The following is a 144,179-nucleotide window of genomic DNA, read 5'->3' as shown; positions in this document are numbered from 1 at the left end:
CCTGATCTACGCAGATGTACTGCCCTTATGAGAGAATTCCACAAGATCTCCATGAATTCTAACCTACCCGTGCATAGCGACCTGCCACTTTTAAATCGCAAGAGACTGAAATCACGCCATCCAACTCTGTGCGACGCTGCTGACATGGTTGCTAAGGATTTCAAACATCTTGAAGAATGGAAAGGTCGGTGGGAAGCAGTGACAGATGTGCACCTGCATAACATCTTCTCAGGTGCTAAACTTCCAAGTGGATTCGACTTACCACGCAAGACGTGGTCTACTCTCAACAGAATCCGTACCAGCCATGGGCGATGCAGGGATGCTCTCTTTAAGTGGAACAAGCTGCCTGATCCAGCTTGTGACTGCGGGGCTCCATACCAGACTGTTCACCACATTGTCAGTGAATGCAGGATTCGAGCCTATCACGGCGCCAAAGAGGACTTCCTGCTAGCAACTCCAGATGCAGTGCGCTGGATTGAAGGACTGGATATTCAGTTGTAAAGAGAAACTTAAGTTTCTTGTGTGTCAATATGTACATATGTATATGTAATTTCATGATATGTCTGTATTAGCCATACGCTAAATAAAATATGACTAAATAATGGAAGGTCGAAGGAAAAGCATGGAAAAATACAGTTTCTCTGCCTTTTGTTAAAAAATTAATAGATCAGATCGAAAAGATTTTACAGAAACAGGACATCAGACTGGTTTTTACACCAACAAAGAAAATAGGTCAAGCACTCTGATCTGTGGATAAATACCCTCCTCTATTGGCATGTGGCACGTATAAAATTTTGTGTACATGTGGTAAAATTTATATTGGAGCAACCAAGAGAAGTGTGAATACATGGGTAAAGGAACCCAAATGTCTTTGCCAATTAGAGAAAATAGTCAAATTGGCTTTAGCAGGACATGCTCTTCAGCCAGGAAGTCACAAAGTGAAGTTTTCTGAAACAAACATTTTATCTACAACAATGAACTATTATCCACAGCTATGTAGAGAAGCCATTGAAATACATAAACATAGGCAAAATTGTAATAAGAAAGCAGAGACCATGAAACTTGGCAACATTTGGACAGTAACTCTGCACAATCGCCAAACAGTTTTTGTCTTTGACAAGATGACAATTCCAGAATGAGATTTTTCACTCTGCAGCAGAGCGTGACCTGATATGAAACTGCCTGGCAGATTAAAACTGTGTGCCAGATCGAGACTCGAACTTGGGACCTTTGCCTTTCACGGGCAAGTGCCCTGCCCAACTGAGCGACCCAAGCATGACTCACGCCCGCCCTCACAGCTTTACTTCTGCCAATACCTCATCTCCTACCTTCCAAACTTTGCAGAAGCTCTCCTGCGAACCTTGCAGAACTAGCACTCCTGAAAGAAAGGATATTGCGGAGACATGGCTTAGCCACAGCCTGGAGGATGTTTCCAGAAAGAGATTTTCACTCTGCAGTGGATTGTGCACTGATATGAAACTGCCTGGCAGATTAAAACTGTGTGCCAGACCGAGACTCGAACTCGGGACCTTTGCCTTTCACGGGCAAGTGCCCTGCCCAACTGAGCGACCCAAGCATGACTCACACCCGCCCTCACAGCTTTACTTCTGCCAGTACCTCGTCTCCTACCTTCCAAACTTTGCAGAAGCTCTCCTGCGAACCTTGCAGAACTAGCACTCCTGAAAGAAAGGATATTGCGGAGACATGGCTTAGCCACAGTCTGGGGGATGTTTCCAGAAAGAGATTTTCACTCTGCAGTGGATTGTGCACTGATATGAAACTGCCTGGCAGATTAAAACTGTGTGCCAGACCGAGACTCGAACTTGGAACTTTTGCCTTTTGCGGGCAAGTGCTCTACCAACTGTCTCCGGAATATCCTTTCTTTCAGGAGTGCTGGTTCTGCAAGGTTTGCAGGAGAGCTTCTGCAAAGTTTGGAAGGTAGGAGATGAGGTACTGGCAGAAGTAAAGCTGTGAGGACGGGCGTGAGTTGTGCTGGGGTAGCTCAGTTGTTAGAGCACTTGCCCGCGAAAGGCAAAGATCTGGAATTCGAGTCTCGGTCCGGCACATAGTTTTAAGATGACAATTAATAAATAAGTTTTATCTTTGACAAGGGCCATCAGTGATTATTACATGTAACTCCGGCCTCATCCCTTATTCTGCAGTATATATCGAGACAATACAGCAGACTGATGGTGCCTTAATTTTTTTGGTAATTTACCTAATTTTTCACTTGGGTTGTTACAAGTGTAGAAAATTGTCAGTCAACACTTTAGGCCAAATTCAGCACCTATTGTGGTCGCTAGATGAGTTACAGGAACAAGGTGAAAACTGTGGACTGACAGGACAACACTTTTATAAGTTACTATATCCAAAGCATGCAGGGCAGTTAATGTGTTCTGATAATACAGCTAGAATAGCACAGTGCAGCCTTAGTGAATTTTGGGGCCATTTGTGTATGAAACTGATACCTTCTCTGTAGATGCTGTAGGAATTAGTGCAAAGGGACTATTGGTGGGTATAAGAAAACAGGGAGCTGTTAGCACGGTACATGCAGGATATTAGGCGCGTAGTAAAGGCATTATATTTACCACAGAGTGAAGCAGAGATTGAAGGGGTAAGTCCAGAGGATAGGAGTTGGTTGTTGTTTGTGGAAAGGCAAACTCATTCGTGGATTTACAAGGCAGACACCTGTGTACACGATCCATTACACAGATATGAATCTGAAAGATATCATGCGAGACAAAAAGGAAACTCCATCTGATACGTAGGGACACCTTTGATACTAGCATTACAGCTCATTACAAAAATTACTGCAAAATACTGAAGAAGGTTATCCAGAAATCTAAACACCTGCATTATGAGAAGAAGTTAAATACATCCAGCAATAAAATAAAAACAATATGGGATATAGTTAAGTCAGAGACAGGTAGGACCAGAAATGAGGAGGAACAAATAGCTCTAAAAATAAATGAAACCCTGGTAACAAGCGCATGTTGTGTTGCAAATCATTTAAACAAGTATTTTGTCTCTGTTACTGACAGCATGGGGTTGTCGGGTTCAGTAAATAATGCAATGGAATATCTGAGACAAGTGCACACAAGCAATCTCAGTAAAATGGAATTGACACTTACTTCACCCAAAGAAATAGAATCCATCATAAAGTCCTTGAAATCAAATCATTCTAGTGGTTATGATAACATATCAACAAAGTTAATAAAGGAGTGTTCATGTGAGCTTAGTCATATCTTAAGTTATTTGTGTAATCAATCACTTGTCACAGGAACATTCCCGGACTGGCTTAAATATGCTGAAGTTATACCTCTCCACAAGAAAGGGGACAAAGAAATGACGTCAAATTACCAACCGATCTCACTTTTGCCAACTTTTTCAAAAATCTTTGAAAAGGTTATTTTCAAGCATCTACTTAAGCACCTTAGTGAAAATAACATACTGTCAAAGTCACAATTTGGGTTTCTTAAGGGTTCTGATATTGAGAAAGCTATTTACACTTAAAGTGAAAATGTCCTTAATTTATTGGACGAAAAATTAGAGGCAACTGGCATATTCAGTGACCTGTCAAAGGCATTTGACTGTGTGAATCACAGCATTCTTTTAAGTAAATTAAAATATTATGGCATCACTGGTAGTACTGCAAAGTGGTTTCAGCCATATCTTACTAATAGAAAACAAAAGGTGTCATTACGTAACACTTCAGCAGTAGAAAATCAGACATCAACTGACTGGGAAGAAATTACATGTGGTGTTCCCCAAGGTCCCGTACTAGGTCCACTACTGTTTCTTGTGTATATTAATGACCTGTCATCTACTACATTACCAGATGCCAAGTTTGCCTTATTTGCAGATGATACAAACATTGCAATAAATAGTAAATCAAATATAAATTTATAAAGGGCAGCTAATCAAATTTTTACTTACATTAATAAGTGGTTCATAGCCAATTCATGTCATTAAACTTTGAAAAGACCCACTATACGCAGTTCAGAACTTCAACAGATTTCCTTCTGGTGTAGGTATAAAATATGATGACATGGAAATAGGAGAAGTTGAGAGTGTAAAATTCTTGAGATTACAACTTGATAATAAATTCAGTTCGGAGCAACATACTAACGAACTGCTAAAGTGCCTAAACAAGTCTGTGTTTGCAATGTGAATGATGTCAGACATAGGAGATGTAAATATTAAAAAAAACTGGCATTTTTGCTTATTTTCGCTCCATTATGTCATATGGTATCATATTTTGGTGTAACTCCACAAACAGAGAAAAAATTTTTAGAGTACAGAAGCGTATAGTAAGAGTAATGAGTAGTGTAAATCCAAGAACATCATGTCGAAACCTATTCAAAGAATTGGGCATATTAACCACAGCCTCTCAGTATATTTATTCCTTAATGAAGTTTTTTGTAAATAATACATCTCTTTTTCCAACTAACTGCTTAGTACACAGTAACAATACTAGGAATAAAAACAATATACATAAAGATTTAAAATCACTTACTCTTGCCCAGAAAGGAGTCCAGTATTCAGCAAGGCATATTTTTAATTAGTTACCAGCAACCATTAAGAGTTTAGTTTCAGACAAGGCACAATTTAAACATAATTCAAAAGAATTTTTGGTGGCCAACTCCTTCTATTCCATCCATGAGTTTCTCAACAAGTGCAGTAGACCATTTTAATGAAAATTTATTATACTTTAATTTTTGACAATACTTGGTTGTAATAGCCAAGAAACTAGAAAAAGTCGGAATTATGGATTTAATGAAAGCAGATGTAAGTATTAAACCTGTAAATATTAGAAGTTTAAATTTAATTCATGTACATAATTTTACTGTTTATTGACTAAGGATCATTAAAATTAATGAAACTCAAGATTTTCTAATTCCATTTTTGTAATGTGTTTATCTGACATGTTCCACACTCAGGAGGATTCCCTCTTTTATGGGTATATGGAATGAATAATTAATTTAATCTCATTTAATCTAAAGGCCGAGAGAGGGATACAGGATTCAAAGGTGTCTATAGGAGGCAAAAAGGGCTGCCTTACACATAACAGGATGCCATGTACACATTTTGTAGTCCTGACCATTTCAAATGAGTCTGTCCAGGCATCCAGCGAAAGAAAAGCGAGAATTCTGACTGATTAGAGGCCAGTAATAGGAGCGAGGTTAAGGAGTAGACCCTCAGTGTGTAATAAGACAGTGGCTCACAGTCAAACCTTATAAGGTAAAGTTTGCACAATCACAGATGTCATTTTTGGTACATACAGTTTCTCCCCAGGGTATTATTGTTGACCAAAGCTGCTTTAAGACTATGCACAACTGTTTGCCACCTAAGAGTCCCAAGGCTATGGCAAGGTTCATCGGCATGATTAATTTTTTCCAAAAATTCACACTTAACTTTGCCCAGATCGCTAGTCCACTGAGTTAAATGAGAAAGAAAGAAAGGAAATTTGAATGGAGTCCACAGAGGAGTGGAGTAGGGGGAGGGGGAAGGGTGGAGATTTCTCAGAAGAGTGGATTATCTGCAGGAGGTGTCATAAATCAATTAGCAGGGCAAAAGGTCAAGAGAAGAGGAGGGGGAAGGGTCAGGTTTTTCTCAGGGTGGATTATCCCCTGGATGCTTCTATATCAGGTGTAGCACCTCATCTTTTATTAGAACACTAGTCAAGGAGAAGACCGATAGGGTACACCTCTCTCAGTTTTCCAAGATTAGAAATTTTATATTCAGTTTACAGACTGGAAAGATTGGCTGTATTGTTTGCTTTGCAGAAAATCCGTACATCCAGGGAGCACCGTCCATTCATTGTTGAAAGTGATAACCGTGCCCTTATTCGGTACAGGGACTACAGAGGTGGATGGGGTATATTGCAAGAGAAGCAATTCGGATATCTGCCTCCAGTTTAGAGTGTGTCATATAGGTGGAGGGTATAAAGATGTTGCTGACAAACATAATTTTATGTTCGGGAAAGGGGATATTGAATCATACAGTGAGTGGACCTTTCAAGGAGGCAGTAAGCACAAAGCAGACTTCTTTGTGGCTATCCTCACCTGTCTCCTGCGGTTGTTTATAGACAGTGCAGAACATCAGGATTAAAATGTTAGGTTACAAGAAATAAAAGAGATGATAAAGGGAGGAGAAAAGGTTTAAGCCCTACTGGTTAACTGTAAATGTTTTGAGCTGTCCAGTCAGGGGAAGTAAACAGGACAAAATAGCTTCATCTGTCACTCCTGGAGTAGTATCTTTACTATGTAAATATTACCGGGAGTTGTTACTCAGTAGCCATTTAGGAATATTTAACACACAACTGAAAATTCAGGAAAATTTTATATGGCAGATCACAGACAAGGGAATTAAGGGGCGGGAACAGTTTTGCAAAGTCTGTGCAATGAGTAACCAAATGTTGAGTGCACGGCACAGAGTGACTGCTAGCTTCTGAAATAGTGACGTCACTCACGCAGATATTATACGTAAATTATGAAGACAATCTTCTGCAGTAGCAAGTCGGGAATAGGTTCACATTAATTTGTGTGGATATCTTTACCTGCTTTTGCTGGTTATTTCTGAGCTGTGATATGACTGCACATGGCACTATAAATTGCTTAAGTCCTTGTTTGGTACCCTTGGGCAATTTAAATATGTACTCTCTGATAATGCTGCATCATTCAAGTCAAGACTGTTTCAGGGTTCCTGTTTCGAAAGGTGGACTGCACGTACTGCTACAACGCCTTACTGTCCTAACCCATCATTTGAAGAATGAGTCAACCGCAATTTGTGTTCTGCCCACATAGCACACCAATATAAAGACCTTTTCTGGTGGGTCTATTCACTTCAATGGTTAGCTTTTGCCTTCAGCATGATGGTACATGAGTCTCAGAAACAGATCCCGCTAGCCTTATGTTCAGATGTAAGCCCAACATGCCACTAGAAAATTTGTGATAAATCAACCCACTGTTAACTGAGAAAAGTGATACAATGCAGATCTGAGGATACTGGAAGAGGACAAGAGCTAATTTGAAGAGCAAGAAGCCCAGAATTATAACAAGGGGAGATGTCCTACTCACCTCAAACAGGGTGACAGAGTCTGAGTGCAGAGCTTTCAGGCAGTCAGTAAAGTGAAAGATAAAATAATGATGAAGTTGTTGCCCAGATTGAAGGTGATGGTACAACTCTTCCTGTTTGCAACTCCAGTCACCCTTCGCATAAAAAACCCACATTGTAATTGAATTTTTTTGGGTATATTTATCCCAAGTTAAACTGAATACTAATGATGTAAGAAAGTGTAATAAGTGATGTGTATGAATTTAAGCCTGTATAAAGAAGAGGAGCAACTGTTTTGATAACCAATGTTCAGTAATAGTGTTCAATGAACTGGTGCAACTGTGAGCAAATCATCATCTCCTATGTATATTATGTATGTACATTACAAACTGTACTTTTAAGCAAGGCGTGGGTACATCTTCACTACCTCCACTCTTGCTATCTTCCAATTTATCCTTAATTGGAGATGTAACAACACTAAAGAAAATGACCTTTAGCAATTTAATTTAACTGTAGTATCCCGTGCAGTGGTGGCACTAATATTGTCTTCTCGAGTTCCCTCACTAGGAAGCTCCTGCCTCATCTAGACATTCTGGGGACGGGAGTATGTGCTGTGATGGACACAAGCACTATTCTGTAGCTGCCGGCTGCGCAAGTTTTTAATTTTGCAGTGGCCACATGGAGTGACATCCGGCCATGAGAGTACTTGACTGGCAGACAGAATGATTGCTGTGGCTGAACTGATGGGACACTGACACTGGACAAGCTACCAGGCTGCTGATATAGAGCAAAAGCTTTACCCTGGATGATTTTGGAAGTCTTGCCGAATGTGATGGGACCAACCTATGTGGCCATGTCAACAGTCATCCTAATGTAACTCAAGAGGATATCTGAAGAGTTTCTGTAGAATAAGGTGGTGAAGGCAATCTCTCAATTTGCACATCTGTAAAATGACTGATCAAATCTGAATGTTAAATTGTTTCTCTGTTTTATATTGTTGCCAATGGCAGTTTTAATGTAAGTTTTTAATTTCAGGATTGTTGTGCCAAATTCTTAAAGATTCTTGTTGTAATTTTGGTAGTTGGGGACAACTGCTATTTTTCCTTTTTTCTTAAGCAGCCATAGGTCCCAAACTATCTTCAATGTGTTTTTTAATTGAACCCATGGAGATTATTAAGTTTAGTTCTAATTTATTTGTTTTAATAAAGGTTGTTAAGTATAAACCAGTTAATCAACTAGCACCTTCCACTCTCCTGTCACACTCTTACTCACATTCTTTATTATATCAACTGCATTGTCCACTGAATTATAATGTCAAACATGTGATACTACACTAGGGTGCAGATGTACACCAAATCAGTCAGCACTGAGCCACAGTGGTTGGTAAACTGAAAGGGCCACAGCTCCTGTACATTCTCCAAAGACCGGAAAATACATTCCACCTCAACATAATAGATGAGATAATTTTATAAATGAAACATTTGCAGTCGTGAAAACTTATTGATTAATCCCTGTTGGGTCCTACATAAAATCCACAAGTGAATTACTAATAACCATTATTTGTTGAACATAGTTCACACCAATTGTAATAAATGAATAAATAAATAAAAAGCAGAAATCCACAGAATTACTCCAAATGTCCTATTTGATACAAAGTGACCTTCTCTACAGCAATGAGTTTGGGTTCCCTAAACAGTGAGTGATGTGAAACCTATCCTATACTCTTAAAACGTGATACTCCTACAATGGAACCACAGTAGCTTGGATAACTAACACTGAATAAAAATTAGTTTAAAATAAGGATATATGTATGGTCTACCACCCATCAAGGTTATTTATCCATAAACCTTAATATTTTAACACTACCAATGTTCAAAGGTTAACGAATCAGGGACTACAGAAGCATAAGTTTCATAAATTAGATATCATATAGAAAAAGCTAAATATTTGCTTGAAAAAACATGCAGTACTTGAATACTCGTATTCCCCAAAATAGATGCTGCTGGGTTTCTGTACAATCTTCCCCTATTAGTAACTGAAATGTGACTGTGGAGATTCAAGGTGGTGATTCAAATACCCCAAAATGGAAGCTCTATTTTGAGAAATATAATACTAAATATTGCATGTGTTAATTTTTTTGCCAAATCACTTATGATTCTTTTGAACCTTCTGTGACTGTTGCTTCTGCAGTATTCAAATTTGTTAACCTTTGATCATTGATTGCGCACAAATGCACAGTTTCACAGATAAATGACACTGATGAGTGGCAGAGAAGACATTTCTCCAAACTTAAAAACTATTTTTATTTGGGTTAAGCCATGTCAGCTGGATTACTTTCCTTGTGAGAGTTATGGATATGACTTGGATTTGGTATTACAACACTTTTCAGAAGTTTTTGACTCAGCATGTTTTTTTGGAGCCTAGTCATGAATGTGACAGTCATAATATGTCATGAATGGATAAAGAAGCATCTACAGTTACTGAATTTCACACCTGGTATCCTCATGGATGTGTAATAGGATCATTACTGTTCATGTTATACATTAATTGCTTAGCAGATAGTATTAGTTGCAGGCTCAGCTTTTAGCAAATGATGTATCTATGACAAACAGTCATTCAATAAAGAGTTGTAGGAATGTCCAGCTGGTTTTCAATAAAATATCAGTTTCATACAAACAAGTGCAGTAATGTTGCACTATGGGGTTAATGAGTCACAGCAAAAGTCAGACCTGTCCTACCAGTGTCTGTGCGTAAACAAATTGTAGAGATATGAAGTTGAACTGCTAGATAATCTTAGTCTTAGGTAAAACAAATGGCATGATTTAATCCATCGATTGGCCCCCAGGAATTTTCAGTTCGGCTGTGAAGGAGACTGCTTATGCCATACATTAGAGTACTGCTTAATTGTGTGGGATCCAAAACTGGTTGGACTAACAGGGACCATTAAACTTGTGCAAAAGAAAGGGATAGTAGAAATGATTGCACACCTGTCTGTTCTGTGGAAGATAATAATGGAAATTACGGGGAAAGTATACTGATAAGATAACAAAATCCCATGAAATATATAAGTCTCAGTTATCAGGAAAAAATCTTCACATACCTTTTGAACACCATATATATCTGCTGAAGAGATTGCAGAAACAAAAACTTACAGCAGGGCATGGAGAAAGGCATGCAAGTAATCATTCTTGTCAAGCTTAATCTATGAGTGGAACTGTTAAAGAACCGCCTACAAAATACCTTGCCATCTTAGTATACAGATATACAAGGGACATTCCAAAAGCAACTTTTGTCATTGTTTTTGAAAGAGAACGTGGTACACCAGGTGACACAACAAGTGCCATACGAGTCGACATCCATTGCTAGTTTAGAAAGAGAAGGGGTGCCAGTGGAGGAAGAATGATGTATGCACAGAGCGCCAGAAAAGATATAATAGCAGTAAACTGTCGTAACTGAGGTTATTAGAGCACCTATCACGATGGCAGACAGATGTGCACTGACAATGTGGTCACCAATGGGAACGTGTGCTGTTATCTGGTGCGAATGGGTATTGGAACTAGTGTGTGAATGCCTACAGACTATCCCCATCTAGTCTCGGGATGTCACTTCCAAACCAATGCTGGAGTGCAGCAGGCTGTGCAAAATTTTCTTGCATCCTGGGGCGCCAAGTTTTACCAGAGTGGCTTCTTCAAACTGATTGCACGCTATGACAAATGTCTTAATATTGGTGGTGACTATGTCGAAAAATAGTGCAAGATGTATAGTTTTTGATGCCATGGTGTATTTGATTTTGGCAATCAAGTTTCATCATTGTTTTTCAAACAGAAACGTGTTTTCAGAACATCTTTTGTAGTTTACTTTACTTTTTGCATGTTCACAACAACTCAACTGTGATCTGGAACACATCAATAGTTTCCCAATAAGATACATTTTCTCTGTTGAAACACTGCTACATTATGACCATTTATGTAACCAGATTTTTTATCTTAATATACAACAAAATTTGACAAATGTAACCCAAGCACATTCAGAAATTCATAATTGTTAAATAGAAAGGCTTTCAATTGGTTTTTAAAACTTACATTATTTACCGGCAACTTTAATTCATAAAGGTGATCATATATTTTTGTTGTAGTATACTTTGCAACTTTCTGTGCAAGAGTTAAGGTAATATTGGAGATAGTGGAGTACATTTTTGTGCCTATTTAAGGGTGCTGCTATTTTCAAATAATGTGACTAACTCTTCACAACAAAAGGTCATAAAATACCAAACATACGTGAAGCTGTTGTTACAATGCGTAATTTTTTAAACATCTGTGTACATGAAGTTTGAGGATGGGCACCAGATTTACTCTCACAGTTCTTTTCAGTATGATGGAACTTTATGTGTACATCCAGAAATGACCCAGAATGTTAGTCCATTTGACATCAATGGGTGGAAGCATGTAAAGTAAGCTAATTTTGCAATGCTTTCCAGTACCAAATTTCATGTACAGTGGACAACACTGAACCCAAGGGTTTGAGAAAAAAATTCTGATGCACATTGCTACCCAGGAACACTGAGCAGTCAGTTTTCATCTTTCCTTTCTCCTGTGATGTACTTATATTGATAGTGACCTATTTGCCTTGCACTGTACAGGATGGACTGTGATTCATAAAGAGTACATCAAGCAATACACCATTTACTGACAAATAATCAATAATACTTCTGAATATTTGATTTATAGTTCCTTTTACCTCAGTATGCCAGACTGAAGGAGATCAAGGGAAGGAAGCGAGACAGATCAGGACTCAACATCTTGCAGGTGTCAAGATCTTTACAGGGAAAGGATGGGAAAGAAAATCAGATGCAACCTTTTCAAACGAACTGTCCTGCATTTGGCCTATCCAAATCAGGGAAACTCCAAAAAATTTAAATCAGGGTGGTCATACAGGATTCTCAACTCCTGTCCTCCAGTGTTCTACCTCACTCAATCCAGTTCAGAAACCAGCAGTCCAGATAGACTGAAACCCAATTCCTGTATCCCTATCACACAAGACACACCAGAAACTTACAAATAAGGTACAAGGCTAGGATGCGTGTGGGGGCCGGTAACATTCCTTGCGGATCACCTATGAGTGAAATAACAAGACGAGGAGTTAATATCCACACAAGTCACCTTCCGTCATGCTGTGCACATTGGCTTGCAGACAATGTAAAGACATGAATTTTGATACTTACCAGTTTCTTCCTTAATGAATATGTCTTCAATCTCTTGATTTGGAGATGTGGATGGGTCAGTTTCAACCTGAATGAAAATAAATGAGAGGTACAGGTGCAACACAGGCCGCAAAAATACAGAAAAAACGGGTCTAAACAACATAAATGAATATGTCATGACAGCTGAAAGTCTGTGACAGACTGGGGCGTGAACCTAGACAAAATTGCCACAATAGTCAGATTGTCTGACAAACCGTCCTAGCCTGATTCAAACTTTCATTTGTCACTGATGTTCCCTCGTACAATTTCACAATCCTGTATCCCGAGGTTCTGCAACCATGACATGTGTGGTACAGAACACAACAGCAGCTCTAGGGGAACAGAGTCAGTGAACCACTGTGGCTTAGCCTTACACAAAGGATGTACATGAAGTTAGTTAAATACTGCGATATTAAATAACTGGGTCATTACAGATGAAATCAATGCATCATATTTCAAACATTCCTACTTTGAGGGAATCAATGAGATTGTATATATGCTGAATTTAGCTGTACATGCAGTTTACTCAACAAAAAATTTACAACAAATTTAAAATTACTCAAGAGCAGAAAAAAGCATATCCTTTACTTTACTCATCTTTACGGATCAATGTTCTCATCTATTGTTGATTGTAGTCATTCCATTATTTACTTAAAGAACTGGATTTTGCTATTTTGTATGCATCAAATGTGGAATTGGTGATTTCTGAGTTAAAGCCAATATGCAATTTTACTCATTCTTGGGTTTGTTTATATTTTATTGAAGACATACCATTCAGAATGTGTTTCCACTCTACTCAAGTTACCACTTCACATACTGCTGGCCATACTATTACCATCATGCCTGCTACCCAATGAACAACAACCATAATGTAGCAACATGTCATTACAAAACACAGAGTAAAAACCATATGTAACAGTATAAATTCTTATGTAAGTTAACAAGTAGTCATTGTGCTAATTTGACAATAATTTAAGGTTCTGAAAGCTAATTCTATGAAGTGAAACTATTATTTTGGAATTTTTTTTATTCTATACTGTAATTAGAAAAGGCAAATATAATTTTGCTATAACTGCTGTTTGGATGTGATACGACCACCCACATAGCTGTTATTTCCATAATGCATACAATAAAAGTAAATCTGTAACGGGTTTGTCTGAATTTTTTAGTACAAAAATGACAAATTAAACTTATCAATACTGTACAGTGACATAAACTGAAGAGACTGTTACCCATCAAAACAAACTCACATACCTTCAACATATTTCACATTGTAGGTTCAGCATATCCTGAAAGTTTTCACAGGCATAATTCATGTTACTCTATCTACACCAATTTCATCCGTACCGATCTCTCCACTCATTTCTGCTCTTTTAAATCATTTCAGTTACATAATATACACACAGGTCCCGCAACACAAGCATGAGAAGTGTTCAGTACCCGCTGTATTAGGCACCTCACTGTGCAGCTGCAGGTTGAATGTCTGGAATCAGGTTGTGCGCAGGTTGCAGGGAGTTGGCTTACAGAGATACTGTATGGCTCTACAACAAAAGAAGAGTAGACCATTCACACCGGGGCACCACTGGGGTCTGCCTCCCATTTACTCAAACCATACTGAGGCGACCTTTGTGACTAGGAGAATACTTGTGCTCAACCTGGAGCCAATCCCAGACTTTGCGTGTCTGAACACAACACCCAACTTCAACTTGGCAGTTGCTTCCAGTTTCCAAGACTGTGTACAGGTTCTCCTCTAACCCTCTATTGAGTTAGCACTCCTAGGAGAAACAATATTATGGGGATTAGCTCATCCAAAGACTGCAAGTTGATTCCTGGAAGAATCTTTCATTTTGGAGTGGCACTTATACTGAAATTCCATCTAGTGCCTTATAAGTGTACCTCAAGTTTCACCACAAAGTACCACAGTTTCTTAGCATTAATGGAGTGAACTACTCTCAACTGAAACATATGAAACCATATGTAACAGTACTTTACAGTACAACTATATTATTTTTAAAGTCCAGTAATACCCACAGATGTCTCGTAACATTGAAAATATTTAAACAAATAATTCCATCCTTTTATTATCACCATGGCCAATCACAAGTTAGGCAATTATTTTCCGGGGACTACACTCACTACAAATGTAATGGAGTTGGTTTCCTCAGAACTCAAGTTGAAGGTGGTATTCACTTCATTATCATTTCTGAAATGGCCTAAAACTGTTAATTTACTCATTTACCTGATAAAATTGGTTTTATTGTAAATTACTTATGTAATTAATGATGGCAATTTGTATACCACAGCATTCCTCTGTGGAGGGCCAAGCCCACAATGACGCGCAACCGTCCACAGTACAGAGCTGATAACACTACTGTCACTAATTCATAATTTTGCTTTTAGAAGTTTCACGTTCAAATTTTGAGCCTTCACCTTCAGTAAAACTTGCATTTTCGAAACTATCTGAGCCAGAAATGCAACTTCAAATGCTCCATTACTTCCTGGATCAGGAATTAATGTGTGAATACCAGAAAGGTTTTATGTGCATGACTATTTTTCCACCTTATCACATTCTGGACACCGAGGTACCTGTCTTAACAGTGTACATGCTTTGGGGATGTCCATTAACTATCTGAACTCAAAACCTCACCAAATCTCATTGAATGGTGGAGGGGAGGGCAATGAAAACCTCACATCAGTTTGTTAATGGAAAGAATATACATTATTATAGTGGATAACATTTTCATTTACAAAATTACTCTCCTGTATAACAATATTAAAGTGTCCATCAACGGTTATGGCCCCTCTGAACTCAATGCTATTATGCCAGCAAGACGTTAAGCATTCATGGGCGGATGCTAAGATGAAGTTCACCAACGTGACCTCTCTAATGGTCATACAAATGAAGTGAGAGAAAAGCTAAGTAATCGCACAGTTCAAAGGAAACTACAAACAATGTCGTCTTTCATTCGCAAAGTAAGTAAAGGTTCAACGAGATTTAATTTATTGTATAAAATACATCAATAAAAGACTAGTTTTTTACCTATCCATCAAAACTATGAATACTATATTCGCAGAGCCTTTTCATCTGTCTGACTCTTGTCTGTCCTCACAGCTGTAATGTGTAAAATAAGTGTTTTAAAATGTTTTTAAACAGGAGTTATAGATACTATTTAATACACTTTCTAAATGTATGTACTACATTTTTTCTGCAAAATTAGCTGTCAAATGACAGCTACATTTACAATGGAAAACAACAATTTTAATTGATTTAACTTTCTTGAAAGCTGCCAAATGGTGGAGAATATTCAGAGAATATCTGTTATCATAATACATGACATTAAGTTTTATAAAAATAATTCTGAGCATTGCATTAGGTATTTTTAGTGGTATAAAGCAAAAACATGAACATATCAAATAAATTTAATTATTTAAAAATTATAGGGTAAACTTCAAGTGAGGGGAAGGGAGGGGGTTTCACCACATCTCATCTAGGGAGGAAGGTGGGTTCAAATTTTCTTAAAAAACCCTCATACAATTAATGGACATACCCTTTCCTACATCAGACAGGCCTCTTTATCAAGATGCCACTCTCTACATCCACATTCCTGTTCCTTGTTTCCTTATTTTACATACTTCTTAAGACATTTATTTCAATCAAAGGACATAAATAAAGAATGAAGTTGGAGATACCACACCTTGTCAAGTTTATAACTAATATTTCTGGTACGATTGCTGTACCTTTTGGCATTTGTATCCTGTGTATTAATATTTACAGTTAATTGCAAACAAAGTGCCAAATAGATTAAGAAGTGGTGTTAGTCATCAAAACAAGTAAAACAAGTCCAATTAACATGTGCCAAGAGAGGCATACTTTCTGAAATCTGCATGAGGGGCTGAAAGACTATTGGTTGCTGATGTGAGCACAGTGACCACTTGGTGCTTCATGAAGTGTGTCAACAGTACACATCACTCTGATGTGGTCAGTAGTCAGTTATGTGGCTAGAGTTGTGTTGTAGCATAGCTTGTTTTGTTAGTCTGTGTAACTGTACAGTAAATTACGCACAACCCTTGGTGTTTATTGTGGTGTCTTAGCTACTTATACAGAGTACTTTCATACTATTTTTAAGTACAAATGGTCCAGTCCATTTTCTTTTCTCTCCAACAATGGAAACCTACTACTCCACAAATGATATGGCAAATACGATTTTATGTTGCAGTTTAGCTAATGTAAATAACTTTCAAGTATGTGAACTTCATGCTGAAAAATATCTGCACCTCAGAGTAGCACCTAATAAACTGTTTGCCAAATATATATATATATATATAAAACACCTGTTTATTTTGTGTACTGTCTTGTTCCAGATGTAACCAGAACATCTGAGTAACATCAACAGCTCTGACACTTCTACATGTCAAAGATTTCTGGGGGTGTGAAATAATAAAAAAAAGAAATGTGTTGACAGGTAGAACCAGTCTGCTGATTTGTTGTTGCAATCATACAAAATAAGATTGCAGGGATGCTGCAAAAAATAAAGTAAATACATTCTCTAAATAAGAAAGCATCACAAGGCAAAAAATATTACAAGCAGACAGCCCATAAATGTACAATGTGCCAAATAGTTGAATCTGAGTCATAAGTAATGTGATATCACTTCAAAGATTGATGCACTTATTATGGTTTTAGACATAAAAATAAGAATACAGAAAGCCTGCCAAACTCGTACTAAATTTCCAGAAAAGCAAGACCCACTGAAGGTGGCTCACAGCTGTGAAAACAATTGTGTAACAAAAGATCCGAACTTGGTCAATGATTGCAGAAACCAGTAATTTCCCTTTGAAATTTTGTGTGATTGTGCTGGACAATAACCCATTTTAAAAAGGCTTATTTGTTTCCCTATATTTGGTTTTATTTTTGAGATACTGCTACAATCTTAAAAAACAAAAAACAAAAACACAATTGCTCATATTAACATTACTTACTGACTCTTGTTTGATGGTAGTCACACCACAAACAAAGCTTTGATGTTGTTCTGTTTCCATCTTCTGGGAGAAAAAAATTTAAAAAGAAATTAACACAAAACAAACAACAGCAGGTAAACCATGCACTACAAAAAAGTGAGTGATTAGTTCCAAATCTTTTATTTTGTTTGACTGGAGCGTCAAAACATGCACAGCTATTGGATGGGAGTTGACAATTAAACCAATTGTTGAAACCTTGTTTCACATATACACACAGATTCAATCTGTACTTGACGAAGTTTAAGTTTATTCAAATCATTTTTCTGTCTACATATTATTTTATAATATGTAGATTTTTTATAAGTTGCCCTTATATATAAAGCTAGATAATCAGAGCTCAAAGTGGTGTTAAGATTGGCAACTTGTTTTCAGCGTTCGGAACTGTAAAATTGTGCATTTCACTAAACAAACCAAAAAAGTGATATTCTATGACTACAAAACATCAGTGAGTCAGAGCTGGAAGCAGTGATCTTATGCAAACACCAGGGTGTAACAATTTCTAAGGGTATGAAATTGAATGATCACATGGGTTCTGTCATAGGTAAAGCGTTTGGCAGACATCTGTTCACTGGTAGAATATTGGTGAAAGATGCAATATGTGTATAAATGAGATTTCTCACAAAACTCTCACGTGACCCATCCCGGAATATTGCTCAAGTACAAAATAAGGCTAAAAGGGTATCCTGAATGTATACAGATAAGGGCAGCATATATTGCCACAGGTTTTTGACTCAAAGCAGCATGCCACAAAAATGTTAAAAAATCTGAATTGGCAGACTCTTGAAGATAGATGCCAAATACTCTGAGAAACTGAGCTGTGATGTTTCCGGAAACAGTATTATGTGAAGAATCTATAGAGACAATGTTTAGCTCTCTGTGTATCACTCCCACAGAAACCGTGAAGACAAGATTAAACTAAGTACAGAATGCTCAGAGATATTTAAATAGTAATTTTTCTCATGCCCCAGGTGTAATCGGAATTTTAGAAAACCCTAACATGTGTTACGGCATAAGGTTTACTCTTCCATGCACTTCACAGTGGTTTGCATTTGTTCACCACTAATTCGGTAAATTATCTGAACACTTGGAACACAGATCCACAAACTGTTTTCAGTGCTGCAGAAAAGCAAATTCGTTGTGAATAACCTTACATGACACAGCTTCAAGTATTTTCGTTCCTTCATCAGTTGTTAGCATACTCATGAAACTTCCAGGCATCTAGTTGTTCTCAAACAGCAACTGATTAGCTCATTAAGAAAATATTTCACATTAAAGATTACTTGAACAACTAAGGATAATGCTAAAAACTTTAAAAGGTTGTGTTAATATTGAAGACTAATAATCTCACAACCCCCCCCCCCCCCCACCCCCTTGAACCATGGACCTGACAATTGGTGAGGAGTCTTGTGTGCCTCAGCGAAACAGATAGCCGTACCGTAGGTGCAACCACAATGGAGGGGTATCTGTTGAGAGGTCAGACAAATGTGTGGTTCCTGGAGAGGGGCAGCAGCTTTTCAGTAGTTACAGGGGCAACAGTCTGGATGATTGACTAATCTGACCTTGTAACATTAACCAAAACGTCCTTGCTATGCTAGTACTGCGAATGGCTGGAAGCAAGGGGAAGCTACAGCTGTAATTATTCCCGAGAGCATGCAGCTTTACTGTATGATTAAATGATGATTGTGCCCTCTTGGGTAAAATATTCCGGAGGTAAAATAGTCCCCCACTCGTCTCTCTGGACGGGGGCTACCCAGGAGGATGTCGTTATCATGAGAAACAAAACTGGCATTCTACGGATCAGAGCATGGAATGTCAGATCCCTTAATAGGGCAGGTAGGATAGAAAATTTAAAAAGGGAAATGGATAGATTAAAGTTAGATATAGTGGGAATTAGTGAAGTTCGGTGGCAGATGGAACAAGACTTCTGGTCACGTGAATACAGGGTTATACAGGTATCAATATAATAGAGGGAAACATTCCACGCGGGAAAAATATATTTAAAAACAAAGATGATGTGACTTACCATACGAAAGCGCTGGCAGGTCGATAGAAACACAAACAGACACATAAATACACACAAAATTCAAGCTCTCGCAACAAACTGTTGCCTCATCAGGAAAGAGGGAAGGAGAGGGAAAGACGAAAGTAAGTGGGTTTTAAGGGAGAGGGTAAGGAGTCATTCCAATCCCGGGAGCGGAAAGACTTACCTTATGGGAAAAACAGGACGGGTATACACTCGCACACACACACATATCCATCCACACATATACAGACACAAGCAGACATATTTAAAGACAAAGAGTTTGGGCAGAGATGTCAGTCGAGGCGGAAGTGCAGAGGCAAAGATGATGTTGAATGACAGGTGAGGTATGAGTGGCGGCAACTTGAAATTAGAGGAGATTGAGGCCTGGTGGGTAACGGGAAGAGAGGATATATTGAAGAGCAAGTTCCCATCTCCGGAGTTCGGATAGGTTGGTGTTGGTGGGAAGTATCCAGATAACCCGGACGGTGTAACACTGTGCCAAGATGTGCTGGCTGTGCACCAAGGCATGTTTAGCCACAGGGTGATCCTCATTACCAACAAACACTGTCTGCCTGTGTCCATTCATGCGAATGGACAGTTTGTTGCTGGTCATTCCCACATAGAATGCATCACAGTGTAGGCAGGTCAGTTGGTAAATCACGTGGGTGCTTTCACATTTGGCTCTGCCTTTGATCGTGTACACCTTCCGGGTTACAGGACTGGAGTAGGTGGTGGTAGTAGGGTGCATGGGACAGGTTTTACACTGGGGGTGGTTACAAGGATAGGAGCCAGAGGGTAGGGAAGGTGGTTTGGGGATTTCATAGGGATGAACTAACAGGTTACAAAGGTTAGGTGGACGGCGGAAAGACACTCTTGGTGGAGTGGGGAGGATTTCATGAAGGATGGATCTCATTTCAGGGCAGGATTTGAGGAAGTCGTATCCCTGCTGGAGAGCCACATTCAGAGTCTGGTCCAGTCCCGGAAAGTATCCTGTCACAAGTGGGGCACTTTTGTGGTTCTTCTGTGGGGGATTCTGGGTTTGAGGGGATGAGGAAGTGGCTCTGGTTATTTGCTTCTGTACCAAGTCGGGAGGGTAGTTGCGGGATGCGAAAGCTGTTGTCAGGTTGTTGGTGTAATGGTTCAGGGATTCCGGACTGGAGCAGATTCGTTTGCCACGAAGACCTAGGCTGTAGGGAAGGGACCATTTGATGTGGAATGGGTGGCAGCTGTCATAATGGAGGTACTGTTGCTTGTTGGTGGGTTTGATATGGATGGACGTGTGAAGCTGGCCATTGGACAGGTGGAGGTCAACGTCAAGGAAAGTGGCATGGGATTTGGAGTAGGACCAGGTGAATCTGATGGAACCAAAGGAGTTGAGGTTGGAGAGGAAATTCTGGAGTTCTTCTTCACTGTGAGTCCAGATCATGAAGATGTCATCAATAAATCTGTACCAAACTTTGGGTTGGCAGGCCTGGGTAACCAAGAAGGCTTCCTCTAAGCGACCCATGAATAGGCTGGCGTATGAGTGGGCAATCCTGGTACCCATGGCTGTTCCCTTTAATTGTTGGTATATCTGGCCTTCAAAAGTGAAGAAGTTGTGGGTCAGGATGATGCTGGCTAAGGTGATGAGGAAAGAGGTTTTAGGTAGGGTGGCAGGTGATCGGCGTGAAAGGAAATGCTCCATCGCAGCGAGGCCCTGGACGTGTGGAATATTTGTGTATAAGGAAGTGGCATCAATGGTTACAAGGATGGTTTCCGGGGGTAACACATTGGGTAAGGATTCCAGGCATTCGAGAAAGTGGTTGGTGTCTTTGATGAAGGATGGGAGACTGCATGTAATGGGTTGAAGGTGTTGATCTACGTAGGCAGAGATACGTTCTGTGGGGGCTTGGTAGCCAGCTACAATGGGGCGGCCGAGATGATTGGGTTTGTGGGTTTTAGGAAGAAGGTAGAAGGTAGGGGTGCGGGGTGTCGGTGGGGTCAGGAGGTTGATGGAGTCAGGTGAAAAGTTTTGCAGGGGGCCTAAGGTTCTGAGGATTCCTTGAAGCTCCGCCTGGACATCGGGAATGGGGTTACCTTGGCAAACTTTGTATGTGGTGTTGTCTGAAAGCTGACGCAGTCCTTCAGCCACATACTCCCGACGATCAAGTACCACGGTCGTGGAACCCTTGTCCGCCAGAAGAATGACGATGGATCAGTCAGCCTTCAGATCACGGATAGCCTGGGCTTCAGCAGTGGTGATGTTGGGAGTAGGATTAAGGTTTTTTTAAGAAGGATTGAGATGCAAGGCTGGAAGTCAGAAATTCCTGGAAGGTTTGGAGAGGGTGATTTTGAGGAAGAGGAGGTGGGTCCCGCTGTGACGGAGGACGGAACTGTTCCAGGCAGGGTTCAATTTGGATGGTGTCTTGGGGAGTTGGATCATTAGGAGTAGGATTAGGATCATTTTTCTTCGTGGCAAAGTGATATTTCCAGCAGAGAGTACGAGTGTAGGACAGTAAATCTTTGACGAGGGCTGTTTGGTTGAATATGGGAGTGGGGCTGAAGGTGAGGCCTTTGGATAGGACAGAGGTTTCGGATTGGGAGAGAGGTTTGGAGGAAAGGTTAGCTACTGAATTAGGGCGTTGTGGTTCCAGATTGTGTTGATTGGAATTTTGAGGTTTTGGAGGGAGTGGAGCTGGAAGTGGGAGATTGAGTAGATGGGAGAGACTGGGTTTGTGTGCAATGAGAGGAGGTTGAGGTTTGCTGGAAAGGTTGTGAAGGGTGAGGGAGTTGCCTTTCCAGAGGTGGGAAACCAGGAGATTGGATAGTTTTTTGAGGTGGAGGGTGGCATGCTGTTCTAATTTACGGTGGGCGTGTAGGAGGATGCTCTGAACAGCAGGGTTATAAATACAAAGTTGTAGGGGTAATGCAGGAGTAGGTTTAATAATGAGTAAAAAGATAGGAGCACAGTTAAGCTACTACGAACAGCATAGTGAATACATTATTGTAGCCAAAAAAGGCACAAAACCCATGCCTGCCACATTAGTACAAGTTTATATCTCAACTAGCTCCACAAGATGACGAAGAGATTGATGAAATGTATGATAAGAGAAATTATTCAGATAGTGAAGGGAGACGAAAATTTAATAGTCATGGGTGCCTGGAATTCAATAGTAGGAAAAGGAAGAGAAGGAAACGTAGTAGGTGAATATGGAATGGGGGTAAGAAATGAAAGAGGAAGCCGCCTAGTAGAATTTTGCACAGAGCAAACTTAATCATAGCTAACACTTGGTTCAAGAATCATGAAAGAAAGTTGTATACGTGGAAGAAGCCTGGAGATACTGGAAGGTCTCAGATCGATTATATAATGGTAACACAGAGATTTAGGAGCCAGGTTTTAAACTGTAAGACGTTTCCAGGGGCAGATGTGGACTCTGACGACTATCTATTGGTTATGAACTGTAGATTAAAACTGAAGAAACTGTAAAATGGTGGGAATTTAAGGAGATTGGACCTGGATAAACTGACAGAACCAGATGTTGTAGAGAGTTTCAGGGAGAGCATTAGGGAACAACTGACAATAATTGGGGAAAGAAATACAGTAGAAGAAGAATGGGTAGTTTTGTGAGATGAAATAGTGAAGGCAGCAGAGGATCAAGTAGGTAAAAAAGACGAGGGTTAATAGCAATCCTTGAGTAACAGAAGAGATATTGAATTTCATTGATGAAAGGAGAAAATACAAAATGCAGTCAGTAAATGAAGCAGGCAAAAAGGAATACAAACATCTCAAAAATGAGACTGACAGGAAGTGCAAAATGGCTAAGCAGGGATGGCCAGAGGACAAATGTAAGGATGTAGAGGCTTATATCACTAGTGGTAAAATAGATACTGCCTACAGGAAAATTAAAGAGACCTTTGGAGAAAAGAGAACCACTTGTATGAATATCAAGAGGTCAGATGAAAATCGAGTTTTAAGCAAAGAAGGGAAAGCAGAAAGATGGAAGGAGTATATACAGGGTCTATACAATGGATATGTTCCTGAGGACAATATTATGTAAATGGAAGAGGATGTAGATGAAGATGGAATGGGAGATATGGTACTGCGTGAAGAGTTTGACAGAGCACTGAAAGACCTGAGTCGAAACAAGGCCCCGGGAGTGGACAACATTCCATTAGAACTACTGATAGCCTTGGGAGACCCAGCCCTTAAACAGCTCTACCATCTGGTGAGCAAGATTTATGAGACAGGCGAAATACCCTCAGACTTAAAGAATAATGTAATAATTCCAATCCCAAAGAAAGCAGGTGTTGACAGATATAAAAATTACCGAACTATCAGTTTAATAACCCACAGCTGAAAAATACTAACACGAATTCTTTATAGACGAATGGAAAAACTGGTAGAAGCCCACCTTGGGGAAGATCGGTTTGGATTCCATAGAAATGTTGGAACACGTGAGGCAATACTGACCCTACGACTTATCTTAGAAAATAGATTAAGGAAAGGCAAACCTACGTTTCTAGCATTTGTAGACTTAGAAAAAGCTTTTGACAATGTTGACTGTAATACTCTCTTTCAAATTCTGAAGGTGGCAGGGGTAAAATACAGGGAGCGAAACGCTATGTACAAGTCGTACAGAAACCAGATGGCAGTTATAAGAGTCGAGGGGCATGAAAGGGAAGCAGTGGTTGGGAAGGGAGTGAGACAAGTAAAAGTAAAATAAGAGCCCTCTTCCTTTAAATGGCTGTCGGTTCATCAAATAAAATAAATTTTTTAAATATAAGTGAGTTTACTGGCGATAGTATTTCTGTTTACCATGAGTTCCGCTTATGTCATTTCCCAGTATAAACCAGCTCTGCCCAATTGGTAATGAAGGAGCGTGATGTTTAATGCGGATTCTGAATTATAACGTCTTTTTCTTGAGGTTACCAGAGGTAAAGTAAATCTGTTTGTGCCTTTTAAAAGTAAATGCCTGAACCCACACATTTCACCTGTGATAGTGCGATCAACCAGACCATTGTGGCCACATTTCCCAGCCCCAGGAGTGTGCTGTAACAGATCATATGCTTAGCGTACAACATTAGTCACGGTGGAAAATATGCGAGTCTATTAAATGATTAAGTAGAAGCAAGCTTCTGACAAGGAGATTATGCTATTCTCATGTCAGCAGGATGTAAAGACTCTTCTAGGTTGGTTGGTTGGTTGGTTTAGGGAAGGAGACCAGACAGCGTGATCATCGGTCTCATCGGATTAGGGAAGGATGGGGAAGGAAGTCGGCCGTGCCCTTTCAGAGGAACCATCCCGGCATTTGCCTGGAGTGATTTAGGGAAATCACAGAAAACCTAAATCAGGATGGCCGGACGCGGGATTGAACCGTCGTCCTCCCGAATGCGAGTCCAGTGCCTGACCACTGCGCCACCTCGCTCGGTACTCTTCTAGGCATCATAGCCTCGATGTGAAGCATTTTGAAATTTTCACTAATTCTGCAAATTTTTTTGGTTGAGAAAATCCACTTTGAAGTGTGAAGTTACCGGATAATTCGATTATTACCATCATTATTATTATCATTTTCTTCATACCGCACACATGTGCTTGAACATCATTTAGGCCTAATGCCTTTTGGTCATTATAGAGGTAGTTGCCCAAAAACAGTTTCTTTCCCTGTCTACGGAATTCTTTTCATGTTAATATCAAACATCAGCAATAACACGTAGATTACATTAAAACTGAAGTAACTGACGAAGACGTCACTTGATAACAAAAACGCGCTGTCTTTCTTCATTTACTTGCGCCTAGAAATGGCTGTTGAATACTGCCAAACCAAAAATCAGTGGATCTTACTGCCTTCCGATATATGTCGCTGTCAGTTCTTCCATATGATTTGGTCGACTTGACCTGTTTCAAGTTGTGCATGACAGAGAATGTTTTAGAAAATAAATTGTTTTCCTTTGCAATAAACAGAAAGATTTTCATTCTAAGCTATCCAAGTTCAAAATTTTCGCAACATTAGTTGAAATTTAATATTCGCTTCTGTAATGTGGGAAAGTATTTCACAGTTGCAAAACCCGCATCCGACCCATTGACCTTACACTTAATCGCTGACCATAAATTTAAGTAACATAATGTAGCGAAGACTATTTGCCAGTGCTCTTTCTCACCGGAAAATACGCAATTAACCCACTGGGCTTCATAAGTAAACTGTAACAGTAATTTCTGTGTATATGCAACGCATACGGATTGTAGAATTTAGTAATGAACTCTCTTCCAATTCTGTCTACAATACAATACGCCTGATCAAACGGGCCTTTGTGTGTGTGTGTGTGTTGGGGTTTATGGGCGCTCAACATCGAGGTCATCAGCGCCCTGACACACAGTAAAAGGAACGAATGTGGAGAGACCTAATAAAACTGAAAAACACACTCAAAACGGGCCTTTTATCATTACAGGCAACATCATAGTGACAACAGTAATGTGCTTTTACTGACAACCTCACTGTTCGTTTTACCTGATTTTGTAATCATTTAAATAAACAACATGAGCTTCCAGTGTACGTTTTTTCTCATAAGACGCATAATGGCAATGAAGCTTGTGGCATCAAAGAGAGACCATTTATGTTGTTTAATTTTTCTCCTTTTCTGTTTATGCCAACTTGAAGGCACTACATTCAATTCAGTTCTCTTTATTTTGGTGCAGGGACGCGCAAGTGCCAACGCAGGCACAAACGAGAGATCCTTAATTTTAATGCCAAGCAGAAGCTACAGAGGTGGTTACATGGCGGAAAACTGATAAATAGCATGACTACGAGTATGAAGGTCTCGGCTTCGATCCCTGGTCAGTCCCACGAATTTTATCTCCCGTTTTACACTTATTTCCCTTTGGGCAGTGTTTGTTGACGTGAAAAATGCCGAGTTGCACTGTGGTCCGAAAGCCACGTTAAACTGTAAGTTCCCCTATTAACTGTCTAGGCACGTCAACTCAATGGTCAGAGGAAAGCAACGACATAGCACCTCCAAGAGGACCGTGCCTATTAAAGCACTGTGGTGTTCAAATCAATCTTCTGACTGATGACTGCTTTACTTTACTATGGGTTCCAAAGTTAATGATCTTCAGGTTATTAACATTTTTGTGTTTTCATGGTGTAGCTTTGATATCAGTAAACGTAAGTAACCGGCCGAGCACTGTCACCGTTCGAGCTGTCAAGGTGGTAGACGACGATGCTATCGACCCCAGCTACAATCTTGTTCATGGCTATGTTTCAGTCGACTACCATTTTGTGCCTTTCTGTGTATTTCAGGATATACTTTTATACACTTGGTATGCATCCACATTAATATCTGATAGAGCTGTATTTAGCAATACGAATCAGATATGTTTTCCGAGCAATATATCAGAAAATATGTCGGTGCAGCGAGGTTTCGTTTGCGTGTTGCGCATGGTGCAAGAAATATTTGTGTTTTGCTTGCTTCTGTGATAGGTTTCACCCCACTGAACGTGCGCAAGCTCACGAATAGACTATCAACAATTGGAATTACGCAATAATACACTTGAAAGGTGTATGTTTGCATTATATAACCCGATGAAAAGAACTGTAAATAGATAATATACCTACTTGCTTATTACTCGCGCTTCTTGATGCTTTTCTCAAAAAATTAAAATAAAAAGAAAAGAAAAAGAGAGAAAGAGAGAGAAAACAGAAATGTATTTCAAATATCAGCTCGGTGATGCCATGTTCGTCTCGTGATGTAAAGCAAGGATAGTTGATAGGTAATATCTCGTTGTACTAGCGATACGTATGGCTACAGGATTCTTTCTTTTCTTTCTGCAAACAACCAGAACAGAATTCAGTAACAAAGTGGTAAGACCACCTATGCAGTGGGCCGATTAAACACTCAGCCTTTCTTGGTTATTTTGTTAATCGTCTGTACTGCAGTAAACGTCCTTGATTACTGATTTGTTATTAGTACCATTTTCACTGTTATTCGTCTCACAATAGCTTTCCTATCACTCATTGCTGCCGATGCACGTGAAGAGTGGATCAGGATGAATGGAATGTGGGATGTTTCGTCACGGAGAATATACGCATTTAACTCGGCGCCTTGTGTTCAGGGCAATATGAAAATCTCAGTAAGAGAAGACAACAATGGGATGCCGGTGATGCAGGCAATAATACCGAAGTATTTCTGTCGACTGAACACCATGACGACAGACAAATTGGCGTCTCAATGTATCTTGATAATACACTCCTGGAAATGGAAAAAAGAACACATTGACACCGGTGTGTCAGACCCACCATACTTGCTCCGGACACTGCGAGAGGGCTGTACAAGCAATGATCACACGCACGGCACAGCGGACACACCAGGAACCGCGGTGTTGGCCGTCGAATGGCGCTAGCTGCGCAGCATTTGTGCACCGCCGCCGTCAGTGTCAGCCAGTTTGCCGTGGCATACGGAGCTCCATCGCAGTCTTTAACACTGGTAGCATGCCGCGACAGCGTGGACGTGAACCGTATGTGCAGTTGACGGACTTTGAGCGAGGGCGTATAGTGGGCATGCGGGAGGCCGGGTGGACGTACCGCCGAATTGCTCAACACGTGGGGCGTGAGGTCTCCACAGTACATCGATGTTGTCGCCAGTGGTCGGCGGAAGGTGCACGTGCCCGTCGACCTGGGACCGGACCGCAGCGACGCACGGATGCGCGCCAAGACCGTAGGATCCTACGCAGTACCGTAGGGGACCGCACCGCCACTTCCCAGCAAATTAGGGACACTGTTGCTCCTGGGGTATCGGCGAGGACCATTCGCAACCGTCTCCATGAAGCTGGGCTACGGTCCCGCACACCGTTAGGCCGTCTTCCGCTCACGCCCCAACATCGTGCAGCCCGCCTCCAGTGGTGTCGCGACAGGCGTGAATGGAGGGACGAATGGAGACGTGTCGTCTTCAGCGATGAGAGTCGCTTCTGCCTTGGTGCCAATGATGGTCGTATGCGTGTTTGGCGCCGTGCAGGTGAGCGCCACAATCAGGACTGCATACGACCGAGGCACACAGGGCCAACACCCGGCATCATGGTGTGGGGAGCGATCTCCTACACTGGCCGTACACCACTGGTGATCGTCGAGGGGACACTGAATAGTGCACGGTACATCCAAACCGTCATCGAACCCATCGTTCTACCATTCCTAGACCGGCAAGGGAACTTGCTGTTCCAACAGGACAATGCACGTCCGCAAGTATCCCGTGCCACCCAACGTGCTCTAGAAGGTGTAAGTCAACTACCCTGGCCAGCAAGATCTCCGGATCTGTCCCCCATTGAGCATGTTTGGGACTGGATGAAGCGTCGTCTCACGCGGTCTGCACGTCCAGCACGAACGCTGGTCCAACTGAGGCGCCAGGTGGAAATGGCATGGCAAGCCGTTCCACAGGACTACATCCAGCATCTCTACGATCGTCTCCATGGGAGAATAGCAGCCTGCATTGCTGCGAAAGGTGGATATACACTGTACTAGTGCCGACATTGTGCATGCTCTGTTGCCTGTGTCTATGTGCCTGTGGTTCTGTCAGTGTGATCATGTGATGTATCTGACCCCAGGAATGTGTCAATAAAGTTTCCCCTTCCTGGGACAATGAATTCACGGTGTTCTTATTTCAATTTCCAGGAGTGTACTTTGTTAGCCTTGTTGCGGCCTCGTTCTAATACCTCGTGGAAGCAGGCATAACATTTTGGTTTTTGAACACCGAGCAATAACACACAAAGATAGTAGATGGAAGGATACAAAGAAACAATCAGACTCATGGGAGTGGATGCAGTTCATCATTAGAAAACTAAAAAAGATCGATGTATAGGTGTATAGATCTGAAGATGCAAAAGCGCAGATCTGCACAGTGCCCGCATCTGCACTTTAGTTACTGTCTTAATGGGCATAATATTTAGTTCCTTCTCTTCTGAATTTTCAAATGTATTGATTATTACGTGGCACAGAATAATTAGTTAACTGTGTTTCTTATAGCTCCCATTCCTACCAACATTTTTCTACATTCTCGTGCAATTCATGAAACGCTACTAGTATGATCACAAGACTGCACATAGATGCAACCGATTTCAAGGTGCAAACTGTTTGTTATCGTACTTTTCGTGATAGGTGGAAAAAGTTGATTTCCAAAGACTTTTTATTGTACCAAAATAATCTTTTATCACAAAGTAACAGGGTAAGTATTTTATTCGTATATATTTTGTGGGAAACTGTAATCGTGATGGAAGTTTATACACCTGAATGTTTGACACAACTGGTGGGAGAAAACGCGCGTCTTCTCCATATCCTCCAGTGACACGAGCACGGGATTCTCCTCGCATTCCGCTACAGGGCTGTTCCTAGCACAACTGAGAATTAACAACATAGTCAGAAAAATTTGGCGACGCTGTGACAGTGCAATCACTTCCACGTGTGGTACTGAATTGACTCGCTAAATTCACTTGATATTCCCTTTCCATCCGAATGCCTCTTGCTACATAACCCCTAGACACTGACACAGCAAATTCAATTTTTTGGCTAAAGAAATACTATTCTTCACGTAAGTGACAACTTCTATAATCGTTCACGATTCGTTATGAGGCTGAGCGACTAATACCATGAAGAGAGTGGCGTGCTGGCAGCAGTGTATCCGTAGTCCCGCGCCCCCGCACGTATCTCGTGTCGCAACGGCTAAATGAGTCGTCAGTTCTAACCATGGCAGGGATGAGCGTGTGCAAGCTTTTTTTCTGATTTATTTTATGGAGCTGCGAATTTCCAGAAAAAAAATCTCTAACGAAATTGGAAGAAAACTTTTACACATCAAGTCCTCTTGGTAGCTCGACACAGAAAGCTGTGTTAATATTCATAGATCTCGATTTCTGACCGCCAAACGGCTTCATAATACATCTCCATTAATTAATGTATGGTCCTCAAAACAAGCAAATGTTGTGCTCGACTATCAGCCAGGCACGAAAACGTCCATGAATGAGTTTCTTAGTTTTGAGTACACTTACGAAAGAAATATAAAAACAACCATGAGAGTTACTGATTTATGATGCTTAGTTCACAATCATTTCTGAGTATTATTAGTAACTACGCTCCAGTCCCTAAACCTAGTTACAGAAATGTGAATCAGACACATTACGTATTCCAGGCCGTGCCAGCCGCGTCTTTGAGATGCCGGCTACGGTCACTTCCCAGCCCTCTGTAGGAGCACATCGGTGCGTCTTCTTCCTGCTGGTACTGTAACTGAGATTTGGCAACAAGGCAACGTATGTTTGACAACTCTGTGATCGACGAGTTACTTCCTGGTGTGCATGGAATTAAGCCTCGAAGTTCACTTGATTTTTCCTGTCAGTTCCATTGAATAATCTGAGTTGTTATCGCTTGAGGTGTAACAAAAGATTGTAAATTTACCGTTTTCAGCCCAGGAAAGTCGTTGCACGTGGAAATCGCAACTAATCTTGTCCGTTAAATATCGATTCACGAGTTCTAATCACTATTGGCCTCGTAATAGGAATCGTGGCTACATAACTATTCGCTAGCTCTGTGGTAATATGCAGGCATGTAAAAAGCGCCTGTTCTGGTTCGCGGTTCCAGTCTCGCTAGATCTGACGTTTTTATCCCTTCTGTGAAAGAGCTACAAGCAGTCAGATCAAACATCGATAAGGAAAACGGAAGAATGTACTTTCGGTTCATAGTGCAATGGTGAAAAACTAACAATGATGCACAACACGTAATGCCTCTTTCCGTTGCTGAGAAGCAGATTTTGGGTTTCTAGGAATACATAACTTTATTTATGAAATGCTACATTTGCATACCTCTTGAGTATGACACAGCATACCAATTAAACACAGACCCAATCTAAATCTAAGTGAGTAGTATTTTACTAATTCGGTTCGATAGAGGCACGCTTGTGTACAGATACTCAGCTTTATTAAAACAGACTTTCGTTGTAACGTTATAGTGCGTAGTTTTATTTCATTTCTTATAATACAGTGCACAATTTTCGTAGGGTTTCTTTTAGTGATGTTTGAAAAATAGTAAACATGAGAGAGAAATTAATCATCAACGATATGTGCGAACTCTCTGAAGTTATCTACTACAGTCTGACACTGCACATGCAGTATATTGATTACATGCATGTTGAAAACTTGTTCTGAGTTAATGCTGTCAAACAAGGTTTGAAGAAGAATAATATGCCACTACCACACGACAGCTAATGTAGAAAATACTTTTCTGACGTATTTTGGCACGGTGTGTTCTCCCCATATATAATACAAAAATTTCGAGATGCATCAGCTGCCTGACCGTCTATTAAACCTGAAAAGAAAAAAAAAATGTCGCAGTAGCTGGCTCTTTTTCCACATGCGACTATTTTGGGTTGAGAAGTGAAGGGAATAATGTCCAAAGTTCCATTAGATTGATAACTTCAGTAGACAGCAGAATTGCGTTTTTAAAAATGTATTTGAACTCGCGACGTTTCGTCGACAGTGCATTACACTTACCGTTACACTACCAGCTGAACTGTAGCTACAGCACCTCAAGAACTTCCACATTCCACAGTGTTGTGAGACAATGCATATGGCCGGATGTAGACTTCTGAGAGACAGACAGTTACAGCTTTTATTTTGCACTGCACGGCGTTTTCAACAGATAGCGCAATAGAGTAGCTCAAGTGGAAAGGAACACTTCCTATTTAAATTTCTGCATTCTACACTGTTGGCAGTTCTGTGTAGGTGGCAGTTACGTTATTTTATTTCGGCGATTACAAAATTGAGTCGAATGTATGCAGTGGGTAGCCAAGGCAGCTAGTTCATGGCGATTCGGTCAACCAAGTAAATGAATGTACTGAACATCCTGCAAACCACTACAGGGAGCCTGTGTGTCAGAATTCTCATCTTGTGTGCCGCAACGGTGTTATGATAGAGAAATGAGTCGTAGAGAAGAGGGTTTAGTGGTCTGTTGGACTGATGATAGTTTCATATGATGTTGGTCTCGGTTCGGTTCCAACTTCTGCCAATGTTTTTTGACAGGGAGAGGCAGATTCTATTCTCTTCTGGCTACGCCAGGTGAAGAAGGTATAATGGCATTGTGGTCTGAAATTCACATTAAAAACGATATTCCTTCTCTACCAAGTAGACATTAGGTTGAACCACGATAGTCAGGAGTGGCGACATGTAGAAACTCTATCACTGGTAACCTTCCTTATAGTAGTTATTTATTTCTAGTGACGAAACAAACGCTATGTAGGGTCACAGGACACTTATTCCATTTTTAATTTGAGCTTCAGTATGTCGATAAAATTGGTTCTGAACTGGGAATGCAACTCAGACCGCCCTTAACGCGGAATTTGATCCCTTCGTGACAATACAGCTCGACTACAATTTGTTGTTTGTTCAAAACTGCAGATTCCTCAACATCTCCACACATTGGGAGTGAATGGGTTCCAATCCCGGCCCGGCACTAAAGTTTTCATTATGTGTTATCAACCCCTAGCGTGAGAACACCTATCTGATGGTGGATAATAATTTTGATTTTTAATGTATTTTCATTCGTTGTCAATACTAACGATACCTGACGTTTTTGACTCCCAGTGAGACGCAGAACTATTTGCGAGATCACTGTAAATTCAAGGATGTTATTCCGAGCTGCTGGTGGAGAAAAATTCGGTAGCTGACGTCTCTTTGTGTGTAGTCAACAACGATACGTGTGGGGTTCGATTACCAGTCAGCACTTAACTCTTCGTCATATTATTTCTAGTTCAAACATGCTGACATGTCGCTGCTGGTGTAACAAACCCATATTTAACGTTAGTTTTCTCTAGAATATAACAGCGATAGGTGCCGGGTTGGAGTCCTGGGAAGGAGAAAATTAATGTTTCGTCTCGTCATTTCAGTTAAAACATCTAGCTACTGCCGAGAAAATCCGATATGTCACAGTTGATTGTGCTTCGGTAACAATCCGATTAGGTTCTGGGTTCGAATCCCTGTCCAACACAAAGCTTTACCTCACGGCATTTCAAGTAAGTTACTTGTGAGAAAGCAATATTTAGCATCTCTCGTAGTTCGTTAACATGGACAATAGATGCTGGGTAGGAATTCGCGTCCGTTAAAAATGTTTACGTTATGTAATTTAAAGTTGATATTTCCTAACTGATACTGTCTAAAATCGATGTATATCACTATCTGTATGCCCAATCAGGAATGACTGTTAGTTTGCGTCAGTCACGAAATCTTTGCTTAGTCTGCATGACCTGGGTTTGAATCCATATGCATAACGAGACGGTTTGTCTTGTCATTTGAAGTCCATACATATTCTCAACTAGCAGCTCAAGAAAAACGTAAATTTTTAATGTCATTTTGTGTTAAATAATAAGTACGGTATGTTTCTTTTAAGAGGAAATCATGAATACGACGAACTTACTACGTGCATTACCTATCTGACGTAATAATGAGAGTGGTAACATTTCAGGTATGTCATTTATTGTAATAAATGTGAACTTACAAGCCTTAAGAACAGTCTTACCTGTGATAAGGTGTTCCCTGATATTTGTAATATCGTGATATTACTTTACATCTTGAGTTACTGCGATACAGAGCAGTGTTTTCTAGTGGTGATTTGTTGGAACCATTTTCAATAGTCAAACGACTGTACCGAGGAGCGATCAGAGGACCTGATAGACAGCTGCGTTATGAGGGTTTTATGCGAATCGGGCGAAATGCAATTCAGGTCGTTCGGATACTTTTGAGCACGACTGTACATCGTGTCTACCGATTTCCGTCCCATTCAGGTAATTCCTTTGTGGTGCGTCGTTTGTCTTTTGCCGTAGAACGTATTCTCTACAGACTTCTCCTTCCACTCTACTAGTCTGCGAAATTGCATCATGCCAATGGAAAAGACTCTGCTAAATGCAACCAATGTATTTTTTTTTAAGAACACAACTATCTCCCCGCATAGCAAAAGGTTTTACAATGTTAACCAATCGTTTCAGTGCCAATTGCTCAGTTCTTACACAATTCCAACTCTTCACCTAATTTTTCCACTTCAGCCAATATGCTACTGTCCACGTTCACATTTCGCGGAAACTGGCGTCCTGATTTCCCCTTCTCTACTGTTTCGTTAAGATCAACCAGAGAGGAGCTCTCCTAAAACTTTATAGACAGGAGTGTGCTCACCTGTTAACCGGCGACGAAAATTTGGCCCAACACTCCCCAAAGGAAAAAGAATTCCTGAACACAATACAGCTAAGTCGCTTCTCAAGGAACACAGGAATCTCCGTCTGTTACTGACTTCCCCCTGCACAGCATTATCAGAAGGTGAACCGTCGGAAGAAAACACAGTTCTTTTGAAATGTGTTTTGCCCGGATGGCACTGCTTGTAAAATCAAGACTGCACGAGCAAAGGAGCTCATCGCGCTGCTATATACGACTCTTGTGGATCTAGGCCCGGCCCCCATAGTGTGCGGCGTATGTTATGTGTACCACTGCCAGAAAGCAATGCGCAGGCACCTGGACCGAACAAGGCTCGAGCTGTGGTGTTTACCTGTGATGAGCACATACTCTGCCCATCACACTTGTTTTCTCCTCTGAAAACTAAATTTTGAAGTGTTTACATGACCAGCCTGAAACGGAATTGTGAAATCGGTCTTCGAAATCCGGATTCGAGAGCCTCATGTAAACATAGTGAGTGAGCTGCTTATAAATGTTGACTCCGACTTTGTTGGTCTATCAGGGCACTACAATTGGCTCTGAGCTCTATGGGACTTGACATCTGAAGTCATCAGTCCCCTAGACTTAGAACTACTTAAACCTGACCAACCTTAGGACAGCACACTCATCCATGCCCGAGGCAGGATTCGAACCTGCTACCGTAGCAGCAGCGCGGTTCCGGACAGAAGCGTCTAGAACCGCTCTGCCACAATGGCCGGCTATGTGAAATTTCAGAGGCTACCTTTACCACCATACAGGTTACCCGTCTGTTTTTCAAGGAGCTCTTTTCGGAGTGGGGGAGTGGCTATGTACATGAAAAACGATATTCCATTTGAATCTATTGACGTAGCAAAGCACTTCACTGTATAGGTCTTCGACTGTTGTGCAGGAGTAGCTGAATTTATTGAAACTTAACGTTAAACTTTAATTATTTATAGGTCCCCTAATTCGGATTTCAGGAAATTTCCGTTCAAGCTAGAGAGGGTTCTCGGCTCACTTTATAGAAAGTACCAATAATTAGTTTATGTGGTGACTTTAACATTAATTTTACAAGTGACTGTACAATAAAAACAATGTTGAAAGATCTGCTAAATTCATGTCATCTGACATTGATTATGTTCTTTCTGACCAGAGTGCAGGGTACGGTAGCACAAACACAGATAATATTTGTGCATACACAAATGTTAAATATAATCGCAAAGCATTTAGAAAAGTTAATCCAGCGGCAACAGAGACTTTTTCTAACTTCATTAAAGAACAAAAGTGGCAGGACGTTTATAGAGCTGATAACATCGCCGACAAGTAAATATAATACTTTCCTCAACATATTTCTCATGGTGTTTGAAAGTTGCTTTCCATTAGAGCACTCTATACTGGATACTAGCACCAACAGGCATTCGAGGTAGCTGATTAGTGAGATAAGGATATCTTGTAGAACACAGTGGGAATTATATAACGTTAGAAATAGTCACAATAGAATTGCAGTAGCCCGATACAAACAGTACTGTAAAGTACTTAAAAATGTTATCGGGAAGGCAAAAAGCATGTGATATGCTAATAGAATAGTTAATTCCCGGGATAAAATTAAAACCATACGGTCAGTACTGAAGGAAGTGTCTGGTCGGCACCACAAGGCCAAGGACATAAAATCAGTATTTAATACAGATTCCGTTACTGTTAAGTCAGATTTAGCAACAATATTTCACAATCACTTTCCCAATATAGGAGGTGAGCTAAATAATACCTTAGTTTCCAAGGAGAGTCACATAACTCTCTTAGAAAATGACTTTCCAAGACTAGTCTCTGAAATATACTTCCGTGATACTGACAAGGGGGAGGCTGAGTCAGTAATTAAATCGTTGGGGACTTAGGGCTCTCATGGATATGATGGGTTACGTGGAGAATACTAAAGCACTGTGCTGCATATACGAGGGCGGTTCAGAAAGTAACCTCCGATTGGTCACAGTGCGGGTTGTGGGGGGAGTAGCGACGCCATCTGTGCGTTCACGCACTCAACAGGTCAGTCGGCATCAAGCCGTGGTCGAGTGAACGTCGTACCTGCGCTAGTTTAGTTTTTGTGGCAGTTTGAAATGTGTGCTGCAATAGAAAACCCCGCCAAATGTGAAGTGCGTGCTGTCATAAGGTTTTTTACAGCCAAAGGATATTCTGCAGCAGCTATTCATCGTGAGCTTTGTGCCATGTACGGACCAAGAGTTATGAGTGAAGGAGTTGTCCGTGAATGGGTACGTTTATTTAAAAGTGGACGAGAAAACGTTCATGATGAAGAGAGGAGTGGTAGACCATCATTGGTGACTGACGAACTCGTTCAGACAGTTGATGCAAAAGTTCGTGAAAATCGACGTTTCCCAATGTCGGAGTTGTCTACTGGTTTTCCACAGATTTCTAAGACTCTCTTGTACGAGATAGTGACAGCAAGATTGGGTTACCGTAAGTTCTGTGCACGATGGGTGCCCAAAATTCTTACCGACCACCACAAAACTCAAAGAATGGCCTCTGCATTAGACTTTCTGTCACGTTATGAGGACGAAGGAGAACCATTGTTAAACAGAATCGTGACCGGTGACGAAACCTGGATTAAGTACGTGAACCCTGAGACAAAAGAACAATCAAAGATGTGGGCACATTCAAATTCGCCTACCAAACCAAGAAAAGCCTCGCAAGATTTTTCTGCCAGAAAACTGATGGCAACGGTGTTTTGGGATGCCAAAGGGGTGTTGTTGGTTGAATTCATGGAACGTGGTACGACCATTAATCAAGACGTGTACTGTGAAACAATAAAAAAGTTACGACGGGCTATACAGAACAAACGCCGTGGTATGCTGAGTTCCGGTATCGTTTTTTTGCACGATAACGCCCGTCCTCACTCTGCTCGCAGAACAACGGCCCTTCTTGAGTCCTTCAAGTGGGACGTTATCAACCATCCACCTTACATCCCAGACCTGGCGCCAAGTGATTATCACCTCTTCATGCATTTGAAGAAATGGCTCGGGTCACAGCGGTTTGATGACGACGAAGAGCTCAAAGATGCGGTCACAGGCTGGCTCCAGGCACAAGCGGGTGATTTTTATGCAGAAGGAATTTCAAAGCTTGTGAAGAGATACGATAAGTGCCTCAATCGCTATGGAGACTATGTAGAAAAATAGTGCAAAGATGTAGTTGTAAGATGTATATATTAAAATATTTTTATTTAACTTGGAGTATTTTTTTAAATCAACCGGAGGTTACTTTCTGAACGGCCCTCGTATTAACTCAGTACTTAGCCACATTTAGAAGTTTTCCTTTAGGAATGGTCAGTTTCTTGAACGATTAAAGTACTCAGTAGTGAGACCGGTACATAAAAAAGGAGAAAGGGATAACGTAGACAGTTTCAGACGTAATACTATACCATTGGTGTTAGCTAAAGTTATGGAAAAAGCTGTATACATAACGATAATTAATCATTTCAGTTCACATAATTTGCTGTCAAAAGATCAGCTTGGGTTTAGAAGTGGTTTAATAACTGAAAATAATGTATTCTTTTTTTCTCTGTGAGTCACTTGGATTAAACAAAAACTCGTGGACACTAGGTGTTTTCTTTGATTTAACTAAGGTGTTCGATTGTGTTGGTCACAAAATATTACTGGAGAAGTTGGAATAAGACCAGTAACACGCAATTGGTTCCACTCATACTTTCAGAATATACAGCGGAAGGTCATACATCCACAGTAATGAGAACGGCTAAGACGTGGAGCCTGACTGAGAGACGGTTGTGGAAGGGGGCTCGGGTGTCAGTGATGGGACCGTTCCCGCTTCTTATATGTATAAATGTTACACTTTTTAATATGACAGGTGATTCTGAAACATTTCTGTTAACTCGGTAGTGAAGGATATCGAGTGCAGCATAGGCAAAGTACTAAACAGTACAGTTCGTGGCTTGTAGAAAGAAAATTGTTGCTAAATCACAATAAGACCCAGACTTCACCGTTTCCAACACAGAATTCAACTAAAATTGCTATTTTGATTATACAGGACGAGCATATGATTTATGAATTTGAACAGTCAAAACTCCTAGATAATCGGATAGTTGGTAAACTGTCATGGAATTGAAACTTCCTGTCAGATTAAAACTGTGTGCCCGACCGAGACTCGAACTCGGGACCTTTGCCTTTCGCGGGCAAGTGCTCTACCAACTGAGCTACCGAAGCACGACTCACGCCCGGTACTCACAGCTTTACTTCTGCCAGTACCTCGTATCCTACCTTCCAAACTTTACAGAAGCTCTCCTGCGAAACCTGCAGAACTAGCACTCCTGAAAGAAAGGATATTGCGGAGACATGGCTTAGCCACAGCCTAGGGGATGTTTCCAGAATGAGATTTTCACTCTGCAGCGGAGTGTGTGCTGATATGAAACTTCCTTATTGAATCGAGAATCTCTTATCGGCCCCCGTTCAAGAGTCTTAGAATTCTGACACACGCCTCTCAGTATACGTTTTCTCTAATTTCGTTCGCTGTTAACAACATGAGCTTATTCTCTAGAAGTAGCAGCTTTCCCTCAGTTAATACCAGGCAGAAATCCAGCCTGCATTTTACTCACACCTCCTTTCCTCTTTGTGAAGAAAGGCGTGCAGTATTTGGTGCATCCATTTTCAATAAGCTACCATGAATAATTTTGTCATAGCTCACTCCTTCTAGTGTGACGGGAATTCATGTGTTATATTGTTGATTATGCCAGTTTTTACTCATCAATTTGTCAGTTGCATACGCTTCGTGTAAACGTTAACTGTTATTTACGTTTCTGATGTTAATTTCATGTACTGACACGTTCCATAACCACGGAGTTTTGTTCCCCAGTTTGGTCCTGATGAGCCACAAGTATAAAATAACATAAAAATAAATAAATCACTTTCCAGAACGAAATTTTCACTTTGCGGCAGAGCGTGCGTAGGTATAAAACTTCCTGGCAGATTAAAACTGCGTGGCAGACCGAGAATCGAATTCGGGACCTTTACCTTCCGCGGGCATTTTTTCTTTTTTTCACCAACGATATTACAGAGGTTGACCATTAAGGGGAGTTAGAACGGAAATTTTTTTTTTATATAAACTCACATGGGATGTCTTTTATTTTATTTTTTGAAATATAATCTACACTGGTTGAAAATGTTAAAATTTTTACATGCATTACTTCAAGATTTAATAAAATCGCTAATTTTTTATATAGAAGGCTGCGATGTGTTGGCCATGTCCAGAACAGGATGGGCACCAGGTTGAGGAAGTTGAAACAAAGTTTGAGAGACAAGAACCATTCTGATCGTAAAACCATAAGAAACAGGCTAACAGACAAAATGATTGACGAACTACGGCAATATTATGGGATGACCATCAGAAATAATACTGAGGATTTGTTGAAAATGAAGCAGGCAGTATGGGCTACCGTCTTCCGCAGACTGTCAACTGATGAAAAACCCTCCGGGACCTAATTCATGGTGCAATTACCGCAATGCCCAGTACTTAAAAAGTCCATAGAGCAGTAAACATTCCATCCCAACAGCAGTCGTGGACACCATAACACCTATTTACAGAGACCTAGCAAAACCTGAATTGCTGAAGAAGTGTCTGCATGGTCAGACTCAAAATCCGAATGAGTCGTTCAATAATCTTACATGGCCGGCCGCGGTGGTCTCGCGGTTCTAGGCGCGCAGTCCGGAACCGTGCGACTGCTACGGTCGCAGGTTCGAATCCTGCCTCGGGCATGGATGTGAGTGATGTCCTTAGGTTAGTTAGGTTTAAGTAGTTCTAAGTTCTAGGGGACTGATGACCACAGCAGTTGAGTCCCATAGTGCTCAGAGCCATTTGAACCAATCTTACATGGACTCGCTTACCAAAAAATGTTTTTGTTGGAATAAAGACACTAACGTGGGGGTCAGTGATGCTGGTATTGCTTTAGCGATGTGCAACATTGGTAGGGTGAAAGTGCCACAGCATATGGGAATTAATCCTGGAGCAAAATGCATCAGAGAACTTGGACGGATGGACAAGGCTCGCATTGATAAAGCAGAGTATGCAGCACAGTTGGCCACTGAGGAGTCCAGAAAGAAGAAAAAACTTGGAAAAAGATCAAGAGGATGATATACAGTATGGTGTAGGGTGCTTCCGAGTGACTAAAAATAAAAAATCAAGCATATATTAAGTGAGTTACAGTGTTTTGAAACTTTAGAAGCCGTTCCTGAAAATTTACATTTTCTGTTGCATTTCCCTAAATCTCAGATACCACTTCAAGTAGAGTATTCAAATTTTCGTGAAGTAATAAGATACATATCCTGAGTCCACTGAACTAAAAGAACAACATAATGTTATGTATAATTAAAATTATTTAGGATAACGCACAAAAAAGTACACAAAATTCTAACCGTGTAATTAAAAAATTGTATTTCCGAAAGCAGTTGCTGAAATGCAATTATTGTAGATCAGTAGACACAGAACATACAGTTTAATGCCCTGTAAAAGCTTCATGTCAATGGCTACAGTAGTTCCTTAAATACAGGGAAACCAAGTCAATAAATTTAACATTATCGGGACAGGGCGTTCCAACTCCCCTGAAAGTGAAAGTACTTCAAGAGTGGACAGCAGCAGACTGACTACACTTTTAAAGACGTACATGACATTCAGTATTCATTTCATTATTTCATTGTAATATCGCAATCGCTGCAGGAGACGTACAGCTTCAGGTTTCTTCTTACCAAGGACAGCCGTCGATCAGGTGGGTGTTAAATATATGTCGTGTGGCTAGGGCCTCCCGTCGGGTAGACCGTTCGCCTGGTACAGGTCTTTCGAGTTGACGCCACTTCGGCGACTTGCGCGTCGATGGGGATGAAATTATTATAATTGGGACAACACAACACCCAGTCCCTGAACGGAGAAAATCACCGACCCAGCCGGGAATCGAACCCGGGCCCTTAGGATTGACACTGTGTCACGCTGACCCCTGTTTTTTCCTTTGTTGATCCCATTTTGTTCTGTTTTGTTCGTTGTATACGTTCGGGGCGGACTTCTCATGACACCCGTTCAGGTTGTTCGTTGATCCGTTCACTCAGTTTTTTTTTTTTTTTTATTACAGAGGGTAGCTACCCCTCTGACCGAACACGCTGAGCCACCGTACGTTGTACCACTCAGCTACCGGTGGCGGACAGGTGAACGTTGTAGCCGCGTGAAGTGTAGCCGCAGCCGTCTACGCCCGCCTCCGCTGCACGAGAAATCCCAGCTCAGTGAGAGCTCCAAGTTGGTCTTCTCGGAGGGTAGTTTCTTGGTTTTCCATTTCGCGGCAAGTATGTATCCACACTCTGGTTTCCCGAGTTTGGATTTCTCTGTTTATCCTCTCTGAACTCTCAACGTCACGCTCTGAAAGATCCTTTCTCCCAGCTTGGGCACATCAGAATATGAGGGGGGTATCGCGTTCATGTAATGGGTTTCTTCTCTTAATATCCAAATGAATGTTGTGGATGAATGCTATTCACAACAAATAAACGTAAACAAACGGAAGGAAAGTTGCTTCTCCTGTGGTGGTAGCTTCTCACCATTTGGAAATGAAATTTACTTTGCAGCAATATGTAAGCGTCAGTTTAAAATAAAGAAAAAAAAAGCAAAAAAAAATTTCTCCAACAAATTACATAACATTTCTCGTTTGACTATTTACAGTTTTCTCGACTGGCGTGTGTACATGTGACTTTGTTGTGCTTGCGCTCGTCAGCTATGTGGAAGATACTTTTCCGAACATGAAGTAATACAGGGTGTCCGAAAAGTCTTTCCCTGATTGCATAAATTGATAACTCAGGCTAGAAGTAAGATACAAATATGAAACGTGTGTCGAATTGTTTACAACTATCAAAGTTTTTTTTCTGTTTTAGGTTCACAGTACGTAAGTAGTGGATGAGGTGCAGTGCCCAAGAAGCCATGTTAACCAATCAGGAGAAGGCACAGTGTGTCCTGTGGTACCATGAGACACGATCACCAACCACAGTGCAGAGACACTTCCAGACAACATTTGGAAGGAATCCACCTGATGTCAAGAGCATCAAAGCCTGGTATGAAAAGTTCAAGAACACAGGATCGGTTGCTGACCTTCCGAGGTGTGGTCGACCAAGAACCTCAGCAGACAGGGTGGAAGCTGTAAGGCAGTCTTTTCTGCGAAGTCCGAACAAATCGGTGCGCTGGGCCTCACGTGAATTACAGATGCCAAAAAGCTCTCTCCATGACATTTTACACAAAGGTTTTTGTTTCGTGCATACAAAGTGCAAATATTTCAGGCCTTGTTGCCCAATGACAGTACACGTCGATATGACTTTGCGGTCGAAATGCTATTATATATTGAGGACGATGATGGTTATCTCAGACCAATTGCCTTTTCTGACGAAGCAACGTTTTTTGTCAGTGGAGTAGTGAATCGCCATAATGTGCGCATTTGGGGTTCACAACCCCCTGGCGAGGTCATGGAGTGCACCAGAGGCAGTCCAAAGGTGAATGTTTGGTGCGCGCTATTGCACGATCGAATTATCGGGCGATTCTTCTTCACTGAGGCAACCATCACATCTGCAGTGTATCTGGACATGATGCAACTGTATGCTGTTCCTCAGCTGCTTCAGTATCACCCCGATGTCTTGTTTCAGCAAGACGGTGCATCGCCTCATCGGGGTTTGGACGTCCGTGCCAACCTCGATATGACCTTTCCTGGGCGATGGATTGGTCGTGATGGGCCAACGGTTTGGCCTCCACGCTCTCCTGACATAGCCCCATTAGACTTCTGTTTATGGGGTTATGTCAAGGACGAGGTCTACCGAACACGTGTACCAGATCTTGAAACCCTGCGGCAACGGATAACCACAGTCGTCGAATCGATCCCTTCAGTGATGTTGCCTAATGTGTGGACGGAAATTAAATATCGCCTAGATGCGCTACGTGCTACCAAGGGTGCTCATGTGGAAGTTTACTGATGTGTGAAAAAAATTTTGATAGTTTGTAAACAATTAGACAGAAGTTTCATATGTGTATCTTACTTCTAGCCTGAGTTATCAATTTTTGTAATCAGGGAAAGACTTTTCGGACACCCTGTACGATGTGGAATGACTCTCAGTTTTGAGGTAAAACGCAAATAAAAAAGTTTTGGAACAACTGTTTATACTTAGGATGTTTTTTCAAATTACGATGTTGCTCCTGAACATACAAAATGAATGCTTTGAGGAGTGCATGCTGTTGGGTGACAATGTAGTACGCACGTTGTCCGAGGGCCAGGTGTAACTATTGTTCTTCGCGGCAGGGAACAAGTGCCAGTCCAGGTGTAACACATCGTCCACAGTGATCGCATTCTCTGTCGTCCTGCTAATAATCGATAACTTTTTCCTCGTCCAGTTCCATATCACGATGTTCTCTCCACAAACGAAGGTGTGAGCCATTGTGTCTATAAAATGACATTGGTTACAGTATGGTGTAGGGCGTAGTTTAATTTTATGCATCTTTTAGCCTGTAGAGATCTTTTTATTTACAATGTCATACCATACAGCAGCTATGACCGACATATGAACGGGGTTGGTGATGTTCGCCTATATACGTTTCCGTGTTCTATCCAGGTTTTTCTTTTCGATTGGATTTCGTTGTTGTCTCTTTGTCAGTTCAAAGTAAGGTGTAGAGGTACTAAAACGATGTGGTGACAGGTGCCGGCAGTTGGTTTCCGTGAAGTAGACGCTGACGTATCCCAGCCTTTGGTTGGTGTGCCCAACGTTGATTGGCGGCGTCACATCCTGAGGTATTAAGGAGGTGAATAGTCTCTCGTACATCCCAGTCTGGTTGCTGCCGATTATTTTGGATGTTCTATGTATGAAGACCGCAAGACGCTGAGTGCGTACATCCTTGTACACTACTGGCCATTAAAATTGCTACACCACGAAGACGACGTGCTACAGACGCGAAATTTAAACGACAGGAAGAAGATGCCGTGATATGCAAATGATTAGCTTTTCAGAGCATTAACACAAGGTTGGCGCCGGTGGAGACGCCTACAACGTGCTGACATGAGGAACGTTTCCAACAGATTTCTCATACACAAACAGCAGTCGACCGTCGTTGCCTGGTGAAACGTTGTTGTGATGCCTCGTGTAAGGAGTAGAAATGCGTACCATCACGTTTCCGACTTTGATAAAGGACGGATTGTAGCCTATCGCGATTGCGGTTTATCGTATCGCGACATTGCTGCTCGCGTTGATCGAGATCCAATGACTGTTAGCAGAATATAGAATCGGTGGGTTCGGGAGGGTAATACGGAACGCCGTGCTGGATCCCAAAGGCTTCGTATCACTGGCTGTCGAGATGACAGGCATCTTATCCGTATGGCTGTAACGGATCGTGCAGCCACGTCTCGATCCCTGAGTCAACAGATGGGGACGTTTGCAAGACAACAACCATCTGTACGAACAGTTCGACGACGTTTGCAGCAGCATGGACTATCAGTTCGGAGACAATGGCTGCGGTTACCCCTGACGCTGCATCATGGGCAAGAGCACCTGCGATGGTGTACTCAACGACGAACCTGAGTGCACGAGTGGCAAAACGTCATTTTTTCGAATGAATCCAGGTTCTGTTTACAGCATCATGATAGTCGCATCCGCGCTTGGCGACATCGCGGTGAACGCGCATTGTAAGCGTGTTTTCGTCATCGCCATACTGGTGTATCACCCAGCGTGATGGTATGGGGTGCCATTGGTTACACGTCTCGGTCACCTCTTGTTCGCATTGACGGCACTTTGAACAGTGGACGTTACATTTCAGATGTGTTACGACCCGTGGCTCTACCCTTCATTCGATCCCTGCGAAACCCTACATTTCAGCAGGATAAAGCATGACCGCATGTTGCAGATCCTGTACGGGCCTTTCTGGATACAGAAAATGCTCGACTGCTGTCCTGGCCAGCACATTCTCCAGATCTCTCACCAATTGAAAACGTCTGGTCAATGGTGGCCGAGCAACTGGCTCGTCACAATACGCCAGTCAGTACTCTTGATGAACTGTGGTATCGTGTTGAAACTGCATGGGCAGCTGCACCTGTACGCGCCATCCAAGCTCTGTTTGACTCAATGCCCAGGCGTATCGAGGCCGTTATTACGGCCAGAGGTGGTTGTTCTGGGTACTGATTTCTCAGGATCTATGCACTCAAATTGCGTAAAAATGGAATCACATGTCAGTTCTAGTATAATATATTTGTCCAATGAATATCCGTTTATCATCTTCATTTCTTCTTGGTGTAGCAATTTAATGGCCAGTAGTGTACCTAAGCTGACTGCATGGCGAGCCAGTGTTATCTGAACTGGAGTTTTGAAGACCAATATATGGCAACAAGAAGCTTGTGAGCAGTGTCAGTGGGTTTCGGTAACACTTTCTACTAAGAACATACATACTTATAAACTGCACGCTTTGGAAGCAGTTGAAGGATCTAGTCTTGTTTGCCGGCCGAAGTGGCCGTGCGGTTAAAGGCGCTGCAGTCTGGAACCGCAAGACCGCTACGGTCGCAGGTTCGAATCCTGCCTCGGGCATGGATGTTTGTGATGTCCTTAGGTTAGTTAGGTTTAACTAGTTCTAAGTTCTAGGGGACTAATGACCTCAGCAGTTGAGTCCCATACTGCTCAGAGCTTTCAGACAGTCGTTCTTCCCGCGAACCATACGCGACTGGAACAGGAAAGGGAGGTAATGACAGTGGCACGTAAGGTGCCCTCCGCCACACACCGTTGGGTGGCTTGCGGAGTATCAATGTAGATGTAGATGTAGTTTTGTTTTCTTGGAGTTGAGCCACCCAGGCATGACTCACGACCCTTTCTCACAGCTTTGCTTGCGGAGATACCTCATTTCCAAAGTTATAGAAGCTCTTCTACGAAACATGCATGACTAGCATCGTGGAAAAAAGAATACTGCGGAGTTATGGCTTAACCACAGCCTGTAGGATGTTTCCAAGATGAAATTTTCATACAGCATCGGAGTGTACCCTGATATGAAACTCATTGGCAGGTTAAAACTGTATGCCGGACTGATAATCGAATCGGAACCGTTGCCTTTTGCAGGCATGTGCTCTACCGACTTTTGTTTCCTTTGGATTCAGAGTGCTAACCATTATACCATACTTTATACACACACACACACACACACACACACACACACACACACACACACACACACCTGGCTTCAATGCACTTGTTTACAAGTACAATTAATTGACATGCGTGAAGGACTATTCTTTCTTTGTTTACTAATTCCACTTCTCCTAACTTGGAGCGCGCCACTCGCCATGAGGTGCACATTTCCATCTTCGTTGGCGCTGATAATGATGAAGATCTCTGCTAGAACTTTTTTTCTTTTTTTTCATATGTGGTCTTCGACAGAGAAGTAAACTCAGATGATACTACAACAATCAAACAGAAATGGTGGTTTCAGGTATCTCTGTTGCCTGAGAGCTGAAATGCATTCTTACATTCCTCGAAAAATAAAACATGTTCCAAGTACACTTACAGTGAGTTGTGCACCCATAAATGAACAGACTTCCTGAAAATTTAAACATATTCCTTACGTGTATATAAAAGAATGCTGAGGATGCCCGCCCGGTTAGCCGTGCGTCGGTAGACCCCACGGCTTTCCAGACTCGGAAGGAGCGCCTGGTCCCCGGCACAAATCCGCCTGGCAGACTTGTGTCGAGGTCCGGTGAGCTGGCCAGTCTGTGGACGGTTTTTAGGCGGATTCCCATCTGCCTCGGCGAATGCAGGCTGGTTCCCCTTATTCCATCTCAGTTACACTATGTCTGCAATCGCTGTGCAAACAAGTTCTCCGCATACGCATACACCACCATTACTCTCTACCACGCAAACATAGGGGTTACACACTCGTCTGATGTGGGGGGGGGGGGGGTCCACCGGGGGCCGAACCGCACAATAACCCTGAAAGAGTGGTTCGGTGTGGGGCGGCGGAGGGGTGAAGAGGACTGCGGTGGTCGTCGTGGGGTTGTGGACCACTGCGGCTGTGGCGGGGACGGAGCCCCTCCGTCGTTTCTAGACCCCCGGTTAACATAAAATACAATATTAAGGATACATATCTTTCTTTTAAGATAAGAACGCTCGTATTAAATCAAATTTCTTCTGTAGTGCTAGAGCAGGCTCGTCCAAACTGTGCCCCTGGGGCGCCAGCGCCCCGGGCGAATTCGTGTGTTGTCGCAGTGGCCGAACCGTGCCGCTTAGCTGGCTGTGCGTTCCGCCCGCCGAGCCTCGCCATGCCGCTGTAGGCGCGCTTCGTGCAGACGACGAACCGCTGCACCAGCAGCCGTCAAAAGCGACACAAAGCCGTTAGTCAACAGACGCAAGGCTACAGTGGATCGAGATGAATGGTCAACACCAGCAGACAAAAAGAAAAAGGAGCGGCGCATCCACACTTAACCTGAGAGGGAAATTAATTTCCTGTGTACTGCTGTCGAAAATCGTGCCAAATGTTTAGTATGTCATCGGAACCTGATGTGTTTAAAAAAGTTTAGTGCAGACGAGTCAAGTATTTCAGAAAAAAAACTTATTTCGTGGGAAAAACAATTGCGCGAGAATTGTGGACACTTTCGTGCACTAGACAGCGTTAAGGAAGATGTGAATTTTTCAGATTATGTTCAAATCATTTGCGAATTACAAGAGCAGTTTGAAAACAGATTTTTGGAGATAGGTGAGCTTCAACCGGCCTTAGATATATTTGTTCGCCCGTTTTCCCTTCGGGCTGACGACGTCTCACAAGTGCTTCAACTAGAGCTGATTCACCTGCAGTGCGATATCCGCCTGAAGGACCGCTTTCTTATGTGTCAAACTTTGGATGACTTTTAAAATTGTCTTCCAGGAGAGAAAAATCCTCTTTTGCAGAAGCACGCGGCCCAAGTTCTCCCAATGTTTGATTCCACATATATCTGTGAGCGCTTTTTCTCTCTTTTAAAACTTGCTAAAACTAAGAACCGTTCATTACTTGGCGATAAAAAATTGACTTGACGTTATCAGTCTCACGGAATATTGTACCAAACATAGACAAAATCGTTTCCTCGAAAAAGAAAAAAAGTGTAAGATGTTAATTGTCTTCTTTAACAATGTTGACTGTAAGAATTAAAGAGCTTTATAACCTTAATCCTATTTTTTAATAAGTTTTCAAACTAGGTCGGCTAAAATTATTACGTAGAAAACAGCAAACTAAGGATCCGATTTCTAAACTCTAAAAAGGGATACAAAAAGATGTAGCTCGAAGTATAATAAAAAATATTTACTTGTAACTGCTAACAGTAAGAATGAGATTATATCCCTTACATAAAATTATTTCTAAAATAGAATATTTATGACTCTAGTTCATTTGAGAAACTGATAAACTTTTCACAAGTCGCCTATTGTACATATGACGAGTGTACATGTGCAGTACTAATAGAACGAACCTGTGGGTCAGAAAACAACTAAGATGTTCATAGATTCTTGTTTTGCACATTGTTTTCTAAAGCTTTGCGTAGTAATTCTGCCACACGATCACTAGTTGTTACCTAAACGCTAAATGGTTTGCTTGTTTTACCGCTCATCGGCCTCTTTTACAGAGGTGCGCTTCCTCTGTTATTTTGTTTTCTTTGGATCTGACCGCGGGACAGTCCACCGCAGAGCAGTGATGTCCGGTCTCACTCGCTCAGCAGCTCTCTCTCCCGCTCCTATGCCGACACTAGCGACACACGGTCGCGGCCGGGGCGCTGAACTACACTGCCTTGCGCCCGCGGAGCGCGGGCGCGCCCGCCGGACGCAATTCTTGGATCAGCCTGTGCTAGAGGGAGATACAATTGGGAATAGTTTTTGTATTAACCTGAACAATGGGGACCCCTCAATCAGAAGAAAGTATTGTAGGTAGCTATACAGCACCTTCTACACTATGAAATTGATAATGTGCTTGGAAGGTGTATCAGGTATTCGAGCCGTTCCTCTTCCGTGTCGTTAAATTGCCGGAACGCTGGTCAGCGGCACTTGTTGCGCTAGTCAATCGGTCGGTTGCTGTTGTGTCGCCGACGTGGCTTGTGCAGCCACAAGTTGTTGTGCTGTCGTCATCAAAGCAGCAATTTGTTGGTTCTGAAACTGAAAAGCTTGTGTTAGATCCGTCAGCCGGCCGCGGTGGTCTCGTGGTTCTAGGCGCGCAGTCCGGAACCGCGGGACTGCTACGGTCGCAGGTTCGAATCCTGCCTCGGGCATGGATGTGTGTGATGTCCTTAGGTTAGTTAGGTTTAAGTAGTTCTAAGGTCTAGGGGACTGATGACCACAGAAGTTAAGTCCCATAGTGCTCAGAGCCATTTTTTAGATCCGTCACATTGGCCATCTGCGGCTGAGGCGCTGGGGCTGGGGTAGAGGGGGGCGGGGTAGCCATGGCTTACACAAATATGTTATACCAAAAAAGCAATCAAAGCCTCAGAAAAGAGAAATTTGATTAGTTCTGCGGCTCCCCTCCTGGAATACATGTAAGAATACAATAAGAGATTAGCAACACTTGAATACGAGCACCCCTACAAGTAAAAACACAAGAAAAGCAAGTACATCTGCACTGAATTATACTCGTCGCCAGTTTTTGTGTCGACTCGTTGTCACTGTAGGCTTGTACCCTGGGAAGCAAGGAGACAATGTTGTTTGGTGGCCGGTATCTTCTTCTATAACACAAACTGCAGATTCCAGTTTCAATGAATCATATCCCTCGACCTAACTGCAAAATGCTGGATTTACTTACATTGACTTTAGCTCCATAATAGTAACTACATGTTTGAATCACGTCTTGTATCTTCATAACATCTGTTGGATCAGACATGTACATGGCCAGGTCATCTCTGTAACATCTACAAACATATTTGTTGCCTCCAGTTTCATTTCCATTAAGCTTCTCAGATAGTGGTCGTAGAACTTGATCGTTTGATATTCAGAACAGTAGCATCGAGAGGGGGCAACCTTGTCGTATCGACGCTACAATGGGAATTCTTTATGTTAATTGTCCATTTACAAGAATTCTTGAAGTTACATGAATGTATAATCTCCTGATGATATTTGCAAAAACTGGCTTCAATCTCATTTTCAACATGACACGTAACAGGTAGTTGTGATGGACCCTGTCAAACGCTTTGTCTATGTCTAACAACATGATGGTCACTCTGCAGTTGGATGCCGAAGCGACAGCCGTTAGATCACAGTATGCCTACAGCGCTTGCTGTATTCTCCTCCTAGGGACGGTACGCGTCTGATACTGACCTATGTGGAGACCAACAATGGTGTTCAGTCGGTGAAGCAATACGGTAACAGCTAGCTTCGTAGTCAGCGTTTAGAAGCGATTTAGGATGAGTGTTTTGCAAATCATTAGCGCAGTTCTCTTTAGGGATCAACATTATGAGCTCTTCTAAAAACTCACAAGGAAGTGTGGCAGACGTACAAAATGGCTCTGAGCACTATGGGACTTAACTTCTGAGGTCATCAGTCCCCTAGAAGTTAGAACTAATGAAACCCAACTAACATAAGGACATCACACACATCCATGCCCGAGGCAGGATTCGAACCTGCGACCGTAGCGGTCGCGCGGTTCGAGACTGTAGGGCCTAGAACCGCTCGACCATCCCGGCCGGCGGCAGACGTACATTTTTCGTTGTGCACTGCGGTCAACATACTGCCGATCAAATTCCAGTACTGTAAGTAAAACCCTACCCGTAATCCATCAGGTTCAGCGTGTTTGTTTTCCGGGGTTCCTTTCAACGCTTCATACAGTTCTCTTCAGTAATCTGAGAGTCCAGATCTTCATTTTCTGCTTCCGTCATAGTCGGTTCAGTGCAGTTTAAAAAACCCTCAAAATTATCGTTGTCGTCAGTGTCTTCTGCAGAATATAGTCTCGTTGGACAAAATTTTTGGTGTACTGTGGGTGGATAAGTTGTCATCAATCACCATTTCATGCTCGACATCGCTTTTGTCTCTCGATCTTATTTAACTCCCTATATTTGTTGACGTTTCGCAGCGTTATTGCTTTGACCCGTTTTATTTCCATGATGTGACGTGGCATATTTGCAGCATCTCCATGTAATTCTCTTAGACACCGGAAGTAGAATTCCATTGTGTGTGTTTCCCACCATTTCTTTTGAAAAGCATAACTTTTTAGTAAATTTCGTATATTTGGTTTTGTGTGTGTTACCCACCATTCCAGCTTAGTTCTGCAGCGCCGTATGTTCCTTAAGCACATTTACCAACCTCAATTTAACTCGTGCTCAAGCTGTGCCCATCAGGTGTGAGATATTGAATTTCCACACACTCCTACCCCTAAATGTCCTTTGCCTTGGCATGTTAATAATTAGACACAACTGCCAAATGAGCAGACAAACTGAAAGGACAAGTTTCTGCGCTGAATACACTCTTTTTCAGGGTACTAGAGGCGTAGATTTGGTCTATTCTGCTCATAGAGTGGCTAGTAATATAGGTGAACCCTGGGTTCCCTCTCGGCTAGCTGTGGCAGCTGTCAACGAGGTGCGATCCCTTCACCAAGTCTCCCACATCTAATCCTACGTTGGGATCGGGTGATTTGTCGGAGGCGGAAAGAACACAGTTGAAATCTCCAGCAGGGTTGGAGTTCTGTTTCGCAGGATTGATTAACTCAACTATGCTTTCCTGAAAGAAGATAGTTTTAGCCAGTGTGGCTTGCGAACCGAGCTGTGTCTGTTTCGACAGAAATTCCTCATCCACTTCCTAACTTTTTAACACGTCTAGGTATAGTTCCATCCTTCAATAACGCGGGGGTACCGCTTTTAGGTCCTCTATTGAGGATGGCATTGTATATCGCGATATGTCCCACCCTGTTTACTCACACTTCGTGCAACATGACTGTCTTACCGAAAGTATATATAAAATCTCGTATGCACTCTATTTTAGTCAGATTAGAGATTCTGTTAATGTTAACGGTAGCTGTTCTATATTTCAAATAACTTCCGGGAATTCAGCCAGGTAAAACTTTCAGCGACCGCCGATATTTCGGCGGGAGAACACCCCCCCATTTTCAAGGCAAACTGCAACGGACAGGCGACCTACATGCAAATTTAAAACCTCGGTTCTCGGACTGACGCAGGAAAGATAACACACACACTGAACACTAGTGCCACCAAAGATGATCAAAGTCAGAGCTGTCGATAGTGAGACTACGAACTCGCAGGTGAGGTAGCATTGACTCTGTCCCTCTGTTTTTTTGACAAGATAGAGAGCCGGATTCGAAATAGAGTTTAAACAAAAACCTCCATCCCTGTTACCGAGGTTGCTCGCTAATTTAATCTCAACTGCCTTCTTAATAACACTGTCCCATTAGCTTGACGTGCATGTCAATATCTCTGTGTGTTATTATATAACATAATTTGCATGTACGTTGCAGTTTGCCTTGAAAATGACGGGGTGTTCTCCCGCCGAAATATCGGCGGTCGCTGAAAGTGTTACCTGGCTGAAATCCCCGAAGTTATATGAAAGTTGTATACGCCAGGAGAACTCAGGTCTCACAAGCTGTTCTATATGACTGTAAATCAGTACCAGTTCTCATTTCGGTCAGTCCTCGATTCACAGCTGTGCTTTAATAGAAGTCGTCTTCCATGTCTGCACCCATGCCACCGAGCGTCCATGTATCGCGTCCGCCACCGTGTGTTGCTGGCAGATTCCACTCTTCCATTTCTTCATGCCTAGGTGTGTTGTCATGTAATGTTGCAGACACGTCCTTGCTGTACGGAGTGAGATTTTCAATACGTCCCTGTGTTCTACGCCAGCCATTTGGCATTCTTTGCTTTGGGGTTTCTCCTGAAATTTTTTCCGATTCTTCGAGCCTCGTCTTCTAGAGTCGCCGCCATTGCTTGGTTATGAACACCTTCTTCCTTATCGTCTTCCGATGCCTGTGGATGGTTGGCTTTCCGTGTTCCCTTTTTCTCATTTCGTGCCTCCGTAGGTTGGTTGTTCGTATTTGCTGAATTTTTTTTTTAAATTTTTGTGGTGTTTTTGTATTCCTCTAATTTTCCTATTTCACGGTCTGACAGTTCTGCCACCCATGATTTCTTCGCCATTTATTGGTGATCTTATTGTCTTTCCGATGGTGTGTCATGTAGTTTCTGTAGTGCTTGTTTCGCTTTTCCTCTCAGGTGGGCGCACTTTTTTTCAATTCTGTGATGGGCAATCCTCCGTTTTTTGTTTTCTGTGGTGGAGCTTTCTGTCGTTTCGTCGTTTGTCATCTGTGATACAGTCTCATGTGCGGACTTCTGTTGAGTATTTGGAGCTGCGGTCATGTCGTTGTCGTTTGCGGTGTTGTGCGCAATATCTGCCCCACTGCCTCGTTCATTGTCGTGGGGTCGCATGTCTGCGTTTTCTGCTTTCGTCTTTTCCATTCGTGCTTCCTCTTCGACGTGGCCCGCAGGGTCATCAGTAACTTCCTCTGATGTCTCAGCTAGGGTTCCAAGAACTGCTGGGACGTACGTTATCAGTAGTTGGCAGTTGTGGCATAATGGGTGGGACAGCTGCCTCCCTCGTCCGAAGTTGGGTCACTCGGCGCTCCGGACACTGAAAGGGTACATGCCCCGAGGAACCACATCCAGTGCATGCTGTAGGCTGCCCCTCATAAATATCAATAGCCCTATATCCACAGACGATTATACGTGAGGGAACATTCCAAGTCCTGTTTTCATAACAGTAACATCACCGACATTGCCGACAGAATGTTCAGTATAATCCACAAGTAGGTCACATTTTTCGGGATTCTTTAACTTAAGAAAGACGGATTACTATTGGTCAACGGATGAATTTCAGCAACTCTATGTGATCAAAAGTATCCTGACACCACCAAAAACATACGTTTTTCATATTAGGTCATTGTGCTGCCACCTACTACCAAGTACTTCATATCAGTGACCTCAGTAGTCATTAGACATCGTGAGAGGCGAGAGTGGGCCGCTCCGCTGAACTCACGGACTTCGAACGATGTCGGGTGATTGGGTGACACTTATGTCATACGCCTGTACGCGAAATTTCCACACCAGGTCACTGTTTCCAATGTGATAGTAATACGGAAACGTGAAGGGGCACGCACAGCACAAAAGCGTACAGGCCGACGTCGTCTGTTGACTGACAGAGGCCGCCGACAGCTGAAGAGGGTCGTAATGTGTAATAGGCAGACATCTATTCACAGGAGTTCCAAACTGCATTAGGATCCACTGCAAGCACTATGACAGTTAGGCGGGAGGTGAGAAAACATGAATTTCATGGTCGAGCGGCTGCTCACAAGACACACATCACGCCAGTAAATGCCAAACGACAGCCTCCCTTGGTGCAAGGAGCGTAAACATTGGACGTTTGAACAGTGGAAAAACGTTGTGTGGAGTGATAAATCAGAGTAAACAATATGGCGATCCGATGGCAGGCTGTGGTTATAGCGAATGTTATGGCGAATGCCCGGTGACCGTCATCTGCCAACGTTTGTAGTGAAATTAGTAAAATTCGGAGGCGGTAGTGTTATCGTATGGTCGTATTTTTCATGGAGAGGGCTAGTACCTCTTGTTGTTTTGCGTGGCCCTATCACAGCACAGGCCTACATTGTTGTTCTAAGCAACTTCTGGCTTCTCACTATTGAAGAGCAATTCGGGAATGGCGATTGCATCTTTCAACACGATCGAGCACCTGTTCATAATGCACGGCCTGTGGCGGAGTGGTTACACGACAATAATACCCCTGTAATGGACTGGCCTGCACAGAGTCCTCACCTTTGGGATGTTTTGGAACACCGACTTCGTGCCAAGCCTCACCGACCGACATCGATACCTCTCCTCAGTGCAGCACTCTGTGAAGAATGGGCTGCCATTCCTCAAGAAACTTTTCAGCACCTGACTGAACGTATACCTGCGAGAGTGGAAGCTGTCATCAAGGCTAAGGGTGGGCCAACACCATACTAAATTCCAGCACTACCGATGAAGTTCGCCAAGAACGTGAAGGTCATTTTCAGCCAGGTGTTCGGATACTTTTGATCACTTGGTGTATAATTCCACAATTAGATCACAATTTTCGGGATTCTTTAGCTTAAGACAGACAGTCTACTACTGGTCGAAGGAAGGATTCCAGTTATATCCTCAGTTAACTGATTCTTCCATAAAGTCCTCTACCACAAACGGCTTAGGTCGTGCATAGTTATTGTCAAACATAAACTTCAAAGTGTCCTTCCTTACAGGTTCTGCCATCAAAAATGCTGTCTGATCTGTGGCAATAAGTTACGACAGTTCAACGGCGTTAAACTCACTGACAACACCACACGGCAGGCCTATGTGACCGAGCGGTTCTAGGCAGTTCAGTCTGGAACCGCGCGACCGCTACGGTCGCAGGTTCGAATCCCGCCTCGGGCATGGATGTGTGTGATGTCCTTAGGTTAGTTAAGTTCTAAGTTCTATGGGACTGATGACCTCAGATGTTAAGTCCCATAGAGCTCATAGCCATTTGAACCATTTTTGAACACCACACGGCTACCAGCAGCGGAGACGTAAGCACAACCCGCTTCTCTCGCCACAGCCGCCGGGGCCAAACGCGTAGTCAGCTATCCCAAGCACGTCCTCACAGCTTTACTCCCTTCAGTGCCTCATTAGGCAAGATTAGCACTCCTGGGATAAAGGATATTGCGGTGCCACGGATTAGCCATAGCCTGGGGCTAAGCCGTGTCTCCGCAATATTCTTTCTTCCAAGCGTGTTAGTGTTGTATGTTTCGCAGGAGAGCTTCTGTGAAGTTTGGGAAGTATTAGATGAGATACTGGCGGAAGTATAGCTGTGAGAAGTGGCTGTAAGTCGCGCTTGGGTAGCTCTCGTGGTAGTGCACTTTTCAGTGAAATGCAAAGGCTCCGATTTCGGTTTTCTATCCCGAAAACAATTTTTAATTTGTCGAGAAGTTTCAATAAATTATTTTGATTACGTTAACGTAGCGAAAAATTTGTTTTGGCTGATTCATTTTACCATTTTTATCCATCTTTCCCTCCTGTTTTAATGTTTTTTTTTTAATATGTTTTCTTTCTATCCTTCGTTCGGGCACCAGGCAGACCTAATTCTCGGCGGAATTTCCCCAGACGCCACAACCATTCGTGCCCCTGTGATTATCGCTTGTAGTTTCTTTAATTGTACGGTGATAATTGTACGCATACCCTCTTAGAGTAAACAACACAAATCGCGATGTGACGCAGTTTTCAACAATACTGCGGGCTCTTTAACGCCCCGTGCCGTATCTTAGCAACAGACTGAGACGATTCGAATGGCGAGCAACACGAGTGTTCCTGACCGCATTCAGCAAAACCTTCAAAATTTGCGAAATGCAGTAGGGGCACGGGCAACAATGGCGGTGTATGGTAAGTCATGAACCAGCATCTTACTTCTGCGAATCCTTAGCAGCCAAAACAAGAGACGTCGAATCAATTGTACCTTTCTGCGGACGCATAACACAAATTCTCACGTCAGATATGTTTAATGAATATGGAGACCTTCGACACAGCAATTATATTCAGGGTGATTTAATTCTGCAAACCAATCGTCCAGACTGTTTATCGCGGTTAGTCTAAAGCAGTTTGTATTGGAGACAAATTAATTTTATAAATCTTGTAATTAGAGTGAGATCGGAATACTACAAATTATAAATGCTCACATGGAGCTGCCCGTGCCAAGTGCTTGTCGTATTCGCTCGTTTAAATAACGTTCGACAAGTTTGGTACATCGCCAAGCTGTCTTGAAACACGTTTTCTAGGGCCCTATCGTAAGAAATAATATACCTTTAAAAGAATTTATAACGAGTTGTAGATGAATTTCAGGCATTAAGTGCTATTTGTGATTCCAACTGTCAGCTTTTACCAGTCACATCCTGTGTGACGTCATGAGTTCACGATGTGAAGAATGTACTACATGATGTACTGGCGTTGTTATTAAATTTTATCTGTGGTTCACTTAGTAACTGACGTAAAATATGCTGTTTTTTGCAATTATGCTGCTATTTTCGAGGGTGTGGCTAGGCAGGAACCTAAGTGAACAGCCCGAATTGCTGTGAGTGAATCAAGTGGCAATCGTATTTATAATCTTGTTTCTCCTAAATATACAGGGCTATTACAAATGATTGAAGCGATTTCATAAATTCACTGTAGCTCAATTAATTGAAATGTGGTCACGACACACTACAGATACGTAGAAAAACTCATAAAGTTTTGTTCGACTGAAGCCGCACTTCAGGTTTCTGTCGCTAGAGCACTCGAGAGCGCAGTGAGACAAAATGGCGACAGGAGCCGAGAAAGCGTATGCCGTGCTTGAAATGCACTGACATCAGTCAGTCATAACAGTGCAACGACACTTCAGGACTAAGTTCAACAAAGATCCACCAACTGCTAACTCCATTCGGCGATGGTATGCACAGTTTAAAGCTTCTGGATGCCTCTGTAAGGGGAAATCAACGGGTCGGCCTGCAGTGAGCGAAGAAACGGTTGAACGCGTGCGGGCAAGTTTCACGCGTGGCCCGCGGAAGTCGACGAATAAAGCAAGCAGGGAGCTAAACGTACCACAGCCGACGGTTTGGAAAATCTTACGGAAAAGGCTAAAGCAGAAGCCTTACCGTTTACAATTGCTACAAGCCCTGACACCCGATGACAAAGTCAAACGCTTTGAATTTTCGGCGCGGTTGCAACAGCTCATGGAAGAGGATGCGTTCAGTGCGAAACTTGTTTTCAGTGATGAAGCAACATTTTTTCTTAATGGTGAAGTGAACAGACACAATGTACGAATCTGGGCGGTAGAGAATCCTCACGCATTCGTGCAGCAAATTCGCAATTCACCAAAAGTTAACGTGTTTTGTGCAATCTCACGGTTTAAAGTTTACGACCCCTTTTTCTTCTGCGAAAAAAACGTTACAGGACACGTGTATCTGGACATGCTGGAAAATAGGCTCGTGCTACAACTGGAGACCGACAGCGCCGACTTCATCTTTCAACAGGATGGTGCTCCACCGCACTTCCATCATGATGTTCGGCATTTCTTAAACAGGAGATTGGAAAACCGATGGATCGGTCGTGGTGGAGATCATGATCAGCAATTCATGTCATGGCCTCCACGCTCTCCCGACTTAACCCCATGCGATTTCTTTCTGTGGGGTTGTGTGAAAGATTCAGTGTTTAAACCTCCTCTACCAAGAAACGTGCCAGAACTGCGAGCTCGCATCAACGATGCTTTCGAACTCATTGATGGGGACATGCTGCGCCGAGTGTGGGAGGAACTTGATTATCGGCTTGATGTCTGCCGAATCACTAAAGGCGCACATATCGAACATTTGTGAATGCCTAAAAAAACTTTTTGAGTTTTTGTATGTGTGTGCAAAGCATTGTGAAAATATCTCAAATAATAAAGTTATTGTAGAGCTGTGAGATCGCTTCAATCATTTGTAATCCCTGTATATGGCTACTTTTTTCCGAATATGGTATGATTTCCGAAGGTGACTTTAAGTAAGGCCCAAGAGCAAAGCTTAAATTGCTACATGTGAAACGATTTGCAGCTATATTTATAATCTTGGTTCTCACAAAAATTTTGCTGTTTTTCTTTTTTTAGAATGTCGCACGATCGCCGAGCGTGTGGTTAGGCAGCAACCTAAGGGGATAGCTATATAGCTTTCAGTTCTCCATTTCACGGTTCATTATTTTTGTGACTTTTCATAGTGTTTATTTCTGCTACGACTTTTTTTGTGTGTCTATACGAGTCAAGTCGTGATTTTTCATAGAGTGTGTATATTTCTGCTGCGACTTTTTTTGTGTGTCTATACGAGTGTAGTTGTCGATTCCAACATGGGTTATTTTTAGCGTTTTACAAGTAGCTTAGTGAACGATACGAACAAGTCAAATCCTTAACGAAATAATTAACAGCCAGTAAAAATGAGGAATAACGGAATGTGGAATCAACAATTAGAGTGATAGCATGGATGGCATTTCTCAAAGAATGCACAATACACACCTGCTGTAACAACAGCAGTAAAGAAAGCAACACCAAGACAGCATAATCTACAGTGCATTCTTTTAGAATTTTCGTATGTGGTACCGCTCTAATTGCTGATTCTACGTTCCTTTATTAATGTCATTTTCTTTTAGTGAGGGTTGCTAATTCCTTTAGGATTCAACTTATGATATTGCTTCCTGTACTACTGCAAAAACGCTATAAATAACAAACCATGGAATCGACGACTGGAATTAACCTATGTAGCTCAAATCTAATTACCGGTTCCTAGATATTTTATTTATCACGGTAGTACAGAAAGCGACACCAAAAACAGAAATCCTGTAGCAAAGAACTACACACACCTACTACGAAAACAACGCTGAAAATAATTAATGTTGGAATCGATAAGTAGAACTGTCCTATACATTCTATTTATCGATTCCAAGATTTGTTTGTGTATTTTCGTTACCTGTGTAGTGCCCTTACTCTATGGAATTCAGTATTTTTTTCTCCTTATTTCCTGCTTATGTCCTTGTTACGTTTTCTGTATATTTTCTGTTTTGCAGGTGTTGTGTTAGATGTTAGTTGCCCCCGCCCAAAACCCCCACCTTCCCACGTTAATCCCGTTGGATTCAATATCTGTTACTAAGAAGCACCACTATTCCATAACTTACGTGTTTACTATGCGCAATATTGTAGTGAACTGTAAATATCGTATATGGTTCTTTCACGACTACTCACGTAAACTCTGACTATAATTGAGGCATTGAGAACCACAAGGGCCCGAATAACATACACAAAGTTTTGAGAAAAGTAGATGTTTGTGAAAATAAAATTTATAGGGAAACCACCAGTTTCATAGTTTTGACTTTCCGGTTGGAAACCGTAACACATCAACTAAGATGGTGTTCAGATTTAAATTATCTGCCCTTCTTCTTCTTTTTCCCAGCCTGTATGCCGTATCTTCACGGGGTCAGTATGTTAATTTGTCAGTGGTACAGGGAGCACGATGCCCCTTCCTGTTGCCAACCCTTCCCAACCTCCTCCAACTTCTTTGGGCACAGTTTTGGCAGACTGTGAAGGGCGCAGGATTACCTCGGTCCTGCTTATATCAACTTTTATGCTGTACTATATTTTTGACAGTTGATTTTTCTCAAAATTGCACTGGGAACGAAGTACTCAAGACAAATCAAACCTATTAGTGCAAAATACGTGTTTTGGCAAACTCATACGCATTTTTAAGGCGTGATATCTAGAAACACGCAAGGAATAAAAGAATTGTGCACACAACTTTGTCGCAAGTTTTATCATCTACAAAAGTTATTCAGGCTATTTTAACCGAAATTCCATTGGACGGGAGATATGTGGGGGAAAAGGATTTTACCATGATTTCGGCTGGTTTGCTCAAACATGGCCGAGTGCACACATGCGCTCAACTGGCGAGATTTGGATTTTACAACAGGAGGCCAGTGCATGCAAGACACTAAAAAACTGGAAGTACAAGGATGATTACGATCGCGGATCATTAATTTCACTGGACTGCACACCTGCGTATGTCAGATATATTCTAGTGTAAAGATCTAACGTAAACAACAGCTCTCCCCTCGCTGCTACTGGTATACTTTCAGGTCTGAGTTACTGTAATAGCCCCTCTCACTCTTATCAATTCGATTGACTACTTAATTAAATTGATCAATTAATTAACCTCTCCCCCTCTGGTAAACCCCCTCCCCTCCCACCCTCAGATTCAGTTGGTCTGTCATTTGGAGGGAATTCGATTGTAGTGGATGGAATATTGTTTAAACAATTTAAACTCTGTATAGAATATTGTTTAGTTATTTATGGCAGTATATGGAATATAGTTTATTTATTCAGTTAAAGAATTTGTCTGGAAACAGATTGCTGTTTATGAAAAATTGTTTAAGCGAATTAGACAATGTGTGGAATATTTTTATTTAAACAATTTAGGGGATTCAAGGCAGTGTATTGAATATAGTTTATTTATTTATTTAATGAATTTTTCAGGAAAATGATCACCACCACTGCCGCCCCACCCTCACCTCCCTCACCCCCCTCCCCTCTTCCCCTTCCCCTCCTCTACCAGGAAATTGGCGGCTCTGCAGTGGAGAGGAAGGATGTCACGAAGGGAAATTCAAGGGTAAATTGTTCTTTTTATAAAAAAAATCAGTTTGCCGGGCTTGTAAACAATTTAGGGGATTCAAGGCAGTGTATGGAATATAGTTTATTTATTTATTTAATGAATTTTTCAGGAAAATGATCACCACCACTGCCGCCCCACCCTCACCTCCCTCACCCCCTCCCCTCTTCCCCTTCCCCTCCTCTACCTGGAAACTGGCGGCTCTGCAGTGGAGAGGAAGGATGTCACGAAGGGAAATTCAAGGGTACATTGTTCTTTTTATAAAAAAAATCAGTTTGCCGGGCTTGGATTTCACTTTCTCATCATTCTCTGCTGCTTGTGAGAAGTAATTACATCGATCACATTTCTTTTTTTATTCCGATTGCGCGAGGAATACCGTCATGAAACACACGTCACACGTAATTACACATAGTTAAAAATCTTTCGATCGCGAAGCATGCAGCGCCCACCGTGCCCTGTCCACTGGACTGCACAGGACATGCTCCCGGGAGTCGGGATGCACCGGTGGCCCCCACAAAGTGACAACGTGGCCGTCAGCAGCCAAACCGAGCGCAGGTGTCAGTTCAGGTCCTGCAACGATGAGGTGGTAGCATGCCTGTGATACATGACACCTGAGAAATAAAGTGTCAAAGTACATGTTCATCTAGGCACCGTTGCTGGCGCGATGATGCAGAGCTGCAGGTCTAGTGCTTTAGAAATCTGTTCCAGTGCTTACCAGAACTGCTCAGGGTGCAGTGTTCCTAGTGATCCTAATGGGAAATGCAAGCTGTGTCCAGCTGAGCACGCGTGTTCACCTGCCCAACGCGGCTGATGCATCACTGCAAAATGTTAGCGTAGTGACTCACCATCTAAAAGTTCTCAATATTGTACTGACGTCACATGGCTATGTAAATAACCTCTCGGAAATTGTAAAGTGTCGCAGAAATAGTTAACGGTCGCTTTTTTAGGAGCTTTCATGATGTCTCAGCTCGTCTGCACGGAAGTTCCTGACCTGACAGAACCTGTTTACGAAAATAGCCTAGAATAACGCTGAATATACGAGGTGCGGCTAGAAAAAAACCGGACTGATGCTGGAAAAAACATTTATTTACAGTTATTTACAATTTCATGTTATCTCCTTCAATGTACTCTCAAAATGGTTCAAATGGCTCTGAGCACTATGGGACTTAACATCCGTGGTCATCAGTCCCCTAGAACTTAGAACTACTTAAACCTAACTAACCTAAGGACATCGCACACATCCATGCCCGAGACAGGATTCGAACCTGCGACCGTAGCAGTCGCGCGATTCCGGACTGAGCGCCTAGAACCGCGAGACCACCGCGGCCGGCAATGTACTCTCCTCCTCGGTCTCTACACCGCTCCATACGAATTTTTTCCACTGTTCATAGCAATGCTGCAGATCATTTTCGGTAAGTTCATACATTACTTCCGTCGCTTTTTCTTTTACTGCTTCAACAGTCTCAAATCTAGTTCCTTTCAAAGCTGACTTGACTTTAGGGAAAAGAAAAAAGTCACAGGGGGCCAAATCAGGTGAGTAGGGTGGATGATCTAAGATGGGAATGTTGTGTTTTGCCAAAAACGTCTTCACTGACAACGCACTGTGAGCTGGGGCATTGTCTTGGTGAAGCATCCATGAATTTTTTCTCCACAAATCGTTCCGTTTTCTCCGTACTCGCTCACGTAGGGTAGCCAGGACGCTAATGTAGTAATGCTGATTCACTGTTTGTCCCTCTGGTACCCAATCAATGTGCACAATCCCTTTGATGTCAAAAAAAAAAAAAAAAAAAAAACAATCATCATTGCCTTGAATTTCGATTTTGACATTCGTGCTTTTTTTGTCGTGGAGAACCAGGAGTTTTCCAATGCATCGATTGGCGTTTAGTTTCGGGATCGTAAGTAAAAAAACCACGATTCATCGCAAGTAATAACATTTTGTAAGAAGGTGGGATCACTTTCAATGTTTTCCAGGATGTCAGAACAAATCATTCTTCGGCGTTCCTTCTGTTCAATTGTGAAACACTTTGGAACCATTTTTGAACACACTTTGTTCATGTTGAAACTTTCATGAAGAATCTGCCAAACACTTTCCTTGTCAACTCCTGTTAACTCAGACACTGCTCTGATTGTTAAACGGCGATCTTGTCGAACAAGTTTACCGATTTTTTCAATGTTTGCATCAGTTTTTGCTGACAATGGTCTGCCAGTGCGAGTGTCATCACTGGTGTCTTCGCGGCCATCTTTAAATCGTTTAAACCACTCAAACACTTGTGTTCGCGATAAACAATCATCGCCGTACACTTGTTGTAACATTACAAACGTTTCACTTGCAGATTTTCCTAGTTTGAAACAAAATTTGATGTTAACACGCTGTTCTTTCTGTACACTCAACATTTTCCGACGCACAGACAAAACGTCAACTACTTAAAACAGAAGCCACGGGCAGACTGAGTGCAGGAGGCAGGTGAAACTCGAGCAGTAGGCGGAGCGAGAGTCACGTGACAGGCCACGCGACTTTCAGCCTTATTGCATTCGTTTTATTGTTTCACCAGTACTAGTCCGGTTTTTTTCTAGCCACACCTCGTATTCCACCTGATGCTCCTAACGTGGCACCCTTCCTGGAAATCGTTAAGTCCTGCTTTCAACAAACATCTCTGAAACACAAATGTTCTCACTGCTATACAGGGTGGTCCATTGATAGTGACCGGGCCAAATATCTCACAAAATAAACGTCAAACGAAAAAACTACAAAGAACGAAACTCGTCTAGCTTGAAGGGGGAAACCAGATGGCGCTATGGTTGACCCGCTAGATGGCACTGCCATAGGTCAAATGGATATTATTGCGTTTTTAAATAGGAACCCCCACATTTTATTGCATATTCGTGTAATACGTAAAGAAATATGAATGTTTTAGTTGGACCACTTTTTTCGCTTTGGGATAGATGGCACTGTAATAGTCCCAAACATATGGCTCACAATTTTAGATGAACAGTTGGTAACAGATAGGTTTTTTAAATTAAAACACAGAATGTGGGTACATTTGAACATTTTATTTCGGTTGTTCCAATGTGATACATGTACCTTTGTGAACTTATCATTTCTGAGAACGCATGCTGTTACAGTGTGATTACCTGTAAATACCACATTAATGCAGTAAATGCTCAAAATGATGTACGTCAACCTCAGTGCATTCGGCAATACGTGTAACTACATTCCTCTCAACAGCGAGTAGTTCACCTTCCGTAATGTTCGCATATGCATTGACAATGCGCTGATCATGTGGTCAGGCGTTGTCAGTGGATCACTATAGCAAATATCCTTCAACTTTCCTCACAGACAGAAATCCGGGGACGTCAGATCTGGTGAATGTGCGGGCCACAGTATGGTGCTTCGACGACCAATCCACCTGTCATGAAATACGCTGTTCAATACCACTTCAACTGCATGCGAGCTATGTGCCGGACATCCATCATGTTTGAAGTACATCGCCATTCTGTCATGCAGTGAAACATCTTGTAGTAACATCGGTAGATCATTATGTAGGAAACCAGCATACATGGCACCATTTAGATTGCCACAGATAAAATGGGGGCCAATTATCCTTCCTCCCATAATGCCACACCATACGTTACCCCTCCAAGGTCGCTAATGTTCCACTTGTCGCAGCCATCGTGGATTTTCCGTTGCCCAATAGTGCATATGATGCCGGTTTACGTTACCACTGCTGGTGAATGACACTTCGTCACTAAATAGAATACATGCAAAAAATCTGTCATCGTCCCGTAATTTCTCTTGTGCCCAGTGGAAGAACTGTACATGATGTTCAAAGTCGTCGCCATGCAATTCCTGGTGCATAGAAATATGGTACGGGTGCAATCGATGTTGATGTAGCATTCTCAACAAACGTTTTTGAGATTCCCGATTCTCGCGCAATTTGTCTGCTACTGATGTACGGATTAGCCATAACAGCAGGTAAAACACGTCATCATCAATTTTTGTGGTTGACGTTTCACATGTGGCTGAACACTTCCTGTTTCCTTAAATAACGTAACTATCCGGCAAATGGTCCGGACACTTGGATGATGTCATTCAGGATACCGAGCAGCATACATAGCACACGCCTGTTGGACATTTTGATCACAATGGCCATACATCAACACGATATCAACCTTTTCCGCAATTGGTAAACGGTCCATTTCAACACGGGTAATGCATCACGAAGCAAATACTGTCTGCACTGGTGGAGTGTTATGTGATACCACGTACCTATATGTTTGTGACTATTACAGTGCCATCTATCACAAAGCGAAAAATGTGGTCCAACTAAAACGTTCATATTTCATTATGTACTACACGAATATGTAATAAAAATGGGGGTTCCTATTCAAAAAAAATATCCGTTTGACCTGTGGCAGCGCCATCTAGCAGGCCAACCATAGCGCCATCTGGTTTCCCCCTTCAAGCTAGACGAGTTTCGTTCTTTGTAGTTTTTTTCGTTTGATGCTTATTTCGTGGAATATTTGGCCCGGTCACTATCAATGGACCACCCTGTATAGAGGCTCCTATGTACTGTCACACAGGATGTCTTGGAATGAATGGAGCTTTATGATCAGTACTTACTGAATTTACCTGCCAAATTACTGATGCTGTCTGTATAGAAACACTGTCCGCCTATTTCTTTCTGCAGACAAGACTTTCAGTCCCGAAACTAGTTTGTAGAGATCGCTATATTGCACTGACAGTTAAACCCTGCTAAAGTGACCTACAGATCGTCAAATATGGAAAGACTCTTACTCAATTACACTGCTCTACCAATGAGGATGGAAGCTTGAACATAAGAGCATAAAACCGATCTCCAACCCAAAATTATGTCACCGCGTACTGTGTCGATGTAGTAAATATACAATTCGTATCTTGCGCCATATAAAATCGCCCCTTTCGCATCATTCAGACAGCTATCGACCACCAGACACTCGTACATATACCGTGAAGACCGTTGTACAAAGGCTGGGTCGGTTCCCCCTGGCACAAAGGCATCACTGTTCATGGTCCTGACCTGCTTGCTTTGCTAGTTTTCTGCACCGGTCTCCAGACTCTGGGATTACAAGATCATACGTAATTTCACACGGCTTGCCAGAATATCATACCATTTTCGCGATACTTCTCGATATCTAGTACAAAGCAATAATGAGTGCTCAGCAATATCGCTTGTGCAGTATAATTTCGAAGATATAGACCAGAAATTATTTCTCTAGAAACTCGAAACCTTAATCAGGTGGAGCTTGCTGTAAGCCAACGAGTAACTAGAAAATGATCTCGCAGGTAGATCATTGGAACAGATTTCTAAAGCGCTAGACCCACAGCTCTGTGTCATTGCGCCAGCAACGGTGCCGCGGTGAGCACATATTGCGACAAGTATTTCTCAGCTATCATGTATCAAAGGGATGCCACCATCTCATCATCCTTGCAGGACCCGAACTGACACCTGCTTGTGGTTCAGCAGCTGATAGCCACGTCGACACTTCACGGTGCATCCCGACTCCTAGGAGCATGTGCAGTAGCGTCCTGTGTGGTCCAATGGACAGGGTACGGTGGGCGGTGCGTGCTTCGCGATCGAAGGATTTTTAACTGTGTGATGGGTGTTTCATGACGCTATTCCTCATGCAACCGGAATAAAAAAAAGAAATGAGAACGATATAATTACTTCTCACAAGACCTGCATCTTTCCAAACAGCAGAGAATGATGAGCAGGTGAAATCCAAGCCCCACAAACTCTTTTATTTTATAAAAACCAATATACCCTTGAATTTCCCTTCATGAGATCCTTCCTCTCCACTGCAAAGCTGCTAATTTCCAGGTAGCAGATGGAGGGGAGAGAGTGAAGGGGGCGAGAGGGACGGTGATGGGGTGGCGGGGGTGGTGATCGATTTCCTGAAAAACTCTTTAAATAAATAAATAAACTTTTTAATAATAATAAAAAAATAAATAAACTCGAGGACACTATTGGCAAGATCCCAGGAAGGAATACAGCCATATTATTGCATGATTTTAACGCCCAGTTAGGGAAAGAGCTGAAGTATAAGTATATAGTGCGGGAATACCCAGCTCACATGCACACTAACAGAAATGGAGAATGGCTTGCGGGACTCTGTAAACCATTTAACCTAGTAACGAAATCAACAGCCCTTAAGCATCTACCAAGAAAGCAGAAGACAATGACTTCACCCAATAAACTTCTAGGAGATTTTCAAATCGTTCATGTGGCCACATCAAGAAAGTCCTGTAGAGAAGTCCAGAATGTGAGATTGCTAAGAAAACTTAACTTGGAGTCACACCACTACCTCTCCGATTTCTGTCTAGGAATACAAGAAAGTCTCAAACTCCCAAACTCACCAAGTTTGACTTGGAAAAACTGAAAACCTGCAATATGCTTACATAGAGAATGCAAACACTAGATCATGAATGCAACAACTGGGACCAATGAAGGGACCAATTACCTGCGACCAAGCGATCACAAAGAGACAAGCAGCTTGGCTAAGATGGAGTTCACAGAAGCCCGAAACAAATATGGAGAAGTTCATAGAACAGCCCTGGCTAACTGCCAAAACCACCAGGCAGGTTAAACATCAGTACACTCAGGACCAATTGACTCCATTACATGAAGATATCAAGGAGAATAACTCTAGAAACTTTTACCAAACTTTCAAGCAAAACATTAGAAGCTATGCCCCACCCAGCTTACACTTCAGAGGACCAGATGGAAACATAGTCTATAATGACAAAGACAACTGCCACATATTGGCCACATATTTTGAGAATCTCCTCAACTGTGAGTCCCCTAAAACCTCCTTTATCTGTTGAGACAGTCCCAGACAACCAAACTCTCGCCCTCCAACAGAAGAAGAAGTGAAAAACATCATTCAGTCCCTGAAGAATAACAAAGCACCAGGAGAAGACGCTATAGTTGCAGAGCTGTGGAAGCAGGCTGGAGACAAAGCAATTAGCAAGTTGACCAAGATCCTATGGAACATAGAGTGGCGAAAAGAAATGGAAGAACAAAATATACCGAGCGGTATTTACCTGGTCACAAACGGAAGGGACTGGTAGTAGAATGTTTAGCTTTCGCAGATGATCTGGCGCTTATAGCAAGCTCAGTGGAAGTAGCAGTAAAGCAGCTCAATATGCTAAAACTCCAGGCTGCCAGGGTAGGACTTCAATTGTCACTAGAAAAGACAAAATTCCTCACCAACATCAGTGATACTCCCAGTGTTCTCCCCACCAACATCAGTCATGGTAGTGTGATGTTGTCTATAAAGTGGTTAAGCGAGGGAAACTGTTCCGAGTTGGAGTGGGACTGGATCCATATTTCACTAAGTGTACCCTATAACACATCCTGGAACACCGTTCCGTGTACGTCAATCAAAAGAAAATGTGGGTGTGGGTTCGCAAAAGAATGGCCCATATTACCTGCACAGCACCTTTATCAATACCAATAAAAATTTACTACGACCAGACTGGCACTGCTAAACGACTGCAAAGCTATTAAAAAAGAAGTCACAACAGAAACATAAAGAATTTATCTGCAATTTTTTGCAACTCTCTCAAGTAGATTGAGGGTTTATACAAGGGATTTTCTCTTACTCTTTGAGGAAAGCCTTATTGTTTTCTCTTAAGAAAAATTTCCACCATCTCCCCTAGAGAGTCTTTGCGCTGTGTTTCTTCCCAACATGTTTCAGTTGTTTCTTTAAGGGGAGTGGCCACTGGTTCTTTTAGAGGCGTTTTCATTTCAGTGTCTTCCAGACTAATTTGACATAACGTCTCTTCTTCCCATAATGAAATTACTTAATTTTGCTAGAGCAGATTTGTTTATTTTTCTTTCAGTGAAGAGGTTATTTTATTGTGATCTGAGGCTTTCCCGGCGAATGTGCTGTATCCAAGGTTCTCGGGTGACCAGCCGGATCCGACCGTCGAAGTTCCACGATATTTCAGCGAATAACCGTTCCGCCATCATCAGGTTATTTTATTCATGTACATGAAGAAGTTATTTCGAAGTTCTTCGTGAAGAAGCTCATCTTCTACTACGATGAGTAACTTAAAAGAGTCTGGAAGACACCCCAGGACAATTTCTCCGCTCGGAACTGAGCGCGTGTGTTGTCCTCATCACCGTTTCGTCGTCATCAACGCGCAAGTCATCCAAGTGGTGTCAACTAAAAAGATCTGCACCGGGCAGCGGAAAATCCCCATTCCCCGCCAGTACTGCCATACGCACTATAATTTTTTTTTTATTTACTGAAGAATGTCGCTTTCCTTTAAGAACAAAAAGTGACTGGTAAACAGCAAGAGACCTGACCTTTTGCAGAAGGATCTCGTGTAACTACCCAACAACGTTAAGTTTCATTCGTTACACTTCCAGCCATATAAGTGAACACAGAACATAGGAAACTTATATGGAATGCAATATCTGCTCTATTTAATCTACCAAATAACAACTTTGGCTGAAGAGGACACTACACAGACGTGATAATAAAACGTCAGAAGCTATAAAACAGTTTCCCGACACAGAAGAAACGAATGCTGCAGTTTTTGCTGAAAAAGCAATAATCTTCAGCACTGTCGTCTTTTGAAGAAAAATTAATTACATTTACGTAATATCTGTGTATTAGTAAGTCGAGTGACGTGTACGAAAGTGCTAATCATTAGACGCGTCAAAAAAAGTGGCAGTCATAATGAGAACAGGCAGCAGCATAAGTACCTACATGCTTCTTATATATGAAACACTGTGTTTACGTTATACTGCTTTCAGTGGAGTAAGCTACAGTTATTCAGTATACGAAAGTATTTCTTAACTGAATAAGCTGTTCACTGAATCAGCGAGATTTGGTTCTTTTTACATTTATTTCGCGATCATTCATGTCTTAGTTAAGCAGAAATACAATCAAAATCAAACATTAATTTCTCAAAGTTAGGGTTTTTTATCTTGGTCAGACTGTTTAGCTACTGTGTTGCAACAAAACAATCAGAGAATAGTAAATAACCCGTGGCTGAAAAAATAATCTTGTAGCAAAGGCCATTAAATGTTTGCTGTCAGTCGTCTACATCGATTATATTTTTTAAAAAATTCGTATGATTATATCATAATCAGAAATAAGACAGACAATAAATAAGTGGACTACCGATTTGAAAACAACTACGTCTTTATCCAGTATATTTAGAGAAATGGTCCTCCAGTTTTATCCAGTTACTGTCGTTTCGCCACTTATGAAGAAAAAACGTTCGATAATCGAAACTGAATTTTGAACATGGCTTCATTCTCACTAACACAAAGTTACGTACACGTATGTTATCATGTTTTGTTAGTTTGCTGTGGGTGACGTTAATCAGATTTATATGAAGTTTCTCACCTTCATCAGTCTTTCACCCTGCATTCAACACGAAACATTTTCTCGGAGACAGTTACTGTCGTTCCGCCACTTATGACGAAAAAACGTTCGATAATCGAAACTATTTTGAACATGGCTTCATTCTCACTAACACATAGTTACGTACACGTATGTTACCACGTTTTGTTAGGTTGCTATGGGTGACATTAACCAGATTTATCTGAAATTTTCTCACCCTCGTCAATGTTTCACCCTGCATTCAACACGAAACATTTTCTTGGAGACGTACATGATATTGCGTTGTACTTATTGTTCCACGCCCTGCACGTCTCTTCATATTCGGAATAGCCACAACAGAGACAAAGTATCTCATGTTTCGGAATAACGTATTCTTTATGCATAAACAGAGATGCCGATGAGGTGGATTACGAATGGAACTCTATACCAAATAAGCAATAGTGAATCAACAATTTAGACGGTGTTTGCTTATACGACGTAGGTCCCACAACTCTCTTGCCTGACTGCATTCAATGGTACTATGTTTCAACCTAACCACTCTTTATGTCAATATACTTTTCACACCTCTATGTCTTTCAAAAAATAATCTTATACTGTGTCGGCAAAATGTCCCATTTCAGTAGCTTTCACTTTATCATCATCAAATTTCTTCTTCGAAGAAATGGCTCAAATGGCTCTGAGCACTATGGGACTTGACATCCGAGGCCATCAGTCCGCTAGAACTTAGAACTACTTAAACCTAACTAACGTAAAGACATCACACACATCCATGCCCGAGGCAGGATTTTAACCTACGACTGTAGCGGTCGCGCGATTCCAGACTGAAGAGCCTACAACCGCTCGGCCACAACAGATGGCCTTCTTCGAAGAACTTTCTTTAGTTTGGAGAAGAGGAGTAGTCATTGTTGGCTAGATCTGGACTACAGGTGGGTGGTCAGTCTCGTAGAAGCCACATTCCTTTATTGCAGCCTTCGCAACTGCCCCTGTGCGCACTGGCGCAGTGCCGTGGAGAAGACGAATACCTTGTCACAGCCTTCATCACCTCTGTAGTATGTTGGACTCGTGTTATTTGTGCAGAAGTGAAGCATAGTACTGTGTGTTCACAGTGGTATACCTTTCTTTGAAATGAACTGTAAGAATTCCTTTGGAATCACAGAAGATTGTTGCATGACCTTCTTTGTGGACTGAGTAGCCTTCGCCTTTCTTTGAGGAGCATCATCTTGTTTATGCCATTCAAGAGATTCTCTTTTGGACAGAAGATCATAATAAAGAACCATAGATTCATCCCCTGTAACATACATTCCAGAACTTCTTTCTGGTTGCCACGGCACAGCTCCAAAACCTCGGTGCACAAGTCACGCACTGTTCCTTCTGCACTGCAAAGAGAAGTCTGGGCACCCAACTTGCATTAACCTTTTTCATGTGAAAATGACTATGCACGACCCGGAAAACGCTTGTTTTAGATAACTCTAACCTTGCTGCAATGTCCTTAACTTTCAACCGCCTGTCGCTCAGAACTTCACTTACAGAAATAGCTATAGCTTTCTCAGTCACCATCTGAGCTGGCCGACCAACAGGTGGTCATCAGCAACCTTTTTTTAAAATTATATGTCGACTCCCCCCCTCCCCCCCCCCTCCCAGATGGAGGGGGGCGGGCTGGCAGCAGTGTAATACACCGCTCTGCAGCCTACAGATAAAGTTAAAAACATAATGAGGAGACATAACAATAAAAAGAGGTGATAAAACGGTGACTGTTTAAAACTGGTACATGGCGAAAAAGTTCTGAAGAAAACATAAAAAACAAAGAGGTCAGTGATGCTGATTAAAAACACTTAGGAAATAGCCAGGCACAATTAAAAAACACGGCGACAGTCTGGTTCTGTATGCAGCACTTTCAAAAGGGGACGCACAACACTGAACACTCACGGTAAACACTGCACTATAGAGTACAAAGGCATATGGGCATGGAGGGGCGAGGGGGGGGGGTGCAGACAGATGGGTGAGGGGGCGGAGGCGATCACCAACTCTCTCTCTCTGCCTAGACGAAACTGTTTAGACCATTCCTTCACTGTGAAGTATGAAGGGGAAGCATCACCATAATACCATCCAAGTGGGCTGTGATTTCAGCCAGTGGAAACCCGAGGAACTTTATCCCTGCACGGTACTCGATTTTATCCACTGCAGCACCGCAGCAAGCAACGCCTTACTGAAACGAGTGTCACCATACGCCTGAGGCTAGCAGCGGGCTGCAGTTTGTGCGAGCATCTACTGGCAAATGTCGCTAGCTCCCCTTCGCGCTCGTATTCACGGCCAGGCCGGAAACTTATAGAGCCTAATTCTAGGTGGGCTTCAATACTTGTATTACCCATAACTGCCAGTAGATTACACTATACCCTGAAAATTAATGTTATATGTGCATGGCAAATACAAGCTCTGCAACTTTGCTTCCGCCGTTTTTTCCCCAACATTTGGTGGTTACTCATGTCTCATTCAAAGTATTTTTCATCGCTGGCCACTACTTTCTCTCCCCTTTCGGACAGTGTACGAATCTGGCTTCGAAAAAATTGTTCATCTTTTGAAGCGATCCACAGATCGATCCAATTTGTGATTTCTTCATGAGATCGGAAGTGTTGGTCAGCGAGGCCAGGCACCATTGATCTAAACAGGTGATAGTCAGAGAGAGCAATGTCTGGCGAATATGGCGGGTGGGGTAGGACTTCCCATTTTAACGTTTCCAAGTACGTTTTGACCTCTTTTGCAATGTGGGGTCGATCGTTGTCGTGCTGGAAAATCACTTTATCGAGTCTCTCGCTGAATTGCGGCCGTTTGTCTTTTAATGCTCTGCTCAAACGCATTAACTGCGTTTGATAACGAGCACCTGTGATTGTTTCACTTGGTTCTAACACTTCATAGTACACGATGCCGAGCTGGCCCCACCAAATGCAGAGCATGATCTTCGAGCCGTGAATATTCGGTTTGGCCGTCGACGTGGAAGCATTGCCGGGATATCCCACTGATTTGCGTTTAGGGTTATCATAATTAACCCATTTTTCGTCTCCGGTCACAATCCGATGCAGAAATTCCTTCCGTTTTTGCCTCTGAAGCAACTGTTCACAGACACACAAACGCCATTCAACGTCTCTCGCTTTCAGCCCACACGGGACCCACGATCCTTCTTTCTGAATCATGCCCACAGCCTTGAGACGTTTTGAAATGGCTTACTGTGTCACTCCCACTAATCGTGCCAATTCTTCTTGAGTTTGACGCGAGTCTTCACTCAGCAATGTCTTCAATTCTGCATCCTCGAAAACATTCTCTCTTCCACCGCTATGCCGGTCTACGACATTAAAACCCACCGTTCTTGAAGCGTTGAAACCACTCACAACACGTTCTGTCGCTAATAGCGTCCTTACCATAAGCACTTGAGAGCATTCGATGATACTCAACCGCTGTTTTCTTCATACTGAAACAAAACAGTAACACCTCCGCAAATGACGAGAATTACGCTCGTAAACTGACATTTTCAATCAAGAACGCCTTTATGATGCAGACACAAATCGACTTATGTTTGAATGAGGTTATGTTGACCGTGGTCCAAGCCAACTGCCTGGCGTCTGCGATCGCTAAGCTTAGCAGACGTTACTCAGTCCAACTCCGCATAAAACCGTAGGAGTGACAGGTCTGACTCAGACGCCGTCTTTTAGTTTCCCAGTTCCGAACGCATCGAGACTGGGATGACAGAGGCGCTGTTGCATGGACCCGGATGGTGAAGGAAATGGTGGAGCAAGAGTGGTTGATCTCGACCATCCAGAGTAGACGGTGATGACATTAAAAAGAAAGGAAACAGAAATAAATACTAAAACACTATCTAATTCAACACGCATAAATGATTTTGATGATTGGCCGAGTGTTGGGCATTTAAAAGGTATTAAATGATCCTTGCCCGACCTGGTCCTGCCGATAGCCCACAGATATTCACACGTGTAAGGCAGGCATGACCCTAGGGAGAAACAAGCACTTTCCTTTTCGTGGTGTATACGTTTATCACAAATAGTGCTGCCCTGTTTGGGGTAAAATTGTACACTTTGATTTGAAACTTTGGGTCGGATAATGTAATAATTACTTAAACGGAATATTGGATGTCCATTATTTTCTGCCAACTACTGTGAAAACTTTCCGAGACAAATTATCTCATTCAAAGTGCTTTATCAGTATTACTGGATATTACAAAATCGATATCTCATCTGCACGGTTTGTCATATGAGCGATTCGATATATTGTATTATCAGTGAACGACGCCAGTATTCGGTGTCATTTTCCGGATTGCTTCTGAATTTTTGCTTGCATCCAGAATGTAGAACATTAATTTCTGTTTTCAATTCCTCTACAGTATTCACTTAAAACTTCCGGGCTGATAGGCCGTGGTCGAAGTATAAAACTCTCCCCTGACGTTTCGTCTTCGACTGCGGGAGACATCCTCGCAGGTACAGCGGCGAACTGTTAAGAGAACTCGAGGAAGCGCTGATTGTGTAGGCAGTACAGAGGGCGCCACTGTCGATCACGTGACGTCGGCTGTGAGATTGTCTCTGGTAATGCCAACATTCTCGATTGGAGGTAATCGATCGTCACGCTTGCGGTGCAACGCTGACATCCAAGCTGTACCTCCGAGGATGTCTCCCGCAGTCGGAGACGAAACGTCAGGGGAGAGTTTTATACTTCCATCACGACCTATCAGCCCGGAAGTTTTAACTGAAGACAATACTGGCCGTGAAAGCTTACACTGTATGATCCCCTACAGTAGTTCGTGTTTTTCCAAGCAATTCTGTAATTATTCTGTCTGCTTCCTTCCGGCCGTTACTGAGAACGTCAAGGATTCCTGTGTTTTCCCTCGCCAAGGTCATATCTATAGACTTGTTAGATAGTTGGACATGAGCTACTGGTTCCAAAACTGCTGAGCACTTGGTTATTGTTTGTAAAGCTGAGATCAACACTGGTTTGGCTGAATGTAATTGATACACAGACACTCTCGTTGCATAATATCCGTCTGCAGAAATTTTTTTTCCAGCTCCCAGGATGCTGAGAAAATAGTCTGGTGGTTTCATATTTCTCAGGCCATCTCATCTTATACATTCGTGATAAATTCGAAGCATATTTCCAGCGTGTAGTTGATTCTCTAAAAATGTTTATAGTGTCTTTTACAATGGCAACAATATTCCTAATTTTCGGCACTGTGTTTGTATCGTAACCCATTTTGTAAACCTTCGTCGCTTCGTCGCCAATTTTGTAAAGGCCTCGTCGCTACGGCTGTGGAGGTCGAGCTTGTGAGTTGGTAAAACGGCTTCTTGTGCAGTACACCGCTAAGACAATTTCGCCCTGCCACTATTCAGCTACGTGCCAGGGCCAGGTAGCAGAATACGTTCTACAACACCCTAACAAATTAGAAACGAAGTGACACAATTAAAGTTGAAAAGGTTGATTTATCTTTGTGACTTGTTGAACAATGAAGTCGGCAACACTGCTTGTAATATAACACAAAAAAGACCCTCAATGGCTAAATGCAAATAATTGTAGGTAAACCTCACAGTACATAGCAAATCCAATTACAACAACAGTCTTGGTTCAAATGGCTCTGAGCACTATGGGACTTAACATCTGAGGTCATCAGTCCCCTAGAACTTAGAACTACTTAAACCCAAGGATTCGAACCTGCGACCATAGCAGTCGCGCGGTTCCGGACTGAAGCGCCTAGAACCGCTCGGCCACCGCGGCCGGTGACAACACTCTGTTCGCTAAGAGTTCGCTAAACGACGTTCCCAGACTAAGTCAGCACTGGACGATGATCTATTACCAACCGGGCGAGAGCTGCTCTTTTGTCTTTCGATTAGCCTTCCATCCGTTGCCGTCCGGTCATTGGCGGACTGTACTCGGCCGGCAACTGGCCGAGGCGAAGTCGATATCTTCGTCTTCAGCGTCGCAAGAGGCGAGTCTGTACGGCACCGGCGCGGCTCGCATCTTTGCGCCTGTGGTGATTCTGCCCTGACTGGGTCTTGTTCAGACGACACAGCAAGCCACAAGATTGAGTTTGTGGCTTGACCGAAGAAAGTGTGAGAATCGATAATGTTCTGTCTTAAAATAGCTTGTACACCGCTCTCTCTGCCCGCCATTGTAGAACATCCATCGAAGCAAAATCCTACACAGTCTCCAGCGTTGCACAGTTAATGTTCCCCCATGGTGAACGCCACAGATTCCTTGAAATGAGGCTGGATTCCCAGTTCGAAGTGTGCCTCGTGTCGAATCGCGACCAGCACAAAAAGTCTTGCACCATTCCACAAGGGCACATTCTCCATTCTCTGGTGGATGTCTACTGGTGTTCGTCCTTCAGCAGTCACGAACAGAATAACAAAAGGTTGGTGCTTTTGGACACATTTGGTAATAACGTCGTCGTATTTCAGGTTTCCTCATTTACAACACGAGTGTCGGGAAGACACGAATGTCACACTAACCCCTTACCAACATGTTGGTGCTTGTATACTCTCACCCGAGTCGCGCGATGTTGCATATACGCTGCAGCAGCTCCTCAAACGGAAACTTTTTAAGCGGCCCTTACACTACATGACTATCCGGACATCTGGCTGAAAATGACTTACAAGTTTGTGGCGCCCTCCATCGGTAATGCTGGAATTCAGTATGGTGTTGGCCCACCGTTAGCCTTGATGACAGCTTCCACTCTCACAGGCATACGTTCAATCAGGTGCTGGAAGGCTTCTTGGGGAATGGCAACCCATTTTTCACGGAGTGCTGCACTGAGGAAAGGTATCGATGTCGGTCGGTAAGACCTGGTGCGAAATGGCGTTCCAAAACATCCCAAAGCTGTTCTATAGAATTCAGGTGAGGACTCTGTGCAGGCCGGTCCATTAAAGGGATGTTATTGTCGTGTAACCACTCCGCCACATGCCACGCATTATGAACAGGTGCTCGGTGGTGTTGAAAGATGCAATCGCCATTCCCAAATTGCTCTTCAACAGTGGGAAACAAGAAGCTGCTTAAAACATCAATATAGGCCTGTGCTGTGGTAGTGCCACGCAAAACAACAAAGGGTGCTAGCCCCCTCCATGAAACACACGACCATACCATAATACCACCACATTCAAATTTTAACGTTGCACTACACACCCTGGCAGATCAAGTTCACTGGGCATTCGCCATACCCACACCCTGCCTTCGGATCGCCACATTGTGTAGTGTGATTCGTCACTCCACACAACGTTTTTCCACTGTTCAATCGTCTAATGTTTACGCTCCTTACACCAAGCGAGACTACGTTTGGCATTTACCGGCGTGATGTGTGACTTATGAGCAGCAGCTCGACCACGAAATGCGTTTTCTCACCTCCCACCTAACTGTCATAGTACTTGCAGTGAATCCTGATGCAGTTTGAAATTTCTGTGTGACAGTCTGGATAGATGTCTGTCTATAACACATTACGACCCTCTTCAACTGTCGGCGGTCTCTGTTAGTCAACAGACGAGGTCGGCCTGTACGATTTTGTGCTATACTTGTCCCTCCACGATTCCACTTCACTATCACATCGGAAACAGTGGATCTGTGGATGTTTAGTATTGTGGTGGAAATATCGCATACAGACGTATGACACAAGTGACACCCATACACCTGACTGCGATCAAAGTCCGTGAGTTCCGCTTTCTGTTCTCTCACAATGTCTAATGACTACTGAGGTCGCTGATGTGGAGTACCTGGCAGTAGGTGGCAGCACAATGCACCTAACATGAAAAAGTATGTTTTTGGGGGTGTCAGGATACTATTAAAAACATTCGTGGTAAGGTCTTAAAGGACCAAACTACTTAGGTCATCGGTCCCTAAGCCTACATACTACTTGTTGTGTCTAGACAAGACAGCCTAGACACAATGAGAGGAAGCCGAAAGGCACGCGCTACGCTCACGCAGATGGGCGTGAGGTCTGAAACAGGATACGTAATGAATGCTATAAAGAAAAGTACGTAGCTTCTGTAATACTTAACTTTAATCCATCCTGTTGGTACATCTGGAGATTGTGGCGATACAAGTGAGACTCTTTAGATACATGCAATGTTACTAATGGCGCCTTGCTAGGTCGTAGCCATGGACTTAGCTGAAGGCTATTCTAACTATTGGCTCGGCTAATGAGCAATGCTTCGTCCATGTAGTCGCTATCAAAGTCGTCCGTACAACTGGGGCGAGTGCTAGTACGTCTCTCTAGACCTGCCGTGTGGTGGCGCTCGGTCTGCTATCACTGAAAGTGGCGACACGCGGGTCCGACATGTACTAATGGACCGCGGCCGATTTAAAGCTACCACCTAGCAAGTGTGGTGTCTGGCGGTGACACCACACTACTTAAACTAACTTACGCTATGGACAACACACATACCAATGCCCGAGTGCGGACTCGAACCACCGACGGGGGTAGCCGCACGGACCGTGACAATGCGCGCAGACAACGCGCAGGATTCTTTTGATCACATAGCGTGTATAATAATTTTCCGCGCAATAACAATGGCTATGCCACTGATGACAGTGCCTCTAAATCAGAGTTATTAAACACGGTTTTCAGAAACTCGTTCACCAAATGGGGCGAAGTAAATCTTCCAGAATCCGAATCCAGAACACCTGCCAACATGAGTTTCTTAGAAGTAGATATCATCAGTGTAGTGAAGCATCTTAAATCACTTAATAAAGGCGAGGTATCCGGTCCAAATTGCATACCAGTCGGATTCCTTTCAGCAACAGTTGCGCATCTAACAATGATACACAAACGCTCGCTCATTGAAAAATCTGTACCTAAGGACTGGAAAGTCGTACAATTCGCATCGAGAAAGGAAACATGAGTAATCCGTTGAATAACAGACCCCTATCACTAACGTCCATTTGCAGTAGGCTTTTGGAACGTACTCTGTGTTCAAACATAATGAATTGTGTCGAAGAAAACGATTTACTGACTAATAGCACGGATTCAGGAAACATCGTTCTTGTGAAACACAACTAGCTCTCTGTTCTCATGAAGTAATGAGTGCTGTCGACAAGGGTTGTTAAACTGATTCCGTATTTTTATATTTCCAGAAGGCTTTCGGCACCGTTCCTCACAAGTGTCTTCTAATCAACTCGCGTGCCTATGAAGTACCGTGTCAGTTGTGCGGCTGGATTCGTGTGTTCCTGTTGGGCAAGTCACAGTTCATAGTAACTGATGTAAAATCATCTAGTAAAATAGAAGTAATGTATGGTGTTTCCCAAGGAAGTGTTTAGGCCCTCCTAGATTGTTTGCAGAAAATACTGACATTTACCGTCTTGTAAGTCAAAAGATGACCAAAAGGAATTCATAAAATATCTGTATGGTGCAAAAAGTGGCAGTTGAGCCTGAATAAAGAGAAGTGTGAAGTTATTCACATGAGTACTAAAAGAAATCCGCTAAATTTCGGTTACGCTATGAATCACACGAATCTAAAGGCTGTAAACTCAACTAAATTCTTGGGGATTACAGTTACGAGTAACTTCAGTTGGAATGGTCATATAGATAATGCTGTGGGTAAAGCAAACTGAAGACTGCGATTTAATGGTAGAGAATGTAGAAAACGCAACAGATCGACTAAAGAGACTGCGTACACCTTGCTTGTGCGCCCTCTTCTGCAGTATTGATGTGCGGTGTGTGATCCGCATCAGGTGGGACTGACGCAGGACATCGAAAACGTTCAAAGAAGGGCAGCTCGTTTTTTATTGTTGCGAAATAGGGGAGAGAGTGCAGCGCACATGATGCCCGAATTAGGGTGACAGTCATTAAAAGGCGCTTTCCGTTGCGGTAGAATCTTCTCGTGAAATTTCGATCACCAACATTCTCCTCCGAATGCGAAAATATTTTGTTGGCACCCACCCACACAGCGAGAAATCATAATCATGATCAGAGCCCGCACAGTGCTCGTTTGTCCTGTGCGCTGTTAGAGGGTGGAACCGTACAGAAATAGCTCGAAGGTGGTTCGATGAACCCTCTGCCACGAACTTAATTGTGAAGTGCAGAGTAATCATGTAGATGTAGATGTAGACAAGTGGGATGTTTCTCGTCCTTGTTGATGTCGGCTAACCACAATAGAGCACATACTCTGAGACAAGAAATCAATGTGAGCTCGTAGCAGACCATTCACTATGTTATCATTAAAACTTGTTGCGGTACGACTGGGCAAACAAATGTCGGTTATGAATAAATTGTGGTATGCTGAGTTTTCTATTTTGTCTTTCACACATATCCTAGTTCCTGGTAACACCTCTTTCCGTGAGACTACATTTAAAATCCACATACTCAATAGGAATAAATCGTTAATAGTCCAGAACCACAGAATCATGTGTAAAGGTTGCTTTTTATGAAAATAAACAAAGGGTTTTGCAAAAGTTTATTTCTTTATTACGCAAGTCTGTAACAAACAAAGGAAAAGTAAAATTTGACAGCTCTTTTGCGTACATGTTTAGCTATCGGTGTAACGAACTGTCAGTTAAAAATTTAAAGTTACGGCACTGAGTCAAGCAAAAACAAATTTCAAATCTTTGCTCTTTATAAATAGCTGGTCTTTATAAATGGATGGAAGAATTTGGCCATAATTTCTGTAAACATACAGGTCGACAGAGGGCTACTGCAATCGACGTTGCTATTTACAAAACAGTACATTACTCGAATACATATATTATATTTTGAGCTCATGTCAAAAATCTGTACGACTGATACGTAGCTTTTAGCCATGTTCGCTACGAGATTGTTTTTCCCGCCACGTATATTTACTCTTTGATTGTTTTCCCGCCACGTATTAATTACTCTCTGTTTTCCCGCAAGGAATAACTGCTCTTTGAATGGTGTATGTATACAACTAGCTGTCAATTCGCGACTTGTATTTTTTGCTCCGCCTTCGACAGTTACATACAAGGCGAATTCGAAACTTCCAGTAATCTATAAAGGACTTCTCTAACAGAAGATTTTTTTTTCTGTTCCACCGTCCAGCAGAAATCTACTCGGCATGAAGGTAAGAGATACTTCTCTTTTGAAGCCCAGGATGAGACTGACGTATTATCACTAGCGGCTGTGCTTACAGGTACTTGCAAAAATTTGTAATGTTTCTGTTCTTCGAGGGTGTTCAGTTTGTTGGATTTGTATTAGACATTTCTTCATGAAAAAATTATGCGGGCGCATTCTACGCATTGTCGATAGAAAGTAATCGATCGACACACTTGCGGTGCAACGCTGACATCCAAGCTGTACCTCCGATGATGTCTCCCGTAGTCGGAGACGAAACGGCAGGGGAGAGTTTTATACTTCGACCACTGTTACACCACAGGCCAGGGAGGAGGGTGCAGAGCACGATACATTTTCTTTCTTTGGTAAGCATTTTTTTCTGCTTTATAATTTTGGAATTTTGGTTTTTCATGTTGATTTTAAAAAGACCTTATTCATGTTAGAAATGCACTAAATCGTTTTTTCCTCACAGCAGGTCAACTTGTGTGTGGTTGCAACATTACGCTCCCATTGAGTACATTTTTGGAGAAAGGGACATCTGTTGCACCACAGGGCAGGGAGGAGGGTGCGGTGCACTATACATTTTCTATCTTTGGTAAGCATTTTTGTATGTTTTATACTTTTGGAATTTCGGTTTTCATGTTGAGTATAAAATGACCTTTTTCATGTTTGAAATGTACTAACTTGATTTTTGCTCGCAGCAGGTCAACTTGTGTGTGGTTGCAACGTTACGGTCCAATTGAGTACATTTTTGGAGAAAGGGACATCTGTTGCACCACAGGGCGGGAGGAGGGTGCTGAGCACGATACATTTCCTCTCTTTGGTAAGCATTTTTGTATGTTTTATACTTTTGGAATTTTGGTTTTTCATGTTGAGTATAAAATGACCTTTTTCATGTTTGAAATGTACTAACTTGATTTTTGCTCGCAGCAGGTAAACTTGTGTGTGGTTGCAATGCTACGGTCCCATTGAGTACATTTTTGGAGAAAGGGACATCTGTTGCACCACAGGGCGGGAGGAGGGTGCTGAGCACGATACATTTCCTCTCTTTGGTAAGCATTTTTGTATGTTTTATACTTTTGGAATTTTGGTTTTTCATGTTGAGTATAAAATGACCTTTTTCATGTTTGAAATGTACTAACTTGATTTTTGCTTGCAGCAGGTCAACTTGTGTGTGGTTCCAACGTTACGGTCCCATTGAGTACATTTTTGGAGAAAGGGACATCTGTTGCACCACAGGGCGGGAGGAGGGTGCTGAGCACGACACATTTCCTCTCTTTGGTAAGCATTTTTGTATGTTTTATACTTTTGGAATTTTGGTTTTTCATGTTGAGTATAAAATGACCTCTTTCATGTTTGAAATGTACTAACTTGATTTTTGCTCGCAGCAGGTCAACTTGTGTGTGGTTGCAACATTACGGTCCCATTGAGTACATTTTCGCAGAAAGGGACATCTGTTGCACCACAGGGCGGGAGGAGGGTGCTGAGCACGACACATTTCCTCTCTTTGGTAAGCATTTTTGTATGTTTTATACTTTTGGAATTTTGGTTTTTCATGTTGAGTATAAAATGACCTTTTTCATGTTTGAAATGTACTAACTTGACTTTTGCTCGCAGCAGGTCAACTTGTGTGTGGTTGCAACGTTACGGTCCCATTGAGTACATTTTTGCAGAAAGGGACATCTGTTGCACCACAGGGCGGGAGGAGGGTGCTGAGCACGACACATTTCCTCTCTTTGGTAAGCATTTTTGTATGTTTTATACTTTTGGAATTTTGGTTTTTCATGTTGAGTAGAAAATGACCTTTTTCATGTTTGAAATGTACTAACTTGATTTTTGCACGCAGCAGGTCAACTTAAGTGTGGTTGCAACGTTACGGTCCCATTGAGTACATTTTTGCAGAAAGGGACATCTGTTGCACCACAGGTCGGGAGGAGGGTGCGGAGCATGGATACATTTTCTCTTTTTGGTAATAATTTTTTTATGTTTTATACTTTTGGAATTTTGGTTTTTCATGTTGCATTTAAAATCACCTTTTTCATGTTTGAAATGTACTAACTTGATTTTTCCTCGCAGCAGGTCAACTAGTGTGTGGTTGCAACGTTACGGTCCCATTGAGTACAGTTTTGGAGAAAGGGACATCTGCTGCACCACAGGGCGGGAGGAGGGTGCTGAGCACGACACATTTCCTCTCTTTGGTAAGCATTTTTGTATGTTTTATACTTTTGAAATTTTGGTTTTTCATGTTGAGTATAAAATGACCTCTTTCATGTTTGAAATGTACTAACTTGATTTTTGCTCGCAGCAGGTCAACTAGTGTGTGGTTGCAACGTTACGGTCCCATTGAGTACAGTTTTGGAGAAAGGGACATCTATTGCACCACAGGGCGGGAGGAGGGTGCTGAGCACGACACATTTCCTCTCTTTGGTAAGCATTTTTGTATGTTTTATACTTTTGGAATTTTGGTTTTTCATGTTGAGTATAAAATGACGTTTTTCATGTTTGAAATGTACTAACTTGATTTTTCCTCGCAGCAGGTCAACTAGTGTGTGGTTGCAACGTTACGGTCCCATTGAGTACAGTTTTGGAGAAAGGGACATCTGTTGCACCACAGAGCGGGAGGAGGGTGCTGAGCACGACACATTTCCTCTCTTTGGTAAGCATTTTTGTATGTTTTATACTTTTGGAATTTTGGTTTTTCATGTTGAGTAAAAAATGACGTTTTTCATGTTTGAAATGTACTAACTTGATTTTTCCTCGCAGCAGGTCAACTAGTGTGTGGTTGCAACGTTACGGTCCCATTGAGTATAGTTTTGGAGAAAGGGACATCTGTTGCACCACAGGGCGGGAAGAGGGTGCTGAGCACGGCACATTTCCTCTCTTTGGTAAGCATTTTTGTATGTTTTATACTTTTGGAATTTTGGTATTTCATGTTGAGTATAAAATGACGTTTTTCATGCTTGAAATGTACTAACTTGATTTTTTCTCACAGCAGGTCAACTAGTGAGTGGTTGCAACGTTACGGTCCCATTGAGTACAGTTTTGGAGAAAGGGACATCTGTTGCACCACAGGGCGGGAGGAGGGTGCTGAGCACGACACATTTCCTCTCTTTGGTAAGCATTTTTGTATGTTTTACACTTTTGGAAATTTGGTTTTTCATGTTGAGTATAAAATGACCTCTTTCATGTTTGAAATGTACTAACTTGATTTTTGCCCGCAGGAGGTCAACTTGTGCGTGGTTGCAACGTTATGGTCCCATTGAGTACATTTTTGGAGAAAGGGACATCTGTTGCACCACAGGGCGGGAGGAGGGTGCTGAGCACGACACATTTTTGTATGTTTTATACTTTTGGAATTTTGGTTTTTCATGTTGAGTATAAAATGACCTCTTTCATGTTTGAAATGTACTAACTTAATTTTTGCTCGCAGCAGATCAACTTGTGTGTGGTTGCAACGTTACTGTCCCATTGAGTACATTTTTGGAGAAAGGGACATCTGTTGCAGCACAGGGCGGGAGGAGGGAACTGAGCACGACACATTTCCTCTCTTTGGTAAGCATTTTTGTATGTTTTATACTTTTGGAATTTTGGTTTTTCATGTTGAGTATAAAATGACCTTTTTCATGTTTAAAATGTACTAACTTGATTTTTGCTCCCAGCAGGTCAACTTGTGTGTGGTTGCAACATTACGGTCCCATTGAGTACATTTTTGCAGAAAGGGACATCTGTTGCACCACAGGGCGGGAGGAGGGTGCTGAGCACGACACATTTCCTCTCTTTGGTAAGCATTTTTGTATGTTTTATACTTTTGGAATTTTGGTTTTTCATGTTGAGTATAAAATGGCCTTTTTCATGTTTGAAATGTACTAACATGATTTTTGCTCGCAGCAGGTCAACTTGTATGTGGTTGCAACGTTACGGTCCCATTGAGTACATTTTTGCGGAAAGGGACATCTGTTGCACCACAGGGCGGGAGGAGGGTGCTGAGCACGACACATTTCCTCTCTTTGGTAAGCATTTTTGTATGTTTTATACTTTTGGAATTTTGGTTTTTCATGTTGAGTATAAAATGACGTTTTTCATGTTTGAAATGTACTAACTTGATTTTTTCTCACAGCAGGTCAACTAGTGTGTGGTTGCAACGTTACGGTCCCAATGAGTACAGTTTTGGAGAAAGGGACATCTGTTGCACCACAGGGCGGGAGGAGGGTGCTGAGCACGACACATTTCCTCTCTTTGGTAAGCATTTTTGTATGTTTTATACTTTTGGAATTTTGGTTTTTCATGTTGAGTATAAAATGACCTTTTTCATGTTTGAAATGTACTAACTTGATTTTTTCTCACAGCAGGTCAACTAGTGTGTGGTTGCAACGTTACGGTCCCAATGAGTACAGTTTTGGAGAAAGGGACATCTGTTGCACCACAGGGTGGGAGGAGGGTGCTGAGCACGACACATTTCCTCTCTTTGGTAAGCATTTTTGTATGTTTTATACTTTTGGAATTTTGGTTTTTCATGTTGAGTATAAAATGACGTTTTTCATGTTTGAAATGTACTAACTTGATTTTTTCTCACAGCAGGTCAACTAGTGTGTGGTTGCAACGTTACGGTCCCAATGAGTACAGTTTTGGAGAAAGGGACATCTGTTGCACCACAGGGCGGGAGGAGCGTGCTGAGCACGACACATTTCCTCTCTTTGGTAAGCATTTTTCTATGTTTTATACTTTTGGAATTTTGGTATTTCATGTTGAGTATAAAATGACGTTTTTCATGCTTGAAATGTACTAACTTGATGTTTTCTCACAGCAGGCAAACTAGTGTGTGGTTGCAACGTTACGGTCCCATTGAGTACTGTTTTGGAGAAAGGGACATCTGTTGCACCACAGGGCGGGAGGAGGGTGCTGAGCACGACACATTTCCTCTCTTTGGTAAGCATTTTTGTATGTTTCATACTTTTGGAATTTTGGTTTTTCATGTTGAGTATAAAATGACGTTTTTCATGTTTGAAATGTACTAACTTGATTTTTGCTCGCAGCAGGTCAACTTGTGTGTGGTTGCAACGTTACGGTCCCATTGAGTACATTTTTGGAGAAAGGGACATCTGTTGCACCACAGGGCGGGAGGAGGGTGCTGAGCACGACACATTTCCTCTCTTTGGTAAGCATTTTAGTATGTTTCATACTTTTGGAAATTTGGTTTTTCATGTTGAGTATAAAATGACGTTTTTCATGTTTGAAATGTACTAACTTGATTTTTCCTCGCAGCAGGTCAACTAGTGTGTGGTTGCAACGTTACGGTCCCATTGAGTACAGTTTTGGAGAAAGGGACATCTGTTGCACCACAGGGCGGGAGGAGGGTGCTGAGCACGACACATTTCCTCTCTTTGGTAAGCATTTTTGTATGTTTTATACTTTTGGAATTTTGGTTTTTCATGTTGAGTATAAAATGACGTTTTTCATGTTTGAAATGTACTAACTTGATTTTTCCTCGCAGCAGGTCAACTAGTGTGTGGTTGCAACGTTACGGTCCCATTGAGTACAGTTTTGGAGAAAGGGACATCTGTTGCACCACAGGGCGGGAGGAGGGTGCTGAGCACGACACATTTCCTCTCTTTGGTAAGCATTTTTGTATGTTTTATACTTTTGGAATTTTGGTTTTTCATGTTGAGTATAAAATGACGTTCTTCATGTTTGAAATGTACTAACTTGATTTTTCCTTGCAGCGGGTCAACTAGTGTGTGGTTGCAACGTTACGGTCCCATTGAGTACAGTTTTGGAGAAAGGGACATCTGTTGCACCACAGGGCGGGAGGAGGGTGCTGAGCACGACACATTTCCTCTCTTTGGTAAGCATTTTTGTATGTTTTATACTTTTGGAATTTTGGTTTTTCATGTTGAGTATAAAATGACGTTTTTCATGTTTGAAATGTACTAACTTGATTTTTCCTCGCAGCAGGTCAACTAGTGTGTGGTTGCAACGTTACGGTCCCATTGAGTACTGTTTTGGAGAAAGGGACATCTGTTGCACCACAGGGCGGGAGGAGGGTGCTGAGCACGACACATTTCCTCTCTTTGGTAAGCATTTTTGTATGTTTCATACTTTTGGAATTTTGGTTTTACATGTTGAGTATAAAATGACGTTTTTCATGTTTGAAATGTACTAACTTGATTTTTGCTCGCAGCAGGTCAACTTGTGTGTGGTTGCAACGTTACGGTCCCATTGAGTACATTTTTGGAGAAAGGGACATCTGTTGCACCACAGGGCGGGAGGAGGGTGCTGAGCACGACACATTTCCTCTCTTTGGTAAGCATTTTTGTATGTTTCATACTTTTGGAAATTTGGTTTTTCATGTTGAGTATAAAATGACGTTTTTCATGTTTGAAATGTACTAACCTGATTTTTCCTCGCAGCAGGTCAACTAGTGTGTGGTTGCAACGTTACGGTCCCATTGAGTACAGTTTTGGAGAAAGGGACATCTGTTGCACCACAGGGCGGGAGGAGGGTGCTGAGCACGACACATTTCCTCTCTTTGGTAAGCATTTTTGTATGTTTTATACTTTTGGAATTTTGGTTTTTCATGTTGAGTATAAAATGACGTTTTTCATGTTTGAAATGTACTAACTTGATTTTTCCTTGCAGCGGGTCAACTAGTGTGTGGTTGCAACGTTACGGTCCCATTGAGTACAGTTTTAGAGAAAGGGACATCTGTTGCACCACAGGGCGGGAGGAGGGTGCTGAGCACGACACATTTCCTCTCTTTGGTAAGCATTTTTGTATGTTTTATACTTTTGGAATTTTGGTTTTTCATGTTGAGTATAAAATGACGTTTTTCATGTTTGAAATGTACTAACTTGATTTTTCCCCGCAGCAGGTCAACTAGTGTGTGGTTGCAACGTTACGGTCCCATTGAGTACAGTTTTGGAGAAAGGGACATCTGTTGCACCACAGAGCGGGAGGAGGGTGCTGAGCACGACACATTTCCTCTCTTTGGTAGTCATTTTTGTATGTTTTATACTTTTGGAATTTTGGTATTTCATGTTGAGTATAAAATGACGTTTTTCATGTTTGAAATGTACTAACTTGATTTTTTCTCACAGCAGGTCAACTAGTGTGTGGTTGCAACGTTACGGTCCCAATGAGTACAGTTTTGGAGAAAGGGACATCTGTTGCACCACAGGGCGGGAGGAGGGTGCTGAGCACGACACATTTCCTCTCTTTGGTAAGCATTTTTGTATGTTTTATACTTTTGGAATTTTGGTTTTTCATGTTGAGTATAAAATGACGTTTTTCATGTTTGAAATGTACTAACTTGATTTTTTCTCACAGCAGGTCAACTAGTGTGTGGTTGCAACGTTACGGTCCCAATGAGTACAGTTTTGGAGAAAGGGACATCTGTTGCACCACAGGGCGGGAGGAGGGTGCTGACCACGACACATTTCCTCTCTTTGGTAAGCATTTTTGTATGTTTTATACTTTTGGAATTTTGGTTTTTCATGTTGAGTATAAAATGACGTTTTTCATGTTTGAAATGTACTAACTTGATTTTTTCTCACAGCAGGTCAACTAGTGTGTGGTTGCAACGTTACGGTCCCATTGAGTACAGTTTTGGAGAAAGGGACATCTGTTGCACCACAGGGCGGGAGGAGGGTGCTGAGCACGACACATTTCCTCTCTTTGGTAAGCATTTTTCTATGTTTTATACTTTTGGAATTTTGGTATTTCATGTTGAGTATAAAATGACGTTTTTCATGCTTGAAATGTACTAACTTGATTTTTTCTCACAGCAGGCAAACTAGTGTGTGGTTGCAACGTTACGGTCCCATTGAGTACTGTTTTGGAGAAAGGGACATCTGTTGCACCACAGGGCGGGAGGAGGGTGCTGAGCACGACACATTTCCTCTCTTTGGTAAGCATTTTTGTATGTTTCATACTTTTGGAATTTTGGTTTTTCATGTTGAGTATAAAATGACGTTTTTCATGTTTGAAATGTACTAACTTGATTTTTCTCGCAGCAGGTCAACTTGTGTGTGGTTGCAACGTTACGGTCCCATTGAGTACATTTTTGGAGAAAGGGACATCTGTTGCACCACAGGGCGGGAGGAGGGTGCTGAGCACGACACATTTCCTCTCTTTGGTAAGCATTTTTGTATGTTTCATACTTTTGGAATTTTGGTTTTTCATGTTGAGTATAAAATGAAGTTTTTCATGTTTGAAATGTACTAACTTGATTTTTCCTCGCAGCAGGTCAACTAGTGAGTGGTTGCAACGTTACGGTCCCATTGAGTACAGTTTTGGAGAAAGGGACATTTGTTGCATCACAGGGCAGGAGGAGGGTGCTGAGCACGACACATTTCCTCTCTTTGGTAAGCATTTTTGTATGTTTTATACTTTTGGAATTTTGGTTTTTCATGTTGAGTATAAAATGACGTTTTTCATGTTTGAAATGTACTAACTTGATTTTTGCTCGCAGCAGGTCAACTTGTGTGTGGTTGCAACATTACGGTCCCATTGAGTACATTTTTGGAGAAAGGGACATCTGTTGCACCACAGGGCGGGAGGAGGGTGCTGAGCACGACACATTTCCTCTCTTTGGTAAGCATTTTTGTATGTTTTATACTTGTGGAATTTTGGTTTTTCATGTTGAGTATAAAATGACCTCTTTTATGTTTGAAATGTACTAACTTGATTTTTGCTCGCAGCAGGTCAACTTGTGTGTGGTTGCAACGTTACGGTCCCATTGAGTACATTTTTGGAGAAAGGGACATCTGTTGCACCACAGGGCGGGAGGAGGGTGCTGAGCACGACACATTTCCTCTCTTTGGTAAGCATTTTTGAATGTTTTATACTTTTGGAATTTTGGTTATTCATGTTGAGTATAAAATGACCTTTTTCATGTTTAAAATGTACTAACTTGATTTTTGCTCGCAGCAGGTCAACTTGTGTGTGGTTGCAACATTACGGTCCCATTGAGTACATTTTTGCAGAAAGGGACATCTGTTGCACCACAGGGCGGGAGGAGGGTGCTGAGCACGACACATTTCCTCTCTTTGGTAAGCATTTTTGTATGTTTTATACTTTTGGAATTTTGGTTTTTCATGTTGAGTATAAAATGACCTTTTTCATGTTTGAAATGTACTAACTTGATTTTTGCTCGCAGCGGGTCAACTTGTGTGTGGTTGCAACGTTACGGTCCCATTGAGTACATTTTTGCAGAAAGGGACATCTGTTGCACCACAGGTCGGGAGGAGGGTGCGAAGCATGGATACATTTTCTCTTTTTGGTAATAATTTTTTTATGTTTTATACTTTTGGAATTTTGGTTTTTCATGTTGCATTCAAAATGACCTTTTTCATGTTTGAAATGTACTAACTTGATTTTTGGTCGCAGCAGGTAACTTGTGTCTGGTTGCAACTTTACGGTCCCATTGAGTACATTTTTGGAGAAAGGGACATCTGTTGCACCACAGGGCGGGGGGAGGGTGCTGAGCATGATACATTTCCTCTCTTTGGTAAGCATTTTTGTATGTTTTACACTTTTGGAATTTTGGTTTTTCATGTTGAGTATAAAATGACGTTTTTCATGTTTGAAATGTACTAACTTGATTTTTCCTCGCAGCAGGTCAACTAGTGTGTGGTTGCAACGTTACGGTCCCATTGAGTACAGTTTTGGAGAAAGGGACATCTGTTGCACCACAGGGCGGGAGGAGGGTGCTGAGCACGACACATTTCCTCTCTTCGGTAAGCATTTTTGTATGTTTTATACTTTTGGAATTTTGGTTTTTCATGTTGAGTATAAAATGACGTTTTTCATGTTTGAAATGTACTAACTTGATTTTTCCTCGCAGCGGGTCAACTAGTGTGTGGTTGCAACGTTACGGTCCCATTGAGTACAGTTTTAGAGAAAGGGACATCTGTTGCACCACAGGGCGGGAGGAGGGTGCTGAGCACGACACATTTCCTCTCTTTGGTAAGCATTTTTGTATGTTTTATACTTTTGGAATTTTGGTTTTTCATGTTGAGTAGAAAATGACTTTTTTCATGTTTGAAATGTACTAACTTGATTTTTCCTCGCAGCAGGTCAACTAGTGTGTGGTTGCAACGTTACGGTCCCATTGAGTACAGTTTTGGAGAAAGGGACATCTGTTGCACCACAGAGCGGGAAGAGGGTGCTGAGCACGACACATTTCCTCTCTTTGGTAATCATTTTTGTATGTTTTATACTTTTGGAATTTTGGTATTTCATGTTGAGTATAAAATGACGTTTTTCATGTTTGAAATGTACTAACTTGATTTTTTCTCACAGCAGGTCAACTAGTGTGTGGTTCCAACGTTACGGTCCCATTGAGTACAGTTTTGGAGAAAGGGACATCTGTTGCACCACAGGGCGGGCGGAGGGTGCTGAGCACGACACATTTCCTCTCTTTGGTAAGCATTTTTGTATGTTTTATACTCTTGGAAATTTGGTTTTTCATGTTGAGTATAAAATGACCTCTTTCATGTTTGAAATGTACTAACTTGATTTTTGCTCGCAGCAGGTCAACTAGTGTGTGGTTGCAACGTTACGGTCCCATTGAGTACATTTCTGGAGAAAGGGACATCTGTTGCACCACAGGGCGGGAGGAGGGTGCCGAGCACGACACATTTCCTCTCTTTGGTAAGCATTTTTGTATGTTTTATTCTTTTGGAATTTTGGTTTTTCATGTTGAGTATAAAATGACCTCTTTCATGTTTGAAATGTACTAACTTGATTTTTCGTCGCAGCAGGTCAACTAGTGTGTGGTTGCAACGTTACGGTCCCATTGAGTACGGTTTTGGAGAACGGGACATCTGTTGCACCACAGGGCGGGAGGAGGGTGCTGAGCACGACACATTTCCTCTCTTTGGTAAGCATTTTTGTATGTTTTATACTTCTGGAATTTTGGTTTTTCATGTTGAGTATAAAATGACGTTTTTCATGTTTGAAATGTACTAACTTGATTTTTCCTCGCAGCAGGTCAACTAGTGAGTGGTTGCAACGTTACGGACCCATTGAGTACAGTTTTGGAGAAAGGGACATCTGTTGCACCACAGGGCGGGAGGAGGGTGCTGAGCACGACACATTTCCTCTCTTTGGTAAGCATTTTTGTATGTTTTATACTTTTGGAATTTTGGTTTTTCATGTTGAGTATAAAATGACGTTTTTCATGTTTGAAATGTACTAACTTGATTTTTCCTCGCAGCAGGTCAACTAGTGTGTGGTTGCAACGTTACGGTCCCATTGAGTACAGTTTTGGAGAAAGGGACATCTGTTGCACCACAGAGCGGGAGGAGGGTGCTGAGCACGACACATTTCCTCTCTTTGGTAAGCATTTTTGTATGTTTTATACTTTTGGAATTTTGGTTTTTCATGTTGAGTAGAAAATGACGTTTTTCATGTTTGAAATGTACTAACATGATTTTTCCTCGCAGCAGGTCAACTAGTGTGTGGTTGCAACGTTACGGTCCCATTGAGTACATTTTTGGAGAAAGGGACATCTGTTGCACCACAGGGCGGGAGGAGGGTGCTGAGCACGACACATTTCCTCTCTTTGGTAAGCATTTTTGTATGTTTCATACTTTTGGAAATTTGGTTTTTCATGTTGAGTATAAAATGACGTTTTTCATGTTTGAAATGTACTAACTTGATTTTTCCTCGCAGCAGGTCAACTAGTGTGTGGTTGCAACGTTACGGTCCCATTGAGTACAGTTTTGGAGAAAGGGACATCTGTTGCACCACAGGGCGGGAGGAGGGTGCTGAGCACGACACATTTCCTCTCTTTGGTAAGCATTTTTGTATGTTTTATACTTTTGGAATTTTGGTTTTTCATGTTGAGTATAAAATGACGTTTTTCATGTTTGAAATGTACTAACTTGATTTTTCCTCGCAGCAGGTCAACTAGTGTGTGGTTGCAACGTTACGGTCCCATTGAGTACAGTTTTGTTGAAAGGGACATCTGTTGCACCACAGGGCGGGAGGAGGGTGCTGAGCACGACACATTTCCTCTCTTTGGTAAGCATTTTTGTATGTTTTATACTTTTGGAATTTTGGTTTTTCATGTTGAGTATAAAATGACGTTTTTCATGTTTGAAATGTACTAACTTGATTTTTCCTTGCAGCGGGTCAACTAGTGTGTGGTTGCAACGTTACGGTCCCATTGAGTACAGTTTTAGAGAAAGGGACATCTGTTGCACCACAGGGCGGGAGGAGGGTGCTGAGCACGACACATTTCCTCTCTTTGGTAAGCATTTTTGTATGTTTCATACTTTTGGAATTTTGGTTTTTCATGTTGAGTATAAAATGACGTTTTTCATGTTTGAAATGTACTAACTTGATTTTTCCTCGCAGCAGGTCAACTAGTGTGTGGTTGCAACGTTACGGTCCCATTGAGTACAGTTTTGGTGAAAGGGACATCTGTTGCACCACAGAGCGGGAGGAGGGTGCTGAGCACGACACATTTCCTCTCTTTGGTAGTCATTTTTGTATGTTTTATACTTTTGGAATTTTGGTATTTCATGTTGAGTATAAAATGACGTTTTTCATGTTTGAAATGTACTAACTTGATTTTTTCTCACAGCAGGTCAACTAGTGTGTGGTTGCAACGTTACGGTCCCAATGAGTACAGTTTTGGAGAAAGGGACATCTGTTGCACCACAGGGCGGGAGGAGGGTGCTGAGCACGACACATTTCCTCTCTTTGGTAAGCATTTTTGTATGTTTTATACTTTTGGAATTTTGGTTTTTCATGTTGAGTATAAAATGACGTTTTTCATGTTTGAAATGTACTAACTTGATTTTTTCTCACAGCAGGTCAACTAGTGTGTGGTTGCAACGTTACGGTCCCAATGAGTACAGTTTTGGAGAAAGGGACATCTGTTGCACCACAGGGCGGGAGGAGGGTGCTGACCACGACACATTTCCTCTCTTTGGTAAGCATTTTTGTATGTTTTATACTTTTGGAATTTTGGTTTTTCATGTTGAGTATAAAATGACGTTTTTCATGTTTGAAATGTACTAACTTGATTTTTTCTCACAGCAGGTCAACTAGTGTGTGGTTGCAACGTTACGGTCCCATTGAGTACAGTTTTGGAGAAAGGGACATCTGTTGCACCACAGGGCGGGAGGAGGGTGCTGAGCACGACACATTTCCTCTCTTTGGTAAGCATTTTTCTATGTTTTATACTTTTGGAATTTTGGTATTTCATGTTGAGTATAAAATGACGTTTTTCATGCTTGAAATGTACTAACTTGATTTTTTCTCACAGCAGGCAAACTAGTGTGTGGTTGCAACGTTACGGTCCCATTGAGTACTGTTTTGGAGAAAGGGACATCTGTTGCACCACAGGGCGGGAGGAGGGTGCTGAGCACGACACATTTCCTCTCTTTGGTAAGCATTTTTGTATGTTTCATACTTTTGGAATTTTGGTTTTTCATGTTGAGTATAAAATGACGTTTTTCATGTTTGAAATGTACTAACTTGATTTTTCTCGCAGCAGGTCAACTTGTGTGTGGTTGCAACGTTACGGTCCCATTGAGTACATTTTTGGAGAAAGGGACATCTGTTGCACCACAGGGCGGGAGGAGGGTGCTGAGCACGACACATTTCCTCTCTTTGGTAAGCATTTTTGTATGTTTCATACTTTTGGAATTTTGGTTTTTCATGTTGAGTATAAAATGACGTTTTTCATGTTTGAAATGTACTAACTTGATTTTTCCTCGCAGCAGGTCAACTAGTGAGTGGTTGCAACGTTACGGTCCCATTGAGTACAGTTTTGGAGAAAGGGACATTTGTTGCATCACAGGGCGGGAGGAGGGTGCTGAGCACGACACATTTCCTCTCTTTGGTAAGCATTTTTGTATGTTTTATACTTTTGGAATTTTGGTTTTTCATGTTGAGTATAAAATGACGTTTTTCATGTTTGAAATGTACTAACTTGATTTTTGCTCGCAGCAGGTCAACTTGTGTGTGGTTGCAACATTACGGTCCCATTGAGTACATTTTTGGAGAAAGGGACATCTGTTGCACCACAGGGCGGGAGGAGGGTGCTGAGCACGACACATTTCCTCTCTTTGGTAAGCATTTTTGTATGTTTTATACTTGTGGAATTTTGGTTTTTCATGTTGAGTATAAAATGACCTCTTTTATGTTTGAAATGTACTAACTTGATTTTTGCTCGCAGCAGGTCAACTTGTGTGTGGTTGCAACGTTACGGTCCCATTGAGTACATTTTTGGAGAAAGGGACATCTGTTGCACCACAGGGCGGGAGGAGGGTGCTGAGCACGACACATTTCCTCTCTTTGGTAAGCATTTTTGAATGTTTTATACTTTTGGAATTTTGGTTATTCATGTTGAGTATAAAATGACCTTTTTCATGTTTAAAATGTACTAACTTGATTTTTGCTCGCAGCAGGTCAACTTGTGTGTGGTTGCAACATTACGGTCCCATTGAGTACATTTTTGCAGAAAGGGACATCTGTTGCACCACAGGGCGGGAGGAGGGTGCTGAGCACGACACATTTCCTCTCTTTGGTAAGCATTTTTGTATGTTTTATACTTTTGGAATTTTGGTTTTTCATGTTGAGTATAAAATGACCTTTTTCATGTTTGAAATGTACTAACTTGATTTTTGCTCGCAGCGGGTCAACTTGTGTGTGGTTGCAACGTTACGGTCCCATTGAGTACATTTTTGCAGAAAGGGACATCTGTTGCACCACAGGTCGGGAGGAGGGTGCGAAGCATGGATACATTTTCTCTTTTTGGTAATAATTTTTTTATGTTTTATACTTTTGGAATTTTGGTTTTTCATGTTGCATTCAAAATGACCTTTTTCATGTTTGAAATGTACTAACTTAATTTTTGGTCGCAGCAGGTAACTTGTGTCTGGTTGCAACTTTACGGTCCCATTGAGTACATTTTTGGAGAAAGGGACATCTGTTGCACCACAGGGCGGGAGGAGGGTGCTGAGCATGATACATTTCCTCTCTTTGGTAAGCATTTTTGTATGTTTTACACTTTTGGAATTTTGGTTTTTCATGTTGAGTATAAAATGACGTTTTTCATGTTTGAAATGTACTAACTTGATTTTTCCTCGCAGCAGGTCAACTAGTGTGTGGTTGCTACGTTACGGTCCCATTGAGTACAGTTTTGGAGAAAGGGACATCTGTTGCACCACAGGGCGGGAGGAGGGTGCTGAGCACGACACATTTCCTCTCTTTGGTAAGCATTTTTGTATGTTTTATACTTTTGGAATTTTGGTTTTTCATGTTGAGTATAAAATGACGTTTTTCATGTTTGAAATGTACTAACTTGATTTTTCCTCGCAGCGGGTCGACTAGTGTGTGGTTGCAACGTTACGGTCCCATTGAGTACAGTTTTAGAGAAAGGGACATCTGTTGCACCACAGGGCGGGAGGAGGGTGCTGAGCACGACACATTTCCTCTCTTTGGTAAGCATTTTTGTATGTTTTATACTTTTGGAATTTTGGTTTTTCATGTTGAGTAGAAAATGACTTTTTTCATGTTTGAAATGTACTAACTTGATTTTTCCTCGCAGCAGGTCAACTAGTGTGTGGTTGCAACGTTACGGTCCCATTGAGTACAGTTTTGGAGAAAGGGACATCTGTTGCACCACAGAGCGGGCGGAGGGTGCTGAGCACGACACATTTCCTCTCTTTGGTAATCATTTTTGTATGTTTTATACTTTTGGAATTTTGGTATTTCATGTTGAGTATAAAATGACGTTTTTCATGTTTGAAATGTACTAACTTGATTTTTTCTCACAGCAGGTCAACTAGTGTGTGGTTGCAACGTTACGGTCCCATTGAGTACAGTTTTGGAGAAAGGGACATCTGTTGCACCACAGGGCGGGCGGAGGGTGCTGAGAACGACACATTTCCTCTCTTTGGTAAGCATTTTTGTATGTTTTATACTTTTGGAAATTTGGTTTTTCATGTTGAGTATAAAATGACCTCTTTCATGTTTGAAATGTACTAACTTGATTTTTGCTCGCAGCAGGTCAACTAGTGTGTGGTTGCAACGTTACGGTCCCATTGAGTACATTTCTGGAGAAAGGGACATCTGTTGCACCACAGGGCGGGAGGAGGGTGCCGAGCACGACACATTTCCTCTCTTTGGTAAGCATTTTTGTATGTTTTATTCTTTTGGAATTTTGGTTTTTCATGTTGAGTATAAAATGACCTCTTTCATGTTTGAAATGTACTAACTTGATTTTTCGTCGCAGCAGGTCAACTAGTGTGTGGTTGCAACGTTACGGTCCCATTGAGTACGGTTTTGGAGAACGGGACATCTGTTGCACCACAGGGCGGGAGGAGGGTGCTGAGCACGACACATTTCCTCTCTTTGGTAAGCATTTTTGTATGTTTTATACTTCTGGAATTTTGGTTTTTCATGTTGAGTATAAAATGACGTTTTTCATGTTTGAAATGTACTAACTTGATTTTTCCTCGCAGCAGGTCAACTAGTGAGTGGTTGCAACGTTACGGTCCCATTGAGTACAGTTTTGGAGAAAGGGACATCTGTTGCACCACAGGGCGGGAGGAGGGTGCTGAGCACGACACATTTCCTCTCTTTGGTAAGCATTTTTGTATGTTTTATACTTTTGGAATTTTGGTTTTTCATGTTGAGTATAAAATGACGTTTTTCATGTTTGAAATGTACTAACTTGATTTTTCCTCGCAGCAGGTCAACTAGTGTGTGGTTGCAACGTTACGGTCCCATTGAGTACAGTTTTGGAGAAAGGGACATCTGTTGCACCACAGAGCGGGAGGAGGGTGCTGAGCACGACACATTTCCTCTCTTTGGTAAGCATTTTTGTATGTTTTATACTTTTGGAATTTTGGTTTTTCATGTTGAGTAGAAAATGACGTTTTTCATGTTTGAAATGTACTAACATGATTTTTCCTCGCAGCAGGTCAACTAGTGTGTGGTTGCAACGTTACGGCCCCATTGAGTATAGTTTTGGAGAAAGGGACATCTGTTGCACCACAGGGCGGGAAGAGGGTGCTGAGCACGGCACATTTCCTCTCTTTGGTATGCATTTTTGTATGTTTTATACTTTTGGAATTTTGGTATTTCATGTTGAGTATAAAATGACGTTTTTCATGCTTGAAATGTACTATTTTGATTTTTTCTCACAGCAGGTCAACTAGTGAGTGGTTGCAACGTTACGGTCCCATTGAGTACAGTTTTGGAGAAAGGGACATCTGTTGCACCACAGGGCGGGAGGAGGGTGCTGAGCACGACACATTTCCTCTCTTTGGTAAGCATTTTTGTATGTTTTACACTTTTGGAAATTTGGTTTTTCATGTTGAGTATAAAATGACCTCTTTCATGTTTGAAATGTACTAACTTGATTTTTGTCCGCAGGAGGTCAACTTGTGCGTGGTTGCAACGTTATGGTCCCATTGAGTACAGTTTTGGAGAAAGGGACATCTGTTGCACCACAGGGCGGGAGGAGGGTGCTGAGCACGACACATTTCCTCTCTTTGGTAAGCATTTTTGTATGTTTTATACTTTTGGAATTTTGGTTTTTCATGTTGAGTATAAAATGACCTCTTTCATGTTTGAAATGTACTAACTTAATTTTTGCTCGCAGCAGATCAACTTGTGTGTGGTTGCAACGTTACTGTCCCATTGAGTACATTTTTGGAGAAAGGGACATCTGTTGCAGCACAGGGCGGGAGGAGGGTGCTGAGCACGACACATTTCCTCTCTTTGGTAAGCATTTTTGTATGTTTTATACTTTTGGAATTTTGGTTTTTCATGTTGAGTATAAAATGACCTTTTTCATGTTTAAAATGTACTAACTTGATTTTTGCTCGCAGCAGGTCAACTTCTGTGTGGTTGCAACATTACGGTCCCATTGAGTACATTTTTGCTGAAAGGGACATCTGTTGCACTACAGGTCGGGAGGAGGGTGCGGAGTATGGATACATTTTCCCTTTTTGGTAATAATTTTTGTTATGTTTTATACTTTTGGAATTTTGGTTTTTCATGTTGCATTTAAAATGACCTTTTTCATGTTTGAAATGTACTAACTTGATTTTTGGTCGCAGCAGGTAACTTGTGTCTGGTTGCAACTTTACGGTCCCATTGAGTACATTTTTGGAGAAAGGGACATCTGTTGCACCACAGGGCGGGAGGAGGGTGCAGAGCATGATACATTTCCTCTCTTTGGTAAGCATTTTTGTATGTTTTATACTTTTGGAATTTTGGTTTTTTATGTTGAGAATAAAATGACGTTTTTCATGTTTGAAATGTACTAACTTGATTTTTCCTCGCAGCAGGTCAACTAGTCTGTGGTTGCAACGTTACGGTCCCATTGAGTACAGTTTTGGAGAAAGGGACATCTGTTGCACCACAGGGCGGGAGGAGGGTGCTGAGCACGACACATTTCCTCTCTTTGGTAAGCATTTTTGTATGTTTTATACTTTTGGAATTTTGGTTTTTCATGTTGAGTATAAAATGACGTTTTTCATGTTTGAAATGTACTAACTTGATTTTTCCTTGCAGCGGGTCAACTAGTGTGTGGTTGCAACGTTACGGTCCCATTGAGTACAGTTTTAGAGAAAGGGACATCTGTTGCACCTCAGGGCAGGAGGAGGGTGCTGAGCACGACACATTTCCTCTCTTTGGTAAGCATTTTTGTATGTTTTATACTTTTGGAATTTTGGTTTTTCATGTTGAGTATAAAATGACGTTTTTCATGTTTGAAATGTACTAACTTGATTTTTCCTCGCAGCAGGTCAACTAGTGTGTGGTTGCAACGTTACGGTCCCATTGAGTACAGTTTTGGTGAAAGGGACATCTGTTGCACCACAGAGCGGGCGGAGGGTGCTGAGCACGACACATTTCCTCTCTTTGGTAATCATTTTTGTATGTTTTATACTTTTGGAATTTTGGTATTTCATGTTGAGTATAAAATGACGTTTTTCATGTTTGAAATGTACTAACTTGATTTTTTCTCACAGCAGGTCAACTAGTGTGTGGTTGCAACGTTACGGTCCCAATGAGTACAGTTTTGGAGAAAGGGACATCTGTTGCACCACAGGGCGGGAGGAGGGTGCTGAGCACGACACATTTCCTCTCTTTAGTAAGCATTTTTGTATGTTTTATACTTTTGGAATTTTGGTTTTTCATGTTGAGTATAAAATGACGTTTTTCATGTTTGAAATGTACTAACTTGATTTTTTCTCACAGCAGGTCAACTAGTGTGTGGTTGCAACGTTACGGTCCCAATGAGTACAGTTTTGGAGAAAGGGACATCTGTTGCACCACAGGGCGGGAGGAGGGTGCTGAGCACGACACATTTCCTCTCTTTGGAAAGCATTTTTGTATGTTTTATACTTTTGGAATTTTGGTTTTTCATGTTGAGTATAAAATGACGTTTTTCATGTTTGAAATGTACTAACTTGATTTTTTCTCACAGCAGGTCAACTAGTGTGTGGTTGCAACGTTACGGTCCCATTGAGTACAGTTTTGGAGAAAGGGACATCTGTTGCACCACAGGGCGGGAGGAGGGTGCTGAGCACGACACATTTCCTCTCTTTGGTGAGCATTTTTCTATGTTTTATACTTTTAGAATTTTGGTATTTCATGTTGAGTATAAAATGACGTTTTTCATGCTTGAAATGTACTAACTTGATTTTTTCTCACAGCAGGCAAACTAGTGTGTGGTTGCAATGTTACGGTCCCATTGAGTACATTTTTGGAGAAAGGGACATCTGTTGCACCACAGGGCGGGAGGAGGGTGCTGAGCACGACACATTTCCTCTCTTTGGTAAGCATTTTTGTATGTTTCATACTTTTGGAATTTTGGTTTTTCATGTTGAGTATAAAATGACGTTTTTCATGTTTGAAATGTACTAACTTGATTTTAGCTCGCAGCAGGTCAACTTGTGTGTGGTTGCAACGTTACGGTCCCATTGAGTACATTTTTGGAGAAAGGGACATCTGTTGCACCACAGGGCGGGAGGAGGGTGCTGAGCACGACACATTTCCTCTCTTTGGTAAGCATTTTTGTATGTTTCATACTTTTGTAATTTTGGTTTTTCATGTTGAGTATAAAATGACGTTTTTCATGTTTGAAATGTACTAACTTGATTTTTCCTCGCAGCAGGTCAACTTGTGTGTGGTTGCAACGTTACGGTCCCATTGAGTACAGTTTTGGAGAAAGGGACATCTGTTGCATCACAGGGCGGGAGGAGGGTGCTGAGCACGACACATTTCCTCTCTCTGGTAAGCATTTTTGTATGTTTTATACTTTTGGAATTTTGGTTTTCCGTGTTGAGTAAAAAATGACGTTTTTCATGTTTGAAATGTACTAACTTGATTTTTGCTCGCAGCAGGTCAACTTGTGTGTGGTTGCAACGTTACGGTCCCATTGAGTACATTTTTTCAGAAAGGGACATCTGTTGCACCACAGGGCGGGAGGAGGGTGCTGAGCAGGACACATTTCCTCTCTTTGGTAAACATTTTTGTATGTTTTATACTTTTGGAATTTTGGTTTTTCATGTTGAGTATAAAATGACCTCTTTCATGTTTGAAATGTACTAACTTGATTTTTCCTCGCAGCAGGTCAACTAGTGTGTGGTTGCAACGTTACCGTCCCATTGAGTACAGTTTTGGAGAAAGGGACATCTGTTGCACCACAGGGCAGTAGGAGGGTGCTGAGCACGACACATTTCCTCTCTTTGGTAAGCATTTTTGTATGTTTTATACTTTTGGAATTTTGGTATTTCATGTTGAGTATAATATGACGTTTTTCATGCTTGAAATGTACTAACTTGATTTTTTCTCACAGCAGGTCAACTAGTGAGTGGTTGCAACGTTAAGGTCCCATTGAGTACAGTTTTGGAGAAAGGGACATCTGTTGCACCACAGGGCGGGAGGAGGGTGCTGAGCACGACACATTTCCTCTCTTTGGTAAGCATTTTTGTATGTTTTATACTTTTGGAATTTTGGTTTTTCATGTTGAGTATAAAATGACCTCTTTTATGTTTGAAATGTACTAACTTGATTTTTGCTCGCAGCAGGTCAACTTGTGTGTGGTTGCAACGTTACAGTCCCATTGAGTACATTTTTGGAGAAAGGGACATCTGTTGCACCACAGGGCGGGAGGAGGGTGCTGAGCACGACACATTTCCTCTCTTTGGTAAGCATTTTTGAATGTTTTATACTTTTGGAATTTTGTTTTTTCATGTTGAGTATAAAATGACCTTTTTCATGTTTAAAATGTACTAACTTGATTTTTGCTCTCAGCAGGTCAACTTGTGTGTGGTTGCAACATTACGGTCCCATTGAGTACATTTTTGCAGAAAGGGACATCTGTTGCACCACAGGGCGGGAGGAGGGTGCTGAGCACGACACATTTCCTCTCTTTGGTAAGCATTTTTGTATGTTTTATACTTTTGGAATTTTGGTTTTTCATGTTGAGTATAAAATGACCTTTTTCATGTTTGAAATGTACTAACTTGATTTTTGCTCGCAGCGGGTCAACTTGTGTGTGGTTGCAACGTTACGGTCCCATTGAGTACATTTTTGCAGAAAGGGACATCTGTTGCACCACAGGTCGGGAGGAGGGTGCGAAGCATGGATACATTTTCTCTTTTTGGTAATAATTTTTTTATGTTTTATACTTTTGGAATTTTGGTTTTTCATGTTGCATTCAAAATGACCTTTTTCATGTTTGAAATGTACTAACTTGATTTTTGGTTGCAGCAGGTAACTTGTGTCTGGTTGCAACTTTACGGTCCCATTGAGTACATTTTTGGAGAAAGGGACATCTGTTGCACCACAGGGCGGGAGGAGGGTGCTGAGCATGATACATTTCCTCTCTTTGGTAAGCATTTTTGTATGTTTTATACTTTTGGAATTTTGGTTTTTCATGTTGAGTATAAAATGACGTTTTTCATGTTTGAAATGTACTAACTTGATTTTTCCTCGGAGCAGGTCAACTAGTGTGTGGTTGCAAGGTTACGGTCGCATTGAGTACAGTTTTGGAGAAAGGGACATCTGTTGCACCACAGGGCGGGAGGAGGGTGCTGAGCACGACACATTTCCTCTCTTTGGTAAGCATTTTTGTATGTTTTATACTTTTGGAATTTTGGTTTTTCATGTTGAGTATAAATTGACGTTTTTCATGTTTGAAATGTACTAACTTGATTTTTCCTCGCAGCGGGTCAACTAGTGTGTGGTTGCAACGTTACGGTCCCATTGAGTACAGTTTTAGAGAAAGGGACATCTGTTGCACCACAGGGCGGGAGGAGGGTGCTGAGCACGACACATTTCCTCTCTTTGGTAAGCATTTTTGTATGTTTTATACTTTTGGAATTTTGGTTTTTCATGTTGAGTAGAAAATGACTTTTTTCATGTTTGAAATGTACTAACTTGATTTTTCCTCGCAGCAGGTCAACTAGTGTGTGGTTGCAACGTTACGGTCCCATTGAGTACAGTTTTGGAGAAAGGGACATCTGTTGCACCACAGAGCGGAAGGAGGGTGCTGAGCACGACACATTTCCTCTCTTTGGTAATCATTTTTGTATGTTTTATACTTTTAGAATTTTGGTATTTCATGTTGAGTATAAAATGACGTTTTTCATGTTTGAAATGTACTAACTTGATTTTTTCTCACAGCAGGTCAACTAGTGTGTGGTTGCAACGTTACGGTCCCATTGAGTACAGTTTTGGAGAAAGGGACATCTGTTGCACCACAGGGCGGGCGGAGGGTGCTGAGCACGACACATTTCCTCTCTTTGGTAAGCATTTTTGTATGTTTTATACTTTTGGAATTTTGGTTTTTCATGTTGAGTATAAAATGACGTTTTTCATGTTTGAAATGTACTAACTTGATTTTTTCTCACAGCAGGTCAACTAGTGTGTGGTTATAACGTTACGGTCCCATTGAGTACAGTTTTGGAGAAAGGGACATCTGTTGCACCACAGGGCGGGAGGAGGGTGCTGAGCATGACACATTTCCTCTCTTTGGTAAACATTTTTCTATGTTTTATACTTTTGGAATTTTGGTATTTCATGTTGAGTATAAAATGATGTTTTTCATGCTTGAAATGTACTAACTTGATTTTTTCTCACAGCAGGTCAACTAGTGTGTGGTTGCAACGTTACGGTCCCATTGAGTACAGTTTTGGAGAAAGGGACATCTGTTGCACCACAGGGCGGGAGGAGGGTGCTGAGCACGACACATTTCCTCTCTTTGGTAAGCATTTTTGTATATTTTATACTTTTGGAATTTTGGTTTTTCATGTTGAGTATAAAATGACGTTTTTCATGTTTGAAATGTACTAACTTGATTTTTGCTCGCAGCAGGTCAACTTATGTGTGGTTGCAACGTTACGGTCCCATTGAGAACATTTTTGGAGAAAGGGACATCTGTTGCACCACAGGGCGGGAGGAGGGTGCTGAGCACGACACATTTCCTCTCTTTGGTAAGCATTTTTGTATGTTTTATACTTTTGGAATTTTGGTTTTTCATGTTGAGTATAAAATGACGTTTTTCATGTTTGAAATGTACTAACTTGATTTTTCCACGCAGCAGGTCAACTAGTGTGTGGTTGCAACGTTACGGTCCCATTAAGTACAGTTTTGGAGAAATGGACATCTGTTGCACCACAGGGCGGGAGGAGGGTGCTGAGCACGACACATTTCCTCTCTTTGGTAAGCATTTTTGTATGTTTTATACTTTTGGAATTTTGGTTTTTCATGTTGAGTATAAAATGACGTTTTTCATGTTTGAAATGTACTAACTTGATTTTTGCTCGCAGCAGGTCAACTTGTGTGTGGTTGCAACGTTACGGTCCCATTGAGTACATTTTTGGAGAAAGGGACATCTGTTGCACCACAGGGCGGGAGGAGGGTGCTGAGCACGACACATTTCCTCTCTTTGGTAAGCATTTTTGTATGTTTCATACTTTTGGAATTTTGGTTTTTCATGTTGAGTATAAAATGACGTTTTTCATGTTTGAAATGTACTAACTTGATTTTTCCTCGCAGCAGGTCAACTTGTGTGTGGTTGCAACGTTACTGTCCCATTGAGTACATTTTTGGAGAAAGGGACATCTGTTGCACCACAGGGCGGGAGGAGGGTGCTGAGCACGACACATTTCCTCTCTTTGGTAAGCATTTTTGTATGTTTTATACTTTTGTAATTTTGGTTTTTCATGTTGAGTATAAAATGACGTTTTTCATGTTTGAAATGTACTAACTTGATTTTTCCTCGCAGCAGGTCAACTAGTGTGTTGTTGCAACGTTACGGTCCCATTGAGTACAGTTTTGGAGAAAGGGACATCTGTTGCACCACAGGGCGGGAGGAGGGTGCTGAGCACGACACATTTCCTCTCTTTGGTAAGCATTTTTGTATGTTTTATACTTTTGGAATTTTGGTTTTTCATGTTGAGTGTAAAATGACGTTTTTCATGTTTGAAATGTACTAACTTGATTTTTCCTCGCAGCAGGTCAACTTGTGTGTGGTTGCAACGTTACGGTCCCATTGAGTACATTTTTGGAGAAAGGGACATCTGTTGCATCACAGGGCGGGAGGAGGGTGCTGAGCACGACACATTTCCTCTCTTTGGTAAGCATTTTTGTATGTTTTATACTTTTGGAATTTTGGTTTTTCATGTTGAGTATAAAATGACGTTTTTCATGTTTGAAATATACTAACTCGATTTTTTCTCACAGCAGGTCAACTAGTGAGTGGTTGCAACGTTACGGTCCCATTGAGTACAGTTTTGGAGAAAGGGACATCTGTTGCACCACAGGGCGGGAGGAGGGTGCTGAGCACGACACATTTCCTCTCTTTGGTAAGCATTTTTCTATGTTTTATACTTTTGGAATTTTGGTATTTCATGTTGAGTATAAAATGACGTTTTCCATGTTTGAAATGTACTAACTTGATTTTTTCTCACAGCAGGTCAACTACTGTGTGGTTGCAACGTTACGGTCCCATTGAGTACAGTTTTGGAGAAAGGGACATCTGTTGCACCACAGGGCGGGAGGAGGGTGCTGAGCACGACACATTTCCTCTCTTTGGTAAACATTTTTGTATGTTTTATACTTTTGGAATTTTGGTTTTTCATGTTGAGTATAAAATGACGTTTTTCATGTTTGAAATGTACTAACTTGATTTTTGCTCGCAGCAGGTCAACTTGTGTGTGGTTGCAACGTTACGGTCCCATTGAGTTTATTTTTGGAGAAAGGGACATCTGTTGCACCACAGGGCGGGAGGAGGGTGCTGAACACGACACATTTCCCCTCTCTGGTAAGCATTTTTGTATGTTTCATACTCTTGGAATTTTGGTTTTTCATGTTGAGTATAAAATGACGTTTTTCATGTTTGAAATGTACTAACTTGATTTTTGCTCACAGCAGGTCAACTTGTGTGTGGTTGCAACGTTACGGTCCCATTGAGTACATTTTTGGAGAAAGGGACATCTGTTGCACCACAGGGCGGGGGGAGGGTGCTGAGCACGACACATTTCCTCTCTTTGGAAATCATTTTTGTATGTTTCATACTTTTGGAATTTTGGTATTTCATGTTGAGTATAAAATGACGTTTTTCATGTTTGAAATGTACTAACTTGATTTTTCCTCTCAGCAGGTCATCTTGTGTGTGGTTGCAACGTTACGGTCCCATTGAGTACATTTTTGGAGAAAGGGACATCTGTTGCACCACAGGGCATGAGGAGGGTGCTGAGCGTGATACATTTCCTCTCTTTGGTAAGCATATTTGTATGTTTTATACTTTTGGAATTTTGGTTTTTCATGTTGAGTATAAAATGACCTTTTCCATGTTTGAAATGTACTAACTTGATTGTTCCTCTCAGCAGGTCATCTTGTGTGTGGTTGCAACGTTACGGTCCCATTGAGTACATTTTAGGAGAAAGGGACATCTGTTGCACCACAGGGCGTGAGGAGGGTGCTGAGCGTGATAGATTTCCTCTCTTTGGTAAGCATTTTTTTATGTTTTATACTTTTGGAATTTTGGTTTTTCATGTTGAGTATAAAATGACCTTTTTCATGTTTGAAATGTACTAACTTGATTTTTCCTCTCAGCAGGTCATCTTGTGTGTGGTTGCAACGTTACGGTCCCATTGAGTACATTTTTGGAGAAAGGGACATCTGTTGCACCACAGGGCGTGAGGAGGGTGCTGAGCGTGATACATTTCCTCTCTTTGGTAAGCATATTTGTATGTTTTATACTTTTGGAATTTTGGTTTTTCATGTTGAGTATAAAATGACCTTTTTCATGTTTGAAATGTACTAACTTGATTTTTCCTCTCAGCAGGTCATCTTGTGTGTGGTTGCAACGTTACGGTCCCATTGAGTACATTTTAGGAAAAAGGGACATCTGTTGCACCACAGGGCATGAGGAGGGTGCTGAGCGTGATAGATTTCCTCTCTTTGGTAAGCATTTTTTTATGTTTTATACTTTTGGAATTTTGGTTTTTCATGTTGAGTATAAAATGACCTTTTTCATGTTTGAAATGTACTAACTTGATTTTTCCTCTCAGCAGGTCATCTTGTGTGTGGTTGCAACGTTACGGTCCCATTGAGTACATTTTTGGAGAAAGGGACATCTGTTGCACCACAGGGCATGAGGAGGGTGCTGAGCGTGATACATTTCCTCTCTTTGGTAAGCATATTTGTATGTTTTATACTTTTGGAATTTTGGTTTTTCATGTTGAGTATAAAATGACCTTTTTCATGTTTGAAATGTACTAACTTGATTTTTCCTCTCAGCAGGTCATCTTGTGTGTGGTTGCAACGTTACGGTCCCATTGACTACATTTTTGGAGAAAAGGACATCTGTTGCACCACAGGGCGTGAGGAGGGTGCTGAGCGTGATAGATTTCCTCTCTTTGGTAAGCATATTTGTATGTTTTATACTTTTGGAATTTTGGTTTTTCATGTTGAGTATAAAATGACCTTTTTCATGTTTGAAATTTACTAACTTGTTTGTTCCTCTCAGCAGGTCATCTTGTGTGTGGTTGCAAAGTTACGGTCCCATTGAGTACATTTTAGGAGAAAGGGACATCTGTTGCACCACAGGGCATGAGGAGGGTGCTGAGCGTGATAGATTTCCTCTCTTTGGTAAGCATTTTTTTATGTTTTATACTTTTGGAATTTTGGTTTTTCATGTTGAGTATAAAATGACCTTTTTCATGTTTGAAATGTACTAACTTGATTTTTCCTCTCAGCAGGTCATCTTGTGTGTGGTTGCAACGTTACGGTCCCATTGACTACATTTTTGGAGAAAAGGACATCTGTTGCACCACAGGGCGTGAGGAGGGTGCTGAGCGTGATAGATTTCCTCTCTTTGGTAAGCATATTTGTATGTTTTATACTTTTGGAATTTTGGTTTTTCATGTTGAGTATAAAATGACCTTTTTCATGTTTGAAATTTACTAACTTGTTTGTTCCTCTCAGCAGGTCATCTTGTGTGTGGTTGCAAAGTTACGGTCCCATTGAGTACATTTTAGGAGAAAGGGACATCTGTTGCACCACAGGGCGTGAGGAGGGTGCTGAGCGTGATACATTTCCTCTCTTTGGTAAGCATATTTGTATGTTTTATACTTTTGGAATTTTGGTTTTTCATGTTGAGTATAAAATGACCTTTTTCATGTTTGAAATGTACTAACTTGATTTTTCCTCTCAGCAGGTCATCTTGTGTGTGGTTGCAACGTTACGGTCCCATTGACTACATTTTTGGAGAAAAGGACATCTGTTGCACCACAGGGCGTGAGGAGGGTGCTGAGCGTGATAGATTTCCTCTCTTTGGTAAGCATATTTGTATGTTTTATACTTTTGGAATTTTGGTTTTTCATGTTGAGTATAAAATGACCTTTTTCATGTTTGAAATTTACTAACTTGTTTGTTCCTCTCAGCAGGTCATCTTGTGTGTGGTTGCAAAGTTACGGTCCCATTGAGTACATTTTAGGAGAAAGGGACATCTGTTGCACCACAGGGCGTGAGGAGGGTGCTGAGCGTGATACATTTCCTCTCTTTGGTAAGCATATTTGTATGTTTTATACTTTTGGAATTTTGGTTTTTCATGTTGAGTATAAAATGACCTTTTTCATGTTTGAAATGTACTAACTTGATTTTTCCTCTCAGCAGGTCATCTTGTGTGTGGTTGCAACGTTACGGTCCCATTGAGTACATTTTAGGAGAAAGGGACATCTGTTGCACCACAGGGCATGAGGAGGGTGCTGAGCGTGATAGATTTCCTCTCTTTGGTAAGCATTTTTTTATGTTTTATACTTTTGGAATTTTGGTTTTTCATGTTGAGTATAAAATGACCTTTTTCATGTTTGAAATGTACTAACTTGATTTTTCCTCTCAGCAGGTCATCTTGTGTGTGGTTGCAACGTTACGGTCCCATTGAGTACATTTTTGGAGAAAGGGACATCTGTTGCACCACAGGGCATGAGGAGGGTGCTGAGCGTGATACATTTCCTCTCTTTGGTAAGCATATTTGTATGTTTTATACTTTTGGAATTTTGGTTTTTCATGTTGAGTATAAAATGACCTTTTTCATGTTTGAAATGTACTAACTTGATTTTTCCTCTCAGCAGGTCATCTTGTGTGTGGTTGCAACGTTACGGTCCCATTGACTACATTTTTGGAGAAAAGGACATCTGTTGCACCACAGGGCGTGAGGAGGGTGCTGAGCGTGATAGATTTCCTCTCTTTGGTAAGCATATTTGTATGTTTTATACTTTTGGAATTTTGGTTTTTCATGTTGAGTATAAAATGACCTTTTTCATGTTTGAAATTTACTAACTTGTTTGTTCCTCTCAGCAGGTCATCTTGTGTGTGGTTGCAAAGTTACGGTCCCATTGAGTACATTTTTGGAGAAAGGGACATCTGTTACACCACAGGGCATGAGGAGGGTGCTGAGCGTGATACATTTCCACTCTTTGGTAAGCATATTTGTAAGTTTTATACTTTTGGAATTTTGGTTTTTCATGTTGAGTATAAAATGACCTTTTTCATGTTTGAAATGTACTAACTTGATTTTTCCTCTCAGCAGGTCATCTTGTGTGTGGTTGCAACGTTACGGTCCCATTGAGTACATTTTTGGAGAAAGGGACATCTGTTGCACCACAGGGCGTGAGGAGGGTGCTGAGCGTGATAGATTTCCTCTCTTTGGTAAGCATTTTTGTATGTTTTATACTTTTGGAATTTTGGTTTTTCATGTTGAGTATAAAATGACCTTTTTCATGTTTGAAATGTACTAACTTGATTTTTCCTCTCAGCAGGTCATCTTGTGTGTGGTTGCAACGTTACGGTCCCATTGAGTACATTTTAGGAGAAAGGGACATCTGTTGCACCACAGGGCGTGAGGAGGGTGCTGAGCGTGATAGATTTCCTCTCTTTGGTAAGCATTTTTTTATGTTTTATACTTTTGGAATTTTGGTTTTTCATGTTGAGTATAAAATGACCTTTTTCATGTTTGAAATGTACTAACTTGATTTTTCCTCTCAGCAGGTCATCTTGTGTGTGGTTGCAACGTTACGGTCCCATTGAGTACATTTTAGGAGAAAGGGACATCTGTTGCACCACAGGGCGTGAGGAGGGTGCTGAGCGTGATAGATTTCCTCTCTTTGGTAAGCATTTTTTTATGTTTTATACTTTTGGAATTTTGGTTTTTCATGTTGAGTATAAAATGACCTTTTTCATGTTTGAAATGTACTAACTTGATTTTTCCTCTCAGCAGGTCATCTTGTGTGTGGTTGCAGCGTTACGGTCCCATTGAGTACATTTTTGGAGAAAAGGACATCTGTTGCACCACAGGGCGTGAGGAGGGTGCTGAGCGTGATACATTTCCTCTCTTTGGTAAGCATATTTGTATGTTTTATACTTTTGGAATTTTGGTTTTTCATGTTGAGTATAAAATGACCTTTTTCATGTTTGAAATGTACTAACTTGATTTTTCCTCTCAGCAGGTCATCTTGTGTGTGGTTGCAACGTTACGGTCCCATTGAGTACATTTTTGGAGAAAAGGACATCTGTTGCACCACAGGGCGTGAGGAGGGTGCTGAGCGTGATACATTTCCTCTCTTTGGTAAGCATATTTGTATGTTTTATACTTTTGGAATTTTGGTTTTTCATGTTGAGTATAAAATGACCTTTTTCATGTTTGAAATGTACTAACTTGATTTTTCCTCTCAGCAGGTCATCTTGTGTGTGGTTGCAGCGTTACGGTCCCATTGAGTACATTTTTGGAGAAAGGGACATCTGTTGCACCACAGGGCGTGAGGAGGGTGCTGAGCGTGATAGATTTCCTCTCTTTGGTAAGCATATTTGTATGTTTTATACTTTTGGAATTTTGGTTTTTCATGTTGAGTATAAAATGACCTTTTTCATGTTTGAAATGTACTAACTTGATTTTTCCTCTCAGCAGGTCATCTTGTGTGTGGTTGCAACGTTACGGTCCCATTGAGTACATTTTTGGAGAAAGGGACATCTGTTGCACCACAGGGCGGGAGGAGGGTGCTGAGCACGACACATTTCCTCTCTTTGGTAAGCATATTTGTATGTTTTATACTATTGGAATTTTGGTTTTTCATGTTGAGTGTAAAATGACCTTTTTCATGTTTGAAATGTACTAACTTGATTTTTCCTCTCAGCAGGTCATCTTGTGTGTGGTTGCAACGTTACGGTCCCATTGAGTACATTTTTGGAGAAAGGGACATCTGTTGCACCACAGGGCGGGAGGAGGGTGCTGAGCACGACACATTTCCTCTCTTTGGTAAGCATATTTGTATGTTTTATACTTTTGGAATTTTGGTTTTTCATGTTGAGTGTAAAATGACCTTTTTCATGTTTGAAATGTACTAACTTGATTTTTCCTCTCAGCAGGTCATCTTGTGTGTGGTTGCAACGTTACGGTCCCATTGAGTACATTTTTGGAGAAAGGGACATCTGTTGCACCACAGGGCGTGAGGAGGGTGCTGAGCATGATAGATTTCCTCTCTTTGGTAAGCATATTTGTATGTTTTATACTTTTGTAATTTTGGTTTTTCATGTTGAGTATAAAATGACCTTTTTCATGTTTGAAATGTACTAACTTGATTGTTCCTCTCAGCAGGTCATCTTGTGTGTGGTTGCAACGTTACGGTCCCATTGAGTACATTTTAGGAGAAAGGGACATCTGTTGCACCACAGGGCGTGAGGAGGGTGCTGAGCGTGATAGATTTCCTCTCTTTGGTAAGCATTTTTTTATGTTTTATACTTTTGGAATTTTGGTTTTTCATGTTGAGTATAAAATGACCTTTTTCATGTTTGAAATGTACTAACTTGATTGTTCCTCTCAGCAGGTCATCTTGTGTGTGGTTGCAACGTTACGGTCCCATTGAGTACATTTTTGGAGAAAGGGACATCTGTTGCACCACATGGCGTGAGGAGGGTGCTGAGCGTGATACATTTCCTCTCTTTGGTAAGCATATTTGTATGTTTTATACTTTTGGAATTTTGGTTTTTCATGTTGAGTATAAAATGACCTTTTTCATGTTTGAAATGTACTAACTTGATTTTTCCTCTCAGCAGGTCATCTTGTGTGTGGTTGCAGCGTTACGGTCCCATTGAGTACATTTTTGGAGAAAGGGACATCTGTTGCACCACAGGGCGTGAGGAGGGTGCTGAGCGTGATAGATTTCCTCTCTTTGGTAAGCATATTTGTATGTTTTATACTTTTGGAATTTTGGTTTTTCATGTTGAGTATAAAATGACCTTTTTCATGTTTGAAATGTACTAACTTGATTTTTCCTCTCAGCAGGTCATCTTGTGTGTGGTTGCAACGTTACGGTCCCATTGAGTACATTTTTGGAGAAAGGGACATCTGTTGCACCACAGGGCGGGAGGAGGGTGCTGAGCACGACACATTTCCTCTCTTTGGTAAGCATATTTGTATGTTTTATACTTTTGGAATTTTGGTTTTTCATGTTGAGTGTAAAATGACCTTTTTCATGTTTGAAATGTACTAACTTGATTTTTCCTCTCAGCAGGTCATCTTGTGTGTGGTTGCAACGTTACGGTCCCATTGAGTACATTTTTGGAGAAAGGGACATCTGTTGCACCACAGGGCGTGAGGAGGGTGCTGAGCATGATAGATTTCCTCTCTTTGGTAAGCATATTTGTATGTTTTATACTTTTGGAATTTTGGTTTTTCATGTTGAGTATAAAATGACCTTTTTCATGTTTGAAATGTACTAACTTGATTGTTCCTCTCAGCAGGTCATCTTGTGTGTGGTTGCAACGTTACGGTCCCATTGAGTACATTTTAGGAGAAAGGGACATCTGTTGCACCACAGGGCGTGAGGAGGGTGCTGAGCGTGATAGATTTCCTCTCTTTGGTAAGCATTTTTTTATGTTTTATACTTTTGGAATTTTGGTTTTTCATGTTGAGTATAAAATGACCTTTTTCATGTTTGAAATGTACTAACTTGATTTTTCCTCTCAGCAGGTCATCTTGTGTGTGGTTGCAACGTTACAGTCCCATTGAGTACATTTTTGGAGAAAGGGACATCTGTTGCACCACAGGGCGTGAGGAGGGTGCTGAGCGTGATCCATTTCCTCTCTTTGGTAAGCATATTTGTATGTTTTATACTTTTGGAATTTTGGTTTTTCATGTTGAGTATAAAATGACCTTTTTCATGTTTGAAATGTACTAACTTGATTGTTCCTCTCAGCAGGTCATCTTGTGTGTGGTTGCAACGTTACGGTCCCATTGAGTACATTTTAGGAGAAAGGGACATCTGTTGCACCACAGGGCGTGAGGAGGGTGCTGAGCGTGATAGATTTCCTCTCTTTGGTAAGCATTTTTTTATGTTTTATACTTTTGGAATTTTGGTTTTTCATGTTGAGTATAAAATGACCTTTTTCATGTTTGAAATGTACTAACTTGATTTTTCCTCTCAGCAGGTCATCTTGTGTGTGGTTGCAACGTTACGGTCCCATTGAGTACATTTTTGGAGAAAGGGACATCTGTTACACCACAGGGCATGAGGAGGGTGCTGAGCGTGATACATTTCCTCTCTTTGGTAAGCATATTTGTATGTTTTATACTTTTGGAATTTTGGTTTTTCATGTTGAGTATAAAATGACCTTTTTCATGTTTGAAATGTACTAACTTGATTTTTCCTCTCAGCAGGTCATCTTGTGTGTGGTTGCAACGTTACGGTCCCATTGAGTACATTTTTGGAGAAAAGGACATATGTTGCACCACAGGGCGTGAGGAGGGTGCTGAGCGTGATAGATTTCCTCTCTTTGGTAAGCATATTTGTATGTTTTATACTTTTGGAATTTTGGTTTTTCATGTTGAGTATAAAATGACCTGTTTCATGTTTGAAATGTACTAACTTAATTTTTGCCCGCAGCAGATCAACTTGTGTGTGGTTGCAACGTTACTGTCCCATTGAGTACATTTTTGGAGAAAGGGACATCTGTTGCAGCACAGGGCGGGAGGAGGGTGCTGAGCACGACACATTTCCTCTCTTTGGTAAGCATTTTTGTATGTTTTATACTTTCGGAATTTTGGTTTTTCATGTTGAGTATAAAATGACCTTTTTCATGTTTAAAATGTACTAACTTGATTTTTGCTCGCAGCAGGTCAACTTGTGTGTGGTTGCAACATTACGGTCCCATTGAGTACATTTTTGCAGAAAGGGACATCTGTTGCACCACAGGTCGGGAGGAGGGTGCGGAGCATGGATACATTTTCTCTTTTTGGTAATAATTTTTTTATGTTTTATACTTTTGGAATTTTGGTTTTTCATGTTGCTTTTAAAATGACCTTTTTCATGTTTGAAATGTACTAACTTGATTTTTGGTCGCAGCAGGTAACTTGTGTCTGGTTGCAACTTTACGGTACCATTGAGTACATTTTTGGAGAAAGGGACATCTGTTGCACCACAGGGCGGGAGGAGGGTGCTGAGCATGATACATTTCCTCTCTTTGGTAAGCATTTTTGTATGTTTTATACTTTTGGAATTTTGGTTTTTTATGTTGAGTATAAAATGACGTTTTTCATGTTTGAAATGTACTAACTTGATTTTTCCTCGCAGCAGGTCAACTAGTGTGTGGTTGCAACGTTACGGTCCCATTGAGTACAGTTTTGGAGAAAGGGACATCTGTTGCACCACAGGGCGGGAGGAGGGTGCTGAGCGTGATAGATTTCCTCTCTTTGGTAAGCATTTTTGTATGTTTTATACTTTTGGAATTTTGGTTTTTCATGTTGAGTATAAAATGACCTTTTTCATGTTTGAAATGTACTAACTTGATTGTTCCTCTCAGCAGGTCATCTTGTGTGTGGTTGCAACGTTACGGTCCCATTGAGTACATTTTTGGAGAAAGGGACATCTGTTGCACCACAGGGCATGAGGAGGGTGCTGAGCGTGATACATTTCCTCTCTTTGGTAAGCATATTTGTATGTTTTATACTTTTGGAATTTTGGTTTTTCATGTTAAGTATAAAATGACCTTTTTCATGTTTGAAATGTACTAACTTGATTTTTCCTCTCAGCAGGTCATCTTGTGTGTGGTTGCAAAGTTACGGTCCCATTGAGTACATTTTTGGAGAAAGGGACATCTGTTGCACCACAGGGCATGAGGTGGGTGCTGAGCGTGATAGATTTCCTCTCTTTGGTAAGCATATTTGTATGTTTTATACTTTTGGAATTTTGGTTTTTCATGTTGAGTATAAAATGACCTTTTTCATGTTTGAAATGTACTAACTTGATTTTTCCTCTCAGCAGGTCATCTTGTGTGTGGTTGCAACGTTACGGTCCCATTGAGTACATTTTTGGAGAAAGGGACATCTGTTGCACCACAGGGCATGAGGAGGGTGCTGAGCGTGATACATTTCCTCTCTTTGGTAAGCATATTTGTATGTTTTATACTTTTGGGATTTTGGTTTTTCATGTTGAGTATAAAATGACCTTTTTCATGTTTGAAATGTACTAACTTGATTTTTCCTCTCAGCAGGTCATCTTGTGTGTGGTTGCAACGTTACGCTCCCATTGAGTACATTTTTGGAGAAAGGGACATCTGTTGCACCACAGGGCGTGAGGAGGGTGCTGAGCGTGATAGATTTCCTCTCTTTGGTAACCATATTTGTATGTTTTATACTTTTGGAATTTTGGTTTTTCATGTTGAGTATAAAATGACCTTTTTCATGTTTGAAATGTACTAACTTGATTTTTCCTCTCAGCAGGTCATCTTGTGTGTGGTTGCAACGTTACGGTCCCATTGAGTACATTTTTGGAGAAAGGGACATCTGTTGCACCACAGGGCATGAGGAGGGTGCTGAGCGTGATAGATTTCCTCTCTTTGGTAAGCATTTTTTTATGTTTTATACTTTTGGAATTTTGGTTTTTCATGTTGAGTATAAAATGACCTTTTTCATGTTTGAAATGTACTAACTTGATTTTTCCTCTCAGCAGGTCATCTTGTGTGTGGTTGCAACGTTACGGTCCCATTGAGTACATTTTTGGGGAAAGGGACATCTGTTGCACCACAGGGCATGAGGAGGGTGCTGAGCGTGATACATTTCCTCTCTTTGGTAAGCATATTTGTATGTTTTATACTTTTGGAATTTTGGTTTTTCATGTTGAGTATAAAATGACCTTTTTCATGTTTGAAATGTACTAACTTGATTTTTCCTCTCAGCAGGTCATCTTGTGTGTGGTTGAACGTTACGGTCCCATTGAGTACATTTTTGGAGAAAGGGACATCTGTTGCACCACAAGGCGTGAGGAGGGTGCTGAGCGTGATAGATTTCCTCTCTTTGGTAAGCATTTTTTTATGTTTTATACTTTTGGAATTTTGGTTTTTCATGTTGAGTATAAAATGACCTTTTTCATGTTTGAAATGTACTAACTTGATTTTTCCTCTCAGCAGGTCATCTTGTGTGTGGATGCAACGTTACGGTCCCATTGAGTGCATTTTTGGAGAAAGGGACATCTGTTGCACCACAGGGCATGAGGAGGGTGCTGAGCGTGATACATTTCCTCTCTTTGGTAAGCATTTTTGTATGTTTTATACTTTTGTAATTTTGGTTTTTCATGTTGAGTATAAAATGACCTTTTTCATGTTTGAAATGTACTAACTTGATTTTTCCTCTCAGCGGGTCATCTTGTGTGTGGTTGCAACGTTACGGTCCCATTGAGTACATTTTTGGAGAAAGGGACATCTGTTGCACCACAGGGCATGCGGAGGGTGCTGAGCGTGATACATTTCGTCTCTTTGGTAAGCATATTTGTATGTTTTATACTTTTGGAATTTTGGTTTTTCATGTTGAGTATAAAATGACCTTTTTCATGTTTGAAATGTACTAACTTGATTGTTCCTCTCAGCAGGTCATCTTGTGTGTGGTTGCAACGTTACCGTCCCATTGAGTACATTTTTGGAGAAAGGGACATCTGTTGCACCACAGGGCGTGAGGAGGGTGCTGAGCGTGATAGATTTTTTCTCTTTGGTAAGCATTTTTTTATGTTTTATACTTTTGGAATTTTGGTTTTTCATGTTGAGTATAAAATGACCTTTTTCATATTTGAAATGTACTAACTTGATTGTTCCTCTCAGCAGGTCATCTTGTGCGTGGTTGCAACATTACGGTCCCATTGAGTACATTTTTGGAGAAAGGGACATCTGTTGCACCACAGGGCATGAGGAGGGTGCTGAGCATGATACATTTCCTCTCTTTGGTAAGCATATTTGTATGTTTTATAGTTTTGGAATTTTGGTTTTTCATGTTGAGTATAAAATGACCTTTTTCATGTTTGAAATGTACTAACTTGATTGTTCCTCTCAGCAGGTCATCTTGTGTGTGGTTGCAACGTTACGGTCCCATTGAGTACATTTTTGGAGAAAGGGACATCTGTTGCACCACAGGGCGTGAGGAGGGTGCTGAGCGTGATAGATTTCCTCTCTTTGGTAAGCATTTTTTTATGTTTTATACTTTTGGAGTTTTGGTTTTTCATGTTGAGTATAAAATGACCTTTTTCATGTTTGAAATGTACTAACTTGATTTTTCCTCTCAGCAGGTCATCTTGTGCGTGGTTGCAACGTTACGGTCCCATTGAGTACATTTTTGGGGAAAGGGACATCTGTTGCACCACAGGGCATGAGGAGGGTGCTGAGCGTGATACATTTCCTCTCTTTGGTAAGCATATTTGTATGTTTTATACTTTTGGAATTTTGGTTTTTCATGTTGAGTATAAAATGACCTTTTTCATGTTTGAAATGTACTAACTTGATTTTTCCTCTCAGCAGGTCATCTTGTGTGTGGTTGCAACGTTACGGTCCCATTGAGTACATTTTTGGAGAAAGGGACATCTGTTGCACCACAGGGCATGAGGAGGGTGCTGAGCGTGATACATTTCCTCTCTTTGGTAAGCATATCTGTATGTTTTATACTTTTGGAATTTTGGTTTTTCATGTTGAGTATAAAATGACCTTTTTCATGTTTGAAATGTACTAACTTGATTTTTCCTCTCAGCAGGTCATCTTGTGTGTGGTTGCAACGTACCGGTCCCATTGAGTACATTTTTGGAGAAAGGGACATCTGTTGCACCACAGGGCATGAGGAGGGTGCTGAGCGTGATACATTTCCTCTCTTTGGTAAGCATTTTTGTATGTTTTATACTTTTGGAATTTTGGTTTTTCATGTTGAGTATAAAATGACCTTTTTCATGTTTGAAATGTACTAACTTGATTTTTCCTCTCAGCAGGTCATCTTGTGTGTGGTTGCAACGTTACGGTCCCATTGAGTACATTTTTGGAGAAAGGGACATCTGTTGCACCACAGGGCATGAGGAGGGTGCTGAGCGTGATACATTTCCTCTCTTTGGTAAGCATATTTGTATGTTTTATACTTTTGGAATTTTGGTTTTTCATGTTGAGTATAAAATGACCTTTTTCATGTTTGAAATGTACTAACTTGATTTTTCCTCTCAGCAGGTCATCTTGTGTGTGGTTGCAACGTTACGGTCCCATTGAGTACATTTTTGGAGAAAGGGACATCTGTTGCACCACAGGGCATGAGGAGGGTGCTGAGCGTGATACATTTCCTCTCTTTGGTAAGCATTTTTGTATGTTTTATACTTTTGGAATTTTGGTTTTTCATGTTGAGTATAAAATGACCTTTTTCATGTTTGAAATGTACTAACTTGATTTTTCCTCTCAGCAGGTCATCTTGTGTGTGGTTGCAACGTTACGGTCCCATTGAGTACATTTTTGGAGAAAGGGACATCTGTTGCACCACAGGGCATGAGGAGGGTGCTGAGCGTGATACATTTCCTCTCTTTGGTAAGCATATCTGTATGTTTTATACTTTTGGAATTTTGGTTTTTCATGTTGAGTATAAAATGACCTTTTTCATGTTTGAAATGTACTAACTTGATTTTTCCTCTCAGCAGGTCATCTTGTGTGTGGTTGCAACGTTACGGTCCCATTGAGTACATTTTTGGAGAAAGGGACATCTGTTGCACCACAGGGCATGAGGAGGGTGCTGAGCGTGATACATTTCCTCTCTTTGGTAAGCATATCTGTATGTTTTATACTTTTGGAATTTTGGTTTTTCATGTTGAGTATAAAATGACCTTTTTCATGTTTGAAATGTACTAACTTGATTTTTCCTCTCAGCAGGTCATCTTGTGTGTGGTTGCAACGTTACGGTCCCATTGAGTACATTTTTGGAGAAAGGGACATCTGTTGCACCACAGGGCATGAGGAGGGTGCTGAGCGTGATACATTTCCTCTCTTTGGTAAGCATATCTGTATGTTTTATACTTTTGGAATTTTGGTTTTTCATGTTGAGTATAAAATGACCTTTTTCATGTTTGAAATGTACTAACTTGATTTTTCCTCTCAGCAGGTCATCTTGTGTGTGGTTGCAACGTTACGGTCCCATTGAGTACATTTTTGGAGAAAGGGACATCTGTTGCACCACAGGGCATGAGGAGGGTGCTGAGCGTGATACATTTCCTCTCTTTGGTAAGCATTTTTGTATGTTTTATACTTTTGGAATTTTGGTTTTTCATGTTGAGTATAAAATGACCTTTTTCATGTTTGAAATGTACTAACTTGATTTTTCCTCTCAGCAGGTCATCTTGTGTGTGGTTGCAACGTTACGGTCCCATTGAGTACATTTTTGGAGAAAGGGACATCTGTTGCACCACAGGGCATGAGGAGGGTGCTGAGCGTGATACATTTCCTCTCTTTGGTAAGCATATTTGTATGTTTTATACTTTTGGAATTTTGGTTTTTCATGTTGAGTATAAAATGACCTTTTTCATGTTTGAAATGTACTAACTTGATTGTTCCTCTCAGCAGGTCATCTTGTGTGTGGTTGCAACGTTACGGTCCCATTGAGTACATTTTTGGAGAAAGGGACATCTGTTGCACCACAGGGCGTGAGGAGGGTGCTGAGCGTGATAGATTTCCTCTCTTTGGTAAGCATTTTTTTATGTTTTATACTTTTGGAGTTTTGGTTTTTCATGTTGAGTATAAAATGACCTTTTTCATGTTTGAAATGTACTAACTTGATTTTTCCTCTCAGCAGGTCATCTTGTGCGTGGTTGCAACGTTACGGTCCCATTGAGTACATTTTTGGAGAAAGGGACATCTGTTGCACCACAGGGCATGAGGAGGGTGCTGAGCGTGATACATTTCCTCTCTTTGGTAAGCATATTTGTATGTTTTATACTTTTGGAATTTTGGTTTTTCATGTTGAGTATAAAATGACCTTTTTCATGTTTGAAATGTACTAACTTGATTTTTCCTCTCAGCAGGTCATCTTGTGTGTGGTTGCAACGTTACGGTCCCATTGAGTACATTTTTGGAGAAAGGGACATCTGTTGCACCACAGGGCATGAGGAGGGTGCTGAGCGTGATACATTTCCTCTCTTTGGTAAGCATATCTGTATGTTTTATACTTTTGGAATTTTGGTTTTTCATGTTGAGTATAAAATGACCTTTTTCATGTTTGAAATGTACTAACTTGATTTTTCCTCTCAGCAGGTCATCTTGTGTGTGGTTGCAACGTTACGGTCCCATTGAGTACATTTTTGGAGAAAGGGGCATCTGTTGCACCACAGGGCATGAGGAGGGTGCTGAGCGTGATACATTTCCTCTCTTTGGTAAGCATATTTGTATGTTTTATACTTTTGGAATTTTGGTTTTTCATGTTGAGTATAAAATGACCTTTTTCATGTTTGAAATGTACTAACTTGATTTTTCCTCTCAGCAGGTCATCTTGTGTGTGGTTGCAACGTTACGGTCCCATTGAGTACATTTTTGGAGAAAGGGACATCTGTTGCACCACAGGGCATGAGGAGGGTGCTGAGCGTGATACATTTCCTCTCTTTGGTAAGCATATTTGTATGTTTTATACTTTTGGAATTTTGGTTTTTCATGTTGAGTATAAAATGACCTTTTTCATGTTTGAAATGTACTAACTTGATTTTTCATCTCAGCAGGTCATCTTGTGTGTGGTTGCAACGTTACGGTCCCATTGAGTACATTTTTGGAGAAAGGGACATCTGTTGCACCACAGGGCATGAGGAGGGTGCTGAGCGTGATAGATTTCCTCTCTTTGGTAAGCATTTTTTTATGTTTTATACTTTTGGAATTTTGGTTTTTCATGTTGAGTATAAAATGACCTTTTTCATGTTTGAAATGTACTAACTTGATTGTTCCTCTCAGCAGGTCATCTTGTGTGTGGTTGCAACGTTACGGTCCCATTGAGTACATTTTTGGAGAAGGGGACATCTGTTGCACCACAGGGCGTGAGGAGGGTGCTGAGCGTGATAGATTTCCTCTCTTTGGTAAGCATATTTGTATGTTTTATACTTTTGGAATTTTGGTTTTTCATGTTGAGTATAAAATGACCTTTTTCATGTTTGAAATGTACTAACTTGATTTTTCCTCTCAGCAGGTCATCTTGTGTGTGGTTGCAACGTTACGGTCCCATTGAGTACATTTTTGGAGAAAGGGACATCTGTTGCACCACAGGGCATGAGGAGGGTGCTGAGCGTGATACATTTCCTCTCTTTGGTAAGCATATTTGTATGTTTTATACTTTTGGAATTTTGGTTTTTCATGTTGAGTATAAAATGACCTTTTTCATGTTTGAAATGTACTAACTTGATTTTTCCTCTCAGCAGGTCATCTTGTGTGTGGTTGCAACGTTACGGTCCCATTGAGTACATTTTTGGAGATAGGGACATCTGTTGCACCACAGGGCATGAGGAGGGTGCTGAGCGTGATAGATTTCCTCTCTTTGGTAAGCATATTTGTATGTTTTATACTTTTGGAATTTTGGTTTTTCATGTTGAGTATAAAATGACCTTTTTCATGTTTGAAATGGACTAACTTGATTGTTCCTCTCAGCAGGTCATCTTGTGTGTGGTTGCAACGTTACGGTCCCATTGAGTACATTTTTGGAGAAAGGGACATCTGTTGCACCACAGGGCGTGAGGAGGGTGCTGAGCGTGATAGATTTCCTCTCTTTGGTAAGCATTTTTGTATGTTTTATACTTTTGGAATTTTGGTTTTTCATGTTGAGTGTAAAATGACCTTTTTCATGTTTGAAATGTACTAACTTGATTTTTCCTCTCAGCAGGTCATCTTGTGTGTGGTTGCAACGTTACGGTCCCATTGAGTACATTTTTGGTGAAAGGGACATCTGTTGCACCACAGGGCATGAGGAGGGTGCTGAGCGTGATACATTTCCTCTCTTTGGTAAGCATATTTGTATGTTTTATCCTTTTGGAATTTTGGTTTTTCATGTTGAGTATAAAATGACCTTTTTCATGTTTGAAATGTACTAACTTGATTGTTCCTCTCAGCAGGTCATCTTGTGTGTGGTTGCAACGTTACGGTCCCATTGAGTACATTTTTGGAGAAAGGGACATCTGTTGCACCACAGGGCGTGAGGAGGGTGCTGAGCGTGATAGATTTCCTCTCTTTGGTAAGCATATTTGTATGTTTTATACTTTTGGAATTTTGGTTTTTCATGTTGAGTATAAAATGACCTTTTTCATGTTTGAAATGTACTAACTTGATTGTTCCTCTCAGCAGGTCATCTTGTGTGTGGTTGCAACGTTACGGTCCCATTGAATACATTTTTGGAGAAAGGGACATCTGTTGCACCACAGGGCATGAGGAGGGTGCTGAGCGTGATACATTTCCTCTCTTTGGTAAGCATATTTGTATGTTTTATACTTTTGGAATTTTGGTTTTTCATGTTGAGTATAAAATGACGTTTTTCATGTTTGAAATGTACTAACTTGATTTTTCCTCTCAGCAGGTCATCTTGTGTGTGGTTGCAACGTTACGGACCCATTGAGTACATTTTTGGAGAAAGGGACATCTGTTGCACCACAGGGCATGAGGAGGGTGCTGAGCGTGATAGATTTCCTCTCTTTGGTAAGCATATTTGTATGTTTTATACTTTTGGAATTTTGGTTTTTCATGTTGAGTATAAAATGACCTTTTTCATGTTTGAAATGTACTAACTTGATTTTTCCTCTCAGCAGGTCATCTTGTGTGTGGTTGCAACGTTACGGTCCCATTGAGTACATTTTTGGAGAAAGGGACATCTGTTGCACCACAGGGCATGAGGAGGGTGCTGAGCGTGATACATTTCCTCTCTTTGGTAAGCATATTTGTATGTTTTATACTTTTGGAATTTTGGTTTTTCCTGTTGAGTATAAAATGACCTTTTTCATGTTTGAAATGTACTAACTTGATTTTTCCTCTCAGCAGGTCATCTTGTGTGTGGTTGCAACGTTACGGTCCCATTGAGTACATTTTTGGAGAAAGGGACATCTGTTGCACCACAGGGCATGAGGAGGGTGCTGAGCGTGATAGATTTCCTCTCTTTGGTAAGCATATTTGTATGTTTTATACTTTTGGAATTTTGGTTTTTCATGTTGAGTATAAAATGACCTTTTTCATGTTTGAAATGGACTAACTTGATTGTTCCTCTCAGCAGGTCATCTTGTGTGTGGTTGCAACGTTACAGTCCCATTGAGTACATTTTTGGAGAAAGGGACATCTGTTGCACCACAGGGCGTGAGGAGGGTGCTGAGCGTGATAGATTTCCTCTCTTTGGTAAGCATTTTTGTATGTTTTATACTTTTGGAATTTTGGTTTTTCATGTTGAGTATAAATTGACCTTTTACATGTTTGAAATGTACTAACTCGATTTTTCCTCTCAGCAGGTCATCTTGTGTGTGGTTGCAACGTTACGGTCCCATTGAGTACATTTTTGGAGAAAGGGACATCTGTTGCACCACAGGGCATGAGGAGGGTGCTGAGCGTGATACATTTCCTCTCTTTGGTAAGCATATTTGTATGTTTTATACTTTTGGAATTTTGGTTTTTCATGTTGAGTATAAAATGACCTTTTTCATGTTTGAAATGTACTAACTTGATTGTTCCTCTCAGCAGGTCATCTTGTGTGTGGTTGCAACGTTACGGTCCCATTGAGTACATTTTTGGAGAAAGGGACATCTGTTGCACCACAGGGCGTGAGGAGGGTGCTGAGCGTGATAGATTTCCTCTCTTTGGTAAGCATATTTGTATGTTTTATACTTTTGCAATTTTGGTTTTTCATGTTGAGTATAAAATGACCTTTTTCATGTTTGAAATGTACTAACTTGATTGTTCCTCTCAGCAGGTCATCTTGTGTGTGGTTGCAACGTTACGGTCCCATTGAGTACATTTTTGGAGAAAGGGACATCTGTTGCACCACAGGGCATGAGGAGGGTGCTGAGCGTGATACATTTCCTCTCTTTGGTAAGCATATTAGTATGTTTTATACTTTTGGAATTTTGGTTTTTCATGTTGAGTATAAAATGACCTTTTTCATGTTTGAAATGTACTAACTTGATTTTTCCTCTCAGCAGGTCATCTTGTGTGTGGTTGCAACGTTACGGACCCATTGAGTACATTTTTGGAGAAAGGGACATCTGTTGCACCACAGGGCATGAGGAGGGTGCTGAGCGTGATACATTTCCTCTCTTTGGTAAGCATATTTGTATGTTTTATACTTTTGGAATTTTGGTTTTTCATGTTGAGTATAAAATGACCTTTTTCATGTTTGAAATGTACTAACTTAATTTTTCCTCTCAGCAGGTCATCTTGTTGTGGTTGCAACGTTACGGTCCCATTGAGTACATTTTTGGAGAAAGGGACATCTGTTGCACCACAGGGCATGAGGAGGGTGCTGAGCGTGATACATTTCCTCTCTTTGGTAAGCATATTTGTATGTTTTATACTTTTGGAATTTTGGTTTTTCATGTTGAGTATAAAATGACCTTTTTCATGTTTGAAATGTACTAACTTGATTGTTCCTCTCAGCAGGTCATCTTGTGTGTGGTTGCAACGTTACGGTCCCATTGAGTACATTTTTGGAGAAAGGGACATCTGTTGCACCACAGGGCGTGAGGAGGGTGCTGAGCGTGATAGATTTCCTCTCTTTGGTAAGCATTTTTTTATGTTTTATACTTTTGGAATTTTGGTTTTTCATGTTGAGTATAAAATGACCTTTTTCATGTTTGAAATGTACTAACTTGATTGTTCCTCTCAGCAGGTCATCTTGTGTGTGGTTGCAACGTTACGGTCCCATTGAGTACATTTTTGGAGAAAGGGACATCTGTTGCACCACAGGGCATGAGGAGGGTGCTGAGCGTGATACATTTCCTCTCTTTGGTAAGCATTTTTTATGTTTTATACTTTTGGAATTTTGGTTTTTCATGTTGAGTATAAAATTACCTTTTTCATGTTTGAAATGTACTAACTTGATTGTTCCTCTCAGCAGGTCATCTTGTGTGTGGTTGCAACGTTACGGTCCCATTGAGTACATTTTTGGAGAAAGGGACATCTGTTGCACCACAGGGCATGAGGAGGGTGCTGAGCGTGATACATTTCCTCTCTTTGGTAAGCATATTTGTATGTTTTATACTTTTGGAATTTTGGTTTTTCATGTTGAGTATAAAATGACCTTTTTCATGTTTGAAATGTACTAACTTGATTGTTCCTCTCAGCAGGTCATCTTGTGTGTGGTTGCAACGTTACGGTCCCATTGAGTACATTTTTGGAGAAAGGGACATCTGTTGCACCACAGGGCATGAGGAGGGTGCTGAGCGTGATACATTTCCTCTCTTTGGTAAGCATTTTTGTATGTTTTATACTTTTGGAATTTTGGTTTTTCATGTTGAGTATAAAATGACCTTTTTCATGTTTGAAATGTACTAACTTGATTTTTCCTCTCAGCAGGTCATCTTGTGTGTGGTTGCAACGTTACGGTCCCATTGAGTACAGTTTTGGAGAAAGGGACATCTGTTGCACCACAGGGCATGAGGAGGGTGCTGAGCGTGATACATTTCCTCTCTTTGGTAAGCATTTTTGTATGTTTTATACTTTTGGAATTTTGGTTTTTCATGTTGAGTATAAAATGACCTTTTTCATGTTTGAAATGTACTAACTTGATTTTTCCTCTCAGCAGGTCATCTTGTGTGTGGTTGCAACGTTACGGTCCCATTGAGTACATTTTTGGAGAAAGGGACATCTGTTGCACCACAGGGCATGAGGAGGGTGCTGAGCGTGATACATTTCCTCTCTTTGGTAAGCATATTTGTATGTTTTATACTTTTGGAATTTTGGTTTTTCATGTTGAGTATAAAATGACCTTTTTCATGTTTGAAATGTACTAACTTCATTTTTCCTCTCAGCAGGTCATCTTGTGTGTGGTTGCAACGTTACGGACCCATTGAGTACAGTTTTGGAGAAAGGGACATCTGTTGCACCACAGGGCATGAGGAGGGTGCTGAGCGTGATACATTTCCTCTCTTTGGTAAGCATTTTTGTATGTTTTATACTTTTGGAATTTTGGTTTTTCATGTTGAGTATAAAATGACCCTTTTCATGTTTGAAATGTACTAACTTGATTGTTCCTCTCAGCAGGTCATCTTGTGTGTGGTTGCAACGTTACGGTCCCATTGAGTACATTTTTGGAGAAAGGGACATCTGTTGCACCACAGGGCATGAGGAGGGTGCTGAGCGTGATACATTTCCTCTCTTTGGTAAGCATATTTGTATGTTTTATACTTTTGGAATTTTGGTTTTTCATGTTGAGTATAAAATGACCTTTTTCATGTTTGAAATGTACTAACTTGATTTTTCCTCTCAGCAGGTCATCTTGTGTGTGGTTGCAACGTTACGGTCCCATTGAGTACATTTTTGGAGAAAGGGACATCTGTTGCACCACAGGGCATGAGGAGGGTGCTGAGCGTGATACATTTCCCCTCTTTGGTAAGCATTTTTGTATGTTTTATACTTTTGGAATTTTGGTTTTTCATGTTGAGTATAAAATGACCCTTTTCATGTTTGAAATGTACTAACTTGATTGTTCCTCTCAGCAGGTCATCTTGTGTGTGGTTGCAACGTTACGGTCCCATTGAGTACATTTTTGGAGAAAGGGATATCTGTTGCACCACAGGGCATGAGGAGGGTGCTGAGCGTGATACATTTCCTCTCTTTGGTAAGCATATTTGTATGTTTTATACTTTTGGAATTTTGGTTTTTCATGTTGAGTATAAAATGACCTTTTTCATGTTTGAAATGTACTAACTTGATTTTTCCTCTCAGCAGGTCATCTTGTGTGTGGTTGCAACGTTACGGTCCCATTGAGTACATTTTTGGAGAAAGGGACATCTGTTGCACCACAGGGCATGAGGAGGGTGCTGAGCGTGATACATTTCCTCTCTTTGGTAAGCATATTTGTATGTTTTATACTTTTGGAATTTTGGTTTTTCATGTTGAGTATAAAATGACCTTTTTCATGTTTGAAATGTACTAACTTGATTGTTCCTCTCAGCAGGTCATCTTGTGTGTGGTTGCAACGTTACGGTCCCATTGAGTACATTTTTGGAGAAAGGGACATCTGTTGCACCACAGGGCATGAGGAGGGTGCTGAGCGTGATACATTTCCTCTCTTTGGTAAGCATATTTGTATGTTTTATACTTTTGGAATTTTGGTTTTTCATGTTGAGTATAAAATGACCTTTTTCATGTTTGAAATGTACTAACTTGATTTTTCCTCTCAGCAGGTCATCTTGTGTGTGGTTGCAACGTTACGGTCCCATTGAGTACATTTTTGGAGAAAGGGACATCTGTTGCACCACAGGGCATGAGGAGGGTGCTGAGCGTGATACATTTCCTCTCTTTGGTAAGCATTTTTGTATGTTTTATACTTTTGGAATTTTGGTTTTTCATGTTGAGTATAAATTGACCTTTTTCATGTTTGAAATGTACTAACTTGATTGTTCCTCTCAGCAGGTCATCTTGTGTGTGGTTGCAACGTTACTGTCCCATTGAGTACATTTTTGGAGAAAGGGACATCTGTTGCACCACAGGGCATGAGGAGGGTGCTGAGCGTGATACATTTCCTCTCTTTGGTAAGCATATTTGTATGTTTTATACTTTTGGAATTTTGGTTTTTCATGTTGAGTATAAAATGACCTTTTTCATGTTTGAAATGTACTAACTTGATTTTTCCTCTCAGCAGGTCATCTTGTGTGTGGTTGCAACGTTACGGTCCCATTGAGTACATTTTTGGAGAAAGGGACATCTGTTGCACCACAGGGCATGAGGAGGGTGCTGAGCATGATGCATTTCCTCTCTTTGGTAAGCATTTTTGTATGTTTTATACTTTTGGAATTTTGGTTTTTCATGTTGAGTATAAAATGACCTTTTTCATGTTTGAAATGTACTAACTTGATTGTTCCTCTCAGCAGGTCATCTTGTGTGTGGTTGCAACGTTACGGTCCCATTGAGTACATTTTTGGAGAAAGGGACATCTGTTGCACCACAGGGCATGAGGAGGGTGCTGAGCGTGATACATTTCCTCTCTTTGGTAAGCATATTTGTATGTTTTATACTTTTGGAATTTTGGTTTTTCATGTTGAGTATAAAATGACCCTTTTCATGTTTGAAATGTACTAACTTGATTGTTCCTCTCAGCAGGTCATCTTGTGTGTGGTTGCAACGTTACGGTCCCATTGAGTACATTTTTGGAGAAAGGGACATCTGTTGCACCACAGGGCATGAGGAGGGTGCTGAGCGTGATACATTTCCTCTCTTTGGTAAGCATTTTTGTATGTTTTATACTTTTGGAATTTTGGTTTTTCATGTTGAGTATAAAATGACCTTTTTCATGTTTGAAATGTACTAACTTGATTGTTCCTCTCAGCAGGTCATCTTGTGTGTGGTTGCAACGTTACGGTCCCATTGAGTACATTTTTGGAGAAAGGGACATCTGTTGCACCACAGGGCATGAGGAGGGTGCTGAGCGTGATACATTTCCTCTCTTTGGTAAGCATATTTGTATGTTTTATACTTTTGGAATTTTGGTTTTTCATGTTGAGTATAAAATGACCCTTTTCATGTTTGAAATGTACTAACTTGATTGTTCCTCTCAGCAGGTCATCTTGTGTGTGGTTGCAACGTTACGGTCCCATTGAGTACATTTTTGGAGAAAGGGATATCTGTTGCACCACAGGGCATGAGGAGGGTGCTGAGCGTGATACATTTCCTCTCTTTGGTAAGCATATTTGTATGTTTTATACTTTTGGAATTTTGGTTTTTCATGTTGAGTATAAAATGACCTTTTTCATGTTTGAAATGTACTAACTTGATTTTTCCTCTCAGCAGGTCATCTTGTGTGTGGTTGCAACGTTACGGTCCCATTGAGTACATTTTTGGAGAAAGGGACATCTGTTGCACCACAGGGCATGAGGAGGGTGCTGAGCGTGATACATTTCCTCTCTTTGGTAAGCATATTTGTATGTTTTATACTTTTGGAATTTTGGTTTTTCATGTTGAGTATAAAATGACCTTTTTCATGTTTGAAATGTACTAACTTGATTGTTCCTCTCAGCAGGTCATCTTGTGTGTGGTTGCAATGTTACGGTCCCATTGAGTACATTTTTGGAGAAAGGGACATCTGTTGCACCACAGGGCATGAGGAGGGTGCTGAGCGTGATACATTTCCTCTCTTTGGTAAGCATTTTTGTATGTTTTATACTTTTGGAATTTTGGTTTTTCATGTTGAGTATAAAATGACCTTTTTCATGTTTGAAATGTACTAACTTGATTGTTCCTCTCAGCAGGTCATCTTGTGTGTGGTTGCAACGTTACGGTCCCATTGAGTACATTTTTGGAGAAAGGGACATCTGTTGCACCACAGGGCATGAGGAGGGTGCTGAGCGTGATACATTTCCTCTCTTTGGTAAGCATTTTTGTATGTGTTATACTTTTGGAACTTTGGTTTTTCATGTTGAGTATAAAATGACTTTTTTCATGTTTGAAATGTACTAACTTGATTGTTCCTCTCAGCTGGTCATCTTGTGTGTGGTTGCAACGTTACGGTCCCATTGAGTACATTTTTGGAGAAAGGGACATCTGTTGCACCACAGGGCATGAGGAGGGTGCTGAGCGTGATACATTTCCTCTCTTTGGTAAGCATATTTGTATGTTTTATACTTTTGGAATTTTGGTTTTTCATGTTGAGTATAAAATGACCTTTTTCATGTTTGAAATGTACTAACTTGATTGTTCCTCTCAGCAGGTCATCTTGTGTGTGGTTGCAACGTTACGGTCCCATTGAGTACATTTTTGGAGAAAGGGACATCTGTTGCACCACAGGGCATGAGGAGGGTGCTGAGCGTGATACATTTCCTCTCTTTGGTAAGCATATTTGTATGTTTTATACTTTTGGAATTTTGGTTTTTCATGTTGAGTATAAAATGACCTTTTTCATGTTTGAAATGTACTAACTTGATTGTTCCTCTCAGCAGGTCATCTTGTGTGTGGTTGCAACGTTACGGTCCCATTGAGTACATTTTTGGAGAAAGGGACATCTGTTGCACCACAGGGCATGAGGAGGGTGCTGAGCGTGATACATTTCCTCTCTTTGGTAAGCATATTTGTATGTTTTATACTTTTGGAATTTTGGTTTTTCATGTTGAGTATAAAATGACTTTTTTCATGTGAATCTTCAGGTTTTCGCGGCGCAAAGACTGCTCCATTAAATTTCGGGAATGCAGCCGCATAAATTCTGCTTCTTCTTCTAATATTTCGGCTGTATATCTTTCAGCCATCTTCAGAGAGAGCCGTACGACTGACGCTCCAGCGCTCGCTCCATCCTTTTAAACTCGCGGACCGCGCCACTGCGCATGCGGCCACAGATGAACAAGGCGCCAGTGATGTTGATCGGCGGCAAAGACGTAACATATGCACGAGTTACGTCTGTGGCTGCGCATTCGATCCATGCTGGGAGATCGATGTATTACTGGGAGCTGAACTGTAGCGACGTCTTTGTAGGTTCAATATTGAAAGTGCCGGATTCCATGATCTATCTAATGTGAAACCGCTGTCTCTATTAATTAAATTCTTCGCCAAGCGGATTTCAATGGCCTCTTTTACTACGGAGTCCCAGAAAGATGAAACAGAAGTTTTGATAAGGAGATTTTAGCTTTGTTTCACCATGTGATGACCTCCACATACTTTTTATTTAATAACGACTTTTTTGAACAGACTGACGGTGTTGCCATGGGTAGTCCTTTGTCACCCTTGGTGGCCAATTTATTTATGGAGGATTTCGAGGAGAAGGCCCTGGAGTCTGCTAGTTTGAAGCCTACAGTTTTTTGGAGGTACGTTGACGACACCTTTGTAGTGTGGCCCCATGGCGAGGACAAATTGCAGGACTTCTTAAACCATCTGAATTCCATCCATGGACAAATTCAGTTTACAATGGAAGTGGAAAACGAGGGATGTCTTCCATTTTTGGATGTCTTGGTTCGGCGTAAAGAAGATGGCACTCTGGGTCATGCAGTATATCGGAAACCGACCCATACGGACTTATATTTACATGCAAATAGCTGTCACCATCCTTCGCAGACGAGTAGCGTTCTAAGAACTTTGGTACACCGAGCACACGTCATATCTGATGAAAGTAGTTTAAAAGACGAACTTTTACATTTGAAGAGAGTTTTTGAGGACAACGGGTATTCTCCACAACAGATACGTAAGGCACTACAAATAAAACCTAAGGTGTCCGTAAGGAATGCAGAAGATGACGAGGAAACATTTAAATCCATGGCTGTCCTGCCGTATGTGGGAAGCCTTTCATCCAAAATAGGACGGATCCTCACTAAACATAAAGTAAAAGTGATTTTTCGTCCACCGGCGAAGACGGCTGCACTCCTGGGTTCCGTTAAAGATGACTTACTACTCCGCAAACCTGGAGTTTACAAAATACCATGTGAATGTGGCCTTTCATATATCGGACAAACGAATCGTACAGTCCAAGAGAGGTGTACGGAACATCGCAGGTACACTCGGCTCTTACAACCCAGTAAATCGGCCGTGGCAGAGCATTGTATTGATTCAGGTCACTCTATGGTATATGAAAATGTCGAAATTCTGACTTCTGTTTCATCTTTCTGGGACTCCGTAGTAAAAGAGGCCATTGAAATCCGCTTGGCGAAGAATTTAATTAATAGAGACAGCAGTTTCACATTAGATAGATCATGGAATCCGGCACTTTCAATATTGAACCTACAAAGACGTCGCTACAGTTCAGCTCCCAGTAATACATCGATCTCCCAGCATGGATCGAATGCGCAGCCACAGACGTAACTCGTGCATATGTTACGTCTTTGCCGCCGATCAACATCACTGGCGCCTTGTTCATCTGTGGCCGCATGCGCAGTGGCGCGGTCCGCGAGTTTAAAAGGATGGAGCGAGCGCTGGAGCGTCAGTCGTACGGCTCTCTCTGAAGATGGCTGAAAGATATACAGCCGAAATATTAGAAGAAGAAGCAGAATTTATGCGGCTGCATTCCCGAAATTTAATGGAGCAGACTTTTTTCATGTTTGAAATGTACTAACTTGATTGTTCCTCTCAGCAGGTCATCTTGTGTGTGGTTGCAACGTTACGGTCCCATTGAGTACATTTTTGGAGAAAGGGACATCTGTTGCACCACAGGGCATGAGGAGGGTGCTGAGCGTGATACATTTCCTCTCTTTGGTAAGCATTTTTGTATGTTTTATACTTTTGGAATTTTGGTTTTTCATGTTGAGTATAAAATGACTTTTTTCATGTTTGAAATGTACTAACTTGATTGTTCCTCTCAGCAGGTCATCTTGTGTGTGGTTGCAACGTTACGGTCCCATTGAGTACATTTTTGGAGAAAGGGATAACTGTTGCACCACAGGGCGTGAGGAGGGTGCTGAGCGTGATAGATTTCCTCTCTTTGGTAAGCATTTTTGTATGTTTTATACTTTTGGAATTTTGGTTTTTCATGTTGAGTATAAAATGACCTTTTTCATGTTTGAAATGTACTAACTTGATTGTTCCTCTGAGCATGTCATCTTGTGTGTGGTTGCAACGTTACGGTCCCATTGAGTACATTTTTGGAGAAAGGGACATCTGTTGCACCACAGGGCGTGAGGAGGGTGCTGAGCGTGATAGATTTCCTCTCTTTGGTAAGCATTTTTGTATGTTTTATACTTTTGGAATTTTGGTTTTTCATGTTGAGTATAAAATGACCTTTTTCATGTTTGAAATGTACTAACTTAATTGTTCCTCTCAGCAGGTCATCTTGTGTGTGGTTGCAACGTTACGGTCCCATTGAGTACATTTTTGGAGAAAGGGACATCTGTTGCACCACAGGGCATGAGGAGGGTGCTGAGCGTGATACATTTCCTCTCTTTGGTAAGCATATTTGTATGTTTTATACTTTTGGAATTTTGGTTTTTCATGTTGAGTATAAATTGACCTTTTTCATGTTTGAAATGTACTAACTTGATTGTTCCTCTCAGCAGGTCATCTTGTGTGTGGTTGCAACGTTACTGTCCCATTGAGTACATTTTTGGAGAAAGGGACATCTGTTGCACCACAGGGCATGAGGAGGGTGCTGAGCGTTATACATTTCCTCTCTTTGGTAAGCATATTTGTATGTTTTATACTTTTGGAATTTTGGTTTTTCATGTTGAGTATAAAATGACCTTTTTCATGTTTGAAATGTACTAACTTGATTTTTCCTCTCAGCAGGTCATCTTGTGTGTGGTTGCAACGTTACGGTCCCATTGAGTACATTTTTGGAGAAAGGGACATCTGTTGCACCACAGGGCATGAGGAGGGTGCTGAGCATGATGCATTTCCTCTCTTTGGTAAGCATTTTTGTATGTTTTATACTTTTGGAATTTTGGTTTTTCATGTTGAGTATAAAATGACCTTTTTCATGTTTGAAATGTACTAACTTAATTGTTCCTCTCAGCAGGTCATCTTGTGTGTGGTTGCAACGTTACGGTCCCATTGAGTACATTTTTGGAGAAAGGGACATCTGTTGCACCACAGGGCATGAGGAGGGTGCTGAGCGTGATACATTTCCTCTCTTTGGTAAGCATATTTGTATGTTTTATACTTTTGGAATTTTGGTTTTTCATGTTGAGTATAAAATGACCCTTTTCATGTTTGAAATGTACTAACTTGATTGTTCCTCTCAGCAGGTCATCTTGTGTGTGGTTGCAACGTTACGGTCCCATTGAGTACATTTTTGGAGAAAGGGACATCTGTTGCACCACAGGGCATGAGGAGGGTGCTGAGCGTGATACATTTCCTCTCTTTGGTAAGCATTTTTGTATGTTTTATACTTTTGGAATTTTGGTTTTTCATGTTGAGTATAAAATGACCTTTTTCATGTTTGAAATGTACTAACTTGATTGTTCCTCTCAGCAGGTCATCTTGTGTGTGGTTGCAAAGTTACGGTCCCATTGAGTACATTTTTGGAGGAAGGGACATCTGTTGCACCACAGGGCATGAGGAGGGTGCTGAGCGTGATACATTTCCTCTCTTTGGTAAGCATATTTGTATGTTTTATACTTTTGGAATTTTGGTTTTTCATGTTGAGTATAAAATGACCTTTTTCATGTTTGAAATGTACTAACTTGATTGTTCCTCTCAGCAGGTCATCTTGTGTGTGGTTGCAATGTTACGGTCCCATTGAGTACATTTTTGGAGAAAGGGACATCTGTTGCACCACAGGGCATGAGGAGGGTGCTGAGCGTGATACATTTCCTCTCTTTGGTAAGCATTTTTGTATGTTTTATACTTTTGGAATTTTGGTTTTTCATGTTGAGTATAAAATGACCTTTTTCATGTTTGAAATGTACTAACTTGATTGTTCCTCTCAGCAGGTCATCTTGTGTGTGGTTGCAACGTTACGGTCCCATTGAGTACATTTTTGGAGAAAGGGACATCTGTTGCACCACAGGGCATGAGGAGGGTGCTGAGCGTGATACATTTCCTCTCTTTGGTAAGCATTTTTGTATGTGTTATACTTTTGGAACTTTGGTTTTTCATGTTGAGTATAAAATGACTTTTTTCATGTTTGAAATGTACTAACTTGATTGTTCCTCTCAGCTGGTCATCTTGTGTGTGGTTGCAACGTTACGGTCCCATTGAGTACATTTTTGGAGAAAGGGACATCTGTTGCACCACAGGGCATGAGGAGGGTGCTGAGCGTGATACATTTCCTCTCTTTGGTAAGCATATTTGTATGTTTTATACTTTTGGAATTTTGGTTTTTCATGTTGGGTATAAAATGACCTTTTTCATGTTTGAAATGTACTAACTTGATTGTTCCTCTCAGCAGGTCATCTTGTGTGTGGTTGCAACGTTACGGTCCCATTGAGTACATTTTTGGAGAAAGGGACATCTGTTGCACCACAGGGCATGAGGAGGGTGCTGAGCGTGATACATTTCCTCTCTTTGGTAAGCATATTTGTATGTTTTATACTTTTGGAATTTTGGTTTTTCATGTTGAGTATAAAATGACCTTTTTCATGTTTGAAATGTACTAACTTGATTGTTCCTCTCAGCAGGTCATCTTGTGTGTGGTTGCAACGTTACGGTCCCATTGAGTACATTTTTGGAGAAAGGGACATCTGTTGCACCACAGGGCATGAGGAGGGTGCTGAGCGTGATACATTTCCTCTCTTTGGTAAGCATATTTGTATGTTTTATACTTTTGGAATTTTGGTTTTTCATGTTGAGTATAAAATGACTTATTTCATGTTTGAAATGTACTAACTTGATTGTTCCTCTCAGCAGGTCATCTTGTGTGTGGTTGCAACGTTACGGTCCCATTGAGTACATTTTTGGAGAAAGGGACATCTGTTGCACCACAGGGCATGAGGAGGGTGCTGAGCGTGATACATTTCCTCTCTTTGGTAAGCATTTTTGTATGTTTTATACTTTTGGAATTTTGGTTTTTCATGTTGAGTATAAAATGACTTTTTTCATGTTTGAAATGTACTAACTTGATTGTTCCTCTCAGCAGGTCATCTTGTGTGTGGTTGCAACGTTACGGTCCCATTGAGTACATTTTTGGAGAAAGGGATAACTGTTGCACCACAGGGCGTGAGGAGGGTGCTGAGCGTGATAGATTTCCTCTCTTTGGTAAGCATTTTTGTATGTTTTATACTTTTGGAATTTTGGTTTTTCATGTTGAGTATAAAATGACCTTTTTCATGTTTGAAATGTACTAACTTGATTGTTCCTCTGAGCATGTCATCTTGTGTGTGGTTGCAACGTTACGGTCCCATTGAGTACATTTTTGGAGAAAGGGACATCTGTTGCACCACAGGGCGTGAGGAGGGTGCTGAGCGTGATAGATTTCCTCTCTTTGGTAAGCATTTTTGTATGTTTTATACTTTTGGAATTTTGGTTTTTCATGTTGAGTATAAAATGACCTTTTTCATGTTTGAAATGTACTAACTTAATTGTTCCTCTCAGCAGGTCATCTTGTGTGTGGTTGCAACGTTACGGTCCCATTGAGTACATTTTTGGAGAAAGGGACATCTGTTGCACCACAGGGCATGAGGAGGGTGCTGAGCGTGATACATTTCCTCTCTTTGGTAAGCATATTTGTATGTTTTATACTTTTGGAATTTTGGTTTTTCATGTTGAGTATAAAATGACCTTTTTCATGTTTGAAATGTACTAACTTGATTTTTCCTCTCAGCAGGTCATCTTGTGTGTGGTTGCAACGTTACGGTCCCATTGAGTACATTTTTGGAGAAAGGGACATCTGTTGCACCACAGGGCATGAGGAGGGTGCTGAGCGTGATACATTTCCTCTCTTTGGTAAGCATATTTGTATGTTTTATACTTTTGGAATTTTGGTTTTTCATGTTGAGTATAAAATGACCTTTTTCATGTTTGAAATGTACTAACTTGATTTTTCCTCTCAGCAGGTCATCTTGTGTGTGGTTGCAACGTTACGGTCCCATTGAGTACATTTTTGGAGAAAGGGACATCTGTTGCACCACAGGGCATGAGGAGGGTGCTGAGGGTGATACATTTCCTCTCTTTGGTAAGCATTTTTGTATGTTTTATACTTTTGGAATTTTGGTTTTTCATGTTGAGTATAAAATGACCTTTTTCATGTTTGAAATGTACTAACTTGATTGTTCCTCTCAGCAGGTCATCTTGTGTGTGGTTGCAACGTTACGGTCCCATTGAGTACATTTTTGGAGAAAGGGACATCTGTTGCACCACAGGGCATGAGGAGGGTGCTGAGCGTGATACATTTCCTCTCTTTGATAAGCATTTTTGTATGTTTTATACTTTTGGAATTTTGGTTTTTCATGTTGAGTATAAAATGACCCTTTTCATGTTTGAAATGTACTAACTTGATTGTTCCTCTCAGCAGGTCATCTTGTGTGTGGTTGCAACGTTACGGTCCCATTGAGTACATTTTTGGAGAAAGGGACATCTGTTGCACCACAGGGCATGAGGAGGGTGCTGAGCGTGATACATTTCCTCTCTTTGGTAAGCATTTTTGTATGTTTTATACTTTTGGAATTTTGGTTTTTCATGTTGAGTATAAAATGACCTTTTTCATGTTTGAAATGTACTAACTTGATTGTTCCTCTCAGCAGGTCATCTTGTGTGTGGTTGCAACGTTACGGTCCCATTGAGTACATTTTTGGAGAAAGGGACATCTGTTGCACCACAGGGCATGAGGAGGGTGCTGAGCGTGATACATTTCCTCTCTTTGGTAAGCATATTTGTATGTTTTATACTTTTGGAATTTTGGTTTTTCATGTTGAGTATAAAATGACCTTTTTCATGTTTGAAATGTACTAACTTGATTTTTCCTCTCAGCAGGTCATCTTGTGTGTGGTTGCAACGTTACGGTCCCATTGAGTACATTTTTGGAGAAAGGGACATCTGTTGCACCACAGGGCATGAGGAGGGTGCTGAGCGTGATACATTTCCTCTCTTTGGTAAGCATTTTTGTATGTTTTATACTTTTGGAATTTTGGTTTTTCATGTTGAGTATAAATTGACCTTTTTCATGTTTGAAATGTACTAACTTGATTGTTCCTCTCAGCAGGTCATCTTGTGTGTGGTTGCAACGTTACTGTCCCATTGAGTACATTTTTGGAGAAAGGGACATCTGTTGCACCACAGGGCATGAGGAGGGTGCTGAGCGTTATACATTTCCCCTCTTTGGTAAGCATATTTGTATGTTTTATACTTTTGGAATTTTGGTTTTTCATGTTGAGTATAAAATGACCTTTTTCATGTTTGAAATGTACTAACTTGATTTTTCCTCTCAGCAGGTCATCTTGTGTGTGGTTGCAACGTTACGGTCCCATTGAGTACATTTTTGGAGAAAGGGACATCTGTTGCACCACAGGGCATGAGGAGGGTGCTGAGCGTGATGCATTTCCTCTCTTTGGTAAGCATTTTTGTATGTTTTATACTTTTGGAATTTTGGTTTTTCATGTTGAGTATAAAATGACCTTTTTCATGTTTGAAATGTACTAACTTGATTGTTCCTCTCAGCAGGTCATCTTGTGTGTGGTTGCAACGTTACGGTCCCATTGAGTACATTTTTGGAGAAAGGGACATCTGTTGCACCACAGGGCATGAGGAGGGTGCTGAGCGTGATACATTTCCTCTCTTTGGTAAGCATATTTGTATGTTTTATACTTTTGGAATTTTGGTTTTTCATGTTGAGTATAAAATGACCCTTTTCATGTTTGAAATGTACTAACTTGATTGTTCCTCTCAGCAGGTCATCTTGTGTGTGGTTGCAACGTTACGGTCCCGTTGAGTACATTTTTGGAGAAAGGGACATCTGTTGCACCACAGGGCATGAGGAGGGTGCTGAGCGTGATACATTTCCTCTCTTTGGTAAGCATTTTTGTATGTTTTATACCATTGGAATTTTGGTTTTTCATGTTGAGTATAAAATGACCTTTTTCATGTTTGAAATGTACTAACTTGATTGTTCCTCTCAGCAGGTCATCTTGTGTGTGGTTGCAACGTTACGGTCCCATTGAGTACATTTTTGGAGAAAGGGACATCTGTTGCACCACAGGGCATGAGGAGGGTGCTGAGCGTGATACATTTCCTCTCTTTGGTAAGCATATTTGTATGTTTTATACTTTTGGAATTTTGGTTTTTCATGTTGAGTATAAAATGACCTTTTTCATGTTTGAAATGTACTAACTTGATTGTTCCTCTCAGCAGGTCATCTTGTGTGTGGTTGCAACGTTACGGTCCCATTGAGTACATTTTTGGAGAAAGGGACATCTGTTGCACCACAGGGCATGAGGAGGGTGCTGAGCGTGATACATTTCCTCTCTTTGGTAAGCATTTTTGTATGTTTTATACTTTTGGAATTTTGGTTTTTCATGTTGAGTATAAAATGACCTTTTTCATGTTTGAAATGTACTAACTTGATTGTTCCTCTCAGCAGGTCATCTTGTGTGTGGTTGCAACGTTACGGTCCCATTGAGTACATTTTTGGAGAAAGGGACATCTGTTGCACCACAGGGCATGAGGAGGGTGCTGAGCGTGATACATTTCCTCTCTTTGGTAAGCATTTTTGTATGTTTTATACTTTTGGAATTTTGGTTTTTCATGTTGAGTATAAAATGACTTTTTTCATGTTTGAAATGTACTAACTTGATTGTTCCTCTCAGCTGGTCATCTTGTGTGTGGTTGCAACGTTACGGTCCCATTGAGTACATTTTTGGAGAAAGGGACATCTGTTGCACCACAGGGCATGAGGAGGGTGCTGAGCGTGATACATTTCCTCTCTTTGGTAAGCATATTTGTATGTTTTATACTTTTGGAATTTTGGTTTTTCATGTTGAGTATAAAATGACCTTTTTCATGTTTGAAATGTACTAACTTGATTGTTCCTCTCAGCAGGTCATCTTGTGTGTGGTTGCAACGTTACGGTCCCATTGAGTACATTTTTGGAGAAAGGGACATCTGTTGCACCACAGGGCATGAGGAGGGTGCTGAGCGTGATACATTTCCTCTCTTTGGTAAGCATATTTGTATGTTTTATACTTTTGGAATTTTGGTTTTTCATGTTGAGTATAAAATGACTTTTTTCATGTTTGAAATGTACTAACTTGATTGTTCCTCTCAGCAGGTCATCTTGTGTGTGGTTGCAACGTTACGGTCCCATTGAGTACATTTTTGGAGAAAGGGACATCTGTTGCACCACAGGGCATGAGGAGGGTGCTGAGCGTGATACATTTCCTCTCTTTGGTAAGCATTTTTGTATGTTTTATACTTTTGGAATTTTGGTTTTTCATGTTGAGTATAAAATGACTTTTTTCATGTTTGAAATGTACTAACTTGATTGTTCCTCTCAGCAGGTCATCTTGTGTGTGGTTGCAACGTTACGGTCCCATTGAGTACATTTTTGGAGAAAGGGACATCTGTTGCACCACAGGGCATGAGGAGGGTGCTGAGCGTGATACATTTCCTCTCTTTGGTAAGCATATTTGTATGTTTTATACTTTTGGAGTTTTGGTTTTTCATGTTGAGTATAAAATGACCTTTTTCATGTTTGAAATGTACTAACTTGATTTTTCCTCTCAGCAGGTCATCTTGTGTGTGGTTGCAACGTTACTGTCCCATTGAGTACATTTTTGGAGAAAGGGACATCTGTTGCACCACAGGGCATGAGGAGGGTGCTGAGCGTGATACATTTCCTCTCTTTGGTAAGCATTTTTGTATGTTTTATACTTTTGGAATTTTGGTTTTTCATGTTGAGTATAAAATGATCTTTTTCATGTTTGAAATGTACTAACTTGATTTTTCCTCTCAGCAGGTCATCTTGTGTGTGGTTGCAACGTTACGGTCCCATTGAGTACATTTATGGAGAAAGGGACATCTGTTGCACCACAGGGCATGAGGAGGGTGCTGAGCGTGATACATTTCCTCTCTTTGGTAAGCATATTTGTATGTTTTATACTTTTGGAATTTTGGTTTTTCATGTTGAGTATAAAATGACCTTTTTCATGTTTGAAATGTACTAACTTGATTGTTCCTCTCAGCAGGTCATCTTGTGTGTGGTTGCAACGTTACGGTCCCATTGAGTACATTTTTGGAGAAACTGACATCTGTTGCACCACAGGGCATGAGGAGGGTGCTGAGCGTGATACATTTCCTCTCTTTGGTAAGCATTTTTGTATGTTTTATACTTTTGGAATTTTGGTTTTTCATGTTGAGTATAAAATGACCTTTTTCATGTTTGAAATGTACTAACTTGATTGTTCCTCTCAGCAGGTCATCTTGTGTGTGGTTGCAACGTTACGGTCCCATTGAGTACATTTTTGGAGAAAAGGACATCTGTTGCACCACAGGGCATGAGGAGGGTGCTGAGCGTGATAAATTTCCTCTCTTTGGTAAGCATTTTTGTATGTTTTATACTTTTGGAATTTTGATTTTTCATGTTGAGTATAAAATGACCTTTTTCATGTTTGAAATGTACTAACTTGATTGTTCCTCTCAGCAGGTCATCTTGTGTGTGGTTGCAACGTTACGGTCCCATTGAGTACATTTTTGGAGAAAGGGACATCTGTTGCACCACAGGGCATGAGGAGGGTGCTGAGCGTGATACATTTCCTCTCTTTGGTAAGCATATTTGTATGTTTTATACTTTTGGAATTTTGGTTTTTCATGTTGAGTATAAAATGACCTTTTTCATGTTTGAAATGTACTAACTTGATTGTTCCTCTCAGCAGGTCATCTTGTGTGTGGTTGCAACGTTATGGTCCCATTGAGTACATTTTTGGAGAAAGGGACATCTGTTGCACCACAGGGCATGAGGAGGGTGCTGAGCGTGATACATTTCCTCTCTTTGGTAAGCATTTTTGTATGTTTTATACTTTTGGAATTTTGGTTTTTCATGTTGAGTATAAAATGACCTTTTTCATGTTTGAAATGTACTAACTTGATTTTTCCTCTCAGCAGGTCATCTTGTGTGTGGTTGCAACGTTACGGTCCCATTGAGTACATTTTTGGAGAAAGGGACATCTGCTGTACCACAGGGCATGAGGAGGGTGCTGAGCGTGATACATTTCCTCTCTTTGGTAAGCATTTTTGTATGTTTTATACTTTTGGAATTTTGGTTTTTCATGTTGAGTATAAAATGACCTTATTTCATGTTTGAAATGTACTAACTTGATTGTTCCTCTCAGCAGGTCATCTTGTGTGTGGTTGCAACGTTACGGTCCCATTGAGTACATTTTTGGAGAAAGGGACATCTGTTGCACCACAGGGCATGAGGAGGGTGCTGAGCGTGATACATTTCCTCTCTTTGGTAAGCATATTTGTATGTTTTATACTTTTGGAATTTTGGTTTTTCATGTTGAGTATAAAATGACCTTTTTCATGTTTGAAATGTACTAACTTGATTTTTCCTCTCAGCAGGTCATCTTGTGTGTGGTTGCAACGTTACGGTCCCATTGAGTACATTTTTGGAGAAAGGGACATCTGTTGCACCACAGGGCATGAGGAGGGTGCTGAGCGTGATACATTTCCTCTCTTTGGTAAGCATATTTGT

This window comes from Schistocerca serialis, chromosome 8, assembly GCF_023864345.2.
Source record: "Schistocerca serialis cubense isolate TAMUIC-IGC-003099 chromosome 8, iqSchSeri2.2, whole genome shotgun sequence".
In the NCBI taxonomy this organism is placed as follows: Eukaryota; Metazoa; Arthropoda; class Insecta; order Orthoptera; family Acrididae; genus Schistocerca; species Schistocerca serialis.
This window is presented reverse-complemented; position numbering follows the sequence as displayed.